This window comes from Ixodes scapularis, unplaced genomic scaffold (assembly GCF_016920785.2).
Source record: "Ixodes scapularis isolate PalLabHiFi unplaced genomic scaffold, ASM1692078v2 PGA_scaffold7__128_contigs__length_106722199, whole genome shotgun sequence".
Lineage (NCBI taxonomy): Eukaryota > Metazoa > Arthropoda > Arachnida > Ixodida > Ixodidae > Ixodes > Ixodes scapularis.
Window position 1 is genome coordinate 75,879,076 of NW_024609882.1, and position 144,179 is coordinate 76,023,254.

General features: G+C 46.6%; 2 protein-coding genes across 2 annotated transcripts; both read left to right on the forward strand.

Moving 5' to 3' along the window:
- Nucleotides 1-29,425: 29,425 nt before the first annotated feature.
- Nucleotides 29,426-99,827, forward strand: LOC121833168. Its single transcript, XM_042286281.1, has 4 exons — nt 29,426-29,591; nt 48,108-48,330; nt 77,306-77,471; nt 99,696-99,827. Exons 1-4 carry the CDS (start codon nt 29,426-29,428, stop codon nt 99,825-99,827), a joined length of 687 nt encoding a protein of 228 aa, XP_042142215.1.
- On the forward strand, nt 52,475-53,218 carry LOC121833225. Its single transcript, XM_042286359.1, has one exon. It carries the CDS (start codon nt 52,475-52,477, stop codon nt 53,216-53,218), a length of 744 nt encoding a protein of 247 aa, XP_042142293.1.
- Nucleotides 99,828-144,179: the final 44,352 nt, after the last annotated feature.

Below are 144,179 nucleotides of genomic sequence, written 5' to 3' on the forward strand. Positions count from 1 at the left end.
CTTGCGCTGCAGCGAAGAAGCGGGGAAGCGCGATCCAGCAATTGTCATAGAGATCAGTGGTCCGTTCCGTGAAACCGTACTATCGGGGGAAAATGAAATCCGAACAGAGGAGCGCGTGGCTCGCAGTACAGGCTGCGCCACCTGGAAGTGAGCCTAGGAGCGAGGGTGCGTGGCCTACTCCGACGTGTTCGCGCCCCTCCCTCTGCGCTCTCCAAGCTTCAGCAGTGCGCCTCTTAGTGCGCTGAAAGCTATCACCGCTATCTTTGCTGGCTCAGCGCGTGCGGTGCGAAGAAGCTTGCTGCACTCGCCGAGCAGGCAAAGATAGCGGTGACAGCTTTCAGCGCACTAAGAGGCGCACTGCCGAAGCTGGAGGAGCGCGAATCGAGGGGCGTGAACACATTGAAGTAGGCCACGCGCCCTCGCCCCTAGGCTCAGTTCCAGGCGGCGCAGCCTGTACCGCGAGCCACGCGCTCCTCTGTTCGCATTTCATTTTTCCCCGATAGTACGTCAAATTTGACATACTTTAGCGAATCGTGAAAGTGGCGCGACCGTGTAAACGATGATGATGATCGTGCTTAACAGTGGCGCCATCTTCTAGTGAACATGTGAAACATTCTGCTACGTGTATGTCCGTTGCGACGGTGGCGGACACCGTGGTGGCGGCTCGTGTTTCCGACGTACGACTTATGTAAACAAGAGAAACAAGACGGCCGACGTAACATTTCCCGGTCGGAATTTCAAGAACTGCGAGACTAGATAGAGTAAAAAGTATCTGAACGAGCGTAAAGGTATGTGGTGTGTCTCCGTCATCTTGAACTTGAACGATCGTTCACGTTGCGTGCCATTGAACCTAACCATTTCGTCTGCTCGCGGTCGCCACAGCAGCTAGTCTGCCCGCAGATCGCAAATAATTACTAGCATGCGCAGTTTACAGAATTTCACGATCGCTTTCTGGGCAGTCCTCAAAATGATTTGGTTGAGACTCTCGAATGAAGCAGAGTAACAGAAGGGAAAATCGCCTCCCGCTGCCCGAAGCCTCACGCTCGACTGGGTAGACGAAGTCAGTTGGCGAACCGACCGCTATCTTTTTCACACGAGTCGTGGACGGTTGCTGGCTGCGTTCCGGTGACGACTCCAGCGGCCGGAATGGGAGAAACGATCGAGAAGAGGCCCTGTTGTGACCGTGTGGTTGTCCGGGAACTTTGGGTACGGCAGGGAGCCGAGCTAGGGCGGGAACTCATGTGGAGGCCGGAATCGCTAAGGGCCAGGGAGCAGGAGGGGTGTCTCTTGTATAATATAAATCTTTATATATACATATGAACAGGTTACATCATCTCAAGAACACTTGAGAACACTGTCAAGAACACCAGAGAACACAAGCTAGCAGCCGCCTGCTGCTGCTTTTATAACGTCACTTTTCCCCACATCCCTAGTAGGGAATCCCTATCGTTCATTGTTCGTAACGTCCAGGCACGGCATCTCCCTCTCCCTCGCACTGCCACACACACGGAAGGGCCAGACATCCTTGGCCACGGTGTCGCCGGTCAATCTCGGCGGACAATGGTGCCATCGAAGTCGAGAAAGGCGGAAGACATTAATAATTGCAGGCGTCCTGGCTTCCGTGTGGTAGGGGATAATCCCATGGGCGATGTAAGCTGGCGAAATTGAGTAAAGCCCCCTCTTTGTCGAGGTCGTCCCAAGGCTGTCGGGTCGCCGTGCGTTGAGGTCACACAGAAGAAGCAATTAAGGAGAGGGACCGGACGGCGAAGTCAGCTAGATGACACTGGCGTGGGTCAGCCCGATGATCCCTCGGAGAAGGTCACGTCGTCCCCCCAAACCAAGGTGCGTTGGTGACTCCAGGGCGCCTCTCGCTCTGTCTCCGGGCGCAGCTGACCGTAGCCACCTGGCAACGATGCTCCAGGGCGTTCACCCGTGCCGGGCGGTATGGAACGGCAAGGTCGTCTCCTGGGCCCTTTCGCAACAGCCCCCGAGGCCCCGAACGACTCGCGCGCGCATGCGCAGTGGCGTCGCCGATACGTTCGAGGGAGAACCGTTCGGGTGGAAACGACCTGGTAAAACTCCCTAATTACTGCGATGTCGTCACGGCGTCCCAAGGTGAGTTTCCACGATGCGTGGTGTTCCTAAAATACGTTTATTCACACCTACATCACTTCCTTCTCCCTAGTCTCCTTGAAGTTCAAAACGTGCAACATAGCCCCCCTGGACACGGACTCCGACTGCGAGCTCAGAAGGAAAAGCGACAACTAGAGTCGGCGGGTCCGGACTGCCGGCTCTCGAAGACGGGCAACCGGGTAGTACAGTAAACCGATTCACTGCCTTCTCGTTGTGTTGAATCACTTCCTGGGAAACGAGCGAAGCGCACATACCGATCGGGCGCCGATTATTATATAGTGGTGAAGACAACTCAAACTGGTGTCCAAATGACAACTCTGGAATATGCTCTAAACACTTCGAAGTATCAACGCTCCTGGTGGTCTTAAAAAAAACACATAAAAGAACCAGGCACACGGCGCGTACGTACACACGAGGACTGCTGAAATCGGGGTAGCCGCCGCTCGCCACGGCCCGACGAGCCGCCAGTAGCACACACGCCTCCGCTCGTGGCGCTGACTGCCGCATTCTCGTAGAGTGCCTTCATACACACGCGCGCTTTTGCTTGAGTGGTGAAATCTCAGTCATTTTTCCGCCCAATCGTTTTTTTATGCATTTTGAAGTGCGCGCAATCCGGTGTCACGAAGCTCGAGCGCGTAGCTTTGACTAATGCATAGACGCCATTTTACTGCCCGAGTCACGCACCGAGTGCGCATGGGCGTCACGCGCTGGCATATTCAGGGCAACAATGGATGTCTTCACCCTGAGACAGACAGACATGTAGGCACCCTACATTCTCGTGGCGGCGCCTGGCCATTGCCGGCTGCCTATTAGTGGCAAGATGTTTTGGTGGCGCGCTCCTACGGTTCCCTCTTGTGACGTCATTACCTCGCGAACAACAAGTTCGATGGTGTTAGTAATGAGCATGATGGAAGCTTGAAATCATTGTTCCCTGAAACCAACACTGCCAACGCCACCAAAATTGAAGTTCTTCCATTCATCCTATTTCTGTTGAAGAAAAATGCTTTGCTGATGTCCTAGTCAACATTTGGCCAATCAAGAGAGGCCGATCACAGCGACGCTTTCGATCACGCACGTCTTCGATAGGCTCCCTATCCGCTCATTCACACTGCAAGCGGATCCGCGTTCGCAAAGCGGTTGCGAACGCGGTTGTATAAAGATCCAGTACAATTGCACGCGCACTCGATGACATCAAGTGCGCGTGCAATTGCACTGGATCTTTATACAGCCGCGTTCGCAACCGCTTTCCGAACGCGGATCCGCTTCCAGTGTGAATGAGCGGTATGGGAGCCAGAGTTGCGCGTCTGTTTTCCACGTGCCGCCGCGCCGCTATTCGCCGAGATCCGATCACGTGAGGAGCCGAATCAAGTGCCGTGGAGGAAAGTAGACGTTGCACGCGCCCCGTCGTTCGTTCCCCTGCTTTTTAGCGCGCCGCGCGCGTCGAACGCGTGGCGCCACTATTCGCCGAATTCAGGCAAGTGACGAGCGGGATCAAGATGCCGTGCAGGAAAGACGGCGCTACGGAGATGAATGCGGAACTCTGGCTCCCGTAGGGAGCCTATACAGGAACTCTAAGGACGGCTGAAGCTCCTTCATGCTTCAAAAGTAGCGCAATGTTTGTCGATGCACGAGGCACGTGCAACATGCAGCCTTTGAGAAGATCATGGCGGCGCTGCGCAGCACTGAGCTAGATTTCAGGCGCCGTGTTCTTCCCAGAAGTGGCGCGCGGAACGTGTTTCTAGCATTTCCACAACAATGAATGGCTCTACTTTTCGCATGATGGAGGGGCTTTAAGGGGTATTCACACGAGGGAGAAATCCCGGGGATTTCTCTCCGGCACGCGCATCCCACGACGAAAACGTCAGGCTTTGCGATGTGCAAAAGCCTCGGGTTTTCATCTCGTGATGTGCGCGTGCCGGGGAGAAATCCCCGGGATTTCTCCCTCGTGTGAATACCCCTTTAGGGACGGCCGCCGCTGCCGTGTTACAGCTAACAGTGTCCACGTTAGTACTCGAGCTCAGAGCACGTGGAGCGAAAGCTCGCGCTTCAGAAGCCAGGGATCCGGGGTTCAATTCCCATCCCTGCACATTTCGATCTGGATGAGCATTATACCGGCGTGTTGTCGAATATCGCTCCTGCATGGTGCATATTAAAGACCCCAGGCTAGCGGTCTTGTTTAACTCACCACATTTCTGATCTACAGCTGAGACAGTAGACGCCCATTGAGGCTAACTTCCGGTTGCATAAACAAACACTCGACACCGTTATTAAAGGGATACTGAACCAAGGAATTTAGTGTCCATAATAAGTGGCGCACGTTCTTTGCACGAGCCAGCAGCCGCCGGTGTGCGCGAGCACAGGCAACAAAAATGACGTCCCAGACCTCCATTCGCGCTTAAGAGGACAGTGAAATGCATGGGCTTCGGGCCAAAGGAAAATAAAGACAAGTTTCTGATATACACAGATGTTTCTGGTGTAAAACGTAAGCGATTAATTGGTCTAACAAGCACGTAGCTTTCACTTGTAGAGATGAAAAGCCTGTCTTTATTCTCCTTTGCCCCGAAGCCCATACATTTCACTGGCCTTTTAAGCGCGCATGGAGGTCTGTGACGTAATTCTCGTTGCCTGTGCTCGCGCACACCGGCGGCTGCTGGCTCGTGAAAAGAACGTGCGCCACTTATTATGGACACTAAATTCCTCGGTTCAGTATCCCTTTAAACAGTTTTCGTCAGGCCACGAGCCCCAAAAAACGAATAACGAAGCAGCTCGCTCTTTTACTGCTGGAAGTGCCCCGCCCGCTCGTGCTGATCATTTCATTCGCCGACCACTGGATTCGAAGGTAAGCACTCTGGTTGGTCGTTAGTCGGTCCCGCATTGACTGGATAAGAAGTTACGTAGAAAATATGATACCTATGCTTTACATAAGTACCAGCGCTGTTAACTTCACAGTCTTATTAACGATGCTTGTGCGTTGCACAAAGTGTGGACGAAGTGTGCTCTACCGAAATGATTAGGACACATATATACTACTTGAATGTGCTTAGATTGCGAACACAGTCGGACGCCTTCTTTGCATCGGTTCGGGCCGCGAATTCTTATATATCACCGCCCGCAGGGACGAGAAAGCAGTGCTCGGTCACGGACTCCTAGAAGATTCACGTTTATTCTGGTTCCGGTTGTAACTTTCGTCCGGCGGTCCTGATTGCCTCAAGAACGGCCCGAAGACGTCTTGATGGGTCCTTTAGGCTCACTAACTAACACAGCGAGTGGTGCTTGGTGACCATACAAAAATAACTCCCATACAACTAAGGGCGAAATTTTGTGATGGCCCAGACGACGGCGAGACATTCCTTCTCGGTCGTCGAGTAATTGAGGTGCGCGGACAACAGCGTCCGACTAGCGTATGCGATCACCCGCTCTGCACCCTCTTGTAGTTGCACCAGTACCGCTCCGAGTCGTGTATTACTGGCGTCCATGTGAACTTCTCTTTCGGATGTTTGGTCGAAGAAGCTGAAACTCGGGGGTGACTGGAGCTGTCGCTTTAGCTCGTCGAACGCCTGTTGTTGTTCTCTACCCCACTCGAAGTTCACGGCGTCTTTCGTGAGGTGCGTCAGCGGAGGAGAAAGCTTGGCGAACTCCAAAGAAAATTGCCGGTAGCACGCGGAAAGTCCCAGGAATCTTCGGACGATCTTTTTGTTGCTGGGTAGTGGAAATGGCGCTACAGCGCGAGTCTTTTCAGCGTCAGGACTTACGCATTCGTTGCTCACAAGGTGGCCCAGGAACTCCAGTTCACCGTAGGCGAACCGGCACTTCGTGTCGGCTTGAGGGTGATTCCTGTCTTCGAGAAGAGGTCATCCAAGTCTGCCGCGACGACCCGACATATGGTCACCTTGGCTACAGGAGGACTCTTGCACGGATCCGAGAAAAATACTACTAGCTAAGCTCCGGACACTGTACCCCTCTTCGTCCGTTCGTGCCGCGAATGCCAACGACGCAAGAAACCACCAACGAAGACAACAGGTCTCCTGCAAGCGATCGCGCACCCAACTGCACCGTTTCAGCAGATTAGAATGGATCTTCTTGGACCATTCCCGTAATCGACGCAGGGAAACCTTTTGATAATAGGGGCAACTGATCTCACGAGGTACGCCGACACAAAAGCACTCCCGTAGCGAACCGCCGTGGAAGATCCAAGTTCTTCGTTGAGTCTATCGTCCACCGACACGGCGCTCCGCAAGTTCTCATTGCGGACCACCTGAACCTGGCGCCATTGTCGAGTGTTCTTGTGCCCGTCGTGACCGATGCAGTCATCCTCGGGAACGTTCTTCTAGAAGGCGACGTTCAACTGCTCCTCGGGAGAGGAACTGGTGTCGCAAGGGGCGTAGCAGAGCTGCAGAATGGGCGCACTGTGGTCCTCGTGAAGAATTTTTGACAGGAGGCGCAGCACCTCACCCAACGAAAGTTACCACCGGAAGCAGAATAAACGCGAATCTTCTAGAAGTCCGTGACCGACCGTTGCTTTCTCGGCCCTGCGGGCGGCAATATTATGTATAACTAAAGCTTGACTGACCCGTTTCATTTATAGTTCTGAGTTTTTTTTAGCAATGATTACCTTGAAATCACATTATCGCAATATATATAAATCGTCTGGTTTGGACAAATAGCTATGTTTATTCAAGGAGCATCGCTTTATGATGAAATGATTAATTAAAAGAGACAAACGCATACGGGCATCCTGCAGATCTAACTCACTGGCGATACACGCGCCTCTCGTAGCGATGTCGCGCGTAGTCATCAGGAAGCGACATCGGTAGTCGCTGCTCGACTGCAGTGGTACACCGGTGGGTGTTGTAAGGTCAACATAGCTGCTTGGGCTATCACATCGCTGGAAGCGCGGGAGCAGCGGGAGTGGCGGCGGTGTTATACCGCTCTCCCTACGCTGACTCAAAAGTTGCCGCGCGCGGCCCTGTTTGCTGGACGATCAGCAGAAACTCCTAGCTGACGCAGGGTTCCCATTGCACGACTCCTTTGATTCTGACCTTAGGAGTTGTCCTGACCGTGTTTGATATGTTACTTGCAGTAGGCCGTCCACTGGAATTGAGGCTACTACTCTAAAAGCTCTTACCGCTCACATCTCTGACTCATTGATAGTCTGCAATCTATTTGCTCAACACTCGCATCTATAGGTGCTATTCACTGGACGCCATATTTGAGGTGACTGCTCACAGCGCATGCTCGAGATGAGTTTTTATTTATGGTTTCCTAAAGAAGACAATCACGATGGTGTGCAATGTGCGTGTTGGAAGCGTTGTGGAAGCTTCCCGTCAGCACGTGCTCAGCAGCAGCGAGCTCAGCTATGGTTGCCAGTGAATACCACCTAAAGTAAACCTCCATGTCACCCATTTTAACAACACAACCCCTTGTCCTGATAACGACGTCCTTCATATGTCAATTCCTGTATTGGTGACTGATGATGTGGTTTCGGCCAAAACAAAACTTGATCACGTGGGGTAGATGGGATCCCTGCCTTCATTTTAAAAGGGTGTTTTGTTATCTTGGATCCTTTGGTTAAAAACATTTTAACATGTTCTTAAAGACAAGTACATTTTTGTCGGCATGGAAAGATTGTGTGGTTGTGCCAATGCCCAAATGTGCAGCTCTGTGCGTCAATAATTGTTGACCAATTGCACGGCTTTTTGCTTTGTGCAAGGTTTTTGAGAAACTTATTTAACGCATCTCAGTTACCATTTAAGACCAGTGCTAAGTCTAAAACAGGACGTTTTTAACGTGGACGACCTGTTTAGACTAACCTTGTAACCTTTTAGATCTCGCAAAGCCTATAGTTGGGTCCCGTGGCCAAGTTGACGTTATATATTTTGACTTTTCTAAGGCATTTGACCTCGTAGGTCATAATTGATTATTGAAGAAGCTGTTTTATGTGGGTCTTTCTTTGTGGCATTGAGACTGGTTTGATGATCGCTCAAATGCGTTGTCATAATTAGTATGAACTCATATCCTTATTTGATTAATTCTGGAGTACAACAAAGGGTCGGACCTTGGGCGCTTGCTTTTTAATATTTACAATAACGACATTGCAACTTCTGATAGTAATTTAAAGATGTAAAAGTTCACTGACGACGTAAAATGTATCGTAGTATCCGCACGCCTGCCGAGTCTGATCTGTTACAAAACGATGTTGATTCCATTGCCTGCCGTGTAGTACAAACTCGTGGTTTTGAACCCCACCAAAACTAAGGCTGTTTCTTTCTCCCGAGAGGCAAATATGATTGTTCATCCCTGTAAATTGCACGAATCAAACATTTCAAGATTTTCACTTTGACGTGACCTTGGTGTTTTGATTGACATAAGCATCAATTTTATATACCATGTTTTGAAAATTATCAATGATTCTTTACGCATCCTAGACGTAATTAAACGCATTGCCCGTACTTTCAACAGTAACACCTGCATATTGCACCTATTTCAGTCCTTAGTTTTCGCAAGGTTGAACGTTTCTTCTACTGTGTACAATTATCTGGGCGCCAGTCATATTCTGAGGTTAGACTGCCTACATCGACGATGTGTAATAATTGTCTGTGATCGCGACATTGAATGGAAGAGTTTTTTTTAATATAACGTGCGTCTTTTGGATACACTTGGTCGTTCGCCCTTTTCGGATACACAACTGGATCGCGACATGTTTTTTTTATATAAACTCCTCAACGCTGTTATTTATTCCCCCCTGTTATTGCGTAAAATCTCACTTCGTGTTCCCTAGAGACGAAGCCGGTCTACGTTTTGTTTACCCTACTAAACTAAAATCTAGTCCTCCGTTGACTAGGATACAGACCTAGAGTAAAAAATGTTTTAACTCTGACGTGGAATTTTTCAATAAACTCGAATGTTTTCAAGAAAGTCTGATACTGAAGCTCACTTTGTAACGTGAAAACAGTGTACTCTGAATGTCTTTCACTTCGTGCAACTATAACCCTCCTAAGGACTTACCAGCTTTTTGGTATACAATAAAACAAGGATTGATTGATTGATTTTAGTGATGTTCATTTTTGAGCTTTACTTCAATATTCTTTTACGTCATCGGTCTTGGCACATCAGTATCGTGAATCCTTCAGCGTTTTGTGTACGCGTCGCTAGTCTAATACCTTATCTTACATTTCCGCTTGGCAGTTCGCCCTCCAGATTTCCAGTCTGCTCAATTCCCGACGCCTGCAAGCTGAAAGATGGGTAAGCAGTAGCGTATATTGGAGATTCGCCTGATTCGTTGGGAAAATTTTCGTCCGAGATTCACCTCAATCACCTCTTGAGATTTAACCTAATTCAGAGTGAAGCCGACGCTAGGAGCTGAAGGAGGCAGGCAAAGAGCGTCAACATTTTGGCATCATTATATTTGTGATATTGCTGTGTGCCTGCTGAAATCGGCTAAACTGAACGAGCGCAGCACCATAGCCCTGGGCTTTTAGCAGCCGCGTCAGTATTAGTACGTATCCTAGATTTTGATTTCGGTCTTAATTATGGCAAAACTAAGAATAGTATGTTTCATCAGTCTTACAAGATTAAATTAGTACCACGCTTTTTACTCACTCACAGTCAGCCTTGCTTGTTTATTGCGCCTTTTTTTCTCCTGAACAAAAAGAAAAGCAAAAACAATAGACCGATCCCACCAGCCAGTTTCGTAACGCCACCGCTGCCGGCATGCATCGTGGTAATTGTAGTATCTCTGCACGCGCGACAACCCGCTGCGTGTAGGCCCGAATCGAGCACGAGACGCCACTAGCTTACCCGTTCACTGTCGCCTGCCTCCTGTGAACTACAATAATTGCAGCACCACGCATGCATAGAACGCTCGGTTAGATCGGTCTATCAATTAGCATATATTACAATCCTACACGGCTAGTGTGGCTTCAGGTCATTAGCCTTCCAGAGAGTACAATACGCGGGGCCATGTGGTGCCTACGTGAGCAACGGGGGCTCGGGCAGCCCCTAAGTACCCGCGTTGGTTTCACCTGTGCGCAGTGAGGGAGTGTCCCATCTGGGGCTGCCGACGAAATGCAGCAGTGGGCGCCACCTCGGATATGCGAGGGCACACCCGGTTCGGACTGTCTTTGCAAACCGCCATGGGTCCCACTTCGGTTCTGCGGGGCAAAGTTAGCGCAGATGTGTGTTGCAGGGGGCAAAGTATGGGCATGCCCACTTCGGGCTACCCGTGCAATACCTCCGTGGGTCCCTCCTCGGGAACAGGAAGGAAGTTAGCAGAGGTAATGGTGGAAATCGTGGGCATGCACGAATTGGGCTGCCCATGTCAAACCCTCGTGGGTCCCACCACGGCTGTGCTGCGAACAAGTTGCCCTGATGTCGGCTTCACGGTGGTGTAACGTGTGCACGCCCGACTTCTGCTTCCCTTGTAAAACGTAGATCCGCTTATTTCGCCTCTACGGGGGCCAGATGGCATGACGTGGGCTTCACAGCGGCGAAGTCTGGGCGTCTCGGAGTTTGGCTAACCCTGTGAAATGCCTGTGGGTCTCGCCTCGGCTGTGCTGGCCCAAGTTTACAAAAATGGGGGCTTCAAAGAGGACTAGGCGTGGGCATTCCCAACTTGGACTGCCTGTGCAACTCCAAAAATGGCACTTACCGCTGAAATTCATATTATTTACTACGCGTTCTGGAAATTTAACATGGCAGGTCGGTTTAACTTGATATTAGGTAATGGAGTACTGAGACGTTAGGCGCGAGAAAAACGCTTACGCTTGCAGAACTTTTTACTCGTTGTGTGATTTCTTAAGTAGGGTATCTCATTCGAGAGTGCATTCCAAACACGCTTGTCAGATTGTCTCTTTTAGATCGCTCATGCCGGCTATTTGTCCCTTTTACCTGTTCTACCTAATATTATTCAGAATCGTGCACAGTTCTTTTTCTATTATGTAAACATAAAATACCCAATTTTTTATATTCTCGCTTAAGGCGTCTTATGGATCTTTGAAAATTGTAACAATATTTTCAGTAATCACATGATAAAAGAGGACCATGTTGGATTTAGGATCCACTGCAGTGCCCCAAACCATAGGGAAATGATGATATTACCCCGTTCAAAATTAGGTTCCCGGGGGAACATGACTTAACAGTCCATACGCCCCAGCAGACCCTGAAAGTGGGAGGACACCTAGGAGTAGGCAGAGGTTAAAAAATTATTTTCGGTTTTAAATAACGTTAGTTTAGATCCGTATTTTCGGCGTATGTTTAATTTCGCTTGCTATCTTCTTTAATTCGGTTTTTGGTATTTACCCGATTACTTTTCAATTATTTTAAAGTCACACTTTAAAGCTAATAATCAGCTTCTAGCGCAGTCGCATTTTTTTTGGTACGTTTTTCTTTTACGAACACAATCTATATCAAAAATAGTACAAGGGCCGCATTTTCCGTCTATCGTTTTGTTTTCCAATAACAAAACAAAGCCCCGATTTTAATCAAAAAGCTCTTCGATTTCCACATCAAGCACCACATAAGTGCTCATGTGTCTTTTGGCGAGAAACAGTGTACCGGTACCAGGATATTACGGAAACAACAAGAATTCTTCCAAAAGCACTTTATTCTAGGCAAGTCACGTACAGGCAAAAAGGCAGCATCTTGTGTAACTAGAAATGCCTGCATAGAGAAGCAGTAGAAACCTAACACATTGTTACGGGATAGTTTGAATATGTGGGGGTGGTAGGTTGGTTTATGTTTTCATCAAAACAAACAGGAACACGGGTCGAAGGCGTCCGGCGTTTGTCTTCCGCGTTCTAAGGCGTTCGGCGATTGCAGGGTGATCCTATTGGATGAGCCACAATCGCTTTCGCCGTTTGGCTGTTGTCGAAGGCTGCAAGCTTCATCTAAAGTCAGCGCCGAGATAAGCATTGAGGCAGCAACAGCTGGGAATGTGAGCCGGGGGTGACAACGAGAAACAAATAGCCGCTCAAACATCGCACATGCGCATCATGCCTGCTGATAAATCTGCTTTTGCCTTGGGGGCTTCCGAAACCACGCGCTCGCTTGGCCTTTTTGATATTTTCCCCGATTGTACACACGCCGACCTTGAACTGGTTTGGACTAACCAAAGTTCGCAACGTCGCCACGGGTGGGCACCGGAGCTCCACTGAATGTGGAATCTGGCTAGGAAACACATTCTGCAAGCGCCGACAGATGGCGGGCGGGGTGTGGGTGCGCTATAGTAGGTTACAAGTCAAGAAGGTAGCGGCAACTGCCCCTCAAAGGGAATCATATATCCCTCCGCCACCTCCGCATCCAATAGCGTCTCATCGTTTCCGTGACGTCGCGGCCAACGCGCGACGTGGGTCTTGCCTTTCTGTACATATTTGCTTTATCTTTCGACTTTGACTTAGCCTTGTGGAAGCCACGAGAGGGAGATTAGAGTACTCCCCCTCCGGTGGAAACAAATACGACTTTCGAGGATTAGGTTCCTTCTCCGATGAATACCAAGGCTGCTTTCAGGGGCTCGGTTCCCCCTCCAATAAATACAAAGGTCGCTTTCTTAAAAAGTGGGATCGGAGACATGTTGGGCATCACTCTGTAGCCAACATATATATCCATTGAAGCGGAACAAGGAGCGTTTTCATGAACTCTTCTTTCGACTGCGGAGGGATTTGAATCCGGCGCATCACGCTTGTGGAAGGAGCTTCTCCTACCTTCTTAACTTGTAACCGACTATAATGTCCCTGAATAATAAAGGTAGTGACATCGTCTCCCTCCTCCTCTGACGCGCACACCTTTTATCTTTATGTTTTCCTCTTTTACACCCGCGCGTCGACTGTAGCGCCGCCTGGAAACTCCAAGATAGCAGACGGCCTCCCTATACTTAGTGTATATTTGAGTCAAAGCGCAAAGGCTGAAAGACACGCAAATACGGACGCACAGGCTAAAAACGCACTGTCATGGTCTACCAGCCGCGAAGGATGTGCTCAGAGAAAGACGATGAAAGCCGTAACGTTGCACAGTCGGCGTTATTTGATTGACGACATGAGCTCATAGCATGCACTGCACTCCGACAGCATAGGCATTCCTTCTCCCTCCTCCTCTGACGTGCACACCTTTTATCTTTATGCTTTGCTTTATTACACCCGCGCGTCGACAATAGCGCCACCTGGATTGCTCCAAGATAGCAGGCGGCATTCTTCGAAGGATGTCGCTACTTTTCCGTATGAAGGGGCTTTAGGGTGCGCCAGAGCTACAGTGAACTTCAGAGCCTTGTAAACACGTTTGCAAGTCCGGTCTCAGTACGCCACCAACTTGCTTGGTGGAGTGCGCTCTTGGGCGCGGCCATAATCTGAAAGGCTTCAAAATCGGATTATGAGTCGTCCAAGCGCACCCCAGCCAAGCAAGATGGCAGCGCCCTGAAGCCGGACTTGCAAACGTGTATAGACCGTTCCATTTAGAGCTCTCAGGGCGTCGCCATTTTGTTATTCCGCAGCGCCCTCTCGACATGTCCGGGAAGTTTAGCAGGTTCGGAGGGGTAAAACGGGAGAGAGGGCACGCGCCCGACTCTGCTAGCAGACGACAAGCCGGGAGGTTGCCGGTCTCCATCTTTGGGCTGTATCGCCGGGCTGTACCAAGCATCCAACTCTCCCTCGTGGCTGCCGTTATGAAGTGGTTCGCGTTCTTAGAATATTTGCGGCTAGTCCAAAATCTCCCTTTAGCTCTCTGTTTTTTTTTTCAGTAAATGATCAACTAGAGTATCTTTGTTCCGTTACTTCAATAGCAGTGTTCCGTTACTTCAATAGCAGTAGCCGAGCGAGCGCGTGAATGGCCGAGTGGTTACCGCGCTTGGCTTTCGTGCGGATGCCCAGGTCTCGATTCCTGGAAGCGAGGCGACTTTTATTTATTTGTTGAATTTTGTGTTCTGGTAAATTCCATAGCATTGTTGCTTGTCTGAGGCCCGAATGTTCTACGCGCCCAAACTTCTACACCGATTGTTCAAGAAGCCTACGCGTGTACCGAGGGAGCTCCGCGTGGTGAGCCGGAGTCAGTCTCGCCCCACCGCTCGATCCTGCTGTTTTCCCGGCATCGACGCCTGCGACGCTAACCTACTCCTGTATTGTTTTGGGCAGAAGTTGGCGTCATTAAACGTTTAGTTTCTTTAGTTATTCTTCGCCTCACCATTTTTCATTCATGGCATACTGCTGTAGATGCGGTGTATTACATTCTATGTCAGGAAAGCGTACCCCTCCGAAGATACCCCGGCCAAATAAGGTGTTCGGCCCGGAAGGCTACTCCTCGCCGAAGATGCCGAAGCCCGAACAAGCGATGTTTCTAAAGGGCAACCCCTGAAATACGGACTCCTGCCGCAGAGGCTAAAGAAGAAGACCGTGACGATGACCACTCCAGCCGTCGTTGTCCTACCCGTCATTGCACGTACGCCCGCATCCTGCCATGGTGAGCCTCATAAAAGCGTCGAGTACTGTCTACAGCAGCTTGAGCGAGTGGCCTAGCAGTCAAAGAAACGGCCAGGCATTGGTTCGAGAATCGCAAGGCTTCCTTAACCTTATGACCCCCTGCAAGGAAGCGCTGAGATGGACATTCATGAGCCAATATCAACGGGAGAGGGACGAGTACCTTCGTCGAACGATGACCCAGGGCGTAAATGAGACTACCATTAGTTTTGTTGAGGTTGTTTTGTACCTGATCGTTCGTGTCGACCCTCAAGCCACCGACGAAAAGAAGCTGCGTATCATAATGCGAGGTGTAAAGGATGACATCTTTGGTGACCTTGTTCGCAAACCCCCCATCCACCCATCCACCACCGAAGATTTCGTCACGGAAGCCACGAACATGGAACGTGCCCTTGTCGCAAGTGCCATCCACTACGATCGGCACGTGAGCATCGCGGCTTCTTCTGCATTGGGCTACGACATCAGCCCTATCATCCCCGGCATATGCGACATTATCCGTCAAGGCATGGGGAGAAAACCGCAAGATGCACCCCGCTGCTGATCGCCCGTCATCGCTATCGATCACCGAGGTCGTCCGAGAAGAGGTTCACCGAGCCTTCCAACCTGAAGTTCCGGTCAACACGACGACGCCAGAGCAACCGACGTTGAGCTACGCCGCCATGGCCAAAGGATCGCCTCCAAGCTGACCGCCAGGCCACGGTACAAACTCGACGAGACCCTCCGGCGCTAAGAAGGACAAGTCCAGTACGTCCCCCCGGAGAGACCCTCGTCGAGGAACACCGACGTGTGGAGGACGCCCGATTGACGCCCGTTGTGCTACCACTGCGGGGAAGCCAGCCATACCTACCTCCGTTGCCCTTACCGGCAAATAGAGCTGCGGGGCTTCCACCCTAAAGACCCACGCCCTCGCTTTAGTGACCAACCACAGGAGATTGAAGAGTACCTTCGACGATCTCAGTCTCCCTTGCCGGCACATTTCACGGATCTCGGTCCCCGTCACCCCGACGTCCAGCTTTGAGGATGCTCCGACCTCGTCGTGAGATACTGTCGCCCTTGTCGCGCAGGGAAAATTAGCGCGGCTACCCCTGAAAGTGGAGTTGCTGAAGAAGGACGAGGGAAAAATCCCCCAAGAATGCCGAAGACCTCCCACTTGACCGACGCCAGATATTGAAGCGACATTTCCGCAACGCTGTCCAAAAAACTCCACGTTTACATCGACGGCTACAACGCGTTGGCATTCAAGGACACCGCAGCGGACTACTCCGTTTTGAGTAGGAGACTTTCTAAACGCCCGCGCAAAGTCACTACACCGTGGGATGGCCCGCAAATATGAACGGCCGGAGGCCGCCTTCTACCGTGTCATGACACCATGCTAGCAAGTCTGAAATTGCCAAGCTGGCTCGTCTGCCTCGATGACGTCTTCGAACTTTCACGGGATATAGACGAAAACCTGAGACGCCTTCGGACCGTGCTTTGCGCCATGAAAACCGCAAGACTCACGCTCAAGCCATCAAAAATGTCGTCTGGCTTACGGCGAACTCAAGTTTCGAGGTCAAGTTTTGAGCAACGAAAGTGTTCACCCCGACTCCGAGAAGGCGCCCGCCGAGGCATAATTTTCGCCGCCGTTTGAGATGAAGGCTGTGAGAAGAATTTTCCCACTTTTTGCATACTATTTGTTTGAGATTTCGCAAAGGTGTCTGTGCCACTGGCACACATCACGAAAGACGCCGTAAAGTTGGAGTGGACAAAGGAGCAGCAACAGTCCTTTGACGAGCTGAAGCGAAAACTCCAGACGCCTCCCATCCTCGTACATTTAAACCAATTTGCGGAGACCGAAATTCACACGGAGGCAAATAATACGTGAGAAGGAGCGGTCCTGGTGTAACTGCAGGAGGGCACGGAACGAATAATCGCCTACGCCAGTCGGACACCTTCAAAGGACGAAAGCCACTATTCGAAGACTGAGAAGAAATGTTTTGCCGTCATCTGGGCGATAACCAAGTTCTGCCCGTACCTTGACTGGAGCCCATTATGAGTGGTCACAGACGATCACTCGCTTTGTTTGGTTTTTAACATTAGAAGCCCATCTGGATGTCTGGCCCGCTGAAGTCTCCGATTGCATGAATTCGATATGGCTTTCCAGTGTAAATCTGGCCGCAAACACAGTGACGCCGACTGTTTTTTGAGATCCCTCGTCGAGTAAACTCCTGCTAGCGCTGCCGACACCGACGACAAAGTTTTCATCGGTGCCGTTAACATGAGTAATGTGGCAGCACTCCAGCGGAGCGACCCTCAACTCCGCAAACTGATCCATCACTTGGAGCTCAGAAGAAGTGCAGTCCCCAGTATCTTCTTCAGAATAGTGCCAACCTTTGTGCTGGTACAGGGTGTACCCTACAAAAAGAACTTCGGCACCAGCAACTCAGTGCGCCTATTGGTAATTCCCTGTAGGTTTGGCGAAGACGTTTCTATAGCCTGCTGTGACGATCCTACAGCTGGACACTCGCCATGATTCATGAGAAGTACTACTGGCCCAAGATCCCGAAGACTGTTGATTTCTACATATGATTGTGTTATCAGTGTCAATGGCGTAAGAAACCGCCGACCACTACGGTGGGACTCCTGCAGCCAATTGCGCTTCCGACCACACCATTCCAGCAGATCGGAATGAATTTGCTTAGGTCATTCCTTTTGTATATGTAACGCAACTAACTGGCGGATAATCGTTGCAGCTTATTACCTCACACGATACGCCGAGACGGAAGCCCTCGCGGCGAGGTGTGCCAGAGAAGTCTTCAAGTTTTTCGTCGAGTGCAATGTACCTCGGCACGGTGGCCCCGAGGTTCTAATCACTGTCCGGGGATTATCGCTCATTGCACAGCGAATTCAAGATATCCTTCGGCTCATTCATACCAGCCAACGTCGTACCACTGCGTACTACCACATACCAGCGTGCTGACGGAGTGACTCAACAAGACAATCGCCGACATAATCTCTATGTACATCGGCGTAGAGTAGAAGTCGCGGGACAAGGTGTTGCCCTAGGTTACGTTCGCCTACAACACGGCGGTTCAAGAGACAACTGGATTTACACCTTGCCAGCTTTTTTATGGTGAGAAGGTTACGACCATGCTCGACACAATGCTGCCTCATGAGCCAGCTGACGGTGAGAGCGACGACGCCCAGGTAGTTGCTCAACAGGCGGAAGAAGTCCGCCAGCTCGCCCGAATATGAATTCAAGATAAGCAAAGCGTCGACGCGGGCGGCTACAACATTCGTCGCAGGAGCGTCCACTTCCAGCCCGGAGACAGTGTGTGAGGGCGGACGCCTACCCGTCGTCGCGGGCTCAATGAGGAACTGTTGGAATAGTACTTTGGACCATACAAGTACTTCGTCGCCTTGACAAGCTCAACTGCGAGGCGATGCCTGACGGAACAAGAACAGCGTTACACCGCCCACCTAAAATCTTCTACGTCGTACGCATTAAGCCGTAGTACGCACGGTAAGACTGGGCTGTGATCCTTTGGAACGCTTGATAGGACTGTGTTTTGCCAGCCTCCAAATTTTCTCATTCTTCTGTTTATCTTTCTCTACTTTGTTTCCTTTCACGTTGCATTGAGACAATGCTTTTTTTAAGGGGGGAGTATGCGACGCTGAGCAAGCGCGTGGGTGGCCGAGCGGTTACCCCGCTGGTGTTTCATGTGCAGGCCAAAGGTTCGATTCCTGGGAAAGACAAATCTCCATTTATTCTTTGAATTTAATTATTTTTTAATTAAAGATCAATTTCGCTTGTTCGAGGTCCGAATGTCCTACATGCCGAACGTTCTACGCCGATCGCTCAAGGAGCCTACGCGTGTACACAAGGAGCTCCTTGTGGTGAGCCGCAGTCAGTCTCGCCCCAGCGGTCGGTCCTTCTGTTTCGGCTACATCGTCTCCAGAGACGATGCCTTCTCCTGAAAGCCAGCAGTCGTGTTTCCAACGCTTCGCGGCACGACGCCCTATTTACCCAATCAAGATCTAAACCCCCGTGAAACACCATCATCTTAAACGTTCGATCCCTTCATACCTAGACCCGGCAAACTAATAATGGACGCCATTTCCATCCTCGTAGACTCCAAAGTTATCTCTAAAGCACCGGCGCTAACTTCACCGTTGAAAGCCCAACTTAAAATTCCTTATAATACGCAGCAACCGTTCCACAAATCCTCCGACTTTCCTCCCCGGTACCACGCCGTGCGGCGCACCAAAATGCCCTATGTGCAAACACATCACCCTCCGCCCAAACTGCGAATGAAAAGCCCCGAAAATCACGCCTGCAAATCCTCTAACCTGATATACATAATTTCCTGCACACTCTGTCCAACCTTATTATATATGGGTGAAACTGACCGCCGACTCCACGAACGCTTCAGAGAACACCGCAGACCCGCCAACTCACACATGACCTCTCCACACACGTATCTAAACACTGCTCGCCCACGAATCACTCTGAACTCAACATGCCAGTGTGCGTAATCAAATAATTCTTCCCTACACCACCCTGATGGAAAGAGAAGAAAACAGATTAATTTTTTAACAAAAAAAAAACAAAACAAAAAAAAAACGGAATTTCCTTTTGGTTTAGCAAGAAGCTTTCTTTCGGCTATTAGACATTCCACTTTGCCCCCGCTCCTTTCTCTCCCTCTCTATTTTTTTCTCGATAATTTGGTTGATCGCGCGGGGGCTATAAGCTTCTCCCCACCCGCATTCCTCAACTTGTTGACTTCAAACCTTTTACACCTTACTTGACGACTTTTCCTGCTCCCTCTCTGACTCCACGACGTCACATCTGTCACGTTTTACCTCTGACTTTCGTATATACGTCATATATGTATTCTGATTTGTCATATTCCCTTATAGTACATCTGAAGAATACCGTTTGGTCGAAACGCCGTTCCACTCCTTTCCTTTGGCACTTCTCTTTCCTTTTATATCCCTACTAATACTGCGACGCTAAACTCTTATTATGTTTGGACACAAGTTCACCCCATTAAAGACCTAGTTTCTTCCGTTATTCTTCGCTTCATCATTTGTCATTCGTCAGAATATAGTATCATTTGATCGAGCTAAAGTCATCTGCTCAAACATCCTTATTTTATAATCATGGACAGGCAAAACAATCTCAGAGTGTTTCAGCTTGGCGCGACGTGTAGCATCTTTATGAGGGACAAAAAGCAGTTTTCATATTTCTTTTTTTATCTATTTATCCCTTTAGTTCGCAAATTTTTCAGCAGCTGCATACATATATATGTATATATATATATATATATATATATATATATATATATATATATATATATATATATATATATATAACCCACTATTACTTTCTGTTAAGCTGTTGCACTTTTTTTACATTTCAACATAGAATGTGACTTCCGTACTTAGTCAAATATTGTTCTTAGCTTTATCGGAGCAATATTTTGTTTTGTGCATTGGCTATAGATTGCACACAGCAAGTTATTTTCTACTATACTGTCGTTGGTGTCGTGGCTTTTAAGCGTCGTAGCGAAGGGTTTTAGGAGCGAAGCTCCTTAGGGGCTAGCCATGTCCGTATGTCCGTCCGCCGTCGGGTCACGAGCACGAGAGCACGTGCTCCCGTGCTCGTGTACGGCGAAAAAATCCGCATCTCCACGTGGTGAATGATGTTGATTGGGGCGAAGCTCTGATGGTGCTTGTCTGCGTAGACGCTGAGCCGCAGCATGCCGAGCCTTTTGTTCGTTTTCATCCATGTCAGAAAGATAGTGTGTGGTATGAGAGAAGATGTTCTTTCTTGGAGATTGCGCCGGGACCCGACGGCGGAGGCAGCTGATGGTCGCTGGCGGAAGAGTGAACCAGACAGGACTCCGCGGATAGGAGAAAAACAAAACACGTCTATTTACAAGCGAAGCTCATTTTCGAATGTCTCCGCAGGTTACAGCACGTGCTGTCCTTGTCTTCTTCTCTTCTCAAAGCCTCCCCTGCCCCAGCTCGCACGAGCGTCGCCAGTTCACCCACACACAGGGGCGCACGTGCAAACGCCAACACGCAATGGAAAGAAAAAGAAGCTCGGTCCTGCTCCCGCGTCCACCCACGGTGATGGCGGGGCCGATTCTCACACCTCCCGACTAAGTATATTTTTTAGACCCGAAATGTCAAAAATAATATATAACAACTAAACTCAAACGCGTACGCATATTAGACACACCTTACACAGAGTTTGTGACTCAACCCGTAAGAATCCAAACTATAAAATAAATTTACACCAATATGCAAATCACACGCTAGTAAAGTGATTCTTACTGTGCCCGCCAAGGCTCTAATTCTATCATGACCGGCCTTGTGTCTGCACTCATAATATACTCATACTCAAAACAGGTACTTAAAAAAGAATAAAGGGTATGTTACCTGCATAAGGTACAGGTACGAGACCAAGAAAAAAATAGGAACAGAAGTCTTTTCGTTGTCCCTTCTCGCGATGAGCTTTAACACATCCAGTTGAGTCATTGAAATCTTCCAAAAGACGCTCTTACACAGTCCCACAGCACGTTCTACCACGCCCTTGGATAACCTCCTCGCCGTCGGCGTACAGCCACGGGTGTCGTCGAGGGCCCTCAGGGAGGCCTCCTTTTTGGAGGGCACCACGAACGGCTGGTAGCGGTCCGACAGGTGGGCCCACTCTTTTTATACGTACTCTTCCACCGCGTTCTCGGCGTCCACCCACTCCTCTATGCGGTCCGTGTGGACCATTTGGACCTCGCGCTCCACAAGCTGGTCCATCTCGAAGGCGCTCAGCTGCGGCACCCGGACCTCCACCGGAAGCTCCGTGGCCTTGGCCTGCTTCTCTTTTGGGCTGGGCCGGTCCTCTTTCTTGACGGGCTCGCCCTCGGCCACTTTTTCGGGGTCTCCTCCCTCGGTCGGGGGTGCCTTTTCGCCACTCGTCGCCCCCGCCACCGCTAGGTCGCCGTTTGCACGCCCAGCACTTGCCTGTCGACCGTCGGGTTTGCGGTCCATGGTCGAGGCGAACACCACCGAGAAAATGCCGCGCAGGTTGAGACGCACTTTCACCTTGATCTTGGATGCCCCGCCCTCGGCCGCGGAGACAACCTGGTTCCCCGTAAAGCTGCCCAGCTGCAGGTTCGGGTGGGGCACCACCGCCTCGTGCGGGTACCTGGCCTCGAGGTTGAAGGGCTTGCTCCGGGAGTAGGTGAGCATCTTGATGAAGGGCAGCTGGTGCCAGCGGGGGAACACCTTGCCCGTGTCGTATCACAGCTCCATGGGGTAGGGCTGGGCATCCACCACCGCAAAGTCCTGCACCTTGAAGATGGGTGACAGCATGGCACACTGCAGGGAACCGACCCGGGCCACCGCCTCGTCCTGGTGATGGCGGGGCCGATTCTCACAGTATGGAACGTGGTTATATACGCATTTGAGCATTTGACCGCAGCGTGACATGGATGAAAACGAACGAAAGGCTCGGCATGCTGCGGCTCAGCGTCTACGCAGACAAGCACCACCAGAGCTTCGCCCCAATCAACATCATTCACCACGTGGAGATGCGGTTGCTGTTGTCTTTTTTCGTGCCGCTCTACCATTTTTTTTAAATGAAAATAAATTTTTATTCTGAGTTGTTTACAGTGCCTGAGTATTTTTTGTTTTCTACTAGCAAGATCTTTGGTTTTCATACTTCACTCCTGAATTATTTCCAGCCGAAGCTTGTGTACAAATTCCTGGCTGCATTTTTTTGGTTCATTTCAAGCAAGTTTTAGTGGGGAGCACTATTAAAGGAGAGTAATCCAAGGGTCGATACGAGTCGGCGGTACAACTGTTTGAAATAAATATTTCGAGCTTTTGTTTAGATGTTTATCTCTTCCTATATTTGCTATGTCAGGTGGGATGTTCATGAGAAATGCACGTAATGTGGTATCAAAAATATGTCGCCCATCATTAAAGCAATCAATATCGGGAGTGCACTGACATACGTATTTAATTGCACAAATCAGGTTTCTTGCCATAACAGATTACCGACAAATGATTGATGTGATTGTATTCATAGCATCAAAAGTGAAATTTCTTGTGGTTTAAAACACTTAATTGTAATTAGTCAGAACATTATTTACAAAGTAACCTTCATAGCCGTGAGGTATTGTAGCTGTGCGTGGGTTTTACAAAGATGGATTCGGAAAACACCAGCGGAATATAACGAAAGCAAACAATCAAAGAAAATGAGTATAAAACTAGTATATGAAGAGGTGATAAAGATCACTTGTATATGAGGATAATCTAATCTCTCAAACAACTGGAATATAAAAGGCCATATAAAAAACCTGGAATATAAAAACACCACCCATCAAAAGCAAGCCGGAAAATTAATTTCGGCTTCAGACATCATAATTGAAAATTTGTCAATAATACATTTTTGATGCAGTCTATTTCACTCCTCAGTAGTATACAAGACCGCTTTAAAGAAAACAATCCTCGGGGTTACCTTTTTCTGGAGATTCTCAAATAACGATGACTGTTCGAGCACAACTCTAATCAGTGTTCAAGACGCACGAGGGCAGGGTTAACGACTGCTTTGAATTCGTTGCCCAGAAACGTTGTCCCCAAGTAGAGCCATGCTTTGAGGTATCAAGAAACTATATAATAACAACTGTAAGCATATAACTGCTTCTCGGAAATATAACAACTTCTAAAGGAAATCAGTTCAACTACTTCCCAAAAACAAACCACAAAAGGGCTTTCTTCCTTTACTTTAAATGTTATATAAAGCATTCAAAAACTGATACTTCACTCAATTAATGCTCACTTACAGCACGCCGTTAGTGGTATACAGGTCCTGATGCCTCTCAGAGTTGCAGTAAACAAAATATAGTAACACCCTACTAGACCTCCCTCGGTTCTAATTTTGGCGCTATTTATCGAGCTGAAAAGGCTTCGTTTTGCATTTTTGTGCCTGTATGCCATTCGACACTTCGCAGGATTTACAATAACGCTGCTGGTCAGAAATGTGTTATCTTAAAGTAAACATTTTTGTATACGAAAAAGTGAATTTCATTCGTTTTATATGTGCCTAGGTCCTCCTGACATGACAATACTTTAATATTGCTGTTTCTTAGAAACTCGATTTTATAGCTGTAGTCCTGCTTCCCTAGAAACGACAAAAATAACGCTGATGTGACGCCGGTTGTTTACGAAAGCTTTATCCGCAAGGGTAAAGTTGTCATGTCTATGCCCCAACGAACCAGATAGCTTCTCAACGTGGAAAGTTGGTTCACTTTCTTTTAATTTGTTAGTTTATCTTCATGCCAGCATCTCACGCCATCATACTAAACTTTTGTTTACGACGCGTCACTGATATTGCGAAGAGGTTATGGATAAATTAATTTTTTCTTCGTTCCCAGGCTCCGAATACACAGACGTCGGAACCACGGTCGTGCCAGGTTTGACAGAGAAAGATAGTATGTACAGTTTCAATGTTTTTTTCCTTAACGCTAGATAGAGTCCAAGAAGCATCTGAAATTGAATACACCTTTTTCTGTTTCTAGCTGAAAAGTAAGTCGACTAGCACAAATTCAAGCTTAAGTGTGTAGTAAGTAAAGCGGTAATTCCTGTACCGCCCATAGGACGCGAAAGGGGCGACCGCAGCTCCAATCGAATTCCCTGAAGCATGGGGGCGGCACTAATGTCTAGATGGCGGCGCACCAAAACAGTTCGATGGCGCCATTTTGTTTGGGCGTGTGACGAGTTCGTTAATTCGTGCGCCGCCATATTGAATGGGTCCCATTTCATCGGTTTCACTCGTTGCTGGGTTTTCCTAGAATTTGACCTGAAAGTCAGTGGCTCGAGATTATCTGGGTTCATGTAGGTTCGCTTCTCATTTCTTCGCACGCATGGAACGTGCACGCAATACGATATGCAATAGTTGTCCTTTTGTGCTACTTTCATTAAACTGGATGTGAGTGCAGGCACCCACAGAAAACTACTATTTGATGATCAGTGTTGTATCGGCTTATGAAATGTGCTGAGCCTGACTGAGCAGGGTCGCGTTTTCCACCAGCTTGGTTAAGCAGGGTGGCACTCTTCGCAGACTTGTCCAGGAGGTCAATCATCATCGTTAATCCTATTGTAATCTTGAAGTTAAGGCGGAACCTGGAAATTGAATCTGTTTCAACAGGCTACCCAGTTAGTACACTCTGTCATAAAAGATTGGCGGAAAAGGCCAAAACACTGCATTCAATTTCAATGTTATTATAATTACATTAAAGGTGTTGCATTAAACACTGCACAGATAAAACATAAAGAAACATGATAGCCACCTACTGACCTACCGCTTGTCACACTTAGCTAATAAATATTTATATGATGCATGCAGTTATCTTTTCACGTGCTCCATATTCTCTGAGAAATAACTATAGTCGGATGCAACCTGAGAACAATCTTTTAGCTCCACCCACAAGCGCAATGCGCCCATCTGAAGTGCGTCCGCCGTCGAGAAAGTAGTTCGCTAGCAACGTTGCTTTTTCTTCCTTCAGGAAACGTGTCTTAAACTACTACAATATTTATTTAATTCATTCAGGACATTTAAATATGTTAGGATACGTTTTTGTCAACGAAATAGCTGTTTAGTAAAGAAAGAAAGTAATGTCCAATGTACCGTTTTCCCAATTCATTTTCTGTCCAAGATACTGTCTAACATACCGTCTTCTCACCTCTCAGCAGTGCTAAGCCTCGCGCCCGCTTCGAAATTTTCGTTGGCGGTAGCGTCGCTGGATTCTCACGTTGTCGCGCAAAAACTGCTGCAAACGCAAGCCGATACCATTAAGATTTCGTGGCGTAACCTCGGGCACGTAAAACACGGTGCAAAAAAGCAGAATAATTGTCACGAGAAACTAGCGTCGCGTTGCTAAGGCCAGCAGCCATGTTGAGCTTTTTTTTTTTTTTTTTTTTCAAAAGGATCGCGATTGGTGCACGGAATTGTGACGTCATGAAAACGATTGGCTGGCGCTTCTCGGCGTAGGATTACATTTTCTTCTGAGAGGCATTTCCGGTTTTTTCTTAGCTTGCAACCGACTATAGAGGGTTAATAAATTTCGCGGTTTACTGGGATAACAATAAAAATTGTCACAAGTCTTCAAGCAATAACAAAGAGCGTCAAAGAATTCAAAAATTAAGATGTAAAGTAAGGTGTGTTCAAGCGCTTACTTCGTTTTATATCACCCACACATAAGCATGCATAAAGCAACATATCTTAAAATAGAAAATTTTGAAATAGAGCCGAGTGCTCGCCGCACGTTGTAATGAGTTAAGTGTCGCGTTACGGGTACGTACTCCATACATAATAGAAATATATATTGCGATATATCGTCGTACTGAAAATATTTTACGTGATCTGACCGTAACTATAGCGACATGAAACTACTTTAGACCTCCTTCAAATAAATCAGAAACATTCGATACTGTGATATCATATTTTCAATAATCTTTCATTGAAAACAAAAACAACAAAAAATCCGAAAACTGAGGCTTAGCGTCCATCATTGGTATTTAAAACTACTTGGCTACGTATTTCGAAAAACATTGTGCCTGACTTGGCATTGTAGACGGAATGGCAAGGGTAAGTATTAATATTCAAATAACTTTTTTAACAGTTTCAATTTTGTATGGGGAGCAAAAACTCAGCAAACAACCAGATTACTAAGAGCACCAGAACGACATACAAAACCACCCCGTGCGCACCGCGCGTCCCTTCTAACTGTCACGTTTTTTTTTTTTTTTTTTTTTTTTTTTTTTTGTGAGGAGATTTTGGATCCAGCGAGAACGGCGACGCGATGAGTTCTTTTATTAAAGAGGAAGTGAAAGGAAAAACAAAAACAAAGAACTGGTAAGGTCATTCATAGCCTTTAATAAACAAAATAATAAAATATTTTATATTTATTTAAAATAAAACAAGCTTAGCCGCCCTCCGTCGGGGAAGCAACAAGCGGGAGGGATGTTTTGCCTTGATGATTGCTTTTTGAGCAGTTCTCAGGACAAAACATTTGCGTGTTTATCCGTATGGTGCCGTCGCTATGCGCGACAGACGTGCAAGTGCAAACATTATTTTAAAAAAATGAAATATAACTGCTATGGAAACCCTTGTCAATCCTGTCCTTATTGCTGTCCTTAGAGTATCGATACCGCTGGCAGGGCATTCCGGCAAGCTAAATCGTTAAAGTCCCTTTCCGAAATTCACTCTGCCCACTTTGTACCTATCATCGTCATAGGAATGGATTCTGCCGTAATAATGGCGGCCCTCTAGTGACTGATGAAGAAAGACGTGGAAAGTGCCCCTGAGCGAATGATTCCAGGACTATAGACCCTCTTACTGTTTACAAACATAAACTGCCGCTTGTTCCCCAGGCGACATCCGGCCGCTCCGTCTTTGCAAGCCTGTCCAGCTTGCTTATGTAACCAGTGCTAGAAAGCATTAATGCTGCACGGACAGAAAAGTTTAACATTTAACAAGGGCCTTCGGCTGTACAATCTGAAGGGCGACTCCGGTCAATATTTTTGGATGTGGTATTACGAATGTTTTCGGCTAAGGCAGTATCCCTGAACTTCAAGGTATATATATATATATAGGCACAAAGTTTGGTTTCGGGCGTCGACGGCAAACCCAAAACCATAATTTTCTGGGATGGCAACTGTAATCATAAGCCACGCGGCCGCTACGTGACGTCATCGTGGTGTGGCTTTACGCGACAGAACGAATCAACCGCCACTTCACTGCGACGTGACGTCACAGGGGTGTTGCACCAGTAATCCTGGACTAAAAGCAAACCCGCTTTCCACCTCCTAAAGAGCAGATGGTCTCATTTCTGAAGGCCGACGACCAGTTCGCGCTTTCCACTTTTCCCTCGATCCCTCCTCTCCCATATTCTACCCTGTCCACCATTGCCTAATTCATCCTTCCCCAAGGTGAGGAGGATCTTCTGCCTTGCAGAATCTCGTGTGTGATCGTCGGCCTTTGAAGTCAATTTTAGTAGAGTACGCGGCTTCAAGTTGGCCTAATATTTCGGCTGTGGTCATATTTCGTGCCACTAAAGTGATACCAGTCATTCATTATGGTTTTACTTTCGAACGGAGGGGCCATTTAATTATGGTCTTGTAGAAGGTAGGTTGGTTAACAAAAATATTCAAAGATTTCAGCAGATCTCGCGCTTCTTTGTACTTTTTTCGATCACCTGGAGAATTGGTCGTTAAACGTTTCATTCACCCATCAAGCAGGGCTGTTAAAGGGGTACCAAAACGCAGTGGCGTGGTTCGAGCTCTTTACCCATTGTTTCAAAGTCGGCCAGCGAGAAGCGGATTACATATCACGCTCGTGACGACTATATAGTTCACTCGTGTCCAAGGGTGCTGTTGTGCGAGCGTTGCCGCTTGAAGGCGTCAACGCCGTCTAGTAGTAATCGTCAACAATTTGCGACCGTCAGCGTTCGTATTGGCATTTCGTTCATAGACTGTCGTCTTGCGTTGCTCATATATTGAAATACATCTGACTACTTTTCCAGTTTTTAGAATTTCTTCCTTTTGATTTTCATTTTAATTTCAACGGCGGTATAATTATTTAACTCCGTTCCTCCTTTAAAACATCGTGATTGATTTCTATTAAATAGCTACTTGCGTAAGTTCTATTAAAATAGAAAAAAAAGCGGTCACAGTATTGGCCGCGCGTTACGGGACAATAGCTCTCTGTTTTACCTTATTGCCCGCACTAAATTGGCCACGGAACCAACCCTCCTCCCAAGATGAAAAATCATCTTCCACTGCTGGAATCGCGAGCGCACCGGCATCTCGCGGATAACTGGCTAGGTTCCGTATTCCGCTAACTGTTTCAAAAAACAATTAATGGGCAATCGGTATACAGTTCGTCGCTGACGCCGTAACATTAGTAACGTCTGCCTTTCTCCCTCTCCCAAGCTCGGGCTTGGAAGCGCGCTTCGTACTTTTCACCCGAATTTTTCACATCTACCTTTCTCTAAGTAATTTATTTAAGGCTGGTACGCAACGGTGTCTTAAAAAAATTGAAGCAAAACCGGTGCGGACACGAAATCTCCGCTGGATTACATTTTAGAAATACTTTCAAAGTGCTTCTTTGTCTTTCATATTAAGCGGACCAATGTTTGCTTCTTTTTTTTTTTTTTCTCGGTGCTTTCGTCAGAGTCTGCAAGGAGCGATCTGTACTGGCTCCTGATTAAAACTTCGAGCTTGCTTGTTCGAACGCTCTTACATTGATATTTCCTACGTAACGTGATTTCCTCTCTGTGCTAGGAAAAGAAACCAAATAACAGAGGAACTTAACGATCGGCATTTTTAATAGGTAATACGTTTTGGCAGCCAATTTTTATGATTAAGCCGTCACGAAAAATCGTCACAAAGTATCGGCATGAAGAAATCGGACGTGAATTTCCCCAGTAAGTTCGGCGAGAAAATAATTTCACGTGTCAATTTTACCACTGAGCCTTGTAAGAGGAAATTGCAGTCACGTGACCAACTCTCGATGTTCTTGATTTTTTTTTTCAACCCAGGAGTGTTAGGGTGTAGAAGGAGGCCCAGAGAACCATGCCAGAAGGCCTACTAAACCCAGCTAAAGAAAGCTGTCGTGATGGGCAATGAACACACAAACACAACAGAATCACAGCCCTACGCGCTTACAGTAGTAAAGTATGAAATGCAATGAGGACGTTGTTTTCCAGGTCGCTGGCCGCTAGGTGTTTGGTAGTGAACGTCATAGCTGCGCAGTTTTATATGTGAAAACATGGCACTGGCCCCTTATGTTAAGGTTCCGCAGCTTGCAAAGGGGAACGTCATGGCTCACCCTATTAAAGTTAGACGAGTTCACTGGAAACCAAGTTGTCAAACTAATTGCAAAATGTGGGCAACAACAATTTAAAAATATTAAAGTTTTAGTCCACACCTTCCAAACCGTACTGGAGAAGGGTAAGAAACTCTTTAACTCAAAATGCTCCATGACACGTCTGCTGAGCATACGCTCTATAGTACTGCATATACTAGATATGTAATATATAGGATTGTCCGGCGTCACAGATGACGTAGTTACGCCATGACCTTTGTGTACAGGGGCAGCAAGGGCAATTGCCCAGTGCCACGGAAATAAACCAGCGGCAATGAAGTTACCAAACATGACAGTCATAACTGGAGCCAATCTTGTTTCACCAACATAAAGCAGCATGAGATGGGCAGAGTCTGGTCTTCGTCACTGGTTTGCATTAATGCAACTTGATGGCCTCAGCAATATCACCAGGTATGACAGTTAGGGTTATCATGATCTCAGTGTTAGATTCGGAGTCAGGAGGGAAAGGACTGGAGAGAACAGGGTTGGATGCTGCGCACAGAGAGGAAGCGGGGCTACAAAAAAAATTTGGGAGCGCCTGGGAAGCACTGATATGGTGACCGTTCTCCGCGAACTCGGAAAGGGAGCTGGCCTTTCTTTGGTGTATTACACGGGTCCATAATGACTTTGGGAAGGCGATCGCTTTTTCAGTAACAGTTTCCAGCTGTACACTCTGACAGGTGTATATTATAGATTTGAGGATTTTTGCACCTGTTTTTCTCGACAGGGTAAGCATGGAAGCCTTTTGTGGACCTTTTGCTCTCTGGGCTTCGCGAAAGAGAGCGCTTTTTAGGGAACCGAAATGTCAGGGGAGATTCATGGATGTGCATATTGTGTCCTTGTTAGCTTGGGTGGAAAAAATTCTTTTGCTATGACGTCCATGACATCAAGCCAGCAGTAGTATGCCTCATCAGCAGATGGGTTGTCAATAGCACTGCTCTATGGGACAAGGTCTAACTAGCTGTAGTGATGGACGTCCATCGCGGCGAACATTTGAATGATATTGGCGAAGACCCTTTATTAGGGAAACATACGAGGCTATCGAGGGCTATCGAAGCCAGAAGATTTCAGGTCTTCGGACCTCAAGTCACCTGACGTTCGTTTTTACGCTAAATGTAGTAGGTAAGTGATGTAACGAAAGTCCACTTAAACATACATTTAGGGGGAAAATTTATGTCACGTGACGGGACCACTTCATGTGATTGCCATCACGTGGCATATATTTTTGTGATGTGTTAGTAGGCGACCGGCATACACATTTCGGGTATCACGGTCAGTGTCAAGATAAACGAGCTTTACAAATTATTTTGTTTTTCTTGTGACAGGACCTATAAAAGAATTATTGAAGCGGCCATCGTCATGTTCCTCATTGCAGCAGCGGGAGCTGGTCTATTCCTCATTTTGATTTCCGGTAAGTGGAGATCCGAAACAAAGCTATAAGACAAACTATCTGGTAGTATAGGAAGCGCGACTCTCGGAGATCGAGCAAGCGGTTGCCAGATAGGAGGAAAGAGTGTGTTTTCTCAGCTGAATCACTGACTGAAATTACACAAACTGTTTCCGCTTCTCAGAAGATCATTTGCTATTGCGGATCAAGCCCGCATTGTGATAATTACACGAATACAGGTTGGGGCCCCTTTGGCCATGATCAATTGGGAAAAGGCACCAATTTCAGCATATGATTCCTGCTTCCGCAACGCAAGGTTTACGTCCACTTCCTATTGGAGCATGGGATATTACCTCTTTGACACTCTTGAAAGGGACAAACTCTGAGTATAATGAACGGGCAAAGTAAGCGAGCAGGAAAAAAGGAGCAGCGGCAGCCTTGGCTCGTGTGCCTAATAAAGCTGGGGCAAATTATTTTAGGTCAAAGGACGCTGAAAAAAAAAAAAAACTTGTCGTAGTGAGTGCAGTAACCCCTCTGGGGGCGCAAGAGGTGTTGTGCGAGCATTATGCGTGCATTATATTTTGTTACTTTTTTGTTTTGTAGAGCTTTGGATATTTTGAAATACTTTGCCTGATGGGGTAGGTGTGTCACGCTGCTTGAGGTGACGTCGACTATGTCATGTAAATCTTTATTGAAAGGGGAGGAGCTTTATTCCGCCCGTTTCACCAGCTGATGGCTGTCGTGCGAAGTAGGGACTTTATACATCTGCCGCGCTAGCTATTGTTGCGTTACGATGCAGTCCATAATGTCACGAGGTTACGTTTACTTGGAGTGCCACCCATCCTCATTAGAAAACCAGCTGCAAGCGCTGAAGGTCACCATGGGTCCCGTTTTGGTCACCACTAAATCGAAAAAGAGATGTAGTTCGACCTTCGCGGAATGAGCGAATATAGCATTTGTAGACGGTTCTTCTCCGAACATGAGCGAAGAATGCGGTTCGTCTGCTAAGAATTGTAATTCGCAGTCGAAACTAAGACAAGAAAATCCCGCACGTCGCCTACTAACAAATCGGAACAAAAAGTTGCCGCCTGCTGTAAATCCACCACCGCAGCAAAATGAGATAAAGCGCAGGGTGAATTTGAGATCGTCTTCTATTTTATGTTTGCTACCATTAACAATCCACGTTTCTCTGGCAATTCTTAAGTAGTGTTTTGCTGTGCACCAGCTGCCAATGACCAGCGAATGAAGAAACATTAAGCACAAGCGCTTCCGATTCGTTCACCCTTGTTGGCTTAAGACTGGTGCTTGCTCGATTGACATCTAAATCCTTTTAGCTCAACAAGAAGCTCTTGTTTTAAGAACAAAACAAGAAAGAACGCTTTTAGTTTGTTCCCCTTGTTGCCTAACCTATGCAATAAGAAAACATAACACCTAGATTGCTTAGTTGATAGAACATTCTACTGCAAATGAAGAGGTCCTTGGTTGAATACCAAGGCCAAGCGGATTTTTTCAGTAGCGCACCAGTTTCTTAGCCATGTTTAGAGATTTGTGCTTGTCTTTTGTCCCACTTGTTCTCCTTCCCCAGGGATCCTTATCGTTATTCTTGTCCTGCTCGCTGAATCATAGCATTAATTGCATTAACACCAAAACCTTTATTGCTATTGGTTCGTGGCTGAGATTTCCTCACCAAGTTAGACTGCTCGCTGAATCATAGCATTAATTGCATTAACATCAAAACCTTTATTGCTATTGGTTCGTGGCTGAGATTTCCTCACCAAGTTTTTGTCTGATTGTGACCTTGCAAAAAGATCGAAAATGTTAAATGTTTTGGTCACGCGCCAGCTTTAATACCACGCCTGAGCAGCATCCCAGAACTCTGCCGCTCTCAGCTTGACTGAATTCGAACCCCTACTGCCGCAGGCTCTTACTATCGTAATATTATAGTATTGACTTGCTTTCCCCTTCACCACCATGCCTCCGTAATTAATATAACTTATGATATAATTATGATATTGCATGATTCTATACGCTTTTGCATCGTCTGCTCTGAACATGTGCATTCTTTACGCTGTCCTTGTCAGCCTGTAAGGTATTTTCTAGTTCTATGGGTGCATTACGCTTTCCGCATAATATCCAGTCCTCAGAAAGATTGGGCGTTCAATGTGTATACCAAAACAAAATAGCACGTTAAGAACGCGGAATTTAATACAATTCCACGCGCCTACTTAACACAATGCTTTTTGTAACATGCATTATGATCCTGAACTCTGTTAGCTGTAACAGACAAGCGGCGGCCGCCCGTAGCCCCATCGCTGCACAGCATGCACCGTCAGCAATTCCGCGCATGCGCCGTTTGGGGGACTCGCTCTTTATGCCTCCGAGCACACCTTTGCATTGTCGTCTGCTAGGAGCAGAGCAGACGACGCCTCACCGCTTGCAAATCTTCGCTGAACACGATTCCGTGGGCGCCTCTTTCAGACACTGATTGACTAACAGCCGTCTCTGCTCCTCTGGTACCCTCGACATAGCGAAGAGGTCTTAAACTCATTCTACATAGGCGATCTTTATTGGGGCAGATTTCAGGGTTATTGTGGCTTAAACCATGTGTACGTGTTCTCTATTTATGTTTTGTTTACTTAGAAATAGACGTGTGCAACGCATGCTTTAGCAATACGTGTTCGCGGACCAGCAGGAGCGCAGCAGTTGCAATACAGAAATAAACCGCTGACTACAAGTTTGTCCGAGGTACAAAAGCAAACAAATTTATCTACCATTATATGTACAATTTGTGGCGATGATTATCCTCAGCCCGGAGAAGGTATTTCCGTGAGTCATGGAATCATCCACCGCGTAAGAGGCGCCCATAAAACCGTGGGCGCCTCTTACACGGCGGTTCAGTGGACACCAAACCGTGTTCAGCGAACAATGGCAAACGCTGTGGCGTCGTTTGCTCTAAGCCTGGCAGACGACAAAAGCGAGGGTGTGCTTGCAGGCGGGAAGAGCGAGTCCGCCCCGCAGCGCATGAGCGGAGTTTTGGACGTCGACTGCTGTGCGGCGTGGAGGTACGGGTCGGCCGCCGCCGGCATGTTACAGCTAACAGAGTTCACGATAGTTCCGATCAAAATAAGGGAAAAGATATCCTCACAGTTTGCGTACAACGGTTTTATGACTCCGCAGTGGAGTTTTCTTCTGATGAAAAATTAACTTCGTTGACTGGTTATGAGGCTCACACATAAACGAGGTTGCTAAAATTTTGTTTCCCTGTGTACGTGCAGCGTTGCTTGAACGCCGCTTAAACGCCACTAGTCATCTAAAGGTGGTGTTTACACTAGAATTCTCAAAAATTACAGAAAATGTTTGGTTGTTTCCCTCTAAACCTTTCACCTGTTTTCTTTTTGTTTAATCACATTCATGGGCGTTTTGGGACTACGTCTCTAAGAGTCACAAGACATGCTTTGTTTTCTAGATAAAGAATGTAAAAAAACTGCTTTTACCTTATGTTTTGTTCAACACGGAGCACAGAATAACTAAGATGAAAAATAAAGGGTCGAGCAGCCTTGAGTGTAGTAGTGATCCCGTTCAAACTCCCCCCGCATGACAGGCATCAAGGAAATCGACACCACGATTAAAGATGGTTCCCTTGAATTCACAAGCGCTTCGAATAATGGAACAAAACTAACTTCAGTGACAAGGGCAACCACTGCAACAACGACAAGGACAAAAACGACAGCAAGGACTACGGCAAGGCCTAAAACAACAATGGCAGAGCCTACAACAACGACCACGGCGAATACTTCAACAACGCGTCTTCCTTGTACGTATCCGAGCCATATGCCACTTTCTTGAATCAGTGTATATATTCGACTGCCATGCCTCCAATCGTGCGATGAATGACATTTCAATAATTGGAACTAATGCCGTTTAAGATGAAAAGTGAGGTGCCACCTACTATAACTCCGTTCCGCTGTCCTTGTGGAGCGCAAAAACCGCTACTAGCCATTCCAGCCGATCCAGCGTTCTGAAGCAGTCACGTGACTACAAGCCTTTGCTCGTTTCTGTGCCCCAAACCGAAGGTCACGTGCCACTCGTACGGCATTCAATCGGCTTCGATGTATCGTATCGTCCGCTGCGGTACTTGAGAGGTGAAAAAGAGGACGCCAGATGACGTTGCAGCACGCACAGTTTTAAAGGATTTGAGAGCCGTCGAGATGACCATTTTGGCGAACGACAGTTGGACGTGTCACGCCAAACCCTAGTTCATATACCCTAGTTACACTAGCGCTCTCAGCTGACATTAAGCCAACGATCATTGGGAACTTCCAACAGTCATTGAGTTCAACTACGTTGTCCGGTGTTACGCGGTGCAAAGGCTAAAGAGCCTGAGTTGAAATGAGCTTCAAGGGACAACCTTGAAACTGAAACGAAACCAACACTGATATCACATTACCTTTCTTTTTTTTTAGTGATGCATATGAATTATATGAATACTTTTCAACCATTAAAAACGCTTAAAAAATAAAAAAGAAACACATTTTTTTTTGTTTTTAAAGTAAAGAGACGATAATAAGAACATTTCGAACGAATTCAAACGAGAGGCATACTAAACGGCTTATCCGCACTGCCATCACAATGGCCGCCGTAGACGAACCTTGGCGTCCGCAACGTGCAGTGTTCGCTCTAGTGGCAGCTCTGGCCCCGTATCATACCTCTTGCGAAAATATTTGCTCTTACGATATTTTTCAGATACCTCCCCCAATCTTCTGCAAGAGTAAGTGCTTTAATGGCACTGATCATGGGTGGCGATTTGCCGGACGCCGCCATCTCTAGCTCTTTTGGGGTCAACCCCCATCAGTAAACTGAGATGCGCCAGCTCAGTTAAACTCAACAATTGTTAGATTCTCAACGTCAGTTTGCGCCGCTGTATGAATCCCTGCCGATCTCGATTGGGTCAGCGGTCGTTGGCCTAATGAGCCTTAAGAGCGCTACTGAAACCAGAGTATTAGATCTAGCAGTGGATAAGCTTCATGAGACAGTGGCGTTCAAAAACGGTATTTCGATGCTGCCTGCCGGCGAGCCGGTGCGGGAGAATAGCGTTTCGGGTGTCAGCAGCGTCAACGCCTCTACGGGCATAAAAGAAGGACCTTCTTTGAACGACGCTCTTTTTGTGCAAGCATTTGCGCAACTTTTAAGTTTACCAACGAAACAAAAAAAATTAATAGCGGCTCGATGTTTTAACGCGATAGCGCTAAGGACATCGTGTCGCAGAAAAGCCGGTGTCAGCGGCGTTGTGACGGGAAAAATCTTGATTGGTCAATAAGGTCATTAAGTAACAGCCACCTGACCTCGCACGGGAATTTAAGAAAAAAACACAATGCTTACGTGAAACGTGACGTCACGCGTGGTATGAAAGCGATTGAAAAACATGACATGCAACGCTAATTAAAGGTCGTCGAATGTCTCAAATGATTTCACATGATAAAGTATTTCATTACCCCTAAAAAAGAAATGTAAGCATATTTGGCGAGATTCGAACCAACGACCCTTCAGTTTGCCAACCAGGCACGCTAAGAACTGGGCCATCTTCGCTTTTTTTTTTTTTTTTTTTTTTTTATTGCCACAGTAAAAGTTTGTAACACAATGACATACAACAGAAACATTTTTTTTTTTAAAGGAAAAGCGCCCAGCCTATACCAAGGCTTGAGATGGTCGTTAGTTTAAAAGTCTTTTAAGGCCTTCAGTTCCTCGAAGACAGGTAACCACTCAGGGGGAGGAATCTTGGCTTTGTAGACAGCTGTTAACTCACACACAGTTTGCACGAAATATTTTCGCACAGGTCCTACATTCACGTCAGCATGTCTTACAGCCATACGACTTTTCCAGATGCTGTGGAGGCCAATGAGCATGACTGTATCTAAAGGAATCGTATCGTCAGTCTGAACTTCTGTATTTAAGAACCGAATACCGTCCGGGGTGATGGGAAGATCTTTTTTTATGGTCCTCTGCAAGACATCCCAAAAGAGCAGGGCGTCCCAACACTCTAGAAAGACGTGCTCAATCGTTTCCGGTTTTTGGCACAGAAAGCAATGAACTCCCCAAGGAACAAAGATCCCTTTATCTTTAAGCCATGTCTTCACAGGAAGAGTATTAGTATGGAGCTTAAAGAAAAAGGTTTTAACTGTCGGCGGAACGTACATTTTCTTGACGCGGCTAAGAACGTCACGCTCACGGCGTTCACAGAATCTGTTACGGTACAAAGGTACAGGAAAAAGAACATCGTATAAATCCCCCGATAGACGCTTCCGCGCGACACCAGAAAGATATTCTAAAGAAAAACGCACAGACAAAAACTGAAATGCGCTAACTACTTCACTCAGGTAAGGGCTGAGATGGCACGCACTGCGTTTAAATGACGAGACGACAAAAGAAGGTATTTGCTCCGCCAAACAGGTTTGTATCACAGTACGCAGAAAAGGGTCGGCTTGATCCCGTAGAAACATGAATCTCGAAACCACTTGCTTAAGGAAAAGCTGTGACAAGGAAAGTCGGCCTTTGGTGACACGACAAAAAAGGTTATCGCGGCTTACTCTTTCCCATCCAGACTGCCATATAAATACGGCAAAAACACGATGTAGCTTCTGAATGTTGATGCGGGAACAACTGATTACTTGAAGGACATACCAGATTTTGGCAATTAAAAACACGTTACACACCGTGGCCCGAGTAAAAATGGATAAGTCACTTCCTACCCATTTCTGCGCTTTTCCCCGGGTTTCATTGATGACTGATGACCAATACGTATTGTTTGTTTTATAATGCTGAAGAGGCACTCCAAGATAGGGGACAGGGGTGAGCATGAAGCTAATGTTTTCGAATTGATGGGGCCTCGTTGCCCATGACCCGTGCCAAAATCCAACACATTTCGCCCAATTTACAGAAGCCCCGGTTGCTTCACAGAAACTTTTAATCACACACACGGCCTCTGATATGCTCTTTTTGTCGTTACAAAATACAGCCACATCGTCCGCATAAGCCAGCAGTTTGACTTCTTTGCTGTGCAACCTAAAACCTTGTATATCTCTATTTTCAATTATCCGACGACAGAAAGGCTCTAAATATATGTTAAATAATAGAGGTGAAAGGGGACATCCCTGCCTTACAGATGACAAAACTGGGATGGGTTGGGTAAGGCGACCATTCACAATCAGTTGCGTGGTGCACCCACTATATGCCATTCGTACACCAGCTAGAATAACTTCGCCAACCCCAACGCGGTCCAGTAAATCAAACAAAACATCATGATGTACGCGATCAAATGCCTTCTCTAAATCTATTTGTAACATGGCTACTTGGCCTTGATCCATGTCACAACACTCGAGAATACTGCGCGCACAGTGAATGTTTGTAAAAATTGTCCGCCCTTTAATCCCGCATGTTTGGTGATCTCCTATGACGTTGTGTATCACAGCTTGAAGTCTACGAGCAAGCACTTTCATAAAAATTTTATAATCTACATTGCTTAAAGCAATCGGCCTGTAGTTTTTGACATTCCTAAGTTTTTCGTCGTCGGAAACTTTTGGAATGAGGACTGTGTGACTATTAAGGAAAGAAGGTGGCAATGTTTTTTTTTTAGAACGCTTCCAATATTACTTTATGAAGCTTTTGTGCTAGAACGTTCTTATACTTTTTATACACAGTAGCATTCAGCCCGTCCGGACCGCGTGATTTTCCGGACTGTAGTTCGTCTATAGCTGCTTCGATTTCGCTAAGTTCAATTGGCTGCTCAAGCCAAGCAGTGGTGTCTTCACCTAATCTCGGAATCAGATGCAAGAAGGCGTTATCAAGGTGACCCCGATTCGGCTTTGCGTCACACTGAAAAAGCTGACTGTAGTACTCGACAAATGCTTGCTCTATCACTTCGTCTTTCGAACTTAACGAGCCGCGATACTCAATTTCACAGACTCTCTTCTTACTCGCGTAGTGCTTTTCTCTACTAAGCGCTCTTTTCGTCGGTTGTTCTCCGAGGAGATATTTTTCAGCACGCGCTCTGAGTACCGCTCCTCTATACTTCTCAGTTCCTATTGCGGATAAACTATTTTTGGTAGTTTTAATATCGTTTATATATATACCGGGATATTCAGATTCTAACTTAAGGAGTCTCTTTAAATCTGCACGAAGTAGGTTCTCTTCTTTGTCCCTTAAATATTTTAGAGTGTGGGATCTTTCTAGAGCTGCTAGCTTGATTTCTTGCTTTGTTTCCTCCCATGCCTCAGCTGAGTTAATAAAATGCCCACTGGACATTTTCCCCAACAACGCTTCTAGCATGTTAATAAAAACTTCGTCGTCAAGTAGCTTAGAATTAAATTTCCACAAACCCCAACTGAAGCGATTAGTTTTTCTTCTAGCTTCGCCCAAAGTGAACGTCACCAGTGCGTGATCGCTGAAAATTATCGGCAGAACCTTGTACTCGTCCGTCCCAGTTAAAAGCTCGGCTGACACGTAAGCCCTGTCAAGTCTAGCGTGACTGGACGAACAAAAATGCGTATATCTGAGCGTCTCCTTCTTTTTTTGAAAAGTAGCAACATCAAGGAGAGAGTATTCATGAACCATAGTGCTCAGAAACAACGCGCTGGAGTCGCTATGTTTTGCCTTCGTTGATCTGTCGCTTTCCTCGCAGACACAATTGAAATCCCCTAACAATACTATTTCTCGGGCACAGTTTAAAAAGTTATGTAGACACTCAAAGAATTTTTTCCTTTCTTTGACCTGATTAGGAGAATAAACGCAAATGACCCTCCAAGGCTTATCAAAAATTACGAAATCGCATACAATAAGCCTACCGAAACTATCTGCAGTTATTACGTAATCCTTAGCATTCAGCGCTCTTCTGATGAATAATAAACACCCCCCCCCCCCCCCCGACAAGCCGTTAGCGTGACTAACACAGATATCAAACGTGGCCTGAAAGGGCTGCACTAGCCTCGCTGTGTCCTCCTCACTTTCTACTTTAGTTTCTTGGACTGCGAAGATGTCCAGATTATTGTCTTCGAGAACTCTTCGTACCTGGTACTGTTTACGACTCGTAGACATGCCACGAACGTTCAGAGTTCCAAATTTGACTGAGTCAACAAGCTGTGACATCTCCGTTGCACCACAAGAAGGACACTGCAAGCGAAGGTATCCTCACAAGCGCAGGCTATGCGTATCACAGTACCGGTGCTCCCTTTCCTCCTTGGTCTAAGGGGGGCTTCGTCCTCGCCTTCTGTGGCAAACGAAGGGATCGTCCTGGAGTCGTTTTCGATGGCGGTTCAGCTTCACTTAATCCCTTGAGGGTTCCTGCCGGGTCTTGATCAGTTTCCCTTGACCTTTTGACAGCCTGGGTACCAGCGTTGGTCATGGTAATGTCCGTCACCTCGTCGGCTCCTGTCTTAACCTCTTGCTCCTTTTCGGTAAGGGTTACGACGCTCGCAGGGTGGCCACAGACGGCTCCAGCGGCTTTAGGGACCGCTGCTTGCGTGAAAATCTGTTTGTCGTCACTGGGCCATCTTCGCTCTTTTGTGATGTTGGGCTTTTTTCGTTGCACTTCCTACTCATTGGGAGGAAGAAGATGAGAAACAAAGGGAGAAGGCGACGAGAACGGGGCCCGATAACGCTATCGCGTTATGGTGGAGCCTTCCTATGTTTCCCTCTTGTGATGTCATTACCTTACAAACAACAACTTCGATGGCGTTTCCAAAAAGCATGCTGGAAGCTTGAAATTGTAGCGCTTTGATACCAACACTGCCACCAGCGTCAAAATTTAGGTTCTTACATTAATCTTCTTTCTGTCGAGGAGAAATACTTTGCTGACGTCATAGCCAGCATTGGGCAAATTGTGGCAGGCCGACCACAGCGACGCTTCGATCGCGCACGTCGCCAATAGAATAAATTCCCACAGCAGGCACAGTCTGGTTGGTTCACGCAAGCCCCTTTTGTTACGTTAAATTACGTTACTAAATATTACGTACATGTTACCGGGATATCTGTGCTTCGTAGTAAGCGTGGCTTCCGGTTCAAATAAATATCCTGACTTATACGTAAGGTAAGAAAACCTAATAAAGCGGCACTGTGTGAACCAGCTTAATGAGCATCCAAGGTTCCAGTGGCTCCATCACGTCTGTCCATATGGCGGCTAATAGTGTAAAAAACCCAACCGAGCTCACGAGCCACAACAAAGCGCTTTGCGTTCTAGGAAGCTTGTCAACGAATTTTGATCTAGTAATTTTGCGCCGAAATGCTCTCCATGCCCCTCTGACTGTTGCGTTGAACAGTTACAACTTTTCCACATACTGAGCTCGCGGTAATTTATACAGATGCTGAAAGCGCCTATACTCAAACAAAACAAAATAACTGGAAACTATATGTAGACTCTAAATATGCTTTAAGTTTAATTTTCTATATTTGAACAAAAAAAAAATGCTCAGTGACTCGAGGTAATTCAGAACGATTGACCCGTGGTGCTCTAGACATTACACAATATTGTAAGGCGTTTTTGGTGATAGTGGAATATCCTAGATTATTCCGCTTGCCTACCCGAAAACGCAAGTGATATTCTCATCTTCCGCTTTTCCGAAAGGCCAGCCATGTTCCTGTTGCACTTGTGAAAAGTTTACCGCTCCCCTGCACTTCGCATGTTTTCTATAGTCTTGATAACCTTGACTGATTCTGGGGTTTGCGATGACACTCAGCAAGTTTTGAATGTAGGCATGTTTTTTTACATTAATAAAAACGGTGGCCGCCTCGGTGGCTCTGAGGCAAAGTGCCCGCTGACGGATCAACAGGAGGCGGGTCAGAATCCCGGCCGAGGTGCCCACAATCTGGCGCGGTTGCGGAGAAGGCGCCGTGTAACCGAGCTTTCGGATGCACGTCAAAAGATCCCCAGGTGGTCAATATTAATCCTCAGTCTTCGGCTGGGGCGTGCCAGATGTCCTTGATTTGAATGAAACGTAAAACCCCCAAATTCGGTAGTTAATTATTTGGCTAATTAGTATGTTTCTTGTAACCGCTGGCTTCCGCGGTGGCTGGCGGTTTGGTACGGATAAGTGTTTCTTGTTTTATCCTCAACCGCCATATTGGAAGGAAAGCCTTCTCTGAAACAATTGGTATATATTTAGCATGATAATAGTGACAGCAGAGAGCAGAGAAGACCAATATGCAAAAAAAAAAAAGCCTTGAATTCATGTGGGTAATAGAACACGTTGTTTTATGTCAAATAAAAATGCGATATGTAATAAACACTTAGCACTGTCACGATCAGTAGATATCGCAGAAAATATGTTTGAGTCTATATGAGGAACATTAAAATCTCCCGCCAAAACAATGTTGTCATTACTACGTGCATAAGTCAACCTATAAATTGTTATATCTTCTAAGAAACAAACATGCCTTGCTGGAGGTCTGTAAGCAGCACGCCCTGCAAGAGATATTTAGTCAAACTTAATCTTGCACCAAATTCTTTTTTGGTTGATGTTTGCTCATCAAAATTTTTGCATAGTAAGTTGTGTTTTAATAAAATGGAAACCCCTCAACTCCTACACAAAAGGTCTTAGTGTATAATAATATACCCGGCAGGAAAGACTTTATGATCTAATACATTAGAGCTCAAAAATATTTATGCTAATATATTTACATCTGGGATATGAACGAAGACCGTATGTTCCGAATCTTCGGTATTATTAATAGTAGTTCTTGCATGAATATTAAGTATTTTGAGCAGGATTCGTGAAGTTAGAACCGCGGTATTTACATTAGACTGGACTGGTTCGTCAAGCAGATAGTGCAGCTTGACCTGATTTGATGCAGAATCATAGACGTATACTCAGCAACCTCTGATCAGCTTGTCGCATCACAGCTTGTTTTAATAAGTTTGCACTGTGCCAAAACCTAAAAAGCTTGTTCGAGCAAAACGAACAAGGACAGAAAGATCCTCACTCATAGCTATGCCGATATTTTTTAAGCTTATACGCCGACAATAAAACTCCACTTGTTTGTTTGAATTAACAAAATTTTATATTCATTGGTCGTTTTATATCAACCTAAATAGGCTTAGATGGTAGGTCCTTTTTATTTCTCATGAGTGGATTTCCACCACCAGCTTATCTGAGCAGAGCTTGCGTACGTGGTCCTTTGACTGCTTTCATGTTTCATTTTCGTTGTCATTTATTTCGGAAAACAAAACAAAACAAGAAAAAAAAATAACCTCAGCGATTGAGCCTCAGAGTCAGCATATTTCGGTTTAAATATAATAAAATATACTATACTTGATAAGAAATGTAAGTCTCACGATCGGCCGCTGTTGTATTTTCTACTTGAAGAACACGCAGTTCAAAGTTTTGTATACAAATGTCTTCTTTTATTTTCTTTTAATTTTTCGATTACACCCAAAATTGTGTCTTGCCCTGCCTGAAGGTTTTGAACAGTAGCGTACACTTTTGCCAGAAGATCATCCCCCCACCCCTATGGGGGCCCGGGTTTGTCTCAATATCACCAGAGTGGCGCAATGGAATAACATTCAAACCTTTTTGAACATATTACAACGGTTAAACCAGCTGAACTACGAAATTAGGGAGAAAGGAGTAAAGACAGGTGATCGCTGGAATACCAACTATTTAATAAAGATTCTTCGTTTTCCTCTCATTGTCTACTGGCGTTGTGGCTACCTTCTCTTCTTCCTACTTGATTTTTCTGTTCCATCTCGGATACTGGTTTTCCGGAGGAATCTTTTCGCTTTCCTGTAGCGCAATAGATGGTGTACTAACGCAATTTTCTTCTTTATCTTCTATGGCCAAGGCCTCAAGTATTTCACGGGCGAGCTGGTCTTTGTGGTGAGCTAATATGGTACCCAGGTCGAGCTTGGCCTCGCACGTGCATGCTCGACAATGAGCGGCTAAATGCCCCGGCCCTGTTAGGGCTCTTATGTTTGCTGCATGCTCACGTGCTCGATCGTTCACGCACCTTCCCGTTTGTCCAATATACACACGCCCACATGACAGTGGTATGTTATACACTACTCCCTTTTCGCATTGGACGTACTTATTCTTATGTTTGGTGTTGCAAGTGCCGGTGTTGTTGGCCTCCCCTAGATTGACCTTCCGGCACATGGCATATCCCTTGTTTGGTGCCGAGCACACTACTTTGACGCCCTGCCTTGTGGCGATCTTTTTCAATCTATGTGTGACTCCATGAATATACGGAACCACCGCGAAAGGTGATCCAGGAACCTTTTTCCTTTGTGTTAGAGTCATTCTTTTGGCTGGATCTCTTGATGTTTTGGCAAAGTTTTTCACATATGGAGGCTAAGAAGGGTCTCGGATACCCGGCCTCATGGAGTCTGGAGATTTGGGTCTTGAAGCTTCGTCCCATCTGATGTGAACATGTTTTTCTGAGGCTAGCTGTGAGAGCTGAGGTGGCGACCCCTTGCTTCACATTTTTCGAATGTTCTGAGTCAAAGGGAAGGAACCCTTTCCCCGATCGCGTTTCGTACCTCCAACAAACGTGTTCCTTTTGGAAGTCTAAGGCCAAATCCAGAAACCTGATAGACTTATCAGCGGGAAGCTCGTATGTAAAGGTGAGGCCCATGCAATTTGTATGAAAATCCCTAAGAGTGGTGTTAAGGCATCCGTCTGATGTTTCATCAACTGGGGTGGTACATAAAATAAGAAAGTCATCAACATACCGAAAAATAGCTGCAACTCGTGGGTCTTTCATACCTTGTTGTATAGCAACCCCACAGGCGCCTAAAAAGACGTCGCACAAATATGGTGCCACTTTTGTCCCGATGCACACTCCACTCTTCTGGACAAAGTGCTGATCTTGGTAAGTCACTACCGTTGCGGAGAGGTAAACCCTTAAAATCTCCAAGAAGGTGTCAACGCTAACACCCGCTCCATTTTGGAATTTCGCAAGGCCTTCATTTTCAATGGTATTTCTGAGGACGTGCAACAGCCTTGCTTGAGGGATGGAGTAGTACATGTCCTGTACATCCAAGGAAAACCCCGAGACTATACTATTTCCTTTTTCTTCAAGATAAGATATTACTTGCTCTGAGTTGGGGATCCGGAATGGATCTTCTATGTGTATTTTTGAGAGATGTTGTGCCAAAAACCTTGAAACGCATGCTTGCCACGTTGTCCTTTCGGAGACTATGGCCCGAAAAGGAATGCCTTCTTTGTGAGTTTTGGCGGAGAAAAACACCGAAAGCTGGTCATTTGCCGCTCATTTGATCTTGGTGCAAAGGCTGGCTTGATTTTGGTCGAACAGGTCAATGATGGTTCTTTTTGCTGCTTTTGCCCTTTTATTTTCTACTTTTATGAAATTCTTATTGATCGCTTGTTGGGCCTTTTCTTCATAGATGTTTGAATCCAGAACCACAAAACCTCCTTCTTTATCCGAGACGCACAGTTTCAGGTCTTTGCTTCGTAACTCTTGAATGGTAGATCTGAAGCTCACCTTTGCCTTGCCCTGGTGTTTTAGGTTTTCAAAGGCTTAGATGCCCTCATCTATGATTTGAGGGCCTTTCTCTTGGGGGGCCTTGGCGGCTATCTTCCTTACGAGAGCAACGTTGTCCACCCTCTCGAGCTTGGGAGCGATGGCGAACTTAGGCCCTTTTTCCAGCACCTGTCTTGCTGTTGTGGAAATCTCTACATTGCCGATCACCTGGATCGGATGCTTCCTCTCAGGTTCCTTGGCTAGTCGATGTGCTGCTAAGAGGTGACGCCAAATCGGGAGGAAACTTTGAATCCATAGGTTCTCCGTCGTGTACCTGGTCATTGCGATGTGGTTGGAAAACCAGTTGTAGGTAGGACACCTGGCTCGCAGAACATCGGTGAGGAGGCGGACTTGCCGCCATTTTTCGGATCTGAGGATCTTGGACACTCTTTGAGCGTGCCCCTGGGATGGTTTTACCCCTCCAAAGAAGGATTGGACTTCAACCAGGAGGATCTTCTTTTGTATGCTCCGAGAGATCAGTCTTGCTTGGCAGATGGAAGTTGCAATACAAAGGCATAAGGCCTCCGGTTTCAGAAGGTTGAGATCTCCAGATCTCCAGACTCCATGAGGCCGGGTATCCGAGACCCTTCTTAGCCTCCATATGTGAAAAACTTTGCCAAAACATCAAGAGATCCAGCCAAAAGAATGACTCTAACACACGGAAAAAGGTTCCTAGATCACCTTTCGCGGTGGTTCCGTATATTCATGGAGTCACACATAGATTGAAAAAGATCGCCACAAGGCAGGGCGTCAAAGTAGTGTGCTCGGCACCAAACAAGGGATATGCCATGTGCCGGAACGTCAATCTAGGGGAGGCCAACAACACCGGCACTTGCAACACCAAACATAAGAATAAGTACGTCCAATGCGAAAAGGGAGTAGTGTATAACATACCACTGTCATGTGGGCGTGTGTATATTGGACAAACGGGAAGGTGCGTGAACGATCGAGCACGTGAGCATGCAGCAAACATAAGAGCCCTAACAGGGCCGGGGCATTTAGCCGCTCATTGTCGAGCATGCACGTGCGAGGCCAAGCTCGACCTGGGTACCATATTAGCTCACCACAAAGACCAGCTCGCCCGTGAAATACTTGAGGCCTTGGCCATAGAAGATAAAGAAGAAAATTGCGTTAGTACACTATCTATTGCGCTACAGGAAGGCGAAAAAAGATTCCTCCGGAAAACCAGTACCGAGATGGAACAGAAAAATCAAGTAGGAAGAAGAGAAGGTAGCCACAACGCCAGTAGACAATGAGAGGAAAACGAAGAATCTTTATTAAATAGTTGGTAGTCCAGCGATCACCTGTCTTTACTCCTTTCTCCCTAATTTCGTAGTTCAGCTGGTTTAACCGTTGTAATATGTACCACCAACTAGCTCAGCTTCTACCCCCTTTTTGAACAGTTTCACGCTATTTCCCACGTCGTGCCTCAAGAGTGACGCTAAACGAATTAAGGTCATCTATCGACACGGCTTTCATCCCTTCCATCGAGCGAGGCTTACGCGATCGTCCAACCATTGCACTCAGCACGTCCACGACGACTAAGTTGGACTACGGGACGATCGCTGAATTCTCACACCGTAGCAGAGAAACTACCGCGCACAAGAGCCTATACTGGAACGCCCATGAGACGTATAAGCCCGGTTCACTTCGAGAAGCCGGCGTCCCTCAGCGAAAACGTTGTTGAAAGCGGCGCGCACCATGCTGGAAAAGATAGTTTGCCAAGCCCTAACGTATGTGACGTCAAAGAATGAGTGGAGGTGATTGCCTTGCAAAATATTGTGAATCAACTTCAGGCGAATTTGACGCTGAATTTATAGCCTTCCATGTACAAAAGCTGTTTAGCCTCTGAAAGACTCTCAGAATTATGGCATAACCAAGACATGATATTTTTTCACCAGAGATTTGGTATTCAGATCCTATATTTCCAAACAAGCTTAAGAAGTAGGCATCCCTGCTTTTTGTTCGCTTGATGCGTAGCATGCTTGGCTGATATTTGGCAATCTGTCAATTATGTAATGAGCCAGACAAAAGCCCAAAAAAAAGTACCTTGACACTAACTGACGCTTTGGAGTAAAACTTTATGAAGGCCACGTCAGGCCCCTAAGACCAGGTGAAGGAAAACGAAGAAATAGCGAAGGGCGGAAAAATAGAACAGCCGATAGGACAAGCCCGATTCGCACGGTGCGATTTTATTTGAGATTTCGCAGTCACGGCGTGGCGTGAGCAGCAAAAAGAGCGTGGTGGAGGCTACGGTGCTCAAAACCGCTGCTGCGAAATCGAATAAATAAATTTAAAAAATCGCACCATATAAACCGGGTTTTACAAGTGTTCGTTTCTTTCGGCGACGACATGAAGTCGCATGAGTGCTTGTCTACTGTATTTCATTTGACACGACGCACAAAGCCAATGTTCTCATTCAAGTGAGTACAAAATTAAGGTAAAGAAAACGATTAGTAGAGAGCTTTCAAGTTCACAACCGATGGGATCACGGGTGCCCACGCCTATGTCCTGACGTTCAGAAGTGGTGACAATTCATGGCACCTTTCTCAGTAGATCACTATATGAACTCTATGCCAAAGACTGCACAACTTGGGCTAAGTTATTCTTTTCTCTGGCGTGCTGCTTCTTCCAGATTTTAAAATGTTCCAATCGTTCACTTCGGTTCCTAACACTTCATTTTGTCTCGCAGGGACACTGCCGAACAAGACGATTCTATGTACTTTTGGAATATACACTTCCACGTCGACCGTGGGGCCCGAGGATGGGGTTTGCGACATCATTATCTTGGACTACTTTTACAGCAATGACATGGGCACCTTTCTTGACAGTACAAAACTTGTGTTGCGGTGGTTTCTACGTTTGGCCAGCAAGAACAACGCGTACACCCAATACGGAATAGGAATTGACCACAGGTAATCTTCTGGCTCCGCGTGTATTTCGAGGACAATCGTTGCTGCAGTTCTTTAGCTAGCAGGGGTTCGACCTGTTATTAAAAAAAATGAAAATCACTGTAAGCCCGCGCTTAGTTGATGTGTGTTTATTGTAACATTGTAAATAATATGGCATATTAAAACATCAAGAGGCCTTTTTTCTTGAAAAACTGATATTTAAAATGTACAAGGTGTTCAACTTAACTCAGGCAAATTCTTTTTTTGTTGTTAGATTACGCAGCACACAAAACTAACAACTTCATGTCTTTCTGGTTTCTGCCCCGGAACCCATTTAGGGAAATTAATATAGTTCAGAATAACCAGGTGACTGAATATTTTTGAGTAATTATCTATTGTAATTATTAAATTTCAGCCCTCGGTTTCAATTAGAACGCTGTCGGCATCATCAGAACTCAACATATGGAGTCACATTACAATAATATATCCAGCACCTAGCGTTCTATGGCATCCCGAAGCAGAACCGCTTAATTTGGACAGGTTTTCTAGGTTTCGGTTTTTTATCAGAGCGCACCCCCGCAACAGCGGTCTCGCTTCCCGTAGTGAAAACACGCAACGTTCGTGCGCTACAACGCATCGCACGTAGGGGCGCGTCTTTAACAATATTACGTCGTGATTTCAAATAGTAGTTTCTAATAATATTTCAAGGTTTCTGAAATTCGTATCCAATGATACGCAAAGTTTTTTCAACATTGATCCCGGGATGATATCCCGGGATTTTCAATATTGGTATCCAGTATTATGCCACGATTTCCGATATAGGAATCCAATGATACGCAAAGAATTTTAACACTGATATTGAATGATCTCCCGGGATTTCTGATATTGGACTCCAATGATACACAAAGAATTTTAACTCTGATATTGAATGATCTCCCGGGATTTCTGATATTGGTATCCAGTACTATACCACGATTTCTGATATAGGTATTAAATGATCCAACATTTCATTCCAATATTGTTAACCTATTATATTGTGCCTTTTCCAATATTGTAATCCAATCACATACCCATTTTTGTCAGTGTAGTTATCCAGATGCATATCAGCTATCCCCAATATTGTCCACCAAGGATATGCCATTTTTTTCATCTTGGTATTCATTATTAGCCCTCGTCTCCTAATAATATTAGCTACAATAAACTCGAAAATTGCCAAATGTGTCTAATTTTAAGCCGGTCTTGGAGTGTTCTTTGGGGAAATATCCTGTCTTCATATTAAATTTAAATAATGAGGAGCATATTGGAGATCACATATATACTTCTTTTAGTTATGTAAATATCAAATCGAACCGAAGCGAAATAATCTACTTTCATTTGAACCTAAAAAGCAACAAACGCATTAATTTTGTTTTAATGATCCTCACCTATTTCAAGTTAAACATCGCCACCGTGGCAGAACCAATGAACGTTCGCCCATTTTCCCTGTTTGCAAAGGAGCCAAATAATAGAGTAAATATTTGATCTCCCTCCACGTTGGAAGCTGCGTTGGAAGCATCAACGTTTAACGTAGCTACAAAATGAAAATCATTTTTAGAAACATTTTTGATTTATAATCTTCCTTGACGAAACAAAAGGTGTTTCAGAAAAATTCTCCTTTGGATGATTACTTCAAAAACTCGAGTGAAAAAAGATTTAAAAAACTAAAAATGTTAGGCTCTGTGTTAATATATTAAAAAAATGTTATACGTTTCAGGAGAAAAAAACATAAGGAAGGAAGAGTTACCTATAGTAACCGCAAGCGCGGCTTTTTTTTTTCTGTAGAAATTTAGGTCGGTCAGGTGATTGGCGCATAGCGAATGTCTTTGCAGTCTGGGGAGTTACTTATCTAGCCTTTCCTACGTGTGATATTTGGCAGCGTATTTGAGGCTGTGAGTTTTGACCACGGGGAGCGAGATTGCTGGAGTGAAGATGCGGTGCGATAAGAAACCGAAACTTTGAAACCCGTCCAAAGGGAGCATAGAATAAACGCCGTAAAACGAGTCGCGTACATTATTTTATTGTAATGTAGGTGAATTCAGTTGAATAAGTTGGTGCCAATTAGGATTATAATTAAAACTATGCCCTTAATTTACAAAATAAATACGCTAATTACTCAAAAATAATTAGTGCCCTTTACTGTTCCAGACTATACACATTTTCCTAAACAGTCTCCTGTTCAGGCTCCAAAACACATCACCCTATTTGATGTAAGACGCACATTTCTCTAAAAATCGAACTTTCCGAAACCTCGTGTTCACTGATTATATATATATATATATATATATATATATATATATATATATATATATTGTTAGGAAAGACGACGATGTGACGCGAGTTGCGCGCTCTAGTGTCGGCCGCAGAGTGCCCGCGCGATCCGATTCAGACTGACTTCGCCTGGCTGCGCTGCGGCACTGACCGTCATCTACAATCCTCCGATCATCTCATTAAACCTGCACATCGTTGCCTCACAGGTTGGTGGAGGTGCTATCGTTCTTCCGCCTCTCGTCTAACCGTTAATTATCAATTCTGGAGCTACGCAGCAGACGACCTGCGCAAGTCAATATGCCAGAAGAAGCGGGCAACGCTAACCGTCCCACGAACACTACAGCGCCCGTGGTCAAACATCGACAGCGCGACCCCCAGATCTTCGACGGATCTACGGACGCCGACGTCGACGATTGGTTAAAGAACTATGAACGGGTCAGCCACTACAACCACTGGGATGACAGCTTTAAGCTCGCAAATGTTGTTTTTTTTCTAAAACACACAGCACTTCGCTGGTTCGACAATCACGAAGAAACCATCAATTCCTGGGAAGGCTTCAAAACAGCATTCGCCGATGTGTTTGGCAAACCCCAGCACCGGAAGCAGCAAGCGCGCGACCAACTATTGCGCCGCTATCAAAGACCCACAGAAACATCAAAAGCGTACATTGAGGACGTCCTCCGTTTGTGCCGCCGAGTTGATGCTGAAATGGCCGAAGACGAGAAAATTCGCCACCTCTTCAAGGGCATTTCGCAAGAGCTCTTCTCCGTCGTGGCTCCGAAAGCACCTGCTACAACAGAGCGCTTGATAGCGGAATGCCGACAGTACGAAGAGCTCGATAGCGCACGGATCTCCAAAAAAACCATTCGAGCGACTCCCTGAAGTGTCCCAGGTAACAACTCCCGACACAAACCTTGCTTCGCTCATCCGCACCATAATACGCGAGGAGCTTCGTACCGTCGTCGCACAGCTACAACCATCTAGTGACGAACACCAAACAAATACTGACGTACATGGCATAAAGGAAGGACGCATTTCAAAGCGAACTGCGCGCTGTTCTGGGGCACGTCACGCCAGCAGCCTCTCCTTACGCACCAGCAGCACCCGTCCCAACTTCGATCTGCGCTTATCAGTCCATCCCTGCCACGTATGCCGCACCAACCCCTCCATGGACACAACCACAACCAAGGACAAATATCTGGCCAACGCCAGATCAGCGACCTCTGTGTTATTATTGTCACACACCAGGACACATCCTCCGATATTGTCGCCGTCGACTTAACAACACGGCTCGCACCTCGCCGACCAGCCGTGTATACTCCACAGAGTATACTGACTACCATGCTACTCATCGCACTCCGCCCATCGACGAATTTTCTTCACGTTCCCACACGTCCACTCCCCCCGGTCACGAACAATTTAAAGACAGTCGCCGTCCCTCTCACAGCCTCGAACGTTCCCCACCGCCACGACGTGGCCACCCATCATCGCCGTACCCGCCACGACGCCGTTCTGTATCACCCTTCACCACCGACGCTCCCGGACCTTCCCAACAGTCAAACTAGATAAAGCGGTCTGCAGCTACATTGGAGGTCAGGCTGCACACTCACCACTATCCGCAAATCCTCCTTATTTAGGATCAACATCAATTGTACTCAAAATTAGAAATCACAACTTTACCGCCTTAGTCGATACAGGAGCCGCGAAGTCTTGCATTTCTGAACACATCCGCCGTCGTCTGCACGCAGTACTTACCAAGCCGTTGCAAGGACACTTGATGCTCATGGGCAATGGTGATTTGGTTCCCCCTCTCGGATACTGCACCCTTACAATCTGGATTGGTAACAACCGTTACGTTGTTATGTTCATAGTGCTTCCTACCTGCATCGCCGACATCATCCCGGGATGGGACTTTCTGTCTTCAACAAAAGCATTCATTGACTGTGCCAGCCGTGAATTGCACCTCAACTCTTCTGATACTGCCGAGGTTGCTGCTGATGGTTCGCTCGTCACCCTGGTAGCCGACACTGACATACTGCTGCCTCCGTACTCTGCCGCTGTCGCCACACTCGTACCGACCCTACCCACCGCAGCAACTTCTGGTCTCATTGAACCCATCTCTACGCAGCTCGTGACCAAGGGCATAATCATTCCCTATTCGCTTGCTACACTCACGAGTGGAAAACTTCAGTTATGGGTAACCAACTGTTCTTCCGAAGCCCAAATCGTCCCTTCCGGAAGTCGTGTCGCTACAATGCACTCAACAGTGCATCACCAATTTGCCAGTCTCCTCCCCACCACTTCAGACGCGCTCCCCACACCACCTGATTTCAGCAAGCACGTGGAAAAAATGATCGACCCCCGCCTACCACTGACCCAACGACATATATTAGCTCGTCTTCTTGCAGACTACGAAACCCTTTTTGACATTAACCCTGGAAAGTTGCCGCAAACTTCGCTTATAGAGCACCGAATGGATACTGGCGATTCATCACCCGTTCAAAGCCGACCGTACAGAGTTTCCCCAGCCGAACGCCGAATAATACAGACACACATAGATGATATGCTCCAAAAGAAAGTAATCGAACCATCTTCTAGTCCATAGTCTTCACCCGTTGTTCTTGTTAAGAAGAAAGACGGCTCTTGGCGTTTCTGCATTGATTACCGCAAGCTAAACAAAGTCACAAAAAAGGATGTTTATCCATTGCCCAGAATTGACGACACTCTTGATACGCTCCAAGGGTCGTCATATTTCTCTTCCATGGACCTCCGAAGTGGTTACTGGCAAATTCCTGTCGCCAGTCACGACAAGCCCAAAACCGCATTCACTACTTCAACTGGCCTGTATCACTTTAATGTAATGCCATTTGGACTTTGCAACGCTCCAGCCACCTTTGAGCGTATGATGGACTCTCTACTACGCGGCCTTACGTGGAACATCTGTCTGTGCTACTTCGACGACGTCGTCGTGTTCGCCCCGACTTTCGACGAGCACCTACACCGGCTGCGTATGGTCCTGCAGTGTTTCCGAGCCGCCGGTCTACAACTTAATTCCAAGAAATGTACGTTTGCCGCTCCACAAATCAAAGTACTGGGTCATCTCGTCAGTGCTTCCGGCGTCAGCCCAGACCCCGACAAACTCCGAGCTGTGGCTGAATTTCCTGTACCACTGAAAGTGAAAGATGTCCGGGTCTTCCTAGGATTATGCACTTATTTTCGAAAATTTATTTGTGGTTTCTCTGACATCGCCGAGCCTCTCAATAATTTACTAAGGAATGGTGTACGCTTTCAGTGGACCAAGGAACAGCAGGACTCGTTCGAGTCCTTAAAAATAGCGTTGACCTCTGCCCCCATCCTTGGACATTTCGTCGAAGGCGCAGATACAGAAATAAGAACAGACGCCAGCGGTCACGGTGTGGGAGCAGTTTTGGCCCAGACCATTCGAAATGAGCAGCGAGTAATAGCATATGCCAGTAGAACTTTGACTACCTCTGAACGAAATTTTTCAACGACTGAAAAAGAATGTTTAGCGGCTATATGGGCAATTACAAAGTTCCGCCCCTACCTATATGGTTCACCATTCCGCATTGTGACTGAGCACCATGCCCCCTGCTGGCTAGCAAGCCTCAAAGATCCAATGGGTCGTCTTGGACGGTGGTCATTAAAGCTTCAACACTACACTTTCACGGTTGTCTACAAATCAGGTAAACGCCATCTCGACGCTGACGGTTTGTCCCGATGTCCACTTCCCACCGATCCTATGCTCCCATCACGCGTCGGCACAGCAGACCCAGCAGCAGTCCTCGACAATGTCGACATACGATCGGCACAGCTGTCCGATACGTTCTTAAAACCTATTATTGACACCCTCCACGGCACTCTGCGATTCCCAACCCGTCGTACAGAGCGCCGCGCCCGCCTATTCACTCTTCGTGAGGGTGTTCTTTACAGACGCAACTATGATCCCCAAGGACGACCGTGGCTCCTCGTCGTGCCACGTCATCTTCAAAAAGAACTCATTCGAATCCACCACGACGACCCTACAGCCGGACACCTCGGGTTCTCCAAAACATATTTCAAAATTCGGGGAAAATACTTCTGGAACGGAATGCAACGCACCATCACGCGATATGTTCGCGCGTGTCACCTATGCCAGACCAAGAAAAAGCCTACAACAAAACCGGCAGGAGCACTACGGCCCATCCCTCCCCCTAACCGCCCGTTCGAACGCATTGGTATGGACTTTCTTGGCCCATTTCCACTCTCGACCTCAAATAACCGTTGGGTAATCGTCGTCGTCGACTAATTCACACGCTATGCCGAAACAAAAGCCGTGCAAGCCGCCACAGCCTGCGAAGTAGCTACCTTCTTTCTGCACTCCATCGTGCTTCGTCACGGTGCCCCTCAGTACATAGTCACAGACCGCGGTACTCCATTCTTAGCTCACTTGCTTCAAGAACTCCTCCGTCTCACTAAGTCCGTGCACAACATCACGAGTGCGTATCATCCACAAACAAATGGCCTCACCGAACGTTTCAATCAGACTCTAGCTCACATAATCTCCATGTATGTCGCAGAGGATCACAAAAATTGGGACGTCATTCTTCCATACGTCACGTACGCCTATAACACCAGCCGCCAAGCCACCACAGGATACTCCCCTTTCTACCTCTTATACGCAAGAGAGCCACTCTCAACCTTGGATACCGTTTTACCCTATGTTGATGACACTGCACATGACGAACACACCGACGAAGTTCTCTACCGCGCAGAGGAAGCAAGACAACTGTCCAGAATTCATACACTGCAGACGCAGCAACATCAAACCCTTCGTCATGCCGAAACCCACACTGATGTCGCGTACCAAGTAGGGGACGAAGTTCTTCTCTGGACGCCTCTACGATCTCCTGGGAAGAGCTAGAAACTTCAAAAACGCTTCACTGGCCCCTTCAGGATCTTACGACGCCTCTCGTCCACCAACTACGAAGTTGCTCCAGTTTCGGCCCCTCGTGATCAGCGTTCAAGATCAACCGACATAGTGCACGTCGCACGCATCAAGCCCTACTATCGCCAAGCACCATAAACACACGTGCCGGCGGTCCGGCACTTTCCTCACCGGGAGGGTAACTGTTAGGAAAGACGACGATGTGACGCGAGTGGCGCGCTCTAGTGTCGGCCGCAGAGTGCCCGCGCGATTCGATTCAGACTGACTTCGCCTGGCTGCGCTGCGGCACTGACCGTCATCTACAATCCTCCGATCATCTGATTAAACCTGCACATCGTTGCCTCACAATATATATATATATATATATATATATATATATATATATATATATATATATATATATGTATGTATAAAGGAGTACATTATAACAACAAGTAACGAATAAAGTCCAGGCACGTTATCCTTCGCAACTGACGGCCAAAAAATCTCTGATGTTTCACCGCCTATAGACACCTATCCGAAGCCTAACGCAGCGGACACATGAGTGATAGTAACGGCCACGTTTCACCAAGTTCTTCATCACGACCAATACGCCCCGTCGATTTCTACACTGCACCTGTAGCACGCGACGAAAGCAACAAGCTTTATGACCCGTTCACACTGAAAGCGGGCACGTAATGGCGAAGCATATCCGTGCGTTTTCAAACGGAAAACGGCTGGGATCGCAAGGTTGGGGCAGGTTTTTGCCCGCCGGTTGAGGACCGCTAGAGAACCAATCACAGCTAGACGCTGAAGTGGCGTCGGGGGCTTTGAAAGCAAAGTGGCACCCGTCGCTGGTGAGAAGGTCCTGTGCTTTAGTTCGCGCTGCCGCGCGCAAATCATGAAAGAAACGTGATGTTCTCGTCTGTCATTTGAATTCGTCGTGAAAATAATTGACATCTGGTTTTAACTTGCCTCGCTGCGGTGATATGAATCGCGTAAGTTACCCTGTTAGAAAAAATGGTGTATTTGGGTGGAAAATACACCATATTTTAAGTAATTCGCGAAACGTTATACGCTCGCGAAGGAATAGACACTTACCAATATCGCCTGGAAACCTATGAATGTTGCGTTTGTTCACGAATACACATTCGTATGTGCCCACGACCACGAAAACACAACCGAGCTCGTTGAAAAACACGCTTACCTCTATTATCATCGTCGGCCTTAATGACTGTGATGCTCTGGCGGTCATGATGAAAATATTGTCCACCGCGTCTACCGCTGGCATATCGACGCCTGTTGAACGTAAGTTCGCAGTTTCTTCTTAAATTTCTAGAGAATGTATGTAAGAATGTTTATAAGTTGCTGTATAAGAACTTCAACGCTCGTCAGTGTTTGTGTACATTTCCCAACTATGAATTACACACCCGACCTATCAGCTAGAAACGCCGACCGTGAGACATTTCGTCGCTATCGTTTTGTAAAAATGATATTTTGTTTATTAAATAATAATCGAAGATTTCGTTCGACTTTAAAAGTAAACCGTTGAAGTTTAGCTAGCGCAGCTCCTTTACGTCTTATTTCTGAAGCCGACGAAGCAGGCGGAAAAACAAGAGCGGCCACAGTGCGGAAATTTTTTAAGAAGCAAGCATTCTTAAAGTTTTGAATGTTGCAAAAATTAACCAATGTACTTACCCACGTGAAACATACCGACATTACATCAATATACATCGCATGTTCGGAATTTAAACATTACAAAAAAAAAGAAAACAGTCAAAATATTACGATGCATAGGTAGGTAATATAAATTCGTTTATTTTAACTCAAAGGAACGTGGAGAGCAGGGAAAAAAGCAGCTGCTGCAGCTTGAGAGGCCCCCACCTCCCAACACTTGACAAACAGTGAAGTATAAAATTCGAACTGAATAATCACTCAAAGCATAGCATCTACATACAGAACATTTAAAGGCTAACCATCGAAGAGATGGAGTAAAAATAATGCATACTTAATTTCAATAATTATATACCGGTTCAAGTAGTAATAAAGTAATGATAACCCAAATATTATAAGTGGTGAATCAGCACAAATAACATATAATACATGCAATATGCCATAAAAACATACATACCTGAAGTAAAACATAAAGCGATGAAATTGCAGACATCGTGATACACAAAAAATAACATACATAAATACTCAGGCATGGTGTGAAGTATAGATTGTTGTTCATACGAGGTTCTGACTATTGGTATTTTTCATATTTCTGGCCGTCGTTATTATAGGGTGTATGTGTTTAATGATAATAAATAATTGTAGCAGTGGTGCGTTATTTATTTTTACTGTATTTTTATAAACAGATACAAGCCTAAAATCATGCATTTTTAACACATTTAGGTTATTTAGTTCATTAAAATTCTTGCAAGTTGATGTATACCATGGTACGTTAGTTATAACACCTAGAGTCGTTTTTGCTTTTTTTTTTTTGCGACGATTAACTTTAGCATGTTTTGATTTGTAGTTCTTTCCCATGTGACAGGGCCATAAGTGAGAGTCGGCAGAAATAAAGAAAAATATTGGAGTTTTTTTGTGTTTTGTGGCGAAACATGGCAACGTTTACTCATTAGGCTATTAAGTTTGTTTAATTTCATGCCAACGCGGTTCATGTTTTGTGTCCCAGGTGAGATGTTCGGAGAAGAAAACACCTATAGTTTGAATTTCCTGAACGAATTTTATGTTATTTACACCCAAGCAAAGATTTGTGAGAACACGTGCTATTTTATTTCTAGGTCGAAACAATCAAGCCTTTTTTTTTATTTACGTTAATATTTAAGGAGTTCAAGTCAGTCCATATTTTTTAAAGAAGAGAGAACATGTTCTGCAGAAACTACACGTTTGTCGGGGCAGGAGCCAGTAAAAAAAACAAAGGTTATATCAGCAGCATATGGTGTTGAATGTACTTAGGTATTGATAATAAAAACGTCATTTATAGAAAAAAAATAATTGTGGCCCCAAGGTGCTGCCTTGTGGGACGCCTGATTTAATATCCTCGGTAGATGATAGGAATGAATTAGGAGATACACATTGCTTACGGTTTTGGAGATACGATTTAGTTAGTCATAAATTGTTCCACCAACACCATACATGTGAAGCCTAGTAATTAAGACGTCATGATTTATGTGGTCAAACGCCTTAGAAAGACCTCTAAAAATTCCGAGTAAAATCAGTTTTCTTTTTTTTTTCAAAAGCATCGATAGTTATGTTCTTTCTCCCCTATGAGCGCAATCTCAGTCGACATATTTTTTTCTGGAAACCCAACTGTGAATTTGACAAGGACATATGCCTGTTAAAAAAAAATTTGATAAGGAGTGAGTGATTTATTTTTTGAAGTCCCTTGGGAAATACAGTAAGAATAGACATAGGCCTATAGATGGAGATATTATTTATATCGCCTCCTTTATGAATTACGGTTACTTTAGCGGTTTGAATTCGTAATGAAAACTCACCTGTTTCTAACACTAAGTTAAATTTATATTTCAGAACAGGGGCAAGTAAATCTAGGACTATTTTTCCGGCTTTATTTGTAAATCATCGCTGTCACGGGGTTTACTCTTTTTAAGCTATGGTAGGTGTTGACAACCCCGTTTTCGCATGTGTGAAAAAAAAGGAGTCACACGAGCGTTAGTTGTTATGAAATTTCCTGTCAACACAGTATTCCTAGACGGGACCAAATTCACAAAGTGGCTATTAAAAGCATTAGCTAAACTCTCCCTCTTGTAGTCTGTTTCATTCAGAAATATTTTTTGAATAGTCAATTCAGCAACTGGGAGCAAAACGTTTCTGAGTCGCTTCTATAAAATGTCTCCCTGTGTAGTTTCGTAAAACTGTTTAAGACAGTAGTTTGTTTTTGCGGCATTAACTGTGAATTTAATCGATTTCTCTAGTTTATAATTCTTCAATGATTTTATGTCCTTTGTTTTATTAAAAGTTCTAAAAATTTTGATCTTGATATATTTTTGCAATGATTCCGTGGTAATTTATGGCTGACGGTAATTATGTTTTTTTACTTTTTTGTACAAAAAGTTGTGATTATATTTTCGGACAATGTAATCCATCAACTTGTTATAGGCTGCTATCCTATCAATAAGCCTAAGAACCTGCTCGTGTTAGCAAGTTTTCGGGGAGCCGTCTACGTTTACCTTTAAGCTGAGACTAGAATCTCCGCCTTCAGCGCGAGCTCGCTGGCTTCCGCAGTGCTTTATTTGCGCGTGCATGCGCGTTCACAATTTTGTGAGCTAGGGCAGAAAGCACGCGCTGAAGGCGGAACTTCTAGTCTCCGCTTAAAGGGGAACGGAGTATATGCACAGGCTTGCCCCTATCGAGCACGTGAACGCGCCGATCAAGGCAAAACACGAGGATACCAAACTTACCTGCGAGAACAGCACGCATCACACGGCAATCGCTGCAGATACAAATCGTAGAAATGAACGTAGAATTGAACTGGGTAACCAGGATGTCGGCATCAACCCGCCCGGCTTGCCCCAAGTTCATTATTTACCAATGAGTTGATTATGCGAGAGATTTTGGGACAGGCACATTCTGCTAATAATTACTTTTCAATGCACTAGTACACATTTACAATGGCTCACTGCTTCTGTCACTGGGAGCCGGGCTTGTAAATAATATTTTTTATGTATTTTGGTTGTGCACCATTTGAAACACACGTTTCTCTATTTTCCTTCTTTCTCGCTCAATAAATATGACCTTTGAAGAAATAACGATAGTGTTACACTTCATTTCGTCTCTATGACACTATTTTTACGGTTAATGGCGACACTGCTAATCAGAGGATCGTTTTTATATCACCGTCACCAGTGCCAGTAGCCGCACGCTCTCAACAAACCGCGGCACCACTGGACGTTGAGATGTTTTCGCCTGACCAAATGAAAATATCATGACGCACCGTTATGTTACGGCTTCTAATTCTTCCCAGAGTAGCCCGAACTACTGATACGGTAATAACATGTAGTCTTTTAGAAACGTGTTTGATGGCAATTTTCCAAAATCAATGTGAAGACTCTGGTTAGGAGCTGCACACACACCGTCGTCGGGGCCCGACGTCGAGGAGAGACAGTACTTAGCACTAGTTCCGGCACATATAACTTTATCTAAATTCGGCTTGAGTTCGCGACACAGCCAACTACTAAGACTTTCTCCGTCCGAAGGCTTGCGATGGCTAAATGCCCTCCTTTGCTGTCCCTCTTCTTTTTTCTATTTTTTTCCCCTGGCCGCGAGGCGAGAATTCTTCGTAATCTGGCGCAAACGCCACTGTGGGACACACACACTCACACGTGCCCGTACGCACAGCACCGAATGAGTCGGGAATACACTCCGTCACACTCGCCCACACAAAAAAAGTAAATTTTTCTTACTCAAAAGTCACCTGACAAAACTTCAAGGGATGTTCATGTTTAGGTTCATAAAGACACTTATCTTTCGGACCGAAATGAACACACTATGGGATACCTATCGAAATACTGGGCAAAGTGTACAGAATACACCATCACGTGGTCGCTAAGAACAGTGAACAGAATGGGACAACACAGTGAACCCAGAACAATAAGGAGCACACTAAGAAAGTTTCCGCAGATTACAGACAACCCGGTGGGCCCCGCAAGTTTCTCATACGTGTGTCGATTTAGGTCGATCAACTGGTCCGATAATGAGACTATTGTAATAAAAGTGCAGTAATTAAATTACTTTTCGTGGGGACGAGTAATGTAATTAAATACGTTTTGGGCTGGTAATTTTGCAATGTAACGAATTATTTTCATGCAGTAATCCCGAGAAAGTACTCATTACTTTTGCAATTACTTTTGTCCAAAATAAAAAAAAAAGTTGGTTTGTGAGCTTTAAAAGAAGACAAAAATTACTTTGCACAATGATATGTTTTGAAAGGAGCAGAGGAAACAAACGACAGCTATCTGAACGCAAGATCTCGTACGAAGGAATTGACAGATTCAGGAATGCTGGCTGGAGAGGTGAATGAGAAAAGATTACGCGTACAGACGTCACCGGAGGGCCTCGGCTCGCACACTCGAGGCACGACAGATTCACGGTGTCACGTCAAAATGACGATACTCTGCTTCGTTCATCCCTAAACTTACTGTGTGGTCGGAGCTACAACCTCACCAGAACCAATCAGCCACCGTCTTTGATTACCTGACCCGTCCCTTTCTCTACGTGTGGCTACGAACCAGTGCGTTGTTACATGGCGAAAGACAGATGTGTGACTGTTCCAATGAGCACGTAGCTTCCACCGCAGTGCCAGCTTAGGGAAGAAAGGCTTATAGGCTACAAGGTGACGGGCCCATCGCCAGTGAGGTCAACGCATTTATAACCCAGCCTTTTTGCTTTTTTGTCAAGCAATGCCAAACTGTAAGCTCCCACCATTCTGAACAAGAAACGATCGAAATAAATAGTTCATCGCAAATGCCTTGTCAAGGTCCCAGAACGGTTCGTGCGTATCCATGGTCTTGTTAAGTAAAGGAGTTTTTTGTTGTCGGAAAAGACGGGAATCGGAAAAAGCATGGTGTCACTCGCGGTATTCCTCATTGCCTTTCCTTCGGAAGTTTATTCGGGAAGAAGCCTACGAGCAAATATCCCCACCCGTTTGTTGGAAAAGTACACATTAAAGGAAGCTCCCGCCATCCCTTTCCTCAACTAGTGACACTTCTGCATAGAAAATAGTCAGACCCTTTGTGGGATAAGGCATCATAACTTGGGCTCTTCGGACGTTCACTAACAAGACGCCTTGAGAGGAATGACCGCATTTGCGTCAACTAATGCTCTTGGGAGAGTAGAATTAGATTGCGTTTGGGGAGGTGGAAGGGAACCGTTTAACGTGACGACTGTTCCTAAGAACGAGCTCCCATGGCCCGACTTAACATACTGGCACGGACTATAACTTCCAAATCCGAAAGATGGAAACATATCACACTTAACTGAGAACCTTCTTCATTGATTGAACAGCGAAACCGGTGAGTCGACTGGCTTTGAGAAATATTGGAGGAAGATTTTCATCATGTTTAGCTTATGTTGTGTGCACCAGCATAATGACTGTTCAGTATGCTTTACGTAGAGGCGCACTAGGCTGTTACGGTGTAAACAGGAACTTTTGAGTTTTGGATTATATTATGGAAAAAGAGTAATGAGGACTGAGTGCCTTAAGTTATTAAAAGTAATGTCAAAATAATATTGTTTCCTTTTCGAAAGTAATTCTAATGTCACGTCATTAATTTTAATCTGCGGTAATCTATAATGTAACTTAATTACATTTTTGGGGATTTCATGAAAGTAATTAGCAATGCAATTTAATTAACGTTTGAAAGTAATTTTATCATCTCTGTTTGTAACCTCCATCTTCGGTTTTAGAAATATTTGGTGAACTGAGTATTGGATATTTTCCTCCCATGTTGCTTAACCTACTTTCGCGGATTTGACTTTAAACCGCTAGGTGCTGTGAATACCTGACTCGCTCAAGGAGACGGGCGAGCGAACCTGCCGCTAAACATTCTTTTCCTGCCGCTAATGGTGCCATCAATTTTGCTGGAGTCGATAATTCTGTCGACGTTTCTGCCATGAATAGAGGCGTAGCCGCAGCTGACACTAAATAAGCTAGGGCTGCGGTTCCTAATGCGGGCGAAAATTCCACGGCAAAACTTGTTTGGTGACTGACAGGCACCAAGGCACTCAGTTCAGTACGACTACTGCTCACACAGCCCGTCAAAAGCTGTTGGTACCAAACAGGCTTCCGTATCCGGGAGTCTGTAAAGTAGGTTTGCACCTCGTTTCATTTCCAGATTTCTTGTTTTGATTTCCCGTCTTTTATAACGGACAACTGTTCACTCTTAAAAGTGTAACAGGTGTTATAATGTTGATATTGCTGCCAAACAATTCGGCGCTCTTTTGAAAAATTAGGCCATTGCCGAGGATCGGCAGTCCGCTCTTACCCTGGTATTTAATTGCGTTTTTAATCAGTATTAATTTTATTCGTGCAATCATGACATTCGGTTTCAGTTTAGAAAAAAAAATATATTTACTACCCAGGCAGCACACCAATGTTGGACCTACATTGGTCCAACAATGGCAAACGCTGGCTCCGGAGGTTGGTCCAACATTGGTATTCTGGCCGAGCGCAACTTCTTCCAATGTTGGCCCAGCCATTGGCACCAATGTTGGGCCATCGTTCAACCAATGTTCCAGCCATCATTGGCACCAACGTTGGGCCATCGTTCAACCAACCTTCCAGCCGTCATTGGAGCCAACGTTGGGCCATCGTTCAACCAATGATCCAGCCATCATTGGCACCTTTTTAGGCCATCGTTAAACCAATATTTCAGCCATCGTTGGCATCCACACTATGTCATTGGCTATGCCAATTTTGGCTTTCACACTAATTCAATGGCTATGCCATCATTGGTATACAAGTTTAATCATTGAATAGGCCGTTATCGGCAGTCAAGCGGATTCATTGGCATGTCCCAGTGTTAATGCCATATCTTTAATGCTGGCCATGCAATGATGGCAATGTGTTCAAGTCCTGGTTATTCCAACATAGGGTTTTAAGAACCCCTGGCCTGTTTCTTATTAGCAGCCCACTGCAAGAAAAACATTCTGGGCACAAATGGCAAGGTCCTCCTATGCTTTGTCTGTGCACTATTGTATTTGGCGAGCAAATGATTATTTCAAGGTCAATTTATACTTTTTTCGGAACTTTTATTGAAAGGGGCTAGGGTGGAAGCTCAGTGGGGAGCCTATGCCTGGCCCTGGGGAAGGTCCTGGGGCGAGTCCTGGGGCTGAGGAGCCATTACGGCTTCCGAACGCCTCTTCCTGCAGCCTCCCCTGTCGCAAGACCCTGGCAGCCACTTCAGCACCATTTTTAAGCTGCCGATTCTTCAATTGTTAGCTTCGCACTGATGGCATCTACGAAAAGATCCAAAGGTCAAAGATGAACGCTTTCAAACCCACATTGGTCTTAGTAAAGCACACTCCCAAGCAGCACTACAACAAATGTTAAGGTTTGCGTATCCCCTAAAAAGTCCCTCGCTCACGACTTTTCAGTTCTTGCGGCGTAGCACCCGTGGTAGCCGATGATCAGGGGTCTACGACGTCAGGGCCGAGGTCCGGACGTAGTGACGAGGCAGTTGACCGATGGCCGAAGGCTTGAATCAGGCCCCGTACGCCGGTGGCAGCCTATGACCAGGTGTCCGCCAAGGTCTGGGCCGAAGGACGTAGCGACGAGGTAGTTGGGCTTTGGCCGAAGGCTTGAGTCAGGCTCAGAACGTCTGTGGCACGGAGTGGCAGCGGGTGTTCAACTGCGCCACGCATGCAGTCTTGTCTACCTCCGGAAGGTTGGCGCCCAAACTGCGTGAGAAGTGGGTTGTGGGTCGGGCCTCTTGACGTCTGGTCACGCCGACGGAGGTCCGGCCTGGTCGCGTCTGCACCGTCCTTTGTCAACCGCCCGAATCCCCTCTCGCGCTCCTCGCATGCCCCCACCTCGTCTTCTTCTTTCTCGTCCTCTTCGGCTGGTCGCGGGATCGCTCATCACACCAGACGAAGCCAATCAATTGGCGACGTGCGCGACCGAAAGCGTCGCTGTGGTCGGCCTTTCACGATTGGCCCAAAAGCTGACTATGACGTCGGAAAGGGTATACCATCGACGGAAATAAGAATAATGAAGGAACTTTAATTTCGACGGTGTTGGCAGTGCTCCTTTGAGAGCGCAATGATTTCAGGCTTCCACCATGCTATTTACAAACACCATCGAACTTGTTGCTCGCAAGGTAATGACGTCACAAGGGGGAACCATAGGAGGGCGCCACCAAAACATCTCGCCGCTAATTACCAACGTTGGTAGGCCACTGGCTAAGACAGGCAATTCGTGGCTTAAACCAATCGATTGCCAACTTTGGTAACCCGTTGGCTCTATTACAGCTTATATTTCTGAGGGCGTTGTCACTACCGTAGTCAGTACTGCGCAGTTGCCGTATTTTGTACGCAATTTGAAGTCATTTTTGGGCAAGCAGGCATAATGCTCAGCTTCTTCTGTTATAGACCTTTCCAATGTTTACAAATCCACAGCTCAGCGTGCGATCTCCACAGCTCAGCGCGCGCGTGTGCGTCACTTCGGAAAGCGAGCAGGTCACGCGCGATACGCACGAACACTGAAAATGAAACCGGCCAGCAGCCCTTTTCTGGGAAGGTCTATATGTTGCGTGATAACCTTTCTTTGCAGATTGAAATGCGCATCAGCTTTATGTCACCTCCTACCTCAAACATAGGGTGTTCGAGATGTTAATTCAACGCAATTTTTTATTCGTGAAGACATGTAATTGCTTAATCAGTCGCTGGATATTTGTTTAAGGTTTTATTTTTTTGCTAAAATTATTAGTGCCTTTTATTTTTTTTTTTTTAATTTTGTCCGGTTCAGTCTGAATTATAGGCCGCGTTTTGCGGCTCAGCAAAGCGGGTTGCCTTGAGATTTTCAAGATCACATACAGCTGACAGTACACCCGTGTCCTAGGTTGGGAGGCGGGTAGAAATTTCGGGGTTGAACCCTGTCTCCCCCCCCCCCCCCCCTCTTTGGAAAGGTTTCCCGGCTGCGTCGCTAAATGGGCATAAGAGAAGAGGCACTATGCTTTTTGCCGTATAAACATATACACAAATCGAAGGAAGCGTGTATTTGGTATTTTGTGTGGAATTAACTAAGCATAACTATCAGTTTTTGGAAGACGCGTGTTAGTTATAGTCGGTGACAGGTGGTAGAAGCTCCTCCCATCTCTTTCCATATTTGTAGATCGAAAGATCAGGAGGAGTCGACCTCCTCCCCAGCGTTTATTTTTAACCTGTCACCGAACACGGTTTTTACGGTTTTTTTCTGCGTGGACGTTCAAACTTGCTACAGCTCGCAATGCATACAGCGTTCTAATTCAGTTGCTAACTTGCTCTGCGTGTGAAAACAGAAGAATCGTTTCCCCCGGAGGCATAGCTAGAGATTGTTCTCAGCGTGCGCGATCAGCACATTAAACGAACTAAGCCAATTATATATAACATTGGTAAGCCTCTGCCTAAGACAGGCCAATGTTGCCCAGCCTAAGTCAATCGATTACCAATGTCGGTAATTGATATTGGCTTAAGCTGGCCAACATTGGCCTGTCTTAGCCAATCGATTACCAATGATGGCAACTCATTGGCTAACATAAACCAATGTTGGCCAGCCTAAGCCAATTGATTACCAATGTTCGTAACCAGTTGGCTAAGACAGGCCACTGTTCGCCAACCTAAGCCAACCAATAGCCAACGTTGCTAAGCCGTTGGCTGAGGTTGGCCAATGTTGGCCAGTCTAAACCAATCGATTGCCAACGTTGACAAGCCATTGGCTGAGGTAGGCCAATGTTGGCCAGCCTAAGCCAATCGATTGCCAACGTTGGTGAGCCGTTGGTCAAGTCAGGCCAACGTTGGCCAGTATATTCCAGTGTACCACCAATATTGGTTCTAGGATGGCAACATTGTCCCAATATTGGACCGTTGTTCGCCAATTAAATACCAATGTTGGCCCGACGTCATGTGCTGTCTGGGTACATGATGGAGAACCTGAAATATCCGCGTTATTTCTGATCTCAGCATTTATTATTTTCGTTTGATTTCTCTTGTTTAATCAAATAGCAGTGTATTCGATGTTGAGGACTAAATATATTACAACGAATGAAAATTGATGAGGCGACGAAAACTGATGCAAAATAAATGTTTATTAGGTACAATCAGTGACCAAGCAATATAAGAATGAGCGAACTATAGACGGCATTGATGTCCGTATAACGGCAGGACCGAGCCCAGTAGAAAGACTCCGTGCTGCGCCGTGCTGTGTCTTTTATACCTTCCCTGTGAGCCTAGAATATTCTGTATTGATTCTTCTCGAAATACGTATTCTGAACATGAACACCCATTACGGTTCTGACGATTTCTTGAATCTTCTACTTTCAAAAAGGCAGATAAAATGACATGCAAGTTCGGGAACCAAACCCGAGCCACCCGTGTGTGAGCCGAGCGTGCTGCCAGCTCGGCTTTGTAAGCGCCTATTTTTTTTCCCCTTCGTGCGTCTCGGTTATGCAAACGCGCGTCAATATATGATGGGAGCGACTACGAGCGTAAGAGAAAACATTCTGTTCATTCTCGTGCCATCGAGTTCGTGGCGACCCGTATCTTTGTCGTCTTCGACGGTGCCGAGCCTGAACCACGGTGTAGGAGGCCTGAACCGATGGACCGCCACAGAGCTATCCGCTTACAGCCTTCGCTTGCTCCTGGGAAGACTACGGGGGACTGAGCGATTCCGTACCCGCAGCAATTACGGCTCAATGGAGGCGTTGTTATTTGTCACGTGGGCCATGAGTGCGCACATGGTGCAGAACTGGAAAGGCAGCGTTCGGAAGCCGTGCAGTGTAGTAGGCAATAAGGCAGCGGACAGCGGGGCAATCGACCCGGTCATGATGTGGGTCAGGCCCGATCAGTTAGGATTGTGCTGCCTTGAATTCGAGTAGAGATGCTGTGATGTACCGGTAATTTAGGAATAATGCAGGATATGACGAAAATAATCCCTTGAGTAGGGGAACAAGGGGGACAAAGGACAAACACAAATCTCCAAACACAGCTAGGTGACTGGTGCGCGACCGAAAAAATCCGCCTGGTCTGGGTATCGAACCCGGGACCTCTCCATTACAGGTGGAGCGCTCTACCAACTGAGCTAACCAGGGGTTAGACGTTAGTAGAGCAAACGGGTTTTATCAGCTGCCACCAGTCGTACACCAACAAGGGTGAAGCTTGCAATTTAATGTTATGATTAAAATGCAATTAAATGCAAAGGTGCAAGCGAGCTGGACAAGAATGACGAAAATAATCCCTGGAGAAGGGGAACAAGGGGGACAAAGGACAAACACAAATCTCCAAACACAGCTAGGTGACTGGTGCGCGACCGAAAAAATCCGCCTGGTCCGGGTATCGAACCCGGGACCTCTCCATTACAGGTGGAGCGCTCTACCAACTGAGCTAACCAGGGGTTAGACGTTAGTAGAGCAAACGGGTTTTAACAGCTGTCACCAGTCGTACACATACAAGGGTGAAGTTTGCAATTTAATGTTATGATTAAAATGCAATTAAATGCAAAGGTGCAAGCGAGCTGGACAAGAATGACGAAAATAATCCCTGGAGAAGAAAACAAGGGGGACAAAGGACAAACACAAATCTCCAAACACAGCTAGGTGACTGGTGCACGACCGGTCGCGCACCAGTCACCTAGCTGTGTTTGGAGATTTGTGTTTGTCCTTTCTCCCCCTTGTTCCCCTTCTCCAGGGATTATTTTCGGCAGTCACCTAGCTGTGTTTGGAGATTTGTGTTTGTCCTTTGTCCCCCTTGTTCCCCTTCTCCAGGGATTATTTTCGTCATTCTTGTCCAGCTGGCTTGCACCTCTGCATTTAATTGCATTTTAATCAATGCAGGATATATTTATTAAACTGTTTGACTACATTCGGTTGAGAAGCGTCTTGTTCGGTCCGCGACCGCGCCCAGTCCGCTCTTTCGCGCAGGTGTCACGTTCTTCTCCGTGGCTCGCTCTCCCCCACCGGCGTCTCCGGTTACATCAGCCCGCCGTTGCCTGGGCCAAAGATCGTGTTCGCTATGCGGGTTGAAAACGCACACAATACACGGCAATATCTCCCTCTAAAAAAAAACTTCACGCTTTCGCAGGCCCAGCCGCGTGGGTGGCTGGCGCGTCCGTGTTGACCTTCGGAGAAGAGGAGGGCTGTCCTCCGTGCCTTGGTCACCTGTGCCATTAAGCGGTGTGGCTGGCGAGCTTGGAGTGTCTGGCTCCGGTGTTGCAGAATCTTTCAAATTGTTTTGAATCCTGGTTGGAAAGTCGTCACTGGAAATCGGAGACGGTGAACCGTTTGCTGACTGATGCCGCGGGAAGGGGCGACATTTTTCGATGTTTTTGCGCCATTGAGGTTATCACCTTGATTCGGAGGTATTCCCTCTTTCTCCTTGGGTACATGTTCAGGTTGATCACAGACATGGGTGAGCCTGAATGCAGCGATGGGCAATCATCTTGTCAGGGTATGACTTCGACATAAATACGTGTTGACCGATAAGAACGTAGTCTCAGACACGCTCTCAAGACTCCCAATGGCTGACAAGGGCGCTACAAAATCAGAAACCACAAGAATGGACGAAATTAAATGTCTCCATCTACAGGGTGAAACAAGGAGACGCAAGGCTCTTTAAATTGACCGGAAAGTTCGGTTCCTTAACCTATCGCGCTACGACTTTGTGCAGCGTTGCACACAGATGGTGCATTTTTTTTTGTGAAATTTGCAAAGAGCGAACTTGCCTGAGGAAAAGGTAAAGAAAGAAAAAGGCTTATCTCCTATGGAAACAGAACGACGCCACTGGTCTGCAAATAACACGACGCCGTTTCGCACGCGAGACATGAGATGGCTCAAGCGGTCGCGACGCCAACTGCCGCCAACGAACGAGCAGACGACGCTGAGAGCCGGCGTGTTTAGCAGTCAAGGAACTGCAGTTCCTTGCTGTTACCGCACCTGTCTTTTTTGTCTCTGCGACTGTCGCCGCCTGCGGAAAAGGCCTGCTCTCGGCGCCGTATGCTCGTTCGTTGGCGACGTTTGTTGCGCCATCTCTTGTCTCCCGTGCGAAACGGCGCCGTTTTGTTTGCAGACCGGTGGCGTCGCTGTGTTTCCATAGACGCTAAGCCGTTTTCTTTCTTTACTTTTTCCTCAGGTAAGTTGGCTTTTTGCAAATTTTACAAAAAAATGCACCATCTGTGGGCAACGCTGCACAAAGTCGTAGCGCGATAGGCTAAGAAACCGAATTTTCCGGTCAATTTAAAGAGCCTGGCGTCTCTTTGTATCACCCTGTATAGTCGGTGACAGGTCAAGATCGAAGTTGAAGCTCCTCTCACCTCTTTCCACTTTGGTAGTGCCAACGTTGCAGAGGAGGTGACCTCCTCTCCACCGGCTGCTCCGCTGAAGTGGAAAAAGGGGTGGGAGGAGCTTCCACTTCGTTCTTGACCTGCCACCGACTATAGAGAAGTTTCAAGCACTTCCACTGACAGATAAGCAGATCAGGGGGCCATGAAAGGACACCACGTTGTCTAAAGTTTTAAGACTCAAGAAGAAAGGACGAGCCAAACTTCACCAACCATGTCACCACACAGAACTCGGGATACGAAACTTCGTTTTATTTCATCGACCCAAGCTACCCGAAACCCATCACAGTAACTGTGGAGATTTGCAACAAAGCCTTACAGATGGAGATTGACAAAGGCGTCACGTTCTTCTCCGCGCCTCGCTCTCCCTCGCCGGCGTCTCCAGTTACATCAGCCCGCTGTTGCCTGGGCCAAAGATCGTGTTCGCTATGCGTGGCGAACACACACACAATACACGGCAGATGCTATCCGTTTTTGGGGAGGATGCAATGTCGTCCCCAAAAATGAAGAACCGAACAGAGAGCAGATGCCTGACGTAGCAGCGATGATAAGGCCCTGTGCAGTTAGCAACTTGCCTTGTTGCTAAAAGTGAAGGAATATCAATGAACGTTCACTGCCAAGGCCGGCGTGGTTTCGCGGTTCCATGTCTCGTCTCCTGCTTCCTCAACGCGGAATGCGTGCGAATTAACTGCGTGAAGCAAAGCCTTCTGTAAAAAAACAGCAAGAGTTTTTTTTTTTTATTTATTTATACATACTGCAGGCCAGAAATTGCCAAAGCAGTAATGGCAACATACAGGTGAAAGCGCACTCATTATAAACACAAAAGCTGCTATAGCTGATCACGTCATATGATTCGGACACATTGCGTATGAGGGCACTTGGCACTTGCACTCTACCATTTGTCCCACTATAAACACACACATTTACATTTTGCATGAACCCTGTTCATCACATACTCAGATAAGCTATCAAAGATAACTTTCTAGGGAAATTGGTAAGTTGCTTTAAAAGAAGAAAGACATCACTTGGGAGATTTTTGAAGGTGTTAGTCCGGGAAAATAGGGGAGTTAAAGAAAACTTATGACGATGTCGAGTAGGTCTCGAATCAGAGTATTTTATTAAAGGGAAAGAAGCCAGATCCGTCTTTTTCGAGCAAAATAAGAAATAAAAACTTTAATCTCGCTACCTTTCTACGTTCAGCTAATAGTTGGATATTGTTCGCCCGCATATGTCAGGTGAGCGAGTCAAATCTGTCGTACTTCTTAAAATTAAAACGCACACACTTTCCTTGTGCGTTTTTTAAGCCAATAATCTGCCATCAGAGGGGGGCAATCGTACGTTTGCGGTGGAGGAAGCCGAGCTTTTGGTATGCCGTTGAACAAATGTATTGAATATGACTTGTCCACTTTCAATTTTTTTTGTAGTTGTCTCTCCGCGGTACTGGAACTCGTGTACTTCTAGGATACTTGTATTGTGAATGGTATAAGTAAACTATAAATGCTTAGTTCCATTTGTTACAAGAGAAATACCTTCTAGTCTGAGTTCAGCTTCATGTCCCAAATACTGCACCAGTTTGAAATTCCGGCTAGACATGCGTTTAGAGCCTCCTGACCTTTCTGGGACGAAATTTTCTGAAAACGGGCACAATCTTCCGCAAATACCCGTATGTTCACGGGGTCCTCTACTACAAATGTGAGGTCGTCTATATATATTAAAAACAAAACTGGACCGAGAACGCTTCCCTGCGGTACTTCGGAGTCAACCGGTAGGGCCTCTGAGTATGTACCATTTATGTCAACGTACTGCGTCAGGTTGGACAAGTAAGCTCTAATCCACTGAACCAGTTTTAAAGGAAGGCCGATTGGTTCTAGTTTAAAAATCAATTTATGATGAGGTACCCTATTGAACGCCTTACTGAAATCCAGAAATACAACGTCAACCTGCCCTGCCCTGTAAGGAATTGAACTAACATTGTGAATAGCGGTTACCAACTGAGTCACGGTTGATAACCCCCTCCTGAACCAGGCTGAAATTCTGTGATAATCCTACGATCTTTCAAAACTTCGTTAATATAACTTGCAACGATATGCTCCATTACTTTATGGGACAGATGTGAGCAATATAGGGAGTATTCACTGGGCGCCATATTTGTGGGTGATGTCTTGAGCGCATGCTCTGAACGAGCCCATATCAATAAGCTCCCATGACCGGCTATCTTGAGGGTGCGGAATGCACGTTACAAAAGAACTGTGGAAGCTCGCCATCAGCACGCGCTCAGCAGTCGTGCACACAGCTATGGCCGCCAGTGAATACTTCCTATAGGACGATAATATAAAACACACAATCGATCACCCTTCTTAAAAATTGGGACTACACGTTCTGAACGACTGTCTAGGAGAATGCAACTGTTAGAAAACAAATTTCTAATTATTGACATCGAAAACCTTAAAAATAACTCAGCATAGCAGATAAGGAAGGCATCTGGTATTTTATCAGGACCACATGATGGCTTTGGTTTTAGATTCAGTAGCATGTTAAAAACACCTTGAATGGATATAAAATCCTCGTCTAGAAAACCACGAAAATCAGTAGAAACCGTTCTTTTATCAAACTGGGAAAATACTGACTGGAAATGCTGCTTGAAAGATTGCGCAATCTCGGTATTGTTCACAGCTAAGGCGTCATCTTGTTAAGTTGCTGAATTGAACTTTTCGTATCGGAAAGGTATCTAAAAAAATTAGGGGTTCATTTCATATAAAACTGGATAGCGTACTCAAAAAATAAGTCTCTAGCTTTGCATACCTCAGATGCAAGCCTTTCCCGTGCTTCTTCAGTGCGGACATCTACACGAGATTTCCCTCTCTTAAAATTTTTAAGTCGACGTCTCAAGAGTATTATATGTCTGCTAACCCAAGGATTTGGCCTTTCTGGCCGATTGATTTTATCTGGAATAAATTCAGTTATGCAGTAATTAGCGATTGATATATATATATCTCAAAAATAGGTAACGTCGAACCCCACGAAAATGTCGAGCTGAAATTCTAAGTAATCCAGAACGCTTTCGTCGTTTGCATTGAATAATCTTTCACAATTTTGACCTGGCGAGGTTGGGCTACGAATCGCTTCACTGCGCAAGCAAAGGCCACCAATTTATGATCTGAGCTACCATCCTCAATAGCAACATGTACGTCTAGCAAATTGTTGCTGACGAACACAAGATCTAAGACCGAACGTAAAGAACCCTCTTCACGGGTAAACAACTTTACTATTTGTAGAGGGTCGAAGGAAAGCCTCATATCAAGAATAATATCGGATGACCATAAATGGCCATTTGAAGCGTCAACTCAATCTAAATCGGGAAGATGGAAGTCCCCAGCGATGATTAGTTTGTTATTTTGAAACAGTGAAACATGACCCTACAGTTTGTACAAAAAATTAATACCTGCTGACGGATGTCAGTATACAGCAAAAAAAACCGTCATATGATCCCAACAGTTTAACTTCAAACAAAGGCTTTCGTGATCACTGATTTGGTCCTAAAGAGCAACTTCAACGTTAGATTTCACAATAATAGCGACGCCACCCCCACGGGTGGCGTTGCGGTCATTCAGCGAAGTTTCAGTGATCACGGCTACGTGCGGATTGAGTTTCAACAGCGTCGAGTTTAGGAGGTCTATCTTATTTACAATACTTCTCGCATTGAAGTTTACAAAACGCAGTTATCTTTCTGTAGTGACAGGGGCCGGCGTCCGTCATTCGGGCGGCTGCTGGGTTGAACTGGCAGCAAACCTTACACGCGAATCGACTGAATTATCCCATACACACAGCTCGTCATCAATCCGTAATTTATAGCCCATTTAGCGCACATTTTCCCCCCCCTTTTTTTTCGGCCCTAGCACTTTCCCAAAAAGACTTCCGCGTTTGAAGGGTACTTTGGGAGTAGTCATTCTGAAGACAAAATTTGGATCCCTTCAGTTTGTATGCATTTCGTAGAACCATCTCCTTTTCACTGAAATCTTAAAAATACAGGGTAACGGGTCTTTTTTCTGTTATTTAATTTCTTTCAAAGGCGATCAATGCGAGGCAGCGAAACACAGGACGTACTTAGTTTAACATTAAAAATGTCGTCGATGACTTTGGGTCGTAATAGCGCCTCGTCCTCGTTAGGTCTTTCAGCTACCTCAAAGACAATAAGGTTCGCGAGCCGAATCCGGTCTTCTAAATCAGCAGTTTTTCTGCTCTGTTGATTTATAGTTTCTCTAAGGCCAGAAATCACTGTTTCCAAAGATTTAATTTTTTTTTTCTCAATAACAATACCGTGCAAAGATCAAAAGAATTATTTTACTTGGTCGCCAATTTGGGCGACTACTGTTTCCGTCGCGTCATGCTGGGTTTTAAGATCTTCTATTTCTTTATGAATGGAAGTTTGTACTTCCATTATACTTTGAAACATTTCCGCAGTCTTAGGACCTGAGTTAACTTCCACATCGCCACAAACAAGCAACAAAAGTCGTTCCAAGTGAGCAACAGCTGCACACACACACTGCTTGGGCACAGCAGCAACAGCAAAAAAGGGTTATTACTGCGGAACGTATGAGCATATTTTTTACTAACCTGGATCAAACAAAAGACAAATTTTAGCGTCCTGTTTGTGACGTAGACGATGTACCCACCAGACTTGTACCGTACGTATTACAAGTAATCAAATTACTTGTAATTGATTACTTTTTGGAGTAAATTTGTAATCGTTGGATTACTTTTATTAGGCAGTAATCACAAGAGTAATCTGATTACTTTTTGAAGTAATAGCAATTACTTCTTAACGTTACTATTTTTCCACGCCCCCCCCCCCCGCACACACACACAAACTTTTTTTTCTGAAATGACAAATATAAAATTTGCTTTTTTTTTCGAACAGAAAAAAAAAAAGATTTTGGCGGATTTGTAGAAACCAAGGTCAACCCCTTTTTATGCACACTTCCTGTGGAATGTACAGTTTTCTTTTGTTGTTGTTTTTCGAGCTGCGACTGGGTCTGGGATGCCCCAGGGAAGCCCCAGCGTGTGACAAAGGCCATTCAGGGCGAAGTTTGAGGGAGCAGAATGTAGCTGTGTAAGTCCTTGGTTCAAAGTAGCCCCCTCACGCACACACACACAGAAATAACAAAAATCAAATCCTGCTTACGGTACCAACTCGCAGCCCGTAAGAGAACCAGAACCGAAGAATGTCTAAAGCGGATGAAAAATATAACAAGGCCATTTCAAATACACGTCAAGATCCCGTATTTCACCTACGTGGTCTTTGTGACAAGCAAGGTTTCGAGGTTGGAGGTAGTTCATTGTTATGAGCGCTAAAGATGTAAGTCTTCAGACAATATTGTAATCGGAAAATTAACGGTTACTTCTTAAAGTAATGTCCAATTACTTTTGCTGTCGAGTAATAAAGTAATCCAATCGAATACTTTTTAGTCAACAGTAATCGTAATTGTAATCGATTACTTTTTTTAGTAACGTGTGCAAGAAGACTGGTGCCCACTGAAGCAAACTGGCCGCTCGCGTCTTTTTATAGCCTCGATGATTGATGTTGATGACGACCACGCTTCAAGAAATACGATTGCGGGACAGGGATCGGCTGCATACGGTGACTATGGTGTCCCCCCTTTGGCTCATTGGTTGGAACGTCGGTGTCGCCGATAAGGCATGGCTCGAGGCAACTGGCATGGTCATAAAGCTGTTCACACGCAACTAGCGGTCCGAGGAGCAGCAACTGGATCAAACAAAAGACAGCTTTTGGCATCCTGTTGGTGATGTAGCCGCTGTGCTTGGGATCGTTAACTAAGATTGATTTTCGATTGTAAAACAAAGTTGCCAAACGCTAGTCCCGAAAGATTGACGGAAAACCGCCAACCGCATATTGGTGTCTCTGAACGGGGTTGCTCGTGAACCGCATTCGCAACCGCTTCGCATAAGCAGCTCAACCGCCCTTGTGAATGCATCATCAGTGATGTGGCATTGTGACGCCGGCACCCCAGTGGAGGATGTGAGGGGGTGGGGTGATCGGGTGGACAAACAATTTTGTTTTGGCGGGGGATATTTAAGTTTCTTTTTACCGATAGTTCGTCGTCTCGTAGTCCAGAGTAGAGATCGCTAAATTGGTTTATTGTGATGTAAAGAGTGGAAACCACTAAATTTGTCTGCAAAGGCTCACATTCCCCCAACCGACTCCACGTCGATGTGAACGGCGGTTTGACACACGCTTTTAAACCGTTTGAGAAAAAAAAAACATGCATATAATTGTTTGTAATGGACTTTAAGCGGATAAAATATTCATGTTGTACATACCTAACGCACGAGCAACTTGCGCTTCATGGGGAACGGTGAATTTATGTACATTTTTTACTTCTTGATTTTCTGGAGCATGAAGCAGCTTTTTGAGAATCAAAGAGGCGTAAAAATAGTATATTTTAGTTTGAGGTTTTATAAAAACTAAGGTGTGTTTTGTTTTTTTTTTTAATAATTTGTAATTAAGTGAAAAAGTTGTTTTGTATGAGAGTGGGTATTTCTGATATCTTTCTGGGGCTACCGCCTTTTTTTCGGTGACATATTTCAAAAAGAGAGTAGCAGCTTTACAATGTAAGATGAGAATGGTGCTTTTAAATTGTCAATTAAATTAAATACTGGTGAAGTGAAGTATGCATTTGTGTTATTTCTCTCAGTAATGCCCTTCGAGCCTACAACGACCTCTACGACGCCGTTGGTATAAGGACATTTAGTGACTTCTGGAACCAGCACATCCGGCATTACGGACTGCTCAACTTCCAAGTACGCGAGGCTCTTGTGACCAAGAGAAGTACAGTCCGAGACTACGACAAACTTTTGAAGGTAACACAAAGCCTGCTTTCTAGGTGACCCTACAGGAAACCGTTGGTCCATGGGTCCGAAAATTAAAGATGCAAAAACAGAGGAACGCAGTCTAAGCTCGTGCTTAAAGAGTTAAGATTCGCCAGACCAATGTTGGGGTCTAGCTGACAAAAAAATATTCAAATTTCATCCGCATCACCACATCAGATATGTTTTTACGCGCAAAAGTGGCATCTTATGCAAGTATCATGATAGACCATTCCGAGAATACACAGTGCCAAACAACGCCCTTCGGCTGCAGTGCGCAATCCGATGTACAGCGCGTGCAGGAGTAGCCACGAAGATAAGGAGCGAATCATGATGGTTTAGTAATTTGCGACTTCAGAATGCCAAGAAAGTGGCCGGTACCAAAGCAGGTTACGTATCGATATTATGGTGACTTCTCTCTGTCTTCTTCGTGCTCTGAACTCGCAGTGGTACGAGTGAAGGAATTTATCCAATTACAATTTGTACGAAGCGTGCGTGCCTTCCCGAGCGTACATTGGAACGGCCGCAGAATTCCCCAAGCCGAGGGATTGTAGGAATGACGAGAGGCCTTGAGGGATCTTCCCCAAAGGTGTATTTGCGACAGGCGCACTGCAGAGTAGGCTGCTTTGATACTTTTCTCAAGGATTAGCCAAGTGCTCACTATGGCGTTTTCAGTAGCATTCATTGTGCTTTAATTATTACACAGATTCAAGCTTGTCGTTTATAACCGGTCGTGACGTCAGAACTATGACATATCGGCGGGCGCGACCGAAGCAACTCGTTGTCAATAGATTGTAAAAGGCCGAAATTTAAGTTCTAATATGCTCGTATTCATTGCTTTTCTTCCCACACAATGTCTCCACCTCTAAGCCTAGGAAAATAAATTAGGGTGCTTTCAGGGAATAATACTCGCCATGTGCTTCAAAGTTGTATTTTTATTAGGTGTTTGTTGCTTCAGCAGTACTGCTGTAAACACGATAATAATATCAACTTGTTGGTTACATTACAGCGCGCGCCACGTGCCCTTTGACCTAATATCCTGAAACTCAGCAAAGTGTCGTCATTGTAGCGGGCAAGAGCAAACAATGAGCGACTCTTGGTCACTAATAATGGCGAGCACTCCCGTCTGCCGCCAGAAAAACGGAAAATTGTTTCGTGCCTCTTATTTGTCCTAGCTCTGTGTTTTAAAGCGGTGGCTTTATCGGGCCAACCAAGCTTAAGAGCCGCGTAAAAACGAAATGTTTACGTGGGTTGGTTCGTTACCCCTAAGCCAGTGGTCTTCATAAATGTAATCTAAAAGCCTTTATTAATAATCTGTAAAAGGCTCGAAGACCACAAAACAAAGAAAGAAAATAATAAACAAGGAAAAGTCAAACCGAGAAACATAGGTTAGCATTTAATCACATGAAGTAATGTTAGGGTAAGCACTAAAAATGTTTTAAGGCTGATAAATACATATACTTTATCTTGATGGCTACTATTTAGCTAATTATAATGTCGCACAACAGTCGTGACCCAGAGCACTCACTATAAGCAATAATCGAAGGACGTGGAAACATTTGGACATTCGCGCTGTGAGAAAAGACTGATGATAATTAAAATAACGAATGGTGAAAATATGGAATAACTGTGGACGGAGGACACTAATACCAATGTATATGAAAACGAAAAAGAGTATTGACATAGTTGTTATGACATGATATATTTACTTTAGCTCAATATAGCCGCGACGCCGCAGAAAGGCAAATCGCCCATGCATTGAAAGCCTGCGGCGCCGCTTTTAATGATGATGAAATGGTATTGTTGCAGTGAATCGTGTGAATGACGACGGTGATGATAGTATGGTGAAGACAGTGAAGATTGTCAAGCCTTACAGCATCCTTCGCGACGGTGGTCTTGGCGGCTAACTTCTTGCGGGCCAGTCTCGAGCGCCTGGTGAGGACTCCCTGCGTTCCCAGCTTTCAGAAGAGCAGGCCAAATTTCTGGTGATGCAAGGAGTTCAGCACCCCGTTGTAGAGAGCCAGGGGTTAGCGCCGATGTTAGACGGGCGGTGTTACTCGTGAAAGCGGGCTTTGATGTGTCCAAAATTGCGGTCGGGCGTGTAGCAAAACTATCTATCGAGGACATGGTGGATGCCGCAGCTCCGGCTGACTCTCTTACAATGGAAAAGCACACCCTTCGCCCAGCTGGCTTCCTACTATTTCCTTTCAATAGCGAGGCTGTGTCTGCTGCTTGCTCAGGTAAAAGTGGCGATCGTCAGAAACTAAACTCTAAGTCGTCGATTTGTTATGTTCATGAGACAAATTTTTGCGAAATGAGCGAGGCAAGATTTCATTAGATTCTGTTTTAGGCCAAGCCAGACAGGCGACACAATCGTAAAAACAAAACAACAAAAAGAAACAATTTTCGGCTGCTTCATCTGTTTCCACGTCACTCCTGGCCCCCGACGACCTCTCGGCCATCGCGAAGGCGACGTCTAACGTGGTCTTCGTATCAGTCACTGACAGCCTCACTGGAACCCTACAGCCCCTCACCGTGACTCTTGACGCCCTCACCACAAGCCACCCTGGTAAGCAGCCGTCTAGACTGGTCCATGAGCATCCCCGAGAGTGTTTTCTTGGCGGCCACGGCAGCCATGACGGCCGCGACGTCCAGGATGCTACTTCCGACTCGATTAACGTCACCCTGGCCGCAACTCTGCCCATCGATCCCTCTGGACTTCTGGTCCATTCTTGCTCCGCTAGACCCTCTGCCGCCACCTCTGCCGCGGTTCAACGTCCTGCGATTGAGCCCGTAACAATCATTCCCGGCTTAAAACCCCGGCAGGCCTACGCCATTCTAACAGAGCTCCCCCAACACCCAAAGAGGCTATCCAACGCAATATTCACGAAATCAGGCACCTTCACCCGCACCTACTCTACTTGGACAGCATGTTTCCACAGCACCAACATCTTATCTTCGAGCGCCTCAAACTCTTTTATGTTGTTGCTCGCCGCAACTGGCGCACGCCATTCGCTGTCAGACTGGACGCCTTGAAGCTGACGTCGCACGTGAGCTGCCAGACTAGATATCCTTGCCACCGTCCCAACCTCAAGGTTAGGGCAGCTGGCAGCCCCCAAACTGAGGAGAGCGGACTACGCCCAAGTCCTGAACTCAGAAAGGCAAATCACCCAAATGTGTGAATCTTTCCTTGTGGTCTACTCAAACGCAGCATCTCGTCATGTACGGGGTTTGAGTACACGCCGCTTTCCAAGACGCCTTTTCCATCCACAACGCCCTTGCGATTGCACTCCAGGAAGGCAGCGTACCTTATGATACCCTCCTTCGTGAATTGCAGACTCAGAGGAGGAACAGCCCGTAACTGCAAGCTACGCTGCCGACGACGCAACCAAGCGTACATTGGAATGGCTCGAGCCATATGGGTCCGCCACTCCCGCGATATTGGACACTGAGCTGTTCCTACACTTCTCTGAGTCAGGCGACCGGGCCAGCCAAGACGACAACGATGACAACGACGACAGCGACGCCGAGAGTCACGAGTGTGGCCGAGGCACCGCCTCCTCCTCTCCCAGTCAGAACGGAACCCCTCCTCCTTTCGTGCTACTCCCAGTGTCCGCAAAATAAACAGGGTCGATTTTAATTAGCCCTTCCACTTTTCCCAGCAGCGGACTATTCGAGCCCTTTTATCTGATGAAACCCTCCTCCTCCAATGCTCGTTCTCCCCCTTCATCACAGCCCCTTGCTAATGACGCAGCGGTTCAAGACATGGTTTGTGCCGAAAATATAGAGCATACTGTCTGTGGCCTCTACCTTCGCCGAATAACTTCGGTACCCAAGTCGAGTTCAGAGTCCCGCTTAATCCGCGACTGCTCGGCGCAGACCGCAGCACTGCCCACTACGGAATTCAAAATGGGGTAGCTCCTTCAGGCTATGCGTATGTGAACCCTTTGACAGAGCAAGTGTAGCTCGGCATGCTCAACTTGAGCAAGGATTTCTACCACATTTTTTTACGCCCGCAAAGAATACAGCTGACAACTCTCCGCCCTCCGCAAGCCGTCCCGTATGCTCGGCCATATCTGGCCATATGAAATATTATATGATTATATACGGCCTATATACAGCCTTATCTGGCGTATATACAGCTTTATCTGGCGTATATACAGCTGTATCTGGAGGCCGGTTTTTAATTTATTAAAAAGTTAAAAAAAAATGTTAAAAAATTTCTTTGTTAGCAAGCTGTGAAGTCTCATTGTTCGCGAGCTAAATATTAGCACGAATAATCTCAAACTTCAGATTTGACAAGCTTAAGTTTTTAGATTATTTGTGCTAATTTTCACGAATATTTCAATGTAGCTTAATTATTTCAAAGTGTTAACATTACGCCCGAATCGACAAGTTGCTAAATCCCCCAAGCGCCTCGGCCCGTACTCGAGGAATCATGGGGACGGTGTTTCTTCAGCTGCCTAGTGATCAAAAATTTCACCCAATTCTATGGTTACACAGTTTTGAGCGTAGTTCGGAGTCACCCTGAGCAAGTGTCGTATAGAACCCAAGTACCTGTCATACCACTTTTAAAATGTCCCGCCAATGTCAGTACTGTGCATTCCGTCCAAACTTCAACCTGGATGAGCTGCAGACATATCTCTTACATTTGTATCATTCTCGTACAGCTTCAAAGACGCCGATATTAAGTTAGAAACGCTAAAATGTCATAAGCAGCTCCGCTGAATCCGAGCTAAATCCCGGTTTGGGTTCTTGTGATTTCTCGGCTTTTAAGTAATTTCTGCTAAAACAACAATCACGAGAATGATAATATTGTAAGAGATTTCGGCGGGTCAGGCCTGGTTGAAGGTTGGACAGAATGCACAGCATCATAAGCGCTGCTATTGACGAGGAATTTTAAAAGTGATGTGACAGGTCCTTGAGCCCCATGGGACGCTTGTTCAGGGTGACTACGAATTACGCTCGAAGTTGTGTAACCATGGAATCGGTCAAAATTAGCGATCACTAGGGAGCTGAAACATCTCGTCGCTGTTCCTGAGTTCCGGGTTTGCTGGTTTCATCTCGTCCGGGGCCAGCGTTCCGCGGTCCCTGGCTACGTGTCGTCGAGCTCCCCGGCGAGGGTGCCGACCGCCATGGCGGCCGCATCGACGCAATCTTCTCCCCCGCCGAAAGCGCACGCTTTCGACGTTGTCGTGCCAGTAGGCACATCGGCGGGCGACCTCATTGCTGCGATATCCGCCATTGTGGGGCTGTCCGAAATTTTCTCGGCGCAGCACCTAGGAGGCACAAACTTCCAAGTTGTCGTCAACACCCGTGCAGTCGCCCTCAAGCTTTGTGAGGCCGGCAGTGTCTCCATCGCCAAACAGTCAGTCCCCATCGTGCACTCTAAGAAAAAAGGGAGCGCGACTTAGTCCCTCGGGGGACCAAATGCGCTGCCACCACCATTAGTTCCCTAGGGGAGCAACTGTAACGGGAGCAACTGTTGCGCCCCGTCAGTTAGTCCCTCGCACTAGCACCGTTGGGACTAACTGTTACACCTTTTCAGTTACACCTCGAGGACTAGCTGTTGGGCCCTTACACTTCGTCCTTTGGGACCAACTGTTACACCGTTTCAATTGAACCCTGAGGACGAACTGTTAGGCCCTTGCAGTTGGACCCCTGGGACTAACTGTTACACCGTTTCAAATGAACCCCGAGGACCAACTGTTAGGCCCTTGCACTTGGACCCCTGGGTCTAAACGTTGCGCCCTTGGATTTAGACCCTTTGGGACTAAAGGTTTATCCTTTACATTTGGTCCCGGGCCACAAATCTCCGAAACGAAATTGTGGAGTTCAGGTTAAACGTAGCTTTATTGCCTCGTAGATACACATCGCATTCAAGGATGACTGAAGTCGAAGTTCCTTTGCGGTAGAATCCACGATAAGGCCAAATTCCGAAGAGTGCACTTGCGTCGACGATGGCTTGGACACTGGGACGTCTTTCCAAGCCGGTCGTGGTCCCAGCACCGTTTATTGGGGCACCGGAAGATTTCTGCCTGTTTGGGAGGAATTTGGATTATTTGTAACAGGGCAGCGTAAATACCCACTCGCTTTACAAATATATGAAATATAAGCTATAACACATGCATAATAAATTAACAAATAGGCTGCATAAGTGATACAATGGTTCACATCCAACATGCGATCTGTTGACAGCAGACCAGCGCAATATTAGATTTTAGTAGACCGTTCGCTGCGAATGACAGACCCAGCGCGTGCGTGCTCAAACTATGCTTCAAAGTGACGGCACGATCTCCCGCCATCAACGCGAAAGTCTAGTGTACAATCGAATAAATATCTCCATTCATGCCGGCTCTCACACGCAGCGAAGCGCTGATGTAGCGCTGCTCACGTGTCATGAGCTACTTTTCGTCTGCCATGAGCAAGCGGTTTATCCGTGCGATACAAAGCTGGTGACCGATCCCGTCAGCACGCGCTTAGCGCAAGGTCAGCGCTATGCCTGTAGCGCTCCTCTGCATGTGTGGACAGGCGTTTATGGTCAAGCGATCCTGCCAGGGTCTGCTAAACGCACACACACACACACAAAAAAAATAAGCCATCGGTAGAACTGGCGTTTCGCTCGATGCGATTGAATATGGGGTCTCTGTGCTGCATAACAAAATCAGCAACCATGGTGCCAAAAAAAAAATAGAGCATGGCGCGCGCTTTGCAAGCTAGAGAACGCGCTCAAAATAAAACACTTTGTGAAGCCGCAGTTAATAAATACACCATAAACAGAAGCACTTCGACATACCTTAATTGAGTTCCCTTGACTTGTGACTTCAGAACAGATCAAGTGCAGTGCTTCAGCACCGCGAATCCAAACCGGATCCCGCCATGCTCGGAGACGACACAAGGCGACCACCCTCCGACGAAGGCTGTATTTCGGCTTTCAACTTACTAAAAACAGGTTCTTTTCAAACAAAGACACTTCCCATTTTCCCGGCGGACCCCATCTGCACAACTAACGCCCAACCCCCCGCGTGAAGAAGGAATGCGGGGTAGGGGATTGGGGGGAAGGGGCAGTGCGCGCAGAAGATAATCTCTTTTCCCGCTCCCACTACAGATGACACAAGGACAGCGAAGAGCTCCAAGGACGGGAGAAGGTCGCCACTGTCAACACGCCGGTCGAGTGACGTACAAGCAAACACTTTTTTTTCTTTTTTTTTTCTCTCTCTCTCTAAGCATTTTCAGCTTTCTCGAGTGACTTTTTTTTAGTTTGCATTTGTTTTGTATTAGTAGGGTGCTGCCAGGTGTGACGTTCCGGGCGTGGTTCCTTCTTCGTTGTTCATCTGGATTGTTTTGGAAACAGCGACGACGATGGCATGAAGGCGTCTGGATACTGCCCCTGGATGTGCTCTTTAAGTGGAACGTGCCGTGCATCAAGTGTGTCGTTGCGGATTTTGAGTTCGACATTGGACTACCAAAGAAAGGTTTGTGACGCAGAGACGGAGGCGCGTTCCCACCGGCGATGCGACCTAGTCGCGCGATAACTTTCATCGCAAAAGCGACAATCGCGGCCAAAAAGCGACGCGATTTGAGCAGTCGCTTCTCGACCCGACTTTTTTGCGATGCGATGTAGTCGCGGAGCGGCCAACCAATCAACGGCGTTCGGAGCGAGAGTTTTCGAGAAACGACTCACCAACGAAGGCGTTAGACTCGCTTATCGCACACGCCGGTGTGACCATCTAATTTTTTTTTGCGATGCGATCTAGTCGCATCGCGTGACTGCTTATATCGCCGGTGGGAATGCTCAGTTTTAGCGATTGAAGTGACCATTTATTCTGGCTGCGAGACTCCCGTGTTAAAAGCGTGGCTTCTACAAACTGTTACGTTTAATCTTAAAAAGAAAAAAAAAAGTGTTAGTATTTGGAGGTGTTCCGTTTGGATAAATGCACATTTTTTCCGCGAAGGCAAATTACGTAAATGGGACTTGTGGAATGTCAACAGATCCTTTTTGACGAAATAGTTGGGTGAAGTCGAGTCAACAGATTCCTTCACTCGCATTCACACAACGCGTGAAGCTCTACCATGTAATGTCTTAACGTTCGTGGCACATTAAACAAATTCGCCAGTTTCGTCCGAGTTTTGTCAACACTTCCAGCCGTGCTGGGCTGAGTCTCGCCGATCCCCAAGACAAGCGAAATCGCATCCGTCCTCCTGGCAAACATTCCGTTTGCCTTTGGGGACTAAATCATACAGATGCACCCTGTCTGAGGGGGACTAATGGATGCTTTTGCTCGCGCACGCCTATCGGTTGGTCCCAGTCAAGTGCAGTTAGTCCCCAGCTTTTGCGCACGGTACCTAGCTTGAGCCAGATGGTCCTTTCGGGGAGCAACTGGGAGTTCAGAAGACCAAATGCTGCCGTTAGTCCCTTGAGGCCAACTTTTTTCTTAGAGTGTGCCGACGGGCCCGCAGGTGACGAATGTGACTTGCCTCTTCCTGCCGACGTTTGTGCGCAACGACCAGCTCGTCCAAGCCCTGGCCCCGTACGGCAAAGTCATCGACGTCTGCTACGCAGCCTACCACCGAACGGCGACTTTGAAAACAGGAACACGCTTCATCCGCATGGAGATGAAGGAGGCTAACCCCCTGCCCAACTTCCTGCGCGTCGCCGGACATCGTGCTACTTTTGACTACCGCGGCCTGAAGCTCGTATGCCGACGCTGCAGGCAGGAGGGCCACGTCCGGGCACAGTGTACGACGGGCTACTGCGACCGCTGCGGTGTCTTCGGGCATCCAACTGAGGGCTGCACTGCCAACTGTGGACGCTGCGGTGGAACCCACGCGACTGTGGACTGCACGGCCAAGAGAAGCTACTCCTCCATGGTCACCGGAAACTACGCCACCGATTTCCCGGCCCTGGACCCAGGAAACGCGACCCGTCCCATCGCCCCCGAAGCTCTGGCCGTACCAACCGTCTCCACCGTCGCCCCTCCGTCACCACCTGACGCCGCAGCCGCGGCCGCACCACCGCCTCTTCCGCCGCCGCCCCCACCCGCCCCACCTGCTGAACCAAGCCCGACCGGCTCGAGGGTGACTTCAGCCGAAGCGACGGACTCTGCCCGAACCGCCGCGGTTATTGTCGGCGACACCACCTATGCAGCGTGGAGCCAAGCGTCGGGTGATGGCGAGGTGTCCAGAGACAGCGACCACCTCGTCATCGACGAGAACCCCGCTCCAGGTGGCCCCGCAGAGACACCGACCGACAGTATGGATACGACCACAACTGAAACACCGGAGTCCGACTCGAACCGACTAACGCACGAGGACTCCAAGCGTCCCCTCAGGAGCAGCGGTTCCCGCTCAACTGACAGTGGGGGCCCACGAGCCACGTGCCCCAAGAAACCGCGAAAGTCCTCCCCCCCGCGTCGGGACCCCTCTCCAGCATCGTCCGACAGCTCCACGTTTTAAGCAACACGCCGGCGTCCCTATCCCCCTTTTTACTTTATACTGGCCACACTTCGCATATTATCCCTGAATGTGCGGGGCTTTCGAAACCCAGCGAAGCAAACTGAAGTGATGCATTTCGCGAGGATGCAGAACTGCGATCTTCTGTGCTTGCAAGACACCAACTTTGCCCGCTTCCGTGACGTTGCGGATTTCGAATCCCGGTTTTCTGTGACTGCTTTTTTTTCTTACGCGCCGCGCCGCGCGACGGGCGTGGGCGTGGTTGTCTGCAATCGCAGTCTGCTGCGCAATGCCACTTATCTTTTTGATACGGAGGGAAGGACTCTTCGTTTGGACTTTTTCTTCGGTGAACGGAAATTTCGCCTCGTCACTGTCTACGCACCAACTGTATCGACCTTCCAGCACGAGTACTTCCGCAGCCTGGACGTGCATCTACTCGACGCGGGCCCGTGCTTTTTGGTCGGCGACTTCAATTGCGTTCTGGACTCTAACGCCGACGTTCGGGGTCCTGGTCAGGGTCGCTCAACCTGGTCCGCCCGTGAACTTCGGCGGCTTGTGAGGCACTTCGACCTCGTAGACGGATGGTCCTTACTGCATGGATCCACCCACCAGTCGACGTGGAACAGAGGGGCTTCGGGAAGTCGCATAGACCGGCTGTACTTGCCTCGCACGCTATCTGCCGCGCTACAGACCTGTACTACGGTGGACTTCCCGTCGTGCCCAGAAGAGATTTCCGATCACCGTCCGCTACTTATCAAGTTCTGCTTCGACTCTGCCGTCGCACGCTCCCCACGTCCGTGGCGTCTGGATTCCAGGATCCTCCACGACGAGACCACGCGCCGCACGCTAGGCAACCTGGTCAAGGAGTCGCTAGAGGGCGTGCGCCCAGAGCCGGCGTCTTGGGACCGCCTAAAAGGTCAATGGCAAAGCTTCAGCACTCTGATGGGACGGCACCTCCGCGAACGGCATCGAGGGCTTCTACAAGACACTATCCTCCGAATCCGTATCGTCCGCCGAGGGGGCGCCTTGACCCCCTTCATGAGGGCGTACCTCGACCAGCTGCAGAGACGCTACGAACGATACCTTCGGTGGGACTCCACCGCGGCTACTGTCTTGCAGGCTCAGGGGAGCCCGTCGGTCCACCCGGAGGTACTGCGCTACACCCATCGCACAAGCCTACAAGCCTTTGAAAGAGAGCAGACGCCCTCCGCATCGGGGTCGCCCGGCCACCTTGACAATGGTCGATTCGCAGCCCACTTCCGATCGCTGGCCCAGTCGGACGCGCCGGTTGATCGCTATTCGGTGTCCTCGCACCCTCTCCTCAGCGGCCTCCCCAAGATCTCCGCCGAGGATGACGCTGGCCTGCGGCGGCCCCCGTCCGCGACCGAGCTGTGGAACGTTTTGAAGCGGATGAAGAACGGCTCCGCACCAGGACCGGACGGTCTCCCAGCGGAGTTCTACCGCACGTTCTGGCACATTCTCGGTAACTTCTTTACCGCTGTCGTGCGGGCCTACTTTGAAGACCTCCTCCTACCGCCATCCTATCGGCTGGGACGGATCGTACTCATCCCCAAGGAGGGTGGTGACCATGCCGACCCCGGGGCATGGCGCCCGATAACGTTGTTAAACAGTGACTACAAGCTCCTCGCGGCGACCCTAGCCTCGCGTCTGCAAACTTTCCTACCGGAGCTGGTAAACCCCCGACAGACGTGCTCGGTGTCCGGCCGCAGCATACATACTTTGACGACTCTCACTCGCGACATCCTGGAGTTCACACGCTCCCGACGGGCGAACGGGCTTCTCGTGTCGTTGGACCAAGCCAAGGCGTTCGACCGCGTCGAGCACCAATACCTGCTCGGTGTTCCCGACGGGTTTGGCTTCTCCTCCGAGAGTGCTCAGCTGTTCGCAGCCTTGTACAGTGACTTGCGTAGTGACCTGTTCCTGAATGGCTCCTTAGTGGCGCGCTTTCCGGTAACGCGAGGAGTTCGGCAGGGGTGCCCGCTGTCCCCGGTACTTTTCGTCCTCAGCTTAGAGCCCTTCCTGGTTGGAGTCGACAGGCACCCCAGCATAAGCGGACTTGCTCTACCTGGGTCCGGTGAGCTTCGCGTCTCGGCGTATGCGGACGACGTGACCCTCTACCTGCGCGACGAAGACAGCCTGGTGAAGGCCCTCCGACTCTTCGACGAGTACGCGTGCCTCTCCGGCGCACGATTGAACCCTGAAAAAAGCAAATCTCTCTTTATCGGGGCTCCCCCCACGTGCCCGCCATCTCTGCCGCGAGCCCAGTCCGTTACCATTCTTGGAATCTCGTACGACGCCTCCGGCGTGGCTCCGGAGACCTGGTCCAACCTGCGTCAAGAGATCATACAGAAGGCCGCTGAGGCTGGCCATTACGACTTCCCCATGGCTGTGCGATGGTACCTTGTTCAGACGGTTTTCTGCGGAAGGTTGTGGCATGTGGCCCGCGTAGCCCTCCCGCCGCGCCCCTTCATCCTCCAAGTGCGCTCGGCGTTGTTTACCTTCTTCTGGAACAACCGCACAGAACTCGTGAGGCGCTCCCGCTTATGCCTCCCCCGCTGTGAAGGAGGGTGGAGCTTTCCGTGCATCGAGCTGGCAGCGCCCCTACTGGCCCTGAAGACAACCCTGGCAATCCTTGACGACCACGACAACCCAGCACGGCCACTCACGCTCTACTTCCTCGGCGCCAATAACCGTCTTTTGGGAGACTCTCTTCCGAGCCCTCTTCGGCCCCGAGCGGAGACGACCCCTGCATTTTACAGGTCTACCGCGGATCTCTTCGACAAGCTCAGCGTCCACGTGTCACGAGAGGAGATACTCGAGGCCCCGGCGTCTAGGCTTGTTGAACGCCTAGTGGTGGCAGACCAACCCCCGCCGCCGCCGGGCACGGTGCAGCCGTACCCGTGGCTGGCACTGACGTCGTCCACGCTGCCGGACCACGTGCGCGACTTTGAATGGTTAAAGGGTTGGGGTGTCCTCCCAACAAAAGACAGGCTTTTCCGCTGGGGAGTGGTACGGGACGCACAGTGCGTCAATTGTGGTGCAATAGAAACAAACGCGCACGTCGTGAGAGAGTGTGTACCGGCGAGGGACCTATGGCGCGTAATACAGCGCTCGTTTCGAGGTCTCGGGGTGGACGTATACGTCACACAAGGCCGTTGCCCGCGGGGCGCCTTTGCGCTGCTACTAGTGGCAATATGTGAGTGGGTGCTGTGGCGAAACCGTTGTGTCGCGACGGCCCAGCGACAACGACGCCGCGCGTTGTGGCCGCTGTTGTGGGACATCCGAAAAGAACTCACCGCCTACCTGGACGACCAGCGGTTCGCCCTTGGCGAACAAGAGTTCCTCCGCCGGTGGTCGTGCCGCTACCTTTGTGTGGTGAGGGGTCGCGTCATGATCAACTTTTTACTGTTTAATGGGCCTTAAACTCTAGTTGATACTACAGACCAGTCCCCCGCGAGACCGTTGAATATGTTTGTTGCGTGCAGCGAGCGTGCATTTTTGTGGAATAAAATTTTCTGAACAGCTGAAGGATCACCAATTCCTCGAGTGCATGCCGGTGAACGTGGGAGAAATGTAGACAATAAAAAGATATAAAACGCTGATTTCAGGCTTGTGTCCTTTAGATATGCCTGGCCAGATCTGGAATTTCCTTACTTATCCAGATCTGGGATTTCCATGCCTGCCCATGGGTATTAGGCTATATTCGCCATTATGAGGCTATATCTGGCAGATATATCACATCAGATTATATGTGGCCATTTTTTTTATATGACCATATCTGGAATCTTCAGATCTGGCCAGATATGATTTTCTTGTAAGGGGTATTACCTCTTCACACGGTTGCCATTTCGCAATCGTCCGGCGTCTTCCTACATGCAACTGTTCGCTACAGCGGTCGCTCGCGAGGCTTGTGCACGAGGCCTCTGGGCCTGGGCACACATTGACATTTTTTTCCTTGCACGCCCAGATCCGGAAGTCCTCGCCTGGTGCATATCTTACATTGTTACTTATCTCATCAGCACTTGCTTTCGCATCAACAAAAATGACACCGGCCTTACGCTCATGCAAGATCTTGACCTTCTGGGGTTCTTCTAACACAGCGAGCCGCACAGTCGAGCACAGACCTGCACACCTTGCGGTCTTTTCCTGTCTCCTCGATTGCCTCGAAGGTCCACACTCTGTGCGCCATCTCCAAAGAGTGGCTGGTCACCTGGGCGTCTACCTATTTCTACATAGCTCAGGCTACTTTCTACTGGGACCACTTTTCCGCGCCATTCATTACGAAACACCGGTAGACGTCCTCTGGATTCGCTTCATCCAGAAGGTTTGGGACGCACTACCTCACACTCAACCACTCCGCCTCTCTCCGCTTTCCTTCTCAGCCTTGGCAGATGCCTCTTGGTCGCTTTCGGCATCATCCCGCGCACCACCAAGGAGCTCGTTGCACAATCACCGAGGCCCATCTACCTAGCAGCCCTAGCCCTGCTCTGGAGCGCTATTAATTCGTCACACGACATTCTGTTGCATATAGACAACTAGGGCTTCTGTAGGGTTCTGCGGCACGGCCACGGAAAGGGAAAAGACGAGAGAATATTGTGTCTGATTTTTTAATAAGTATAAAAACGCGCATTTTTATGAAGTGGACCCCGACAGGAAACAACCCTACCAATCTGCTATTGCGCGTTTACTACACGAAATATATATATATATATACATATACCGGGTGTTTTTGCGAAGACTTTCAAAAATCCTAAAAATTAGGGCGATTGAAAAAAGTAGAAACTCTCTTCAGGAACAAACTACCTGCCACGGCGGCCGTCAGGAATTGCCAAAAACCTACTAATTAGCCAGATAATTGCCTAAAACTTGTTAATTAACTTTTTAATTAGGGGAAATACACATATGGTTCCAATTATAAAGTTGCTGAGCGTTATCGAAAACCACTAAATCAGTCATTTTCAGAAAGACTTTGAGCGCGCGAGACGAGTAGTAGAGCACTAAAGTTACCACTCGTGGAGCACGTACAAGGCTAGCGGTTGCGGTAAGGCGCCCGCGGGATTTTTCCGGCTCTTATCTAGCCCCAGCCTTGTACCTGCTCCACGAGTGGTAATTTTAGTGCGCTACTACTCTTCTCAAGCGCTTAAAGTCTTTCTGAAAATGACTGATTTAGTGGTTTTCGACAACGCTCAGCAACTTTCTAATTGGAATCATATGTCTACTTCCACTAATTAAAAAGTTAATTAACAAGTTTTAATTAATTATCTGGCTAATTAGTAGGTTTTTGGCAATTCCTGATGTCCGCCGTGGCTGGTAGTTTGTTCCCGAAGAGAGTTCCCTCTTTTTTCAATCGCCCTAATTTTTAGGATTTTTGAAAGTCTTCGCAAAAACACCCGGTATATATATATATATATATATAAAACTGAGAAGAAAAAAACCCTTAGTGAAAACAGCAACAACGGACGATTTAATCTTCGCCGTTTCGGCCGGAGTCCGGCCTTCGTCAGGAAGACTCTAAATCGTCCGTTGTTGCTGTTTTCACTAAGGGTTTTTTTCTTCTCAGTTTTATACCCACGCCTTCGGCCTCCCGCCACCATGCCCGTTATATATATATATATATATATATATATATTCCGTGTTGTAAACGCGCAATAGCAGATTGGTAGGGTAGTTTTCTGTCTCTCTCTCTCTCTCTATATATATATATATTTATTTATTTATTTCTAGTGATGTGCAGGCCGGTATGGTTGTGACGGCACTGCTTAGGGCTCGGGGCATTGCCCGAGAAGTGCAGCTGCCACCCGCAGGCGCCGTCTGTTTCTGCCCGTCGCGCCAAAGTGCCGATCCTCGGAGACGAAACATTCGGGTGGTAGGCTTTTTACGCATACGCACAGTATGTGACTACGAATATTGATGCTGATAATGGCAATGTTCAATTATTTTTATGGCGAAAAAACCCGCTTTATGATGCAGTTCTTTTTAATTTTTTTTTTGTCTATTTGTTTGTACATTTCTGGTTTGTAGCGGCGCCGTTTCTGTAGACATAATTTTTGCACAGCTAGCAGCGGCTCAGCTTGAAGCGGGAGCGGGCTGGCCTTTATTGGAAGAACTGAGGCCAGCCGCAAGCCGGTCGGAAGACTTACGCTGGCCGCCTCTCGCCCACAGGCCGCTGTTTGGAAACCTCTGCGCTTAACGATCTTGAAAAAGAAATGCTAACCGGTGCCAGAGATGAAACAACGGTCAGCGGCGTAGAAGCCAAGTACGCTGCCGATTGATTTACAAAGCCAACACGCAGGAACGTGAGGAGAAGAAGCAGAGGTGAAAGAAAGCGCGCGGAGAGGAGATGGGTTAAAAGAACAAGGAAAAAAGAGCAGAAACAAGAGATGTGGAATGAACGTGCAATAAGAGAAGTGGACAAGGAAGGAAAGCACGCGCAGCATTACAAAAATAGATTTCTGTGGCGTAATACGTTCTCCTACGAAACCCTTCCCTATGCACCAACTGAATTAGAAGCACCAACCGCCACAGGTGTTGAACGACAAAGGGTCATCCTGCCCAAGGCAAAACCTAAAGGAACAGCACCACACTTCCTATAAAATTACCGCATTTTAACTGTTGCAGAATAACCAGACATGCAGCCATTTTTCAAGTGGTAGCTTTATATGCCCAACCACGCTCAAGTTCGTGTAACCGAGGTCACGAAACGCCAGTGACTGAAGTGCTCGTCTCTCAAGCGATAGTGGCTGAGGCGCTCATTGTTCAAGCAGTGGTGGCTGAAGCGTATGTGTCTTAAGTGCCGGTGGCTGAAGCGCCCGTGTCTCATGCGCCCCTGGCTGAAAACCCGGTCGCGTAAGCTCTTACAGGGGCGGTGCAATGATTTTAACACTGAACGAATGTGCAGCTTGTATTTTTTATATTGTTTACTTCGGCATAAGTAAGAGATAAAGTGCCACCATATCCCAAAATACCTCCATTTCGCTGCGTAATCGCAAAATAAAGAACGCTTTTTTCCCAACCTACGGCCACATGGTGGCCGCAAATGGAACCTGTGGTGTGACGTCATTCGGAGTGGTTTTTGTAAGTGATAGTGTTAGGCAATTGTAAGCTTGATTTAAGGTTAAGTTTAAAAAATCTTGTCGTTTAGGCATGCAGAAACGCTTCAGAAGCCTAATATTGCCGCTAAAAGGGTATTAATTATTTGTGGCGCCATCTACCGCAAGTCAACCAAACCTGCCGTCGCCGACATCCGTCGACGCCCGAGGCCCCTACGGCGGCTACACGAGCAACCCGGACGTTTTGTCTTTCCCTCGCTCGACGGAGTGCGTTGGTCGTGGTCCGCCGTATCATGGTATCGTTATTGTTCCTGGTGTCTCGACCTCGACTTCGACTTCGACGGCCCGCCGCGTCGACTGCCCGCCGTCCAAGGCTTACTATACGCAAGCATTTTGCGCTTGACGTCGCTCAGGCCGTCCGCCCATGCCGCCATGTTGGTCGGGAATCGGCGAAAGAGCGGCGAGCCCGGCGAGCCGGCGAGCGCTGGGGAAATGGAAGCCAGAAGAACCCAAGCGGAAACCAACGCCACTCCGAATGACGTCACAGGCGAAGCTGGTGCCGCTTCAATGTTGAGTTGAGGGGTGCCAGAGATACCAATTTCTTTTATTTTTTTTAATGAAAACTAGGGCAAGCAGGAAAGAATAGTTTTCGGCCCTTCGTTTTATATATGGCCGGGATCGATTCCCGCAATTAATTAGCCAAAGTACGCAAATTGTTGCACCGCCCCTTTAAGCGTCGGTCACGTAAGCCTAGGTCGCGTAAGCTCTTCAGGCCCAACCACATATGGCATTTTTCCGGCGATTCTTTCGCGTCAGCGTCACCTTGCATCACGCGACGCGCTCCAAGCCTATGTCTATACCGTCCAGATTTCGGCGTTGAGTTAGATGAACTCGAGCGACGCACGCCGACACTGACGCGGGCAAGGCTCATGAAAAAACGTCTCATGTGGTTCGAGCTTTAAGCGTCGGTCGCGTAGCTCGTAACCACCGGTCGCGTAAGCGCTGTTTGTTTAAACTCCGTTTACGTAAGCGAAGGTCACGAAGCACAGGCAGCGTAAGCTCCTAAGCGCCTGTAGCCGAGGCTGACGTGACCTGGTGTCCGATGCCGTCGTTGACGTCCTAATAAATGTAGTCCTCGAGATCGTCCTAGAGGTTGTTCAAGAGGTAGTTTGAGACGTTGTCTTCGACATCGTACCCTAGGTTGTCGTCCTCGACGTCGTTCTAGACGCCATGCTCTAGAACATTGTCCTCGGCATTAGTCCTAGTTGCAGTCATTGAGGTCGTTCTAGATGTCGTCCTCGACGCCGTCCGTGAGATCGTCCTGGAGGTCATCCTAGACGTCTGATTTGACGTCGTCCTCTAGGAGGTCGCCCTACAGGTCGCAAAGACGTCGTACCATTTCTTTTCTACTTTTCTAACTGTTCCCACTCACGATGTTCCTCTAAAGCTACCGGCTTCCGTCGCGTCTGGTTGAATAAAGAAAGCTGCAAAATATTTCGATCCAGTCCCAATCCAAGTCACCATAATTCAGGTCGTTACAGTGGGCATTGAAATATTTTTAGGAAACACAAAGAGCTTGCTGCTTCAGTGTCAACGCTACATTTCTAAGCCAAGGCTTAGAAATAAAAATAAGTAAACGGGTCTCTTGCACGCTTGCAGCAATCTCCTAACGAGCAAATTAGCTTTAAAGACTCTGAGCGCACTACCTGTCCCAAAAGTCAACATGAGCTGTCTAAAGATCGAACTAAAGAATAGAGAGATGTTGAGACCCATCACAAAATTGGCCAAGTTTTATTCTCGCCTATTAAATCCCTCCTAGGACTACCGCACTTTAGACTAGTCGTGTGTTACGTCAAAGGTGTGTAAAAGAATAACAAACTACGCTGGTGGCAGATTTCAGAGAGAAAAAAAACCTCACAAATGAGATTATCGGCGAGGCACAACATATAGAATGTAGAATATGAGAACATCAAACACAATGTGCCCAAGAACGGGTAATGATCTTCAGGCTCCGGCTTTTTCCAAGCATGTGCGCGTTACCAAAATAGTTAACAATTTTATTCAGAATCACAAAACGCTAAATTTCAATTAATTACAACTACCCGTCTCAGAGTAAGTGACCGTTACACAAAAAATCGACCGGCACTTTTGTGGTGTTAATTTCAACCATACTGCTCTCAAGTAAAAAAAAAAAGGAAGAGGGTTATTGAAGTGTTTATTGCCGCCGTCTGTTCCGGGTATTGACTTTGAGCATTTGAGCAACACTTGTTTCCGAAATTCGCCTCACACATCTTGCCTCATTTTATCTTGAAGATGTCGATTGCTAAGCTGTACACCCTTTCAATTGAGGTACTCGGTAGGAGCGCCAATCTTGGTGCCTTACGAATACTTCATGCACTGCTCTCTTCTTCTCTAGCGCAGTGATGGAAGTGCTAGCTTTTACCCCGAAGAAAGAGGAAAGCTTCGTCCTTGCAGACGGTGCCAAATAATGTCAGAATCGCAAAACTGTAAAAGTCAGACTATAACTGGTCAAACATGGAATGATTATTGATTTATGTACGTCTATCTATAAACTCAAATATTTGGGGACTGTAGCAAACAAAGCTAATAACAAAGGGAAGTGACACGTGACATTTATATATTAATAACGTCTCGATGTATAATATTATTTTTCCTTTGATTCTAAACAGGACGAGCGTCCGTTGAGACGTTTGAGAACAATAACAATCTTACTGCGGTGGCAGTTAGTGGGACTCTTCCCGTGTTTGGCGCCGTCTACCGCGCTCCATATCTATGCGGGAAGTTCTCGGCACTCCGCCAAAAGATTCCAGACTGGAGTCTCGTCGTTGCCGTCACGCCAATCGACATGACTCGGACGTCACGCCGCGCATCACGCACCTTGTTACCTGGCGTGAGCTGACGCCATGACGTGACATTCCCTTGTCAAGTCACGTTGCACAGTGACGCCACGCGGCTCAATAACGTCTGATGACACAGTGAGTCACGTGATATCATGACGTCACGGGACACTGTGACTTCAAGTGACATTTAGACGTCCCATGACGAATCGTCGTCAGGTTACAGAATGACGGCATGTAAAACTATAAACATGAGGCTGCTGATATCGGAAACAACCGAAACAAAGCGTTTTCGCTGATTATGCCAGAAAGGTTGTCCGAAGATAAAACGTATAACGCTTGCTGGGCGTCAAGCTGCCGAAACCACGGGCGTGATATTATGTGGAGCTACAAGCTCGAGCCTTGAGTGCGCGATTTTGGTAGTGTTTTTAATGACCACAATGCGGTGTTAGTTTGTGTCCAATGGCATTGCATAAGAAATTCAGGCAGTCACACCAGCGACAGGAAACGGTTCATGCACACACACGCAGTTTCGTCGTTCCCTGCATTTCAAACTTCGGCGCGCAATTTTCCAGGTGTTTTTCAAATGCCACAAGGCAGTCTTAGTTTGTGTCGAATAAAATGTTTCAACAGGTTTACGAAATCCACTCTACTCAACACACCCTCATTGGTTTTAAAAAGCTATAGAATTTTCGACCGGTGTGTTACTCGGTTTAATACGAACTCTCTATGCAGACTGTAACCTTTCCTTCAGTCGACCTGCTCTGAATTCGCACATTAGCGGCTCCTACATCACACATCAGTTATCGTAGTGTTTCACCTAACGGGTAGCCTAAGACACTATGAATTGTTTTATGTAAATATAAGGAATAAAACAAAAAAAGGAAACTACAAAAAACAATTAATTACAACGTCTGTTAAAGCGATCTAATATAAACAAACTTTTGCCCTAGGTACCTTTCTTAATGACGTAAAAACGTACAGAGCATGTGCCGGCAGTAATATAGACGCTTTACAGCAGCTGTGCATGGGCGCCGCCATAACTGACCTTCAGTTTTTGTTCCCTCTTATTCCGTTCGCTTCACTTCATCATTACCACAGTAGGACAGGTTATTGCCATTTTAGATGCTACTGTGTTCTTGTGCCCAGCATAGGCCCTTGTGAAGACCCGTCAACGCCCGCTTCAGTGGCTCGGCATCTCGGTAAGACAAGAGAAGGGCAGCTATGGCGGCTCAATCTGGCGCGTGTGTAAAGCGTCTATACTCCAGTGGTCCCGAGATAAACCTCCACTGAGGCCATGGGCAGCGCAGGAGAGAGAACAGAGACACACTCAGCGAGTTTCACTCCCCCCTCAAACTGGAAATTTCTAGCCTACATCAACTACCATTCTGTTTTATTAGTAAAAATCTGCTTCTGAATTAAGATGTTTCCTGCTCGAGCAAAAACTGCAGAAAAAACACGACCCTTTTTGAAGTAGTCGAAAAACATTGACTCACAAAAATAGTGACTGAGATGCAGAGAACCTGGCTGGAATTCCCAAATTAAGAGAGACAGCACTAGAGGTTGAACTACAAAAGAGTAGAGTACCCCCCCCCCCTTCCTAATGAAAAAAAACAACAAAAACAACGTCTTGTTTTCTAAAATAAGTTGAGAAGTGTTCTAATAACGTTTCTGCAGCAACGAACAGGGGTGTTTCTGGATATAACATTTTCACTTACTATCATGTCGCTTCTAGTGGATTTTAGGTCTGACAGTGCATCCTTTCGAGTTGTAATATTATAAGAATTATCATTATAAGTATGCCCGAATGGACACTGTTAATTCTTGTATGGGTACTTACTGGCTTCGTTTTCTCGAAAAGGTGCAAAAACACTTGGTGTTCTCCTTACAGTTTCTTCATCGCGAAAAAAGAACCGAAAAAAAAAGTTCGGTATTTTCCGGGACATTTCAAATTTCCTCACACGTAGTGCAGAATTAAGTTATATGCTTATGCAGTTTAGAGTATACATATGCTATCTTATCAAGACGTACACGTTTGAAACATCAAAAACACCGCTTCTTCCTATGGCGACCAAATCTTGTTTAAGCTACTTCGCGCGGCGTATCAGCAATATGCAGAACTTGTGTTTTTTGTAAAACCAATTATAGAAAAGGCAAATACAGCTTGCCTGCACTTCCTATGTTTTAGAAATACTTATTTGGATATTCTGACTTCGTTGTTAATAAGTGTGGAAAAAAACTGCAGAGGCTTGGCGTTGTAAAGAAATCCATTGTTGAACTGAAAATTGCCAAGAGTTGTTTTGCGCTGGTTAATGAGTGTGACAGCGTGACTCTAGTCGACTCCGGCAAAATGAACACATATTGTTTTTCGTTGCATATGTGCGTCTGTTGGTAGGGGAGTTGTAAATAAAAATATAACGAATGAGAACGAAGCCGGTGCGTCATATGCAAGAAAATTACTTTCCAAATAATCTAGCAAATATTATTCAGTTGCAAAATTGCTGATAAACGTAAGAGTTTACAATGAATATATTCAGTTGTAAGAGATTACGTACTACAAGCCGACATTACCATTCAACTTTATTAAGTTTAATAAGATAAAATAAAAAAACGCGATTGTAGCCTTGCTAATAGTAGTCAGTAGAGGTATCTTATCCTAGAAGTAATCGGAGATACAACTAGATTATTTAAACCTATTTAAGGGACTTCGAACGGCGGCAATGTCATCAACATTGTGTCGCATCTACAAATTAAAAGACAACTCTTTCTATATATCTGACACATAGGCGGAATGCGCAGTATGTAACAGTTATTACTCATGTTTTTCTTTGCTGTAGAGACTGAGAGAGCTCCAGGAAGTGAACAGAGCCGGGGACGTTGACAAGCTTGGATATATCATTCTTGGAGTCGGCCTTTTTGCTCCAAGAACAGGCAACGCCTACAACTACCTCAAAGAACTTCTCCAGTAGGTGCTTAGTGTGTTCATATACATCCACAAGATGTTTATTGAGGGCGAGCATTTGTTTGAGGAAGCGCGTGCCCCTCACGAATCTTAATAATCATGAGCTAGGTATAAATTAAATGTTGCTTTCGCATTGCACACTTTCAATGAAGTACTTAGTGATTGACTTTACCACATTTTGATCTGATCTGGTTTGGCTTAGATGATGACCAACCATTAACAAAACTCAGGGTTTTCAAGGTCACTTCAGCGTACTATTTATGAATTGCATTATTGTAGCATACGTTTTACGGCTATTGAAACATCAACACGCAGCTTAGACATCTAATGCACTGAAAAGGAGTTTGAGGATAAACCATGAATCATCAGGGCCGAATCGCAAGCAGACCATAACATAAATGTAAGCAGTAGTTTTAGTAAAGAAAATAGAAAACATAGAACAAACGCAGGCAAGCATGTGTTAGACTTTGATAATGGACCAAAGCCTAGAAACACGATAAGTTTATGTGTAAACACCACGTCTGCACTTGGAAAAGTGGAATTGCCGTACCGTAAGTTTCGCCATTGCAATTATAATATTTATAGTTGCATAACTCGTGTAATGCAGCATTCTTTTATAGACCTCTAAAATCTTCTACATCGATACTATTTTATTGTTGCAAAGGACTGAACATTATCTATATGTGTTTTTTTTTTTGTAAATCGTAGGCCGTTAGAAACAGTAGTCTCTTTGTGACGAATAGCAAGATGGTCTAAAAAACACATTTAAAACCGCCACAACTTTCATCAACGAGGATGTCGAAATCTTTTGTTTCTGATTTATTTTAATGGTTTATGAGCGCACTTTCCTTCTCATCGATGACTGCCGCGCCTGCCTGCCAACTGTCTACAGGCCGTATATTTCGGTCAGCGATTTTTATGTGTCCATTCTCCGCGAGGAGTCGACGCGTAACTTTTTAGTTCAAGATTTTTCTTAGCCGTGTTCTGCTTAGTCGGTGTAAAAGGCTTTCGTTTTAAAAGGTTAAAGTCAAAAACGGCAGCCTCTTTTGAGTTTGACTGGCAACAGAAAGAATAAAACAAACTCCGGACAAGGGACGACGAACATTGAGTTAATGTGATCTTTTGAGTTGCGTGAGGGATAACCCGAAGCCCATTATCGCTTTACAATCGCCCTCTCGAAGTCTAAGCCATATTGGAAAACCCAACATGAAAATCTAACTGGTAAAGCTGGTAACTAAACTGGTCAAGCTGACAATGTGGTAATCAAACAGGTTTAACTGGCAGTCAAGCTGGTTCAAACTGGGCAGGTTAGAATTTGAGCTGGTCAGTCTGGTTGAAGTAAAAACCAGCATGGTCTAACTAGAGTCTGGTTTTAGATTCAATCTGGTTTAGATGAGAGCCAATCTGGTCCAAATTGGTCAAACTTGTTCTCAATGGAGCCAATGTGGTCAAGCTGGTCGAACTCATAATCGTGGTGGTCAAGCTGGTCTTGCTGTGAGCGCGCACGCCAAGGTCAACTAGAGATGGTCGAACTGTCATAGCTGGGAGCGCGCGCGCCAAGGTCGGCTTACGCGGATGCGAGGCCATGTCTTTTTGATAATAATTAAAAAAGCGCAACAAGACTCCGGACAAACAAGGAGGAGACACAGACACAGCGCTCCTCCTTGTTTGTCCGTCGTCTTGTTGCATTTTTTAATCATTATGAATCACCAACTTGCCCAACTTTCTACCCTTGTCATGTCCTGTTCTTTGTCCTCTCGTTTTTGGTAGATGACCGGGCGCCTCAGGCGCGCTTCGAGCTGCCTTTGTGTGCGAGAAAAAAGAGAGAGAGTGGTAGGAACGGAGAATTTGAGACATCTTGTAAACCCTGAGATGGGGAACGATAAAAAAAAAAGACGAACACAACATTTGGGGGGGGGGGGGGGGGGAGACCGTTAAGCGATTGCTTCGAGTAGGAAATAGGGATTAGGCTTTAGCGTTTTGGAGGTCACCATGTGTGGTGACCGTGGGGTTGTTGTTGTTCGAGTGGTCGGCTCCCTTTCCGAAGGTTGTTGGAGCCGGGGAGTAGCTTAGGCCGTCTGGGGTGAACGCGTTGGCCGTCTTGTTTTTGCTTTTGAGTTTTTTCGCCCTTTCTCTTTTTCTTTTGTGTGAAAGTCTATTTATTGGTATGCTCCTATCAATAAACTTCAGCTGCGTTTGAGATTTTGTTGGGTTCGTCCGTTTTTTTATCGTTCCCCATCTCAGGGTTTACAAGATGTCGATTGATTACCAGCTCGACTGCACTCTCTCACTGCTTACAATTCTACTACCTGAAGCAGGTTTCGTCTTCCCTTCACCTTCTTTTGTGTCAAACCTTCCACCACATTCTCAACCAGCCTTGGCGTTTTTAACGCTGTGCAAGATCGGTCAGCGACTGAGTGACCTCCAGACGGATGTGAGCTACTTTGGGCTCTGCCTAAGGAAGAGGTTTGTGGATCCCAGCCTTTTCGGCTATGTCGCTCACCGGAATCTCCCTTGGCGGCACCAGAAGAGGATTCTAAAGGCCTCTCGGAATGTGGCAGATCAGCAACTTTGTGAGCTCTTTGAGCTCGCTGATGTGTTGTGGAAAGGTGTGCTGGGTGAGGGGTTCCGCGGTTCTGTGGAGTTCGACGGTTGGAACTCTCTTCGGCTCGCAAGCTTTTGTTTCTCATGGGCCGCCAAGAAAAGAGACGTCTTGAAGAAACAAGACTCGACGAAGAAAAGGACAGCTTTATCGGCTTCTGTGGAACGTTTTTTCAATCCTGAAAGTGTTGTAGTGTCTCAGAATTCTCAAACAATTTTAAATGAAGGTCGAAAGTTTTGCCTGGATGTGAAACCGTCACGGTTTGATTTGTGCTCGAATGTGCATGCCATTAGTACCAAACTTCCTACGCCAGAGGATAGAACGTCTTTTGTAAATCAATCCTTGAGCAAGCTGAGCGTTCTGCTAGATTCGTCCTTTCCAGTTGAGCAAAGAAATTTCAGGAGAATGTCGGCTTTGAAAAGGGAGTTGAAAGATAACTCTTTGACCCTGCTCCAGACTGGCAAGAGTGGCTTGTTTGCAGTGCTCTCGGATGGTATTTTTAATGAGAAAGCTTTGGTGGCTGTTTTCAAGTTATTTGTAAAGAGTGATGAAAATGTTGCGGTTCGAAAACGGGATGTGTGTAAGATTTTGGCAGAGGAGGACATCACGGCTACGCTAAACAGAGTGAGGGGCGCTTCACGCTCCTCTTTTGGTTTAAAGTTTTTAGTAGAAGATCATAAAGTAGATTTCCCCTTCCGTGTGGTAGTTAACGAAAATGGTTCTTGGCAAAAGTCGCTTGCGGTTTTCCTTCAGGGATGTTTAGGCCATGTCACTCTGGAGGGCAGGATTGCCCTTAGGAACTCGGAAGAATTAATCGAGGGCATATCTCCCCTGCATTGCAGCTCGTGCACGTTGATGTCCCTGTACATCAAAAATTTGTGTTATTCTTTAGATAGCGTGTTGTTGCTGGAAAGGGTTAGGGAGCTTTTAGAAAATAATTTGGTCTCTTTTCAGGCCAAAGCGGGTATTTCTGTAGATGCGGTACTGGATCTTCTGACGTGCTATTAGAAGGCAACTGTGCTTAAATTTAATGGTGACACAGCGGAAAGGTGTGTGCATCGGTTCGGCGGTGGCTCCCGTGTTGACTGAGTTTTATCTTAACACTCTTGACAAGAAAATAACAGATTTTGTTGGCTGTTTGGGCGGAGAAAGGTTTTTGGTTGGGAGGTTTGTTGATGATATCTTAGTTTGTGCTCCGAATCAGCTTTCTGCTACTCAGATCCATGATTTTATTTTGACCGCTGCACCGGAATCAAAAATTCACCTCTGAATCAGCGAAAGATGGGAAGTTACAGTTTTTGTACTTGCAACTATTTAATAAAAGGGGGCTTTGTTGGTCTTATGGTAGGGAAACCGTAAAGAAGGTTCTTTCTACATAGAGTGCTCATTCTAAACTGGTAAAAGGGGGGTGGTGAGATCATTAATTGGCAATGCACTGAGAGAGAGAGAGAGAAAACGTTTATTGAAACAACAGGAACGGGGTAGGGGAGAAAAGAGTTAGGAGCTGTGGGCGGCCATCCTATTCCGGTAGGCCGCGTGGCGCGGCTGCCATCCTCGCCCGAGAGATCAGGGCCTCCTGGTCTTCGAGCTGGCAGCTCTGCAACACGCACTCCCACTGCTCAAGGGTAGGGGATCTGGGTGGTGGAGGGTTGGTGGGGCACGTCCAGACGAGATGAGCTGTGGTGCTGGGCTCATCGCATTGGGGGCAGTTCAGTGGGTAGTTGGCAGGAGAGATGTGGTGGAGATGGAGGTGATTGTAATACGTGTTGGTTTGAAGTCGGCGCCAGATGCGGGCGTCAGCGGTAGAAAGGGAAGGGTGGGGAGGGGGATAGGTGCGTCGGGTCGCTCTGTAGTGGTAGAGGATGTCAGCGTATGTTTGGGAGAGGGGCGTAAGGGAGTTGGCAACGCTGGCTGCGTTGTTGGCCTCTTCTGGGAATGCCCGGTGAAGGAGAGCTCGGGCGGTGGCGTGTGCCACCTCGTTCCCAGGGAGGGCAGTGTGGCTGGGTGTCCACACTATGCGGGCATGAGGGAGGGTGGGGCATTGAGTAAGGATGGCCAGGGTAAGAGCTGAGACTCGTCCGAGTGCAAAGCGACGGCAGGCAGCTTGTGAGTCAGACATTATTGTTATGCTGGGACTCGTGGCTTGGGTCATTGCGAGGGCAATGGCTGCTTCTTCGGCCGTGGTAGTAGACGCTGTGCAGACGGTTGCTGAGGTGAGGAAGGCATTGTCGATGCGGGCAACAGTAGCGACGTGAGCTGGTCGTTGAGGATAGGGAGAGGCGTCTGTATAGAGGGTGGTCGGGTCGCTGCCGTATTTTCTGATGAGGAGGCGGGTGCGATGCTGACGACGGCCGGCGTTGTATGTAGGGTGCATATGACGCGGAATGGGAAGGACATGGATGTTGCGTCGCACTGACGGAGGTATGCGTTGTGGCGAGTCCGGAGTTTGTACCACCTTCCGGCCTAGCGTTTTGAGCAAATGACGACCGGCGGGTGTGAGTTGTAGGCGCTGCAGTTGGTTTTGCAGATGGGCTTCAATAATCTCCGAGAGGGTGTTGTGTAGACCCAGTTTCAATAAGCGGTCGGTAGAAGTGAAGGTAGGCAGGCCGAGGGCTGTCTTATAAGATTTGCGGATTAGGACATCAATCTTGGCATGTTCTTGTGGTTTTAAAGTAAGATAGGGTGCCCCGTAGGTGATGCGGCTGATCAGCATTGCTTGAAGGATGCGGCAGTTATCTGTTTCCTTGAGTCCGTGTCGGCGAGAGCATATTCGTTGAATTAGGTGTGTAAGTTGGGAGACTGTCTGTATAAGTTTGGGGAGATACGCGGCCCCGGAGCCGTCGTGGTGGTAGTGAACTCCTAGGATGCGGAGGGTCTTGACGGTGGGGATGGCTTGCCCGTTGAGAGATAGGGAAGGGTCCGGGGTAGGGTTTGGTGGGCGGCCCCGGGTTCGTGCTTGGAGGACGAGTAAGGCGGATTTTGATGGGGCGCAGCAGAGACCACAGGTTTGGAGATATTGGAGCGTAGTGTCGATTGCCTGTTGAAGACTGTCTTGCTGTTGTCCGGGGGAGCCTGTGTTGGACCATATGGTGAGGTCGTCTGCGTATAAGGCGTGCGACACGTGGGGAATTTGTTCAAGCAAAGTCGGGAGTCCCATGAGCGCTATATTGAAAAGTAGTGGTGAGACTACTGAGCCTTGGGGAGTACCCTTTGCCGGTGTGTGAAAGGTCTCTGTCTGGTAAGGGCCAATGTGGAGAGTGGCAGTTCGTTCTGTCAAAAAGGCTCTCACGTAGTTATATGTGGCAGACCCGCAGCCCGTGGTTTGAAGCTGGCCGAGAATGGCTGTGTGAGTGACGTTATCGAACGCGCCTTGTATATCGAGAGCAAGGACGGAACTGGGATGTACTTTGCTGAGGCAGTCGAGAATCCGTTCTTTGAGTTGGAGGTGGACGTCTTGCGCTGATAGGTGAGTGCGGAACCCGAACATGGTGTGAGGTAACTGATTGGTGTCTTCTAGGAAGTCCGTTAGACAGGCTTACTCCGTTTTCCTTCAGACGTGAGGGATGTTGCGGGAAAAAACGCAGAGATCCCTCGGTCTCCTGTGCCACAGAGGTAGTCTACAAGATCCCCTTTGACTGTAGATTGTGTTATGTTGGTCAGACGGGGCGTTGTTTGAATGACCGACTTGTGGAGCATAAAAGGTGTGTAAAGAATTTGGCGCAGAATTCTGAATTGGTTAAACATGTTAGTTTTTGTAATTTTTGTTACCCTCTTTGGGAAAAAACTTCTGTGTTGTGTAACGAGAAAGAACTGTTTAGAAGGCTAATTAAGGAGACTTTATGCATTCGCGAGGGGGGAATTGTGTCAGCCAACCGTCCTTGGTGATCACTGATCGAATGAAAGAGTTTTTGCTTGTATAAGGGGAGCTTTGTAAACCTTGAAAAAAAAAGGGGGGGGGGACCGGGAAGCGTTTGCTTCGAGTAGGAAATGGGGATTAGGCTTTAGCGTTTTGGAGGTCACCATGTGTGGTGACCGTGGGGTTGTTGTTCGAGTGGTCGGCTCCCTTTCCGAAGGTTTTTGGAGCCGGGGAGTGGCTTAGGCCGTCTGGGGTGAACGCGTTGGCCGTCTTGTTTTTGCTTTTGAGTTTTTCTGCCCTTTCTCTTTTCCTTTTGTGTGAAAGTCTATTTATTGGTATGCTCCTATCAATAAACTTCAGCTGCGTTTGAGATTTTGTTGTGTTCGTCCGTTTTTTTTTTATTGTTCCCCATCTGAGGGTTTACAAGATGTCGATTGATTACCATCTCGCCTGCACTCTCTCACTGCTTACGAATTTGAGACACGTTTGGCTAGCTTAGGCAGATTTTCAAAGAGACGGCTGTGTGCGCATTGTTTGGAGGCTACTTGAGCGATGGTGCAACCGAAGCGGGTTTTGACGAGACAGCAAGCTGCAGTCCGTCCAGTGCGGGAAGAGGTTGGACGTCCCGACTGAGGCGTCGCTTCATGTCTTCGAACGCGTGTGTGTGCTCGTGAATGACGGTGGTGCCGAGTAGTATCGCCAATGCCATCCAAGCCACACGGATTTCCTCGCCTCTGCCGACTACGCAAGAGGCCGCTTCGCCCGAATTACTGGCGGGACCCAGGTTTGCTTCTCTCATCCGTGTAGTACCTTTTATTGTTATTGCCTGGTTTTGGCGTGTGTCTATTTCTTCGTGTTGAGAGATAAGCAATCTAGTTTAATAGAATTGTTTATTTTTCACCAAAAACCGCTGTATTGCGTCGGTTAGTATTGTGTCAGCGTAGTGGATGTGTAGCATCTGTGTTCATGTAAGCAGGCCGCGAACACGAAAATAATAAGCTAGATACCGAGTTGGCTTTACTGAAAAGCTTGGCTTGTTTATCTTGTCGATTAATTTAAACATGTTAAACTGGTTGGGAAGTTCACCGGTATGACCTGTTTTACCAGCGTGACCAGCATGCCAAACTTGGCATGCTGGGGCAATAACCCAGCTTAAAGCTGGGACCAGATCAACCAGAATGACCAGCATGATAAATATGGGCATGCTGGAGTAATAACCCAGCTTGAAGCCGGGACCAGATCAACCAACATGACCAGTATAACCAGATCAACCAGCATGACCAGTATGACCAGATCAACCAGCCTCACCATGTTTGTTTTTCAATAGGGAGTGGTTAATTAACGCATAACAAATACGACCTAGTCGTCGTTAGTCATACTGTTGTCTTTATCACTATTAGCGCCCTCAGCACAGCTGCCAGGTGCCGCTACATTGAAAGTAAAAAAATATACAGGACACTATTAATACCTTTTTAAAATAGTAAGCGCTGTGTTGCTTTTCCAATCATCCTATAAAAGCATCTGATGTATTTTAATACTAGGTGTGAAAAGACTGTCCCACTTACAAAACATGTCGGCAACATCTACACGACATCTTCATCAACAGACGGGCAACTTGTTAATTTGACTCTATTCCCAGACAGGGAAGATCAGCATAACATGGACGGCAGCGATAATGTGGCCTGTTCGTAATCTTGCGGCAACTGAAAGCAGCGACTTATGTCGGACAACTCGGGTTGCCAGGTTCGGTGAACGAGTGAATTTTGTACCGAACAAACGACAACGCTTAGAGTTTTGATGTTAACGAGCCCCCATAACATGTTCTTTGTTTTTTTTATGGATTTACTGATATAAATACTTGTCAAAACAAATTTAACAATATTCAAGCCTTATGGACAGCTGAGATAATTTCATACATATGTCATGATTAGAAAAAGCAATCGTCGAAAGTGTTACAGCCGGTAACTTAAAGAATATAACAGACAGCTGAAATTGGAATGTTCAGGAATAAACGGTCACATATTGAACGTATAATATAAAAAATAGGATGCCTACTTACACGTTAAGAATATGTTAAAAATAATCCACAAAAGAGAGGGACACAAAGGTCGAAGCGTGCAAAACGATGTGGTAAAAGCAGGACGTAGATATACGTACGGTTGTGTTAAACTTTTCACAAACTTATCGCAAATGAAGTAATCAGAAGGCAGGCAGAAAAAATGAGTAAGCGGCGCTGAGAAATATTTACTCGTTACCAATTCCTGTGATAGATGAACCGTCCCTGCCACTTTTACAGGACTGCAGCTAAGCACCGTGATTCACGTACGGCTTTGCAGCACAGTTGACTTGAATATGCCGCTAGAAATTCGAATTTTTTAAAAGATAGACATTCTTTATGCGCTGCCGGAAATTCAGAAACTATGAGACATCTCGCTTCGTCGGATAGGGCCAGCTGCTTTGTCAGCAAATAAAGAACAGTTCGATAAAGGAATGTACAATAAGAGTCAAGTCGATTTTTGCAATCAATAACATAGGTGCATGTTTTTCCGAGGTAGTTTCCTGCCCATTTAAGGCACTGGCGCTTCGTAGAATCACATTTCCAGCCACGCCACTCCGTCATCGCAGTGTGTCAGGCTGCTGTCCAGCTGTCGGAGAAAAAAACTCGTCATCGCAGTGTGTCAGGCTGCTGTCCAGCTGTCGGAGGAAACAACTCGATAAACATGATTGCCGGTCGCAAGAACGCGTGTTTCCGCAAATTTTATCTTGCCTCAATGTTACAGTGAAAAAACAAATTGTTTCCGTCATGTTGGCGGACAAAGATTGCCAACTGTTATAGCGCCCTCGCTAATAGGCATGCCAGTCGTAGTGCCTTAAAAGTAATGATATATACCTTCGCTACCTTCGTCATTGCAATGTTGAAGTAAGGAAGAGCTTAGAGGGAGGGGAATTTTGGACGCGCTCTTTGATGCGCTAGAAGATGTCCCAGTGTCCCAGTGGTAACAATGTCCCAGTGGTAATGATGTTCCAGTGGTAACAATACCTAAAATACACGAAGCCGAACTACTTATACATCAAGATATAATCCTTAATCACCCGGACCCACGGGTTTCTGGCGGAAAACATCCTGTACGTGTCCCACCGAAGCTACAACGAGCCAGCGCCTCCTTGCTGCACAGGCTACGCACCGGATGTGCCTTCACGGCGAAAGCCCTCCACCGCATAAACTCTGCCGTCGACCCCCTCTGCCCAACCTGCAATGTTCCTGAGGACTTCGACCACCTCCTCTGGGACTGCACGGCGTTAACGAAAGAGAGAAGATCCCTCATCGACGGCCTGCAGTGCGCCGGCGTCGCACATGCCACTACAGAGGAAATTCTTTTTCCCCCGGGTCCGGCCGGGACCGCTTCTAAAACATTCGCACGTCTGCTCACATTTTTAGAAGACACAGAATTATTCGATCGCCTATAAACCACAAGTACCCGACCTTAAGTGCAGAGTGCCAACAAGTGACAGTCATTAACCCCTTACCTTTGTTTTTATCTCTCTCTCTCTCTTTCTTTTCTTTTAATCTGTCTCTCCTCTAACCCATTCCTCATCCCTGAACTGACTCGCCCTCATTTTTAGGAGTGGCCAACTGTTCAGGTTTTCCTTTCCAATAAAATGCTTACTACTACAAGAATCTGTCTATGTTATATAAATATGAAGCATTTGAGACGGTTCACTATTCACAGTTTTATTTTGAATCGCTCAAGCCGTCCACTAGCAGCCTTTTAGGCACGCGACGTCGCGCAGCTTCGCCACATGCGCCCATTGTACCTTTTCTTTCTACTTAAGCTTTTGCAGCTAGCAAAACCTTCTCAAGCGTCTCGGAGTCTTGCATACGGCTTCATGTGTTTTCTTTTTTTTTCTTTTCTGTTCTTCAGTGCTTCTAATGTACTTGGAATTGTTTGGCGGGACAGTGAACACTTCACTCATCTGTGAATTCACCGCCTCTAATTTTAACGCCCGTTTTCACTCTTTCTTTTTCTTCAGGACTGCTCCGATAGACGCCGTAGTAATCAAGACACACGTAGACGAAGGAAGTTTCGGTACGACGTGCAAAATCACGGGCCCAAACGTTTACCTTCGCTCATGGAATGAGTACGAAGTATCGATGGTGAGGAACCCCGGTCACTTGCATCAGAAGGCGGAAATCTTAATATAGCGTCCGTGTGTATATAGTCGAGTATGCGTGATTTCCACGCACAGGTTGCAAGCACCTTCTAAATTAATTACAGGGTGTAATCTAAAATTTCGACGTGATTATAGTGAGATCGAGGAGGCACACATCGGTCACGACTACTGCGTCAGGGCCCGCCAAGGTCTCGTGAGCAATCAACGTGCCAAAAGACGCCCGGAATTGAGCTTGTCCGAGTTCCGATTCATATGTCTTTTTCTGCTGTCGCAGGCTTTTTGGTTCACTTCGGGTGATAGAATGGGATGTCATCTGCCGACCTTGGGGGAATACTTCAGTGTCAGCCACGACAACCATGAAGTGCGCCCGGCATCCGTTTTAACCTAGAACTTGTTTATGCGCTGGATTAAAAAAAAAAGTGAAACACTCGAGTGTGGAAAGAGCGTTACGCGGAGGCCAACGCTACATTAATTACGCATAGCCCGTAGCAGGCAGTTTATGACCACCCAAAGAACGTAGAAGACATAACTAGTAATAATTAGTTGTGCATAATGACAGATATACACAAACAATCGGAACCAAAAAGATCCATGAAGAAGCTGAGCGGGAATCGCAACCAAAACCCTGTGATCCACAGTTCGGCTTCTTCGCTCGGCGCCACAGGAGATGAACGAGAGCGCAAGCAACTGGACTCAGTATGGCTGGCAGACGATGGTCGCCTGCGGTAGCACAGAACTGTCTTCGACGAGTTATACTTAGTTCAACAAAATTAGACTTAAGCCGACCGACATTGCTGAGTCATTCTTAGTTCGGCATACGCATTCCGCAGGCTAAGTCGCTGGCGAGTTACGCTTTGCCTATCATGCTGATTTCCCAGGGGACCGTCGATGGCGAATCATACCTAGTTCAAAATACTTCGTCCGCAGGCGACCATCGACGTCAAGTCACACTTTTCAAGCGTAGCTCTAAGGAGCCCTTTTCCGGCTTGACTGGCGTCGCCGTCTGCGACGCAAACAGGATTTAGTCGCGACGCCGGCGGGATTTAGTCCCGTCAAGTTTTGTTCAGAGATCCAAACTGTAGCCGGCTCTGTAAGTATACACACCCGATTCACCCCATAATGGTCGGTGAGGGGGGGGGGGGGGGGGGAGGGGGTTCATCACCATGACTTTTTTATATTCAACCATAAACATTTTAAACTATATATGCACTCCCGTGGGGTACATGCGACTCTGTAGCATGCGAGTACGGTGGATGGTTGCATGAATGTTGCCGTACCTTTGTGCTCGCTTCCGTCCGGTAGGATTTACGTAAGCGATCCGAAAGCTAGGCTTGCGAGGCCCCGAGAAGCAGACGACGGACCGCGATCAGCTTTGACGTGGTCCGTTGTGGATGCGGAAGTTTTTATCCAAGCAAACTCGGGGAGCAGAAGCGGAGTGCCTTGTATCAGCTGTCCACGCCGAAGAACTGCGCTTTCTCCGTTCGGTTCATCAACCTGAGAAACTCTATTTTACTGAAATATGGGACTCTTAACTCCTAGTAAATCGGAATTTACCGGAAGTCGCTAGAATTTACCAGAAGTAACCGGATTTGCCAAAACTCACTGGATATTTCCAGAAATCACCGGATTTGCAAGGATTCACCAGAATTCACCAGAAGTTACGTTTTTTTATTTTTTTGGACGTCACCGGGAAGCATTTAAGAAGGAGCCAATCAACCGTGGGTAGTGTGTGTTTCCCAGATACTGGAGGAGTCGATAAGAATTTAATCGGTTACTTAAAATAGGCCTGAAAGTTCGATGTCTTTATTTCACAGAGTCGTTAACAGTAAAACGATTTGCACAACAAAATTTATAACATTATATGCATCAGATATTAAGAACAAATATTCTATAAAATACAAAATAGAGCTGCCCATGATGTCACTTATCTAAACACTTTGAACAAGTGAAAGTGTAAAAAAACTGCACAATTATAAACAAAGCGAACTTTTAGTACCAGGAAAAATAAGTGTATCATTACAAAAAGACTCCGGAGAGTTGTTTTAAAAGCTACTGCACAGGTGCCTAGGACGAGTGTACTTGAAATGCTGCTTTTGCCTTAAGGTGTACCGGCGCAGCGACATTTTGGTACTACACGAAACAACAAAACGCTGGGCGTATATCGGTGCCTGGCAGTTTAAGGGGAGAAAGCGAAGCGGGCTAGAGAATTCTGCCACCTCTCTCGTCACTCCTTTAATCGCCCAGACACGAAGCTACAACCAGCGGGAAAAGACCACGCCGGTCAAGCCTCCACGAAAATAAGAAAAGGCCGAAGACCCCAGATAAATATATCGGCGCCTTTTTCTCCTTTCCCATCACTCGTAAAGAACCAGCCATCCATCCTAACAGTACCACTGCGAAACGAGCGTCAACTCAACTTTGTGCAAACGTACGAAGAAGTCACATAACCTGCCCTTTTTTATATTACCCCGCAAACATCTCACCAAACAAATGGCCTTTTAGAGAACTCACGCCACTTAATGAACTCACCCACCTCATACATTCACGCCCCTCACCCCTCTTAAATATTACACTTGACCCCTGATATGTTATAGGACCCTATCAGCGCTTCAAGCTCCTCAGCCCTGCAAATCCCTTCATTCCGTCAGACCTTCAAACCCTTACAGCCCATCAGACACTCCATCCTTCAGACCCTTCAGCCGTTTTGACGTCCAAATCACTGTGAACTATTGACCGCAATTACAGTTTAATACGTCATTGGAAATGTATTTCAGACATTGAGTTTACATGCATGTTGCAACTGAAAAAGATAATAGGAACCAACGTTTGATCGAACGCGGGCGCAATCATCTGTAGACGAAAGTGATCACACCAAGTGAAGACAACGGTGTTCTTTTGCTGAAACAATATTTTTAAATGCACTGACAATGCCGCTGGGTAAATTATGAGATGCATGGTAGCTCATCTAATAAAACCGAGCAGCTGCAATACACTCAAACATTCACACACTATCAGTAGCACGTTTAGCAAAAACCACGAACGCGCCACCACAATCCGCCGGCCTTCGGAGATCCCGAACAATTTATGGTGTCGGGTATGGTGTCTTTATCTGCTCCTGGATGCTTCGGAAGCCGGACGGACGATGGGGGCAAGGAGCGAGGCACTGAGAGACCTTCTTGATCTGTTCACCCAGCTGCTCTAGAGGATAGGTTCAACGCAAGGGACGGGAAACCGACACTGAGCGTTCGTTCATTGCGCATTTAGTTCGCGCGCGTTGACGGAGAAAAATCAGGGCGACGAGCCTCTGATGATGGCTGTATTTCGACTGACTAAAAACGGATTGTCCACAAACAGGCAAACGTCCACCTCCCATTTTCTCTATGCAAGCTGTCTCCCTTGTAAGCGAGAACTAGGCAAAGAAAAACAGTCCAAGGAGAAAATTGCGGAAACTAGGAGAAATGACGTGGAGAAGTGCGACCTCCTTTCCAGAACGGCATTTCTCGTGGTCGCTTGTTTGCACTTTGGTAGAGACGCCTAAGGGCCACGACGAGAAATGAAGGGAAAACGTCTCCAAGCTTCAAAACTAGTCGCGGCCGCCGGAACAAAATAGCCATGTGGCTTCCCCGACGCATATATCCTGAAGGGTCACGTGATCTCCCCCGCAGACCCGTTAAAGTTATTCTGAACGAATTCGGACAGACCCCCCAGACCTTTCAAAGAGCAATGGCAGGTCTCTTCCACGATATAAAAATTCTTAAAATGTACGTCCGTCCCCTTAGAAAACTTAGACGAAGATCTCAATTAGTTCAAACATTTTTCATGGACACATAAAAAGATTTCAAATATCCTGGTGGACCCCATCGACAGATTCGTCATAGAGACTAAACTCATGAGCTCACCAACCTCACACTCTTACCACTTGTCGTCGAACTAATCAGCTCAAAAAGTCACACCCCTCCCTAAGCTCATGAGATAACCGAATTAAAACCCGTCCCCCCCGAACACAAGAAATTACCGTATGTATGCCCCTTCACCGACCTCAGGTTTCTCACTCAACCTCAAACATATCCATTTTTGAGGCTTACAAACTCACGGACCCTCGTCTCACGTATGATTGGTTAGGATGATTGAGATGAGTGAATGTACCCATGAGTGAGTTTTCCCGATATATACATCTCGCTTGTCTCCAAGAAAGCGTTTAAATTCGGCTTTTTCGAAGATCGTTCCCGGCGCCGCAGTAGAGAAATGTTGTTGTGCAGCGGGAGCCATGATTTACTCAAGCGAGTGAGGCGGATGTGCGTACTTCCCTCTTTTAGGTCTTCTTTTTCTAACTGCATAGCAGGAGGATATCAGCTAAAGATTAACTTCAAAGAGAGTGTGTGGACATCTCACCGTAGGTTGACTGCCCAGTGTGTACACAACCTAAACCATTGAGCATGCATTTATTTTTAGTTAAGACGCCGTTTTATTTTATTGAGATGCCCACTAGTGCATACTGAAGAAATATTTTAAAATTAGCCCAGCGAACATGGTTATTTTAACGTTGAGAATAATGACTGTGTGCCATTGGATACTTTTCTTTTTTTCTTTCAAATTTGTGCAGCTTATTGCCGTCGCGCATGGCAGTACATCACGCCGACCCCACTTTCAAATAAATTATATATCATATTCTCAACCTTGTGAAGGAAGTGGAAATGATTTTCTTTTTACTTGAGAACCGAACCCAAAGCGGCTAGGCATTTTAAGGTGATCTTCAGAATTTGTGCTGTTTAATATGGCTGGGTAAGGCCTTGTATAGCACTTTTAACCAGAACTGACAAGTGTCGTTGGTGCTTGCAAAAAATTATGAGCCATTTGACTCTGTGAAGGTGGATTACCAGCAAAGCTGTTGAGCAAACGACACAGACGTGATGCAGAAGTTTGAACGAAGGTATGAACACATTATTGTCTTGATCGATGATCATCGTGACCACCGGTACGCACACACATGTTGAGGGCTATAGCCACCCCGAGAGCCAGAGGAAAATAGACACGCTTGAATGGACCGCCACCCGGCGGAAGGAAAGGCAACTAGGCAGGCAAGCGCTTGGAACGACGACAAAAAGAGAGCGTTGCGCTTCCTGCCTAAGCCTCTCCTTCTCCTGTCCTCCTGCCGCTGAATTGGTTCATGGGTGATATGACACGAAGTCGAGACGTTTTTTCCTCCTCTAAATTTAGCGGGAAAATTGAATTGGTGTTGAGGTCACGTGGCGTCAAATTCCCCGCTAAGTTTAGGCCCCAACTTTCCCCGCCAAAACAAAGTTGGGACGTAACATGACGTCATTTCTTTCAGGGCTTCCTGATGTCGATGTCACGACTTCGTGTCATGTGACGTCAATTCTCCCGCTAAATTTAGCGGTGAAACTGCATTGGTGTTGAGGTCACGTGACGTCAATTTTTCTGCTAAATTTAGCGAGAAACTTTTCTTGCCCTATTTAGCGGAAGAATTCCTTCGCTAAATTTAGAGGGGAAATTGACGGCACGTGGCACAAATTTGTGAAATCACATGACGTCGTGAAGCTGTGACGGCATCTATGTTGCCGCACACGAAATATCCATGGGATTCTAGTCATAACCAGCTTCGCTGTAAAACTAAAAACAGGTCCCTTGGGGGATTTTTAGGGAATGCGCTAGCATGAGCCTTTGGAAAAGACACACACGTCCCCCTTTGATAAACGCTAACTCGGACCACTTCACTAGCATTAAAAAGCGTGTTTTAAAAGCTAAACACCCGGAATGATTAAGCACCAAAATAAAACGAAACACGGACGTTGTGTGTCGTCCGCTTCTTCGTGTTTATTCTTTTCTGATGTTTTACCCCTCCAATTTTCTGTTTTGACAATCTCCTTTGCTGTTTTCCTTTGCGTCCTCTATTGCTGGCTGCCTCTTTCTGCGAGAAGGCGTGGCTTCGTGTTTCTTCTTATTTGCACTCGTTCTCTTGCGAAGTAGACATGTTGGAGCATTGCGAAAGCTATGCTAGGCTTGGCAATACAGCACAAAACAGGTGCCGCTGAGTGTTGCAGTGTGAAAGAAATTAATCTCCATGCTTTTTTTATGTGAGTTTTCCAATGCAGTATTTATTATGATGCAGCCATGGTGACTGCTTCACCCGATCTAAAAACCTTGGAAACTTTTTTACGTTTAGAAGGCAAGTCACAGGGGCCTCGTCCCTAAGCGGGCTCAACCTCATTCTTTAATAAAAAAATGCCAGTTAATTCTTCCTCTTTGTGCCTTTGCTTTGTTAAACAGTTATTCTCCCGCAGTGTTTGATCAGACGCCCGGAAGAAGCAAAAATTACTCAAATTTGAAGCGATAATTTTTTCATACCAGTCCAAACTTAGTTATTTAGCGCTAGAGTATGAAGCACCTACAGAAATATATGTAGATTCCTAGGACAGGAGACAGGAACATAATGGGCTATGTCGGCTTCTAAGTCCGTAGAGTACAACCTCACGGAAGTTAATTTTAATCTGAACTTGTTACCGCAGGTGGAAGCCCTGGACTATGTGCAGAGTCAACAGGCTATATTCAACCACCTAGCGCTCATGGTGTCGTTTACAATGGCAACTCTGTTGTTCTCTGTGCCCGAAACGACACTCTCTGAGCACTACCAATTTGGAGAGTTGTGCAAATATCATAGCATAGTTTCTATATACACGGTGAGTCCTTTGATCATTTGTCACAGCGTTTCATTTTATGCTGCTCAGTGTATTAGCTGACCTTAAGATGCTCTCCAATCTAAAAATGAAAGCGCCGAAATGTAGATAAAAAGCGGGACGCATAGAAAACCAGGGACCCAAAAATAAACGCTAAACAGGCAACAAAAAAGGTACAAAATAAAATCAACAAAAAATGCGAAAATAATGAACAATATATTAACACAGTGTTCCAAGCACAATTAAGCGACTATTGTCGACATGCTGCGCCAATAAAGATTTCAATTTTTTTTTTTATTTGAGGGCGGAGGAGGTAGGGCTTTGTTTCCCTTTTCCCCTCGGCTTCCTTGCCCATTCCGCTGCCCACGGCATTAGGTAGAGGAACGGCTAGCGCGCGCTATGGTGTTCATTGCGGAGCTTCAGTGTGTGGAAGCAGATAACGGTAGCAGTATTCGGAGAAGGTCTACCTAAGAGGAGCGAGGCGTGCGGTTCGATGTACGATTCATCTAATGTTAAGTGTGGTGTAATGTCACGACATCCTCGCGAAGTAGCACCAAGCTCCCCGTATTGTCACCGTTTCAGTTTATTAAATGAACAGCTTCTCCTTTTCCTCCCCATTCTTGATTAAATATAATCAGATGATGACCGGATGCGTTGTAAAGAAGTTTTTTGACTACCGAGTTTTTGTTATGCACACATGGGCAACAGACGCGCAAATAAACGATAATAATCTCCGGAGATGGGGAACATGGGGAACAAGTGAGAAACAGAAATCTCTAAACACTCCTAGGTTTATGGTGCGCACTAAAAAGGACCGCCTGGTTCTTGAATCGAAGCAGTGACCTTTCCATTTCCAGTTGAGCGCTCGACCAATTCAGCGAACCAAGCGTTAGACGTCAGTAGATCATACTGGTCTTATCAACTGCCACCAATTTAACACCAACAAAGGTGGACAGCCTAGGACAGCATCTTGGGCGACCTCTAGGACAGCCTTAAAGGAAACATGCAGAGGAACAAAACATTTTTTTAAACAACTTAGATGGAAAAAGGGTGTCGTGAAACGATTTTACAATGAAGAAAAATAATTCTTAGAGCTATATTAGGGCGCTATACGAACTTTTAGTTTGCGCCCGCAGGCAACGCGAAAAAGTGTTTATCATGTGACTGGCCCTTATTTATCACGTGGTGCTTGCGCTCTTTTGGAAGCTTCCTGTGACCTCTAAAAGTAACTTACTTATCTTAATTTGAAGTATAACAAAAAACTAAGATTAATAAGTAACTTTTACAACCCAAGGGAAACTCCTGAAAAAGCGCAAGCAGACGTGATAGACCTGTGCGCCGGTCGGATGACGGCGGCGGCGACGGCGGCGTGGAGAAACGCGTTGAAGCGGCGTCGCACAATGCTCAGCGTGCGACGGCGGCGTGACTTTGCGGCGGCGGCGATACAGCGCGGCGGCGCGCGGGCCTACCACGTGACCAGCGGTGGTTCCCGCGGGCGCAAACTACAAATTTGGTTTGCGCCGTAAATACAGCTCTAAATATTTTTCTGCATTGTAAATTCGTCATATAATATTCTTTTTCCATCTAGCCTGTTTAAAAAAAAAAATGAAAGCCGTTTACAATTCCCTGTAACGCCGGTTAGAGCGCAGCTCTTGAGGAGAAAGATGGAAGCGTACTGAGGGATAGGTGACTCCTTGAGGTCACGTGACCTCAAGGGGGTCACGTGACTTCAGGGGGTCACTTGACCTCATGGGGTCACGTGACCTCAGGGGTTCACGTGACCTTTGGGGGTCATGTGACCTCGGGGGTCACGTGACCTGAAGGGTCATGACCTTAGGGGGTCACGTGATCCCCAGAAGTCACGTGACTTCAGGGGGTCACGTGACCTCAAGGCGGTCACGTGACTTCTGGGGTCACGTGACCTAAGGGGTCACGTGACCAGGGGGTCACGTGACCTCGGGGGTCACGTGACCTAGGGGTGTCACGTGACCTGGGTGGGTCACGTGACCTCGGGGGTCACGTGACCTCGGGGGTCACGTGACCTAGGGGTGTCCCGTGACCTGGGTGGGTCACGTGACCTCATGGGGTCACGTGACCTCAGGGGCTCACGTGACCTTTGGGGGTCACGTGACCTCGGGGGTCACGTGACCTGAAGGGTCACATGACCTCGGGGGGTCACGTGATCCCCAGGTCACGTGACTTCAGGGGGTCACGTGACTTCAAGGCGGTCACGTGACTTCTGGGGGTCACGTGACCTAAGGGGGTCACGTGACCTCAAGGGGGTCACGTGACCAGGGGGTCACGTGACTTCTGGGGGTCACGTGACCTAGGGGGGTCACGTGACCTCGGGGGTCACGTGACCTGGGTGGGTCACGTGACTTCGGGGGGTCACGTGACCTCGGCGGGTCACGTGACCTCGCGGTTACGCCGACGCCGACGGCGACGCCAACGGCGACGCCGACGCCGACGCCGACGCCGCTCAAGCCGGAAACGGGCCCCTAAGAGCTGCGCTCTAAAAAGTTTCATCTTTGCATCTGTCCTTTAAGAACAACCTTTAAGACGACGCCAAGGACGACGTCCAGACGTGAGGTCATGTCAGCTCCAGCTACCGTCGCTTACGCGACCGGCGTTTACGCGACTCGCTCTTACGAGCTTACGTTATCGGAGCTTACGCTTCAGTCGCCATCGCTTAGGTCACGAGCACTTCATCCACGGGTGTTAAGTTTCCCTGATTACTTGACCTTGAGCGTGGTTAGAATTATAAAGTTACTGCTTTAAAACAGTTTTCTGACTATGCGCCTGCCCGGTTCGCACGGCCCTCCTTTTTTAATTTATATCACGTTATGAAATCTAACGTCTGCTTACGCCAGAAGTCACCGGGACATCTGTGGTTTATGCTAAGCGTGGTTGTCAGTTCAAGGAGAAAGCCTGGAACGCGACGTTGAAGACACGAATGTTTCATTGACTTGTATATACGTAAGTATGCGAAGCGAAAACTTAGTTAAACGCAAGAAAACGGTGCTGCGTAAATGAGCCTTAAAGGGCACTTCCGGTCTAGAACAAAACCAAAATAAATGCCTGGTATCGTTTTTGTGGAACAAAATATTACAGCCGAAATATCACGTCAAAGTGAAGTCGCGTACCCCAATAAAACGAATTTTAAAGATGCGACCAGCCCCACTTTAGTGGGAGGCAAGCGGTTTAGCTTTTAGTCAAAGGACACTGACGAAGCACCTTTGTCACGTCACGTCCCGGCCGTACCGATGATGATCAGTGTTGCCATCCCTCAAGCAGATTATTTTGGGTTTGCCGTAGAGGCCTGAAACCAAACTTCGAGCCGTGATTTTTTACGAAACTATACTCCATCCCGTAAATGTCTGTAGTAAAAACAAAGGCACAGACCCATGAGCATAGCTCAGCAGAATGCCTTTGTCTGTACGAGAACTAGCGCATAGGAGGCAATTTCCAAATCTACGCGTTTGTGCCCATGTGTTTGTCTGCACTCAAGATGTTTGTGAGACGAAGTATACACACAATATAGAGAAAAAAAATAGACCTTGCAATTCAGGGACACTGTGTTAGCTAAAGCCTTCGTAATCCCAAATTCAAAAATATTGATCGAAGTTCTTCTTTAGAGGAGCTATAATACGATTTTATTTACTTTCGCTAAATACCACTATAGAATCACTCCCTAACGCCCAAAACTAAATAAACGTGCCTTAGTTTTTTTTTTTTTTTTAGGTAATGTAAGGTCACCGAAAAAATTCGAGAAGAATTATGATCATCGTTCATCCCCTCAATTCGGAGCCAGAACAAGATGCCACATGGCCTCGTGCCTACCATATGCCGCCAACGTTATTCATAGGCACGCGCTAGGGTTGCGAAACTGGAAAACGCGTGCTGAGCTCCAGGTTTTGTTAGAGTTCGGTTATTCTCATCACCAGAGAGGTTGGACAAGAGCAACTACCCGAGTCTTCGCCGAGACATCTATTGTTACGAGCCCAAGTCGAAAGCTTAAGGAGCTCTCACGTGCAATCCATGAGCCGCGCTCGACTGTCGTCAGGCGGGTGGTTTCGATCCCACGATTAGGTCATCAAGCTTTTCGAATGCAAAACTGGAAGAAATAGGCCGCTTTTATCCTCGCAATCTTACCCCGACTAAGAAACTGCTCAACAAGTGGCGGGCTGCAGGACTATATTTAGGCCTCTTCAGAGTCATGAACATTCCAACCCGATATCACTTCATATAATCCCTTTAAGGCGCTCAAAATGCATACATGGAGACCCAATGTCACCTGATATTCAAAAAAGCATGTAGTCTTGTGATTTTACTCCATTTGATCACGTAACCTGACTTAAGGTTATGTGACGGGATGTCACTATGTCTCATTGTGGTGTCACGTATCATCAAGTAGCGTGAGAGCATAGCAAGAGAACGACACGCGTCGGCACTTGACTACCGGGTAGGCACTTTTTCAGGAGACCTTACATCACATGACCACGTGCCGTGAGTCAGGTAACGTGACGCCATGGTGTAAAATGACATTGTGGTGTCACGTGAGCTGGTGTATATGACGTCAAGTCATAGAGTCGCCCTACAACTGTTTCACATACTATCTTGACGTCACAGGGCCAGGTGACGCGACATCTCATGATGTCGCGTCGCGTCGCAGTGTTACGTAAACAGTTGTTCTCCGTGAGTTTTTTTCTTTCCGAGGACTCGTTACCCTTACAGTCCCACGGTCAGATAGCAACTGTTGTGAAAACCGTGACATATTTAGCATGACGTCACTCTTGAGATATGAACACTAGAGATAAGCACGAGCGTGTGCCACCTGAAAGCCCGCAGGCGGCTTGGGACGGGCTTTGTTCTCAATGTCCGCGCCCCGATCCCCGACACCAGGCCTGTTTTACCTCCCACTCTCGAATCTTGAAGCACCTCTAGCCGAGCCAGGCTAGAACCGGGCCGGATAAGTAGCAGTCACAGGACGGGCATGTTTCAGGTGACTGAAGTTTAGAGTGCTCGGGCCGTGTCAGGGCTCAAGGCGGAAGCCCGTCCAGTGCTCCAGTGAGCAAAAATGCAAACCATAAGATCTGGCCCAACAAATCAAATACATTTAACACAAGGAATACTTTCAGTCACACCTTCATAAGTATCTTCACGATGTGGCAAAAAAAAAAAACTCATCGTAGAACTTCTCCCAACGTCAGTTTTTTCGTTGAAGGAAGCTGGCTTCTTCTGGTGCAAAAATAATTTGTTCTCTCTTTCCCCTCACGTAGGTGTGCCAACACAATGCGCTCTACAACTTCACAGTCGTTCCGGACGCGCATGTAATGCTAGGCTTTCAGTTCAAGCCAGCTCAGAGCATCTCCTACGACAGTCCAACCACTATCAACTGGAAGGTGAGCGCCTCATACTTTTTCGTCATTTCTCTAAGTTCATTTGGCTAGAAAAAGTTCTTTAAAAGAAAGAAAAGAACACGGCTTTTAGTAATTTTTTATATAAATATTACTGGAGTAAAATTTTCTTGCAGATCTGCGATAAAAATCTTATTGCTAATATTTACTAAAGTTTTATATTACATAATTAGTTTGAGACATCATATTTGCAAAGATAATTGGCATGATGAAACAAATTTAAAAATTGAAATAAAAAAAATTAAGTCAAACAATTGTAATCTGTAAAATGGCTACTGTATCTATTTAGGTATAAATAAAAAGTAAAAAACAAAACAAAAAGAAACACATTAGATTAATGCGTACATTTATACCGACCCTTCAATATTTCTTTTATTTTAGCTCTTAGGCTAATCGTCACAAGAAATCTTGGAGGCGTATCAAAAACTAACGTTTCAAAAATACTCGAGGAAAGCTGAAGAGGATGCATTCCAAAGAGGATGCATTCCAATTCCAACGATTTCAATTTTTTGTTTGTTTTCACATTCGTATTTTATAGTGCAGTCTGCCTCCTTAAAGGGACAATAAATAAAATTCTGATTAAATTTTAATGGTGTTTATAAGCTTCTTTGGAATCTAGCACTCTGCCTAATTTCTATAGGCATTTGTGACGCGCAATTTTGTGCCTACGAAAGAACTGCAGACACCGAGACTGGACTATCTTCATATTCGTTTCTGGGCCTCCGAAAGCGCAGGTGGCGTAGGGAGTGACGTCAAGTGTGTATAGTCGGTATCGGTAGCATTTTGGGAGACCTAACTCTGGTTACCGCGGTGGGTTGTAGCAGCGCGGTGGAACGGTCGTATCGTCGACCCTGCCAACATGGACGACAATGGGGATCTCCCGAGCGAGTTCGAGCTTTCGTTCAGTAACCTAACACCAACGGAGCACGACACCGACATCTGAAACCAAAACCAGACTCCTCCCGCGTGCTCCTCGCTATGTCCATTTAGGGCAAAGCGGTTAAGGGCTAGTTTTCCCACTATCGTGTCCGCGGACATGCGACGTGTCGACACAAAACTCCCGACAGCTACCGCCATTTATGAGCGACGGCGGCAACCAGACAACCGGCTTGCCGACTTGCGGGGACAAGCGGCGTGTCGACACAAAACTCGAGCCAGATCACCGCCACCCTCACTCGCGTACGACGAGGAGAGTCGCCTATTGAGTTCCGTGCCGTCTCTCCCCCAACGCTTTCGGCAACGGAGGCTAGCCGGTCCATTTGCTGTCACGCAGCTTTACCTTGTTCTCCGGCGTCCGCGTCAGCGGCAATGTGCGTTCGTGTCATCGAGCACGCCCTACGGAATAAAACGTTGTCACGGCCCTACAGAATAAAACGTCATCGTCTCACCTACCGATCGTGTGTGTCCTTTGTCCAGTGACGTCAAAATGGGGCTAGCGCTCTTTTTAGTTGCCTTTTGGACCCACGATGGGTCGGCCGAGTGCCGTTCCTTTGGAGGAAGAATACCGGGAGCGCAAGGAGGGCGCCGACGTGCGCAGCAGCGCGAATGGCCGAGCAAATGCCGCGAAGCCGCTATTGCCTCGAGTTCCACTGGGTCGCTTGCTTCCGAATCTCTTTCAGAAGAAGAGCAGATTGCTTGCCTCGAACGCCGCCGAGAAGAGAAGCGGCTTTGTGACCGGCGCTGGCGGGACAACTCCGTGGACGACGATCATGCCACGGAAGCCATAATACAGCTTCGCTGGTTTTCCTTCTTCACCAGACTGGAAAGGCTGACATTTATTTTAATTATTTACTTTCTTTGCCCGTAGTTGCTCGTTACCGTTTCGTGTCCAGCGTAACAAAGAGACAGACAACTGTGCTGCTTTATTTACGGTTTAATAATCATTTCCCGTCCGATTGATACTGTGACGGAAGAAGAAGTAGTGATGTTCGGATTAAAAGGATAGAAGAGAACAGCAGGGGCGGGATACGCTGAGAATAAAGCGTAACAACTAGTGTCACATGTGGAGCTCCGTTCGGGACGCCGTCTTCCGGCAAGCATGGACCCTCCTCGACAACCTGAGGATGGGCTTCCGCAACCTGGAGGAGGAGTCGTCCCGCCCCGATCAGTTCCTGATCCCGTTGAGCCTAGCAGTCAAGCCGATGCCTCGACCGCCATTGCAGCTCTGCTGGATGTCCACCACCAGCGGGCTGCCCAAGAGCTCAGGGAACGCGATGCAGCTCTCCTGGAGGCCATTTCAAGCTCCTTCGAGAGAACATCAGTCGCAGTCGTCGAAAGCTTTCGAGCGCTGGCACAACCAAGCTCCCTACCAACTGGTGAAAATGAGCTTCCACCCACGGCTCAACCGGCCATCGATACGTCTGCTACGTATCTCAAGCTACAGGCGCCACAATTTGACGGCACCGGCACCTGGTCTGCCTACGCGACACAATTTCAGATCCTCGCTGCCGCCAATCGATGGACCGACGAGCAAAAGTCACAGGTACTTGCAGTAAATCTCAGAGGTCCAGCATTACAGGTCCTTCACCACATGTCGCCAGAATCTCGTACGTCGTACACCTTTCTAGTCCAAGCGTTGGTGCAACGCTTCGGTGATGGGCATCAACGCTACCTACACCACACCCAACTGCGCCACAGGCGACAAAATTCGAGCGAGACGTTGTCTCAGCTGGCTGACGATATCGAGCGTCTTACACGCTTGTCGTTCGTGGGTTCGCCTGAAGAGACTGTAGATGCCGTTGGCACTGCGGCTTTTATTGATGCAATTGCGTCAATTGGAGATTCAAGATGCAGTCCACCTTTCTCGTTCTAAAACACTTCGAGCCGCCCCCATTTATGCGCTAGAAGTGGAGGCCGCCCGTAAGGCATCACGATAGGCTACGAAGCATCCACCTGCAGCACCCGCCTCAGTCCTACCAAAGATGATCTGCTGGAACTGCCGACAAGAAAAACACAGCAAGATGCAATGTCCCCCTTACACCCCCAGATGCCCGACCAACGGGTACTCAAGGAGCGTCACGAAAAAAAATTACTTTTACTTGCTCGGTAGCTTCACCCTCATCCGTCTACCTCCAAGGTACAATGAATGCCGTCCCTGTGCGGGCATTGATAGACACCGGAGCGACAAACTCAGTCGTCCGACCCACAGTCTTCGACCAGTTACATCTCTCAGCCATGCCTGCGGGACCTGATTCCAGTCTTCAAACTGCAACTGGCGCTACCCTTGCAGTTCTGGGACTAGCCAATGTTTCCTTCCAAGTTGGTGGCCTGAAGACGACACTACCTGTGGTCATAGCAGAAGTAACTGACGACTGCATACTAGGAATGGATTTCTTAAAGACCCACAAATGCGCGCTCGACTTTGCTCAAGGGATCCTTCACGTTGGGCCACAGGCATTTCATCTCGGCTCGGCGACTGTATCAGTGTGCTATGCAAATGGGCTGCCATTAAACTCGCTAACACCGTGTTCTCTTGGTCTCAAAACTCACCTTATACCTCTCTATGCTGCCGCTGCCCCTCGCCTTCAAGAGAAGGAGGCTGTTCAACTTCAGAATTTACTTTCACGTTTTTCGGCTGTACTCAGCAGTAGCGACACTGACTTAGGAAATACCAATTTGGCTAAGCACCGCATTATAACCGGTGATGCAGACCCCATTCGGCAAGCGCCTCGCAGACTACCACTGGTGAAGCGTTCACATGTGAAGGACCTCGTTGAACAAATGCTCAGACAAGGTGTCATTGAGCCAGCCTATGGACCCTGGTCCTCGCCGATCACCCTTGTAAAAAAAAGGATAGATCAACTCGATTTTGCGTCGATTATAGGAAGCTAAATGACATCACAAAGAAAGATTCTTTTCCACTACCACGGACAGATGATATCCTAGACGCGCTCGCGGGATCTACTTGGTTCTCCACCCTTGATCTCAAGAGCGGCTACTGGCAAGTTCCCGTACATTCATCAGACCGCGAAAAAAACAGCCTTCAACACCGGCAACACGCTCTATCAATTCACAGTCATGCCCTTTGGGCTATGCAACGCTCCCGCAACATTCCAACGTCTAATGGAAAAATTCCTCGAGGGACTAACCTGGTCCGCTTGCCTTGTGTATATAGACGACATTGTTGTCCTTGAAAAGACCTTCACCGAACACCTACTAATCTCGAGTTGGTGCTCAAGAGGCTTCAAGACGCAAACCTGAAGTTGACCCCTAAAACATGCACCCTTTTTGCTCGGGAAGCCCCAAATCTAGGACACGTTATTGCAGCCAGTGGCGTCTCTCCTGATCCACTGAAGTTATCAGCAATCACCGACTGGCCAATTCCAGCATCAGGTGCTGACGTGCTGAGCTTCCTCGGCCTGGCGACGTACTACCGGCGCTTCGTCCCTGGTTTTTCACGAGTCGCCAAGCCTCTATATGCCTTGACCGAGAAGTCCAAGGTATTCAAATGGTCTACTGAATGCCAAGACTCTTTCGACGCACTAAAGTGTGCGCTAACGTCGCCCTCAGCGCTGGCTTACCCAAGAGACAACGCGCTGTTCATTCTGGACACAGATGCCAGCAATACCGCGGAAGGTGCAGTACTGTCTCAACAACAGGAAGGCCATGAACGAGTAATTGGCTACTACAGCATAGCCTTCACAAAGCCTGAACGAAAGTATTGCACCACAAGACGTGAACTTCTCGCTATTGTCAGGGCTCTTTCCTATTTCAATCACTATTGTGTGGCAGGAAGTTTATAATCCGCACAGACCACGCAGCATTGACATGGCTTCTTGGTTTTAAAGAACCAGAAGGTCAAGTTGCCCGCTGGATAGAACATCTACAGCAGTACGACTTCCAGGTTAAACATCGTGCGGGATAACACCATAGCAACGCCGACGCCCTCTCTATACTTTGTTTCAGCTTCGGTCCAGACGCAGTCGATGCTTCAAGCGCGAGCATGTGGCCCAGAATAGTGCTTGCACTGCGCGAGCGCGCGTGCTCGGCAGGGATGCTGAAAGCCCTGAGCTCGCGCATGTAGCTTTGGCTGCGTCTGGACCGAAGCTGAAACGAAGTATAGGCCTCCATGTAGTGAGGGTTCCTGTCGACAGTGCATGAGCATGATTCGCCGTAATTTGGGACTGAGTCGCACCCTCTGCCCGTCACCATCTCCAACAGCATGTGGTCACCGCAAGAAATACAAGAGGCCCAGTCACGTGATCCTGATGTCAGCCTGTGCGTCCAGTGGAAACGGAACGGCCGTCGGCCACGACGTACTGAGATATCCCACCTATCTCCAGCAGCATTAAACTATTGGGCCCAGTGTGCATTGGACCGCCCTTCCCTTGGCGGATTCGTAGGTGCAATGGTTCCCCACGAACAGCATGCTCCGGCGCAAACTTAGGCCACTACCCCAAAGCGACCATTAGAAATCGCCATAAGACATCCCAGCGCTGACTAAATGCAGCAACTCTACACCAAATTCATTACCCACGTTCGGCACTGCGCGTGGCACGTGCTTTGGCCCGGGCACTTTTAGAGTTCGGCTAGGTGTGCCACTGAAGCAACTCTGCTCGAGCAAGAGCCTGAGCGTCTTCAATATTAGCCCATCTCAGATCGAGTGGTTACGGGGTGCGCATGTTGAGTTTATGAGCCGCTTTAAGCTCTCGTCTCTCACGCTTAATGCCCGCAGCGTCTCCGACATCTCGATCTTTATGAGTACGTAGGCAATATTTGTAACGTAGATGTTGAGAAACAATACTTTATTCCGCTTTTATAGACGTTTGCAAGTACGGGCCCTGGCCGAGGCGCGTGAAGAGGGGAAAATCATAATTCATTAGGAGTATAAAACTTTAGGAGTAGTTTCTCCTTCTGCATGGTATCTGTTCAGGTCCCCTGTGGACAAGGTCTGGCTGCTTTGTTCAATCGGGTTATTGTATGCAATACCACACCCAGCAAAAATTAAAAAGCGCACTCTCAGTGCGAAGCACTGAGTGTGCGCTTTTTATTTTTTATTTTTTATTTTTTCATTTCGGGCATCTCTCCCAAAAAAAAAAAAAACGGTTGTAGCAATGGGTCTAGAAATATTTACTGCAAACTACGTATAAGGGGGTTTGACTCAAAACATTCATCATTAGGCATTGACGTCGTGAATTTCCAGAGAAAAAGTACAAGCGCGGCACATTCCGCCCAAATACTTATATTTGATATTACTTCTCTTCGGATCTATATACAACAGAACTTTCAAACTTTGCCAGCGTGTTGTCTTTTATCTTGTTGATGTTGGCGAAACATATTGTTGTCCTGGATAGAGGAATAACTTTATTGAAAAACGCCCAAGTTAAGAAAAGACAATTTTTTAGCTCTCCAACGTTAATTTCAATGATAGGAACTAACAGAATCTGCAAAACATGTCGCATTGGTTTTGCGTTTTGAAGTTATAAAGCTAGAAATATGAACAAATTGAGGTTACCGCAGAGCTGTGAATGAGAGCGTGTAGATGCCGACACATAACAAATTCCTTATTTTTACCCATGTTTAATTAACCTGAGTCTGGGGTAGAGAAGAAACATCAGAACGTAGAAGGGACAGAAAGAGGACAAGAAGACGTCTCAACCTCAGCTAGCTCGTTTTTTTACTCCACCTTCTTATATAGCCTCAATCTCAAGGTCATCTCCACCAACACAAGAGGACGAAGTCTATATAGTTTATCATTCTTTAGACCACCTGAGACTGGGGGGAAGGAACACGACGACGTCTCAACGTCGTCGTGTTTCTTCCACCCAGTCTCAGGTGGTCTAAAAAATGGTAAACTTACACCAGCTCGCCTGCGCCCTAACTGTTTTTTTCTATATAGTTCAAGCGCCAGAGTATCCATTACACAATTCAAGGACGTTGACCACCTTGCTGGTCGATGCGATAAGGCGACATCCATCAACCTGATAGAGACTGTGGCACTTGAACTGTATAGACTTCGTCCCTTTGTGTTAGTGGAGATGACCTTGAGATTGAGATTTTATAAGGAGGTGGGCTAAATAAACGAGTTAGCTAAGTTTTAGACGACGTCCTGTCTTTTTTCTGTCCTTTCTACGATTTGACGTTTCTTTTCTACCCCAGCCTCAGGTTAATTCAGCATGGTTAATATTCACCAGCTCTCCTGCACCCTTAGGATATTTTAGAGCGCAGCTCTTAGGGGCCCGTTCCCGGCTTGAGCGGCGTCGGCGTCGGCGTCGGCGTCGCCGTCGGCGTAACCGCGACCCTCGTAACCCTCGTGAGGGTTACGAGGGTTACGAGAGTTAATCTCATGAGGGTTACCCTCACGAGGATCACGAGGGCCACGAGGGTTACCCTCGTAACCCTCACGAGGGTTACGAGGGTTAGTTACCCTCAAAAGGGTTACCTTCACGAGGGTTACCCTCACGAGGGTTACTTACCATCGTAACCCTCACGAGGGTTACGAGGGTTAGTTACCCTCAAAAGGGTTACCTTCACGAGGGTTACCCTCAAAAGGGTTACCTTCACGAGGGTTACCCTCACGAGGGTCACGAGAGTTACCCTCACGAGGGTCACGAGAGTTACCCTCACGAGGGTCACGAGAGTTGCCCTCACAAGGGTTACTAGGGTTACCCTCACGAGGGTCACGATGGTTACCCAGGTCACGTGACCCCCCGGGGTCACGTGACCTGGGGATACCCCCCGAGGTCACGTGACCCCCCGTTGACGTCATAGCCACTGATGACGTCATCAGTGACGTCACTGAAGACGTCACCGGCATCCGCATCGTAATCATCATCACTGATGGCGTCATCAGTGACGTCACTGACGACGTCATCGGCATCGTCACGTGGCCCCAGGTCACGTGACCCCCCGACGTCACGTGACGCCCCAAGGTCACGTGACCCCCGAGGTCACGTGACCCCTCTCCCCCGAGATCACGTGACCCCGGGGGGTCACGTGACTACCCGCAGGTAACGTGACCCCCCTCAGTAAATTCCGGGGAAACCCTAGCTATCGGATCATATTACCGGCCCCCCAGCGCAACCCATGAATCACTGTTATCCCTATCTGATGAGCTGTCTTCCATCTCAAGTGATTATCTTGTACTTGGGGGTGACTTTAACCTGCCTGACATAACATGGCACGATAAGCAAATGTTAACTACCGGCTCTTCGATATTATACACGACATTTTCTCACTTTGTCTCAAGCTTTGGGTTGTCTCAATACGTCACTGAACCAACCAGAGTGGACTTCAATAGATCAAGTACACTAGACCTCCTTCTTTGCGATTCCAGAACAGTTGTTTCTGCAGTCGCAAACCTTCCGGGCATTAGCGATCACGACATAGTTACAGCAAGTATACAGTGTAAACGTCCGCTATCGGCTCTGCAGTCCCCACGCAGGATTTATTTTTACGACCAGGGCAATTACGCTAGCCTTGCTGACGAACTTGTAGCGTTTTTTGCCATTTTTGAAATGCACAGCTATGAGATGGACGTTGAAACCCTGTGGAACATTTTTAAAACTAAGCTTACTGCCTTAATCGACACTTACATCCCACACAAGCTATTCTCTCCAAGAAAGCAAAAAAACAAACCTTGGATAAATAGAGAGTTACGGCAAATTTTGAGGAAAAAGAAGCGCGCATACTTAACTTTCCGCAGGACTTCTATTGCCGCATCCCTTAATCGGTTACGCGACCTAAGTAAACTCTACAAAAGAAAACTTAAATTAGCTAAAAATGTTTTTCAGGGCACTTTAAGTGACCGTCTTAAAAGGAGCCCTAAAGAATTCTGGAAATTGGTAAAATGCAACAAGAAGGACCAGGTTGGCATACCACCAATTGAAGAACTTGAACAGACCATACACGATGACCAAGCAAAAGCTACATGCTTTAGTAGATACTTCCAATCAGTTTTTTCTCCCCCAATAACTGCGGTGCACTTGGCTCTGCCAAACGCAGTAAATGAATTCCGTGACATGCCGGAAATTGAATTCCACTCTGACGGACTGGTTAAACTTCTGGGGTCACTTAAAACTGATAAGTCTCCAGGTCCTGATGGCATTCCTAACAAGATTCTTAAAGAATGCGCAGGTATACTCGCTATGTTCTTGCACGTCCTGTTTACCAGATCTATATCAGATAGTATTTTGCCTTCTGACTGGAAGAAAGCTCATGTTGTGCCTGTGCATAAAAGCGGCCCCAAAAACAAAGTTGAAAATTACAGGCCCATATCATTGCTAAGCACGTCTTCTAAACTTATGGAACATGTGATCTACACAAGTATCGCTCAACATTTACAGTCAAATAATTTTTTCACTCCATCCCAGCACGGGTTCCGTCCAGGCTTGTCATGCACTACTCAGCTAGTAGAATTTTACCATGACCTAGCAAACGCATACGATAAAGGCCTTCAAACAGATTGTATTTTTCTTGATTTCCGGAAAGCTTTTGATCTCGTGCCACATAAATTTATTCTGCATAAAATGAAGTCCTTAAAAATAGATGGTAAAGTTCTTGGGTGGTTAGCAGATTACCTAAGTGGCAGGACTCAAGCAGTGTTAATTAATGGCAAGTCATCTGATTTTATTTCCGTCACTTCTGGTGTACCCCAGGGTTCGGTGTTGGGGCCGCTTTTATTTTTAATATTTATCAATGACATTGTTGTAGACGTTTTTTCTAGTATACGCCTGTATGCTGACGATTGTATAATTTATCGAGCAGTAAGTTCGGTCAACGATTGTATCACTCTGCAGGCCGACCTTGACCGCATAGCAAACTGGTGTAGTACTTGGGGAATGGATTTGCACGTTAACAAATGTCACTTTGTCCGTGTAACTAGAAAGCGTAACCCTATCACCACCATGTACCAGATTAACGACATTCCCATCAACATGTCACCACAAGTAAAATATTTAGGCGTTTACTTTTCCCACGATTTGTCATGGCGCTTTCACATTGAGTATATGACTGCTAAAGCTAATCGGATGCTAGGCTTCATCAAACGTAATTTCAAAAATTCACCTCAAGAGGTCAAAAACACCCTGTATCTCACAAATATTCGGCCCATTCTAGAGTACGCTTCAGAAGTTTGGGATCCCCACCAGCAGTACCTGATAAATAGTATAGAACTGATACAAAACAGAGCCGCCAGATTTGTCCTTAATGCATACTCGCGTGGTCAAAGTGTAACTGCCATGAAACGCGATCTTAACTGGCAGCCTCTACTGAATCGTCGTAAATGCTTCCGCCTGAAACTCCTTCACAGCATATATTACGATCAGTGTGGAATTGACAAAATGCGTTATTTACTTCCACCTCACTTTATCTCTCGGCGCCTGGATCATAGCAGAAAAATTAGGCCTTTTTCCAGCAGAACAGACATTTACAAATACTCATTTTTTCCTTGTACAATACTCAACTGGAACAATTTACCTGAAGAGATCGTCTCAACAAGCGTAAGCTATCAATTTTATCAGGCATTGTCAGATTCTTAAAACCTGTTATTTCTACAAACTTCAGCTTTTTCTATATATATTCACGAGTGCAGTGTCTAGTTTTACGCTGGTTTGGGTTTACGTTTGTCTTTATTTTCATGTTGATTTCTCCTGGTAAGTCACATTTTGAGTTTTGACTGTATAGGCAATTTAAGTGTTCTTTGGCGTCATGTTCATTTTGTATTTGCCCCTCCCCCGCTATAATGCCCTCACGGGCGCTGTGGGGTTATTTCAATAAACAATAAACAATAAACAGTACCCTTCCCTACTCCTCCTCAAGAGCTGCGCTCCAATTCGGCGTTACAGGAGTTTGTAAACGGTTTTCACTTTTTTATTATTATTTATACAACGTGTAAAAAGTCCTCTAGGAGGGACAGAAAGAAACACATTAACGGCACAGAGTAGGGCGGTGGTTTTACATTAAACATTCTTAGTGCGTTTTTATATGAGTCGCAGAAAACGCACGCGGTCCGCAGTGATCGAGAGACACTATCATGTCACATGATTCGCAGAGCCCGTTTTCAATAGCCGGCTTCTAGGGTCTCAGAATTTTGCCTGGCGGTAACATGATATGGTGCGGAGGAACCGGCGCGCCTCCTCAAAGAATTGGAGCCTCCGTCGCGGTGGGCCTGTGGCTAATGTGGCCGCACCTCCCGGCAAACGCCCGTGATGTTAGCGGCAGACAGAGCGCGGACCACACTAAGCAAAAAACCATCTTATGCGCTTTGCTTAGTGTAATGACAACTAATCACTTGTTCCCGTCTCTTTTGTGCATTGCGGTTTTGTTCTGGAACGCATAAAAGAGCGCTCCCCCCCCCCCCCCTTGCAAGAGCTCTTGACATTTACGTCTTTTAGCTACGGTTACTACAAAGAATGGCATCACCCTAAACAGAAACATGTCCATGGACCATAACGCTCTCCACCTGGCTCTCCGGCGCGCGTCGGTGTAAAAAACGGGGCGCGCCGTCCGAACCCGAAGATCAGGTTTCTTCCTACCTTTTGCAGTCCCTTCAGATGGAGAATGAAAACTAGTAATCGTTTCGACACCACAGAGTTGGACTGCGATTATCGTACTTTGCTTTGGACATATATTCACAGGCCGTAAAACTCGAAGAGAAGACAAATACCGGAAAATCCCGTTGTGTAAAACTTTTTTATAATTCTTTGTCATCAGATTTTTATTATATTCATTTTAGTCACTTTTCACTTTACTGCTCACACGCGTTGGTGAAATCGAGTCTTTATTTACGAAATGGCTTCTTTGTGACGCTCCAGTTCTTGACGCCAGCATTTAGTACCGCAGGGGGTCGAAGCTCGTGCAATACTAGAAATGCCAGGATTGAATTCCGGGCACGGGCGGACGGAATCCCAATTTCTCGTTTTCATTTTTCTGAACACTTGCATATCAGGCCTTGGTAGGTGAATTAGGGCTCTATTCGGTAATTTCGTCCGGACGACATCGACCATATCCGACGCATACTTCATAGCTGATGTGGCATGCTCTTGGAGATTGAAAAGAGGTGCTTGGTCATTGACAAGGCCCCCAATCCCGTCGCAGGCGTACTCGCCATGTCCTGTAGCTGAAGGTAGTCATTTGGTCGACAGACACTTATTTTTGCGTGAGATTATAGAGTCCATACCGATTCCTAGAGTTGCTTGCCCCCCGCCCCCCGTCACTGACTTACTACGCCCCATACGCCTACAACGGAGCAACGTCCTCAAGTCACTAGTGAATTTTCGTAACGGCGTAGCATGCATGGACGGAATCGTGGCTGGTGTCATCACTGATGAAAGCGTAGCTACGCGTTCCTTTTCTAGTTGTCACCACGCGTGTAAAGGCTAAAACTTGACTCTTTTGCCAGTGATGCGATTGAATTTCTTTGGGCAGTACGATTGTCCTGTTTTGTGTGACATCAAAATGGAGCAGGAGATTAGTTTTCCTATGAATGTCTTGCTTCACTGATCGTTTTGCCCTGCTCGCGTCGAATATATTCATGCTGCACTCATTTTCTCAAGCATTCCTGAAGATATTCCATAAACGTAACAGGACTCAATTCTTTCTGATGAGGTCTACTTTCTCCCAGGCTGCGCACAACAATACTTCATAATCATCAGTGACTTCCAGGCAAGGCGCAGTGAAACTTTCAGTCGAAGGGCATGCATGAGCTGCACTGGTCGAAGAAACAGTTTGTAGGTGGAGGGTCGCATATAGTCAGTTCACGAAGGCCTGCAGCTCTTCTTGTTGGTTCAGTGGCATTTTTTAAAGTACAAACACAGCTTGATCCTAGCGCAGTACGTGCACTCGCAAGGTCACGATGTGTCTGCCAGATGGTCCACGAGAAAGTCAAATGAGAGTGAACGCTACCTCCCGGGTCCCCTATCACTGATATCACTTTTGAACAACCGGTACGCTTTTCTCCAGTGCTTGTGTTCTCGTCGCTTTTCACGGTCCACTGCGGCGGCGGCTCCAGCGCCGTGAGCAGACGCGCCGGTTTCACCGCGTCACATTATGTTACCGGCAGGCCGAAGTCAGAGATAAACATGTGTTAAGCGCAGCTTTTCCGGTCGCCTATTTTACGTGGCGTACACAGCGACCTCAGACGCTGGCTATTGAAAGCACGCCCGGCGAAGCATGCGACATGAGAGTGCCTCTCGATCGCTCCAGACCGCGCGCATTATCTGCGACTCCTGTACAAAAACACACTGAGCACTATCACTTTAAAACCCCGTCCGCTTCTTGTGTCCTCAATTTGTTTCTTTCTAACCACCCTCGAGCATTTTGACACTTTCTAAAAAAATGAATGTGTTTATTATGAAATTAAATGCAAAGGCGCAACCGAGCTACACAAGAATGGCGACAATAATCTCCGACGAAGGGGAACAAGAGGTACAAAGAAAAAAACAAATTTGGAGATCTGTGTTTGACCTTTGTCCCTTTTCTCCAGGGCTTACTTTCGTCAATAATTTGTCATCCATTGGTATCTACACGCCCCATTTTCGGTGCTACGCTAGCCTCAATTTGGTCATAGTTCTAGCTTTATAGCTTAAAATGCAGAAAAACAATGGAACATGTTTTTGCAGATTCTGCAGTGTTATTATGTATCATTACCTTAACGTGAGAGAGGAAAAAAATCGAACATGGCCTTTTTTATTGTAGCAAATTAGCTTGTAATTATTAGAATGGCTTCAATAAAGCGGTTATCATAAATTTGTTCCGCTTTCCAGGACAGCAATATTGGGCACCATTACAAATAAAAAAGAGGACAACACGCCGGCAACGTTTGAAAATGCTGGTGTTTATAGATATGGAGAAAAATTAATCAATTTTAAGTATTTTGCGAAATGTGCCTTGTTTGCGAGTTTATTTTTTTTAATTAACAACGTCGATGCTTAATCACACATATTTCCGGTCAATCCTCGTTATGTTTAGTTTGTTAGTAAATATTTTTATAGCCGTAGCCATAGGAGTTTTTTGGGTGAGAGGTGCCCAAAATGCCAACTTCGCGCAATTCTCAGAAAGCGCTTGGCACTGAGATTGGTCTTTCGTATTTTCTGCAAATACAATCATTTTTTGCAATATAGATTTCGTTTTTCTTTTGATAACCATTAAGTCTACAAATGTTTTTTTTTTTTTTTTTGTAAAAGTTCAAAATGTAATTCGGAAGTGGTCGACCAAACTTAACTGAAAACGACCTATTGCAAAAGCGAGCTAACAAAACTTAGCACGTTGCTTATTGTCGTCAGACTTCTTGTTTGCTTGTAGTTCTTACCTGCTGGTGCCAAAACATTTGTGGCTTCGCAGCAATGAGATTCTTAGGAGCCACCACGGACCGAGTTTCTAAACCTGTTATTGTCTGCACATGCATGGACGCGCGTGGCCCGTTTACTTAAACCCTCATGGCTTTTCTTTAATTCATGGTGCATTGATGAGGGGTCTATTCGCTCTTAGTAAATTTGCCGATAAAGTGAAAATACAACTCGGTGGAGCAAAGAAACAGTAATTGCTCCGCTAGGTTTTTCTTTGGAACAAGTGTTATCCGGCGCTGACGTGCGCGGCTCTAATGATGGTGTCCTTTTGGCTGTTTTCAGATCTGCTCGAGCACCAAGCGGTACCCTAACCTCCGGTTTGGAGTGGCCTTGTTTAATCTCAATTTCGAAGATGGAACATACAACCTGTGCCTCCAGGAGAACCACCTAAAAGAAGCTGCCGGATATTGGCGCACAGCCGGAGTATCTTCATACATGAAAAGTGTCGTTAGACACCCCGATATTTTAAGTAATTCTTTATGCTGATCAAGAACAAAAACAACAAAAAAAAAAGAAAAACATCCAGATACGTTGATTCGTACGGCTCGATCTTCGCCGTAAGAAAATAAAAGTCTCGCTAACCCCAGTAGCATAAATATATCGTATATTCCTCCCAAAGCTACTGTCTTTTTTTTTGGTCTGAACATTGTTACTTCAGAAGTAAGCAGGTACGGAACTCATTAAGAGTCACGAGTTACTTCTGCCTAGTACTTCTTGTTTATCGCTGAACACGTCAACCGAGCTCTACAGCTGGAAATGTCGTTCACCCAGCAAACATATTCAGGTTCGTTAGTTCACCTTGTATAATCATGTAAAGAACGCATGTAGATCCGAGGTTCCCAACAAAGGAACGTATAAAACCCGTGGTCATCTTCAAAGTCTAGAAAAAGAGAGAAGAAAATATAGAGGGAATCCTAGACTAGGGTGTACTCCAGAGGACGTCGAGGGGGCGAACCACCAGAACAAGACAACTGTTTGTTATTTCTGGAGTGAAACATCTTTCCTCCGTATTACGCATTAAATGTTAAGACTAAAAAATCCAAAATGAAAGCCTTCTAACAAAAAAAAATGGCCGCATCTCCGCTTGGTGAATGATGTTGATTGGGGCGAAGCTCTGGTGGTGCGTAGACCATGCGCTGCAGCATGCCGAGCTTTTCGTTCGTTTTCATCCATGTCAGAAAAAGACTGTGTGGTATGGAACGAGGTTATATACGCATTTCAGCATTTGACCGCAGCGCCCTCTCGTTTATAAACGTTGAGCCAATGCATGCAAAGTTTAACACGATTATATACGCATTTGACCGCAGCGCCCTCTCCTGTATAGGCGTTGAGTGGCTACATGCAACGTTTCATCCATGACATCCCCAGCTCTTGAGTTACTACCACATCTAAGAGCCCCCTACTCGTCCCGCAGTCGTGGCCGAGTAATTAAGGCGATGGACTAGAAATCCATTGGCGTCTCCCCGCACAGGTTCGAATCCTGTCGACTGCGCAAACATTTTTTTCCTTTTTTAAGAAGACAGATGGGATGTCAATCGATGTGAGCATGGGCGCCGGACAAGGCTAGACCCTAAGGAGCTTCGCCCCTAAAAAACAGGAGTGGCTTTGTTGATTTCAAAGTAGAAGCTGCTTTAATCAGAACTACAGAGAACTTTGTTTATATTTCGTCGTCAAAGTAACTATAAAAATATTAAGGGAAACAGCTCATACGAAGAAGACGAAGTGAAGAAAGCTTACACGACAGGACAAAGCTGTACTCGCAAGTGAAGTTTCGATAGTAAAAACAATAGCATCAACAGCCACCTACTCATTTATCAAGCACCAGACTAACTTTGGAGCTGAAACGCTTCAAACAACGCTCTTCATATTAGCTTGCAATATAAACCATAAAACTGGCTTTTTGCAAGCTAATATTAATAGCGTTGTTTGAAACGTTTCAGCTCCGGAGGTAGTGTGGTGCTTGATGGGTTGAGGACGATTCGTCACATCCGCACTCGCTACAGGACGACTGGTCACACGACGATTCGTCACATGTAACCATTTGTCCTAGGATGACTCGTTACGCGGGCAACTGGTCACATCGAACGCGTAGGGGACGATGGTAAAATGTAAATTTCAACAGCTGTCGACATTCCCTGTTGACTGTGCAGCTAAAGCGATGAACGTGATTCTTTTTTCTTTAATTAATGCATGTAAATGTACGTATTGCGTAAGGTTGTAAGTAGTTGCATAGTTCAATCATGTTGCGGTATATGCAGAAATGGCATGAAATATTCCCACCATGTTGCTGAAAAATGGGAAAAATTTAAAAAAAGTTGTTAAACTTCAGATTGCAACCTTATTGCTCTGATCATTACAAGATTTTAGAAAGCAATGCTTCTAGCCAATGTCCTGAGTGTGTTGAGGCGTCAGATGCTGTCGTTCTCTCCAACGATGAATTGGATCCGCCTGTTGCTATAGGCGTTCTTTCTTGGTGTGCTTACTGTACAATCTTCATCTTACTGGTAGACCGCCCTTTTTTAATGCGGTCCAGAAACTAACAGAGGATCGGTTTTGTGGACTCCACGTTCCTCTATAATAAAAGAAAGAAAGCCCAATCGAACAGTGATGTGTAAAAAGTGTTATAAATCAAAACCCTTGTGAACATTGCTCGCTCGTGATTTAAAAAAAAGAAACCGCTTAACAGCAGTTACCCGTGTCACGCCTCGACGATTTGTTTTGTCCTAGGGAAGCCGGTTATTTTCCAATCTCTGTCTGGCCACTTAGCGGTTCATTGTGACCGTTGCGATTGCGGGCCCAACTCTGAAAAGTGCAGCCCCATCTTTGGTGACACCTGTGTCATGGGCCATTATAAAACAAAAACGGCAAGAGAAATTCATGAAGCTTTCCTGATTAGGTCCCACCACGACAATACTTGCATAAGCGCTCCCTCTTTGTCATTGACTGATAAAGAATTCTACTATTTGAAGAACCAATGACGCTGGCATTTGAGGGGGGTGTGTTTTTGGACCATATCTGTTGTTCTGCCACGTGTGCCTGCTTTTATATTATATTTTTCCTAAATTCTGTCTTCTAAATAAACAATTCAGTTGAAAGTTACGCCGCGTCCTGTCTAGTTCTACCTTCGTTTTGTCTGTCCCTGTTGTTTTGGCGTATTACACCATGTTCCAATCTCTAACAGACCACACTGCCCGTGAAAAGAGCGCGGAACACCGGCAATTTCGGCGTGGCCTGCCTACATATATGTTCTCAAAAAAGTTGGCCACTCGGATAGCTTCCGCGATTAGGATTCCGTGTCTGAATGCCCAACGAGCCTGAATATCCAAGGAGAGGAAAGATCCAAAAGTAGATATTTATGCACGTTAGAGATTCACGTACGTTCGACATTCCTTCTGGGTTGGATCTTCCGCCTCGCTGGGCATTCATGCGTGTTGGACATTCCGCCTCAATGGGACCTTCCGTCTCGTTGGACGTTCCGTCTTGATTGGACCTTTCGGCTCGTTGTTTATTCACACTCGCTGGACATTTTGTCTCGCGTGACTCATTGAAGAAACATGGACGAAGGGGATCATAGGGTCAACGAGAAGGACAGTCCGGTGCGTCACGTTTCGGGTTGCGAGGTGGTAGCGAAGGGAAGGTTACAATCCGTTTGGTTATGAAAGAATTCTCGTGATCTACGTACCACGTTGTCACATTTCAAAGCAGCGAGTCTGAATATAAGAAAGTAGGTATTCATGAAAACAAAAAAAAAGGTACTCACAAGGAGTCGCAAATAATTGAACGTTCTGCATAAAAAGACCCACACTTGACCATATGTCAGTAAAGAAAGAAAAAACGTGGAATCTTCAGGTTGCCCAGCAAACGGTAAGGAACGAATCATCCAGTGCGAACACGTGCATGTCAAACCCCATTGATGGTCTCCGCAGACGGAATAAAATTTTGTATGAATAGACTACTCAAGGCGTCAACTTTTCTGTGCGACCTTGTTAACACCTCAATACACATTTACATAAAACCGTCCAAAGGCGCGTTCACACTGGCTTTTGAATCGCAACCGCGTACCGGATCAGCTCGTTTTCATCAACAAATGTGCGAGAAATTGTACTAGATTTTTAAGCAAGCGTGTTCGCAACAGCTTTTGTGAACCCGGTTCAACCGCCAGTGCGAATTCAGCGAGTTTATTGCTGTGTGTTTGCGTTTTGCACTAGCATTGTGTCGCTGGCCGTATGAACGTAAAAGAGACAGAAAATAGACAGGACGCCGTCTTAATTGAGACGTTCTCCTGTCTATTTTCTGCCTTTCTGAGTTTTGATGTTTCTACTCTACCCCAGTCTCGGGTTATTCCAACACGGCTTGAGGAGGAGGAGGGAACGGTATGTCCTTCCTATTCCTCCTCCTCCAATTCAGTTTCGCCGCAAGATTTAGCGGGAAAATACCGCGACATGACTTGGTGCAACGTCGCCTATGAACAAAGTCAGTTTCTCCGCTAGATTTGGCGGCAAAAATGATGTCACTTGACTTCAACACCAATTCATTTTCCCGCTAAATTTATCGGGGAATTGAATTGGTGTCAAGGTCACATGAGGTTAATTTCCCCGCTAAATCTAGCGGAGAAACTGCTATTCCGCTCTAAATTTAGCGGGGAATTGAATTGAAGTTTAGGAAACGTGACGTCAATTTTCCCTCTAAATATAGCATGGTTATGCCAACGCCGCGGAACACGGAAACGGGCGCCTAAGGACTGCGCACTGAAAAGCAATTAAAAATCGACTGCACTCAGGTCATATCTGGCGTTGGGAGGAGCATTGCGTCGGCATCCAGGACAACATCTGACCGATGAAAACGTCATATTTCGCTGAGATCGCAAATGCTGTTGTTAAAAATGTTTATGTTTTTGTAGATGATAAAAGCAAATACGAGTTGTCAAAAATAATATCTTTCGCGGTGAGGGGACAAATACTGCAATAATCGTCTAAAACAACGCAATTTTTCGTTATAATGTAAATAATGCAAGGAGGCGAGCGAGCCGGACAAGAATGACAAAAATAATCCGTGAGAAAGGGAACAAGAGGGACAGAGGCCAAACACTGGAAACACTCTCCACTTAGGGGTGGAAGCGGGCTAGAGCCTTTTGTAGCAGGGCTGGGAGTAGCAAAAGTCCCACTTTGGAGCAGTTTTGGAGCAGTAAAAGGCTCGCTTTAGAGCAGCTTGGCAGCAGCAAAAGTAAGTTTTGGAGCCGTAGAAGTAGGTTTTGGAGCAGGTCACGGAGGTCAAACAGGTGTCTAAAAGTGATTCGTTGTTGCTAAATGTGAAAATGTAGCAAAAATATATGCATGCACATCCCAGAATAATTTTCAAGCAACATACATACATACCTTTCTATTTCTTTTGCATTGAAATATGGAATATTGGCAATTTATGCAAAGGAAACGCTTGAGAATCATTCCGACAGCAGGCAGAGTCATGATAAACTTTATATGGGAGGCCCCGACAATAAAAGCACAACTTGAGCCACGCCAGTAGAAAATCGTCTATTTAATAGACGAATTGTATATATGTATCCAGAAAACTAAACCACTGCAAGGTGTCAGTTAAACTACCTTCGCTGACTACAGTTTTTGTTTAATAAAGAAAACACATGTTCAATCACTGCCTAAAAAGCCCTAGATCAAGTTTAGTAACGAAATACAAGGCTACTGACATTTGACAAAAATTAGGTGTTGCACACTTGCATACCTTACTACAATGTATATAAAGAAAATATTTTTTTAATTTCTTTTCGTGGGTGGTGAATGCTGCCGAGCTGATGATGATGACTTGGGGAGTGATGCTGAGTTACATTGAGGTGCAGGATGGCAATAGACTCTCGGGTATCGGTGCCAGCTCAGTTGGAACGAGACTGAAAATGAGATGTAGCTGATCAGGCGCTGATCCCTGCGGGGCAGGCTGCCTTCTTACGTGACAAAAAGCCCACCAGCTTCTCTCTACCCAGCCCAACCCCCCCCCCCTCCCCCCCAACCAGATACACCTATACCCGAAACTTGTACGAGTAGAGTGGCTATAGCAAGTTAAGGTGCGTTCACGACAGGAATCGGCAGCGCGGGAGTGTTGTACGGCATTTCTGATGTAACCCCCACTCCTCTACACTAAAGGAAAGAAACAAAAAAGTGTCACTGCCAATGAACCAACTCGCTTAAAGGAGCTGTGCAACGATATTAAATTGGAATGTTTTTCTCTCTAGACGAGCTTAGCGGCACACCTGGGACTCAAGGATACTCACACGCAACGCCATTGGCCAAGAAACTCCTTTGTTGCGGTGTAATTTCAAGGACAAAAGCGATCATTTTCATTCAATCTCTCCTTTGCAAAATTTGATGACGTAACTCGGGGATCGCAGTACACCCAAGTGACGATATCTGAATGCGGTTCATAGATTGGTCCCGAGCATTACGTGGGCACTCGACTTGGGCTCGTGACAATTGCTAGCTCGAGGAGCATTCGTTTTGTGACCAGTGTCCAATCGCTGCAACGACGACAACAGCCGAGCCATAACAATGTCTGGAACTCAGCGCGTGTCCTGCGCTTTGCCAACCCCAGCGCGTGGCTATGATCCACACTGGCGGCACATAATCGGCTCCAGATCACGTGGCCGCCTGTTCTGGCTGCGAGTTGAAGGGGTGAACGCTGCTCGTTTTTCTTAAATTTTTTTCTGGGACTTCTATTGCGTGGGGTGAAAAACGAACGCGTGTTTCATAGGTCATTAACGTTAGGGATCCGTTTTAAGCGGTATTTGTGCACAGTACAAAAATTGTTGCACAGCTCCTTTAAGATCGCGGGTATTGTTTTCGCCAGTGGTCTGACGGCGGGAGACAACACACGACAGCGTGCACATTCGCGCACACAATGATGGATTTGGTTTCGTTTTGACAAGACAAATTGAGCTTGAGAACGCATGTGCCTATGCTCGCGATTCTTCACGGCTAAAGGCCCTGTCACATTGAGGAAACACGGCGGAAACATGAACAAAACATGTTTCTCAACAGTCGGGAAACATGTCGGCTGTCGGCTCTGTTGCCCGACAACCCTGTCACATTGAGGAAACAGCAACACAACATGGACGACAGCGACAATGTTGTCTCTGTGTGACAGCTTTTGGCAACGGAAACCTCGACAACTTGTGTCGGACGACACGTGTTGCCCATTTCGGTGGCTGAGCGAATGTTTTTCCAGCAACACGGCAACATCTATATTTTTCTGTACAGATAGTCGCACGAGAATACTTCAATAATTGACAACGTCAAGCGTGAAGGGCCATTTCGAACGCGGCTTCT

Bases quoted from the DNA above. Each gene is read 5' to 3' on its own strand.
- LOC121833168 (XM_042286281.1), top strand. From the start codon at position 29,426: ATGTTAAGGTTCCGCAGCTTGCAAAGGGGAACGTCATGGCTCACCCTA. The intron at 48,331-77,305 runs GTAATCTTCTGG...TATTTCTCTCAG, and splicing joins GGAATAGGAATTGACCACAG to TAATGCCCTTCGAGCCTACA. The intron at 77,472-99,695 runs GTAACACAAAGC...TCTTTGCTGTAG, and splicing joins ACTACGACAAACTTTTGAAG to AGACTGAGAGAGCTCCAGGA.
- LOC121833225 (XM_042286359.1), top strand. From the start codon at position 52,475: ATGTTCATAGTGCTTCCTACCTGCATCGCCGACATCATCCCGGGATGG.